The sequence below is a fragment of the Phyllobates terribilis genome, unplaced genomic scaffold (genome assembly GCF_046119375.1).
Source record: "Phyllobates terribilis strain yellow unplaced genomic scaffold, ASM4611937v1 Scaffold_3__8_contigs__length_932513732, whole genome shotgun sequence".
In the NCBI taxonomy this organism is placed as follows: Eukaryota; Metazoa; Chordata; class Amphibia; order Anura; family Dendrobatidae; genus Phyllobates; species Phyllobates terribilis.
Genome location: NW_027362763.1, coordinates 246,728,932 through 246,845,683, shown reverse-complemented (window position 1 = coordinate 246,845,683; position 116,752 = coordinate 246,728,932). Strand labels below are relative to the sequence as shown.

General features: G+C 44.7%; 1 protein-coding gene across 1 annotated transcript; it reads left to right on the top strand.

Moving 5' to 3' along the window:
- Positions 1-19,533: 19,533 nt before the first annotated feature.
- On the top strand, positions 19,534-97,919 carry ANKUB1 (ankyrin repeat and ubiquitin domain containing 1). The gene is made up of 6 exons (XM_073674701.1): positions 19,534-19,771; positions 26,143-26,286; positions 55,558-55,774; positions 84,606-84,720; positions 86,724-87,635; positions 89,717-97,919. Exons 1-6 carry the CDS (start codon positions 19,682-19,684, stop codon positions 89,793-89,795), a joined length of 1,557 nt encoding a protein of 518 aa, XP_073530802.1. The 5' UTR covers positions 19,534-19,681; the 3' UTR covers positions 89,796-97,919.
- The last annotated feature ends 18,833 nt before the right edge of the window (positions 97,920-116,752 follow it).

The following is a 116,752-nucleotide window of genomic DNA, read 5'->3' as shown; positions in this document are numbered from 1 at the left end:
AAATTGTTGGTACCCCTCGTTTAATGAAATAAAAACCCACAATGGTCACAGAAATAACTTGAATCTGCAAAAGTAATAATAAATTAAAAATCTATGAAAATGAACAAATGAAAGTCAGTCATTGCTTTTCAACCCTGCTTCCACAGAATTTTTAAAAACATTAAACTCATGAAATAGGCCTGGACAGAAATGGTGGTACTCTTCTTAACTTAATATTTTGCTGAACACCCATTTGAAGCAATCACTGCAATCAAACAATTCCTGTAACTGTCAATGAGACTTCTGCACCTCTGGACAGGTATTTTGGCCCACTCCTCATGAGAAAACTGCTCCAGTTGTCTCGTGTTTGAAGGTTGCCTTTTCCAGACGGAATGTTTCAGGTCTTTCCAAAGATGCTCAATAGGATTTAGGTCAGTGCTCATAGAAGGCCACTTCAGAAAAGTCCAATGTTTTCCTCTTAGCCATTCTTGGGTGTTTTTAGCTGTGTGTTTTGGGTCATTATCCTGTTGCAAGACCCATGACCTGCAACTGAGACCAAGCTTTCTGACACTGGGCAGCACATTTCTCTCTAGAATCCCTTGATAGTCTTGAGATTTCATTGTACCCTGCAAAGATTCAAGACACCCTGTGCCAGATGCAGCAAAGCAGCCCCAGAACATAACAGACCATCCTCCATGTTTCACAGTAGGGACAGCGTTCTTTTCTTGATATGCTTCATTTTTCCGTCTGTGAACATAGAGCTGATGTGCCTTGCCAAAAACTTCCATTTTTGTCTCATCTGTCCAATAGTACATTCTCCCAGAAGCTTTGTGGCTTGTCAACATGTAGTTTGGCAAATTCCAGTCTGGCTTTTTTTATGATTTTTTTTCAACAATGGTGTTCTCTTTGGTCGTTTCCCATGAAGTCCACTTTGAATCAAACAATGACGGATGGTGCGATCTGACACTGATGTCCCTTGAGCTTGAAGTTCACCTTTAATCTCTTTAGAAGTTATCCTGGGCTATTTGTTACCATTCGTATTATCCGTCTCTTTGATTTGTCATCAATTTTCCTCCTGCGGCCACGACCAGGGAGGTTGGCTACAGTCCCATGGTTCTTAAATTTCTGAATAATATGTGCAACTGTAGTCACAGGAACATCAAGCTGCTTGGAGATGGTCTTATAACCTTTACCTTTAACATGCTTGTCTATAATTTTCTTTCTACACTGTGTTCCAAATTATTATGCAAATAATATTTTCTCAGATTTTCCCAAATTACCTATATGAATTGCAGTCATTGTAATTTTCCAGTAAAATAACTATTAGAGTACAATTGAAAGGTTTTTGTACAAACTGCCTATGATAACAGTATATTTTTTAAAAAATAAAAAACTCAAACTGCACTCAAAATGCATGTTCCAAATTATTATGCACAGCAGAGTTTTCAACCTTTTCATTTTAATAAAGAACAAAAAAATTGTTGAAATTTTTGAAATTATAAGCATTAGCAGGTTATTACAAACTGAAATCGAACAGTTTTCAACTCAAAACTTTATTCTAGGTGATGTTACATTTGCACATAGGACCCCTTGTTCGAAAGGAGCTTCTATGATGGCGGGAGGCAGTTCACATCTAAGCAACAGCTCTGGGAGGGTATTCTGTCCTCATGCAAAACAATTAAAGCAGAAACCATCCAAAACCTGACAAATTCAATGGACGAGAGAGTTCAGAAGCTCCTTTCGAACAAGCGGTCCTATGTGCAAATGTAACATCACCTAGAATAAAGTTTTGAGTTGAAAACTGTTTGATTTCAGTTTGTAATAACCTGCTAATGCTTATAATTTCAAAAATGACCATTTTTTTTTGTTCTTTATTAAAATGAAAAGGTTGAAAACGCTGCTGTGCATAATAATTTGGAACATGCATTTTGAGTGCACTTTGAGTGTTTTATTTTTTAAAAAATATACTGTTATCATAGGCAGTTTGTACAAAAACCTTTCAATTGTACTCTAATAGTTACTTGACTGGAAAATTACAATGACTGCAATTCATATAGGTAATTTGGGAAAATCTGAGAAAATATTATTTGCATAATAATTTGGAACACAGTGTAATCTCCTGAGACAACTCTTTCCTTTGCTTCCTCTGGTCCATGTGGAGTGTGGTACATGACTCGCCCTCCCTGAGCGGTGGGGTTACTCGGTGCCGGGCCAATGTATGGTGGTGGTGTGGGATGTCATTGTGGCCGTGACCCGGTCCGTGCCCAGGGCTGTCACATAAAAAATGGGCTTTTGGATGAGTGGTTAATGTTCTACTACGCCACCTGTGGTTTCTGGTGAAGGCCACCAGCGCTGCAACAGGTGGAGTAGGCCTCAGGGCAGAGAGTAAGAACTGGAAAGTTGTGGTGAGTGCAGTGCCGCGCAGGAATGAAACAAGTGGAGGCAGTAGGTGAAGTCATCCAAGCTTTACTTTCTTTGGTGAAGTAGCAGCTGCAAAGCTTCTCTCTGCTTCTCGTGGCGCGCTGCGGTCACCAGGAAGGGGTTCAGCACTTCCCAGGTAGATCGGGAGCACCTGTCAAAACCCCGCTGTAGTATGTTCCTTTCTTAGTAAGTTCTCCCATTGAGTCCTCTCCTGACTGTGTGTGGTATGAACGTGGTGTAAGGCTGGGCCCCACTGGATAAACGCAGGTTGAGAGATACAGGTGGCGACTCCGCTCTGTCCGCATCCCCCTGGGATCCACTAAGCCTCCGGGCTTTTCTGACTGAGACGTGAAGTGACAAAGTCAGATATCGGGGGCCGGTTACCCCTCTTGCGGCAGGAGCCCCTCTGGCTAGGCCAGAGTGAAGAATACAGGTGGCGACTCCGCTCCGTCCTTACCCTCCTGGGATCCTATCTCCTCAGCTCCCCTCCAAGGCCTTCTTAGAACAGGACCCTGACCGGGCAGAGACACTTGTTAACTCTGACCCGCTCCTCGTCTCAAGGCCAGAGAGCGAGGACCGTGAATCTTCAGCCAGCTACAGACTCTTGCTGGACCCTGACAGAAGACCCACAATCAAAAGACCTTGAACTAAAGATGGCCACCTATTAGATATGATTCTATTAGCGCTCTGTTTCCTCCACCCTCACTCACTACTTGGTTCCCCCTCACTTTTGGTTCCCCCCATCTCCACTATCCCGGGCCGGGGCAGCACCCTGGTGCTATCTGGCCCCCTACAAGACAGGAGTGGTGTAGTGTTGAGTGTGAAGTGGGTTCCTGTGTGATGCTCCATCCATACCTGGAAGAGGAGATACCACACCTCTATCTAAGGAGCAGTACCCCTGTGGCGACTGAACCCTCAGGGGCGCCACATACACACCATGTCACCAAACAGAACAGTGAGTATCTGTAGCCCTATATACAGGCCCACTGACTGATTACAAGATTGTAGACACCTGTGATTCTAATTGGTGGACACAACCTGATTAAACATGTCCCTTTTGTCACATTATTTTCAGGGGTGCCAGCATTTCTGTCCAGGCCTATTTCATGAGTTTTGTTTTTTTTTTAAATTCTGTGGAAGCAGGGTTGAAAAGCAATGTCTGACTTTCATTTGTTCATTTTCATAGATTTTTAATGTATTATTACTTTTGTCAGATTCACGTTATTTCTGTGACCATTGTGGGTTTTTCTTTCATTAAATTAGGGGTACCAACAATTTTGACCACAGTGTACATACAAGTGGATGAAGTATAAGCCATTTGCAGTGGAAAACACGCTGAACTGTTTGAAAATCTGCAACATGTTCATTATTTGCATATATTTCAGACAAAAAAGTCGCAGACTGGTCTCAATGAATGACAGTGGAATCAATCCTAGTTCAGCTGGCACATCCAAGGCCAAAATCTCAGTGTCAATCTTGATTTTCTGCTGTAGATCCTATGAAAAAATATACATATGATTTGCCAATGTCAAATGCTAAGCGTGTGTAGATACCCTAAGGGTGAATTTCCACTGGACAGTTATTCATGGCGTTCCTAGGAATGCTCTTTTCCCGACAATCAGCTAGTGTAAATAGACTGCCAATCATCTGACGAATGAGAAAACGTGCTGCCGAGAACAATGATCTTCTATGTGCACAGAATGATAATATTAACGATCGTTTTGAGCACATGGATGTGCATATAAAGGGGTTGTCCACTACTTCTTGCTCTAAATGTTTGGCCCCGATAAAATAAAAAAGCTTATTCTCACCTCCTGTGCTGGTGCAGTCCTAGGGCTTCCCCAATCAGCGCTGGCATCACTGTCTCCGCCTTCTGTCGAATTGAACATGAAGAGGAAGTTCAGGCTGCTGCTGATCCCTGACTTCCTCTTCCTGTTCAATTTGTATGATGGAGGGGACAGTGACGCCAGTGCTGATTGGGTGCCTGGCTCACGTGTCATAAAAACCACACGGGAGCCCCGGTACTGCGAGTGCTGACACCACTGGAACAGGTTTTTGTAGGCCTCGGGCGAAAGAGTCTCAGTGGGCTCCTTTAACACATACCGCGATTCATGATGCACAGATACGGCAGAGAATTATAGGTATAGTACACAGGGCCCAGCCTGCCCCCTCATCCTTCACATATGCAGACATGCACATACATACAGTACGCAGACATGCACACACACAGAGTATGCAGATACAGCCCCACCCCCCATTTGTCAAGGGACCTGTCACTTGCCCGAGTGCGCCGGGTGCTGACTCTGTCCCTGGGTGAGTATAAGATTTTTTATTTTATCGGGGCCATGCGTGGTGTATGGCAAGGAGTTGTCAAAGCAGTGGACAACTTCTTTAACCTGTTTAAACAGGCTATTAAATGACCGCCAATCGGCTTCAAAATAACATGTTTAAACAGGCCGACTGCACATGTGCACAGAATAATCTTCATTGTTTCCTGATTATCAACCTGTGTAAATGTGCTCTAAGACCCCCAATTCAAGGCGTGGTCTGGACAACCCCCTTAAATTGGTGATGTGTGGCTGCAAAATCAGAGGGAAGAAGTTGAGAAAGTAAAGAGAAATCAAGTGAAGGACAAGTTTGAAAAAGTGAAAATTAAATGACGAAGGAAGAAATAACATAAATTAATTAAGATTAAATAGGAGTTGAGAAGCATGGCTGCAAATTGGGGAAAGAATGAAGTGATGGGAAAGAAAAGAAAAATCGACGAGGTTTATGTCCACTGACCAAAATGTTTTGCTCATTTTAGCATTTACTCTAACACTCTCATACCAAAGCGCATATCTCAGGGGGGAGCATGCGGGGAATTTGTCCCAGGCACGGCCAACAGGAGGGCTCCATTTCCAAGTTCGGTTTTTGTCCCCTTTTTGAATATTGGCACCACATTTGCTATACGCCAGTCCTGTGGTACAGACCCTGTTATTATGGAATCTTTAAAGATTAAAAATAATGGTCTATCTATGACATTACTTATTGCAGGAATAAAGTAACGTCAAAGATAGACCATTATTTTTAATCCTTAAAGATTCCATAATAACAGGGTCTGTACCCAGGGGCGGACACAGACTGTAGTGGGCCCCTGTGCAAGAATTTTTTGGGGGCCCCCCCCTGCCCTTCATAGGGGGCATGAAGGGCCCCCCCCCCATGCATCTCTCATCCTGCCGTGCATCTCTGATTCCCCCCACTCCTAGTTAATTAATTGTATTTAAAAAAAATAAAACTTGTTATACTGTACTTACCCCCAGGGCCGGCTCCAGGTTTTTGTGGGCCCTGGGCGACAGAGTTTCAGTGGGCCCCTTTAACACATACCACGATTCATGATGCACAGATACAGCAGAGAAATATATATATAGTACAAGGCCAAGGATTTCACTTACTACATTACATGAGCAATATCTATTGTAAATTCTACAATAGCTCAGAAGCCGGCGAATCCTCACAGCGCACAGTGCAGACCGGACAGTATAGTCCTCCATACAGTATTATGGGCACCATATAATGCTCCATACAGGATACTGACCCCCTTATAATGATCCATACAGGATACTGGTCCCCATATAATGCTCCATACAGGATACTGGTCCCCATATAACGCTCCATACAGGATACTGGTCCCCATATAACACTGCATACAGAATACTGGCCCCCATATAACGCTCCATACAGAATACTGTCCCCCATATAACACTCCATACAGAATACTGACCCCCATATAACGCTCCATACAGAATGCTGACCCCCATATAACGCTCCATACAGAATATTGGCCCCCATATAACGCTCCATGCAGGCTGTTCCCCCTTATAATGCCCCATTACACGAGCGATATCTATTGTAAATTCTATAATAGCTCAGAAACCGGCGAATCCTCACAGCGCACAGTGCAGACCGGATAGTATAGTCCTCCATACAGTATTATGGGCACCATATATTGCTCCATACAGGATACTGACCCCCTTATAATGCTCCATACAGGATACTGGTCCCCATATAATGCTCCATACAGGATACTGGTCCCCATATAATGCTCCATACAGGATACTGTCCCCCATATAACGCTCCATACAGAATACTGAACTCCATATAACACTCCATACAGAATATTGGCCCCCATGTAACGCTCCATGCAGGCTGTTTCCCCCTTATAATGCCCCATGCAGGATGTCACGCCCCCCCCTCCCTTATAATGCCCCATGCAGGATGTCACTTCCCCCCTTCCCCTCTTATAATGCCCCATGCAGGATGTCACTTCCCCCCTTCCCCTCTTATAATGCCCCATGCAGGATGTCACACCCCCCCCACCCCCATATAATGCCCCATGCAGGATGTCAATTCCCCCCTCCCTCTCTTATAATGCCCCATGCAGGATGTCATACCCCCCCTCCCTTATAATGTCCCATGCAGGATGTCACTTCCCCTCTTCCCTTCTTATAATGCTCCATGCAGGATGTCACTTCCCCTCTTATAATGCCCCATGCAGGATGTCACCCCCCCCACCTCCATATAATGCCCCCATGCAGGATGTCAATTCCCCCTCCCCCATATAATGCCCCATGCAGGATGTCAATTCCCCCCTCCCCTTCTTATAATGCCCCATGCAGGATGTCACACCCCCTCCCTTATAATGCCCCATGCAGGATGTCACTTCCCCAATTCCCCTCTTATAATGCCCCATGCAGTATGTCACCCCCCCAATATAATGCCCCATGCAGTATGTCACCCCCCCATATAATGCCCCATGCAGGATGTCACACCCCCCTCCCTTATAATGCCCCATGCAGGATGTCACCTCTCCCCCCATATAATGCCCCATGCAGGATGTCACCCCCCCATATAATGCCCCATGCAGGATGTCACACCACCTCCCCCCCATATAATGCCCCATGCAGGATGTCACACCCACTCTCCCCCCACCATATAATGCCCCATGCAGGATGTCACCCCCCCATATAATTCCCCATGCAGGATGTCACCCCCCCATATAATGCCCCATGCAGGATGTCACACCACCCCCCCATATAATGCCCCATGCAGGATGTCACACCCACTCTCCCCCCACCATATAATGCCCCATGCATGATGTCACCCCCCCATATAATGCCCCATGCAGGATGTCACACCACCCCCCCATATAATGCCCCATGCAGGATGTCACACCCACTCTCCTCCCACCATATAATGCCCCATGCAGGATGTCACCCCCCCCCCACCATATAATGCCCCATGCCCCCATACGTAAAAAAAAAAAAATCAAATACTCACCTCACTTCTCACCTGATGCTGATCCAGACTCCAGCATCGCCCGCGTCTTCGCGCTGTGACAGCTCAGGAGAGATCGCGCATGGTGTAAACATATCACCGCGCCCTCTGACCTGAGACGTCACAGTCAGAGGACGCGGAAGACGCTGCGGAGGCACGGGGAGGGGTAAGTATTGTGCCGGCGCCGTCACATGACCGGAGATGTCCCTGCGCTCAGCATGGGGCCGGGGGCCCATGCTGAGCACAGGGACATCTCCGGTCATGTGACGGCGGGGGGTCCTGCGGGGGGGGCCCCATGAAGAGACGCACAAGAGGGGGGCCCCAACGGGGCTCCGAGGGGGCCCCGCCCGGCCGGGCCCCATGCTGGAGTCAGGGCAGTCATGCCCTGATGGCGGCCCTGCTGGAGGCTGGAGGGGCCGCCTCTCCCTCGGGGGCCCCCGTTCAATGAACCGGCTGCACGGGCGGTAGGTCCGCCCCTGTCTATACCACAGGACTGGCGTATAGCAAATGTGGTGCCAATATTCAAAAGGGGGACAAAAACCGAACTTGGAAATTATAGGCCAGTAAGCTTAACCTCTACTGTGGGTAAAATCCTGGAGGGTTTCCTAAGAGATACTATACTAGAGTATCTGAAGAAGAATAACCTCATGACCTAATATCAACATGGGTTTACGACGGACCATTCCTGTCAGACTAATCCGATCAGCTTTTATGAGGAGGTAAGTTCCGGACTGGACCAAGGAAATGCAGTGGATGTTTTTGATACGGTTCCACACAAAAGGTTGATACGTAAAATGAGAACAATGGGGATAGGGGAAAATATATGTATGTGGGTTAAGAACTGACTCAATGATAGGAAACAAAGGGTGGTTAGGTTATTAATGGAACACACTCAGACTGGGTCTCAGTTAACAGTGGGGTACCACAGGGGTCAGTATTGGGCCCACTTCTTTTTAACATATTTATTAATGACCTTGTAGGGGGCATACAGACTAGTATTTCAATATTTGAAGATGACACTAAACTCTGCAGGGTAATCAATACAGAGGAGGACAATTTTATATTACAGGAGGATCTATGTAAACTAGAAGCTTGGGCTGATAAATGGCAAATGAGCTTTAATGGGGATAAATGTAAGGTAATGCACTTGGGCAGAGGAAATAAAATGTATAATTATATGCTTAATTGTAAAACACTGGGCAAAACTGTCACTGAAAAAGACCTGGGTGTATTGGTGGACGACAAGCTCACGTTTGGTGGCCAGTATCAGGCAGCTGCTGCAAAGGCAAATAAAATAATGGGATGCATTAAAAGAGGCATAGATGCTCATGAGAAGAACATAATTTTACCTCTATACAAGTCACTAGTGCGACCACACTTAGAATACTGTGTACAGTTCTGGTCTCCGGTGTATAAGAAAGACATAGCTGAACTACAGCGGGTGCAGAGAAGAGCGACCAAGGTTATTAGAGGACTGGGGGGTCTGCAATACCAAGACAGGTTATTACACTTGGGGTTATTTAGTTTGGAAAAACGAAGGCTTAGGGGTGATCTTATTACTATGTACAAGTATATAAGGGGACAGTACAAAGACCTTTCTACTGATCTTTTTACTCTGAGGCCTGAGACAGGGACAAGGGGGCATCTTTTACGTCTGGAGGAAAGAAAGTTTAATCATAATCACAGACGCGGATTCTTTACTGTAAGAGCAGTGAGACTATGGAACTCTCTGCCGCATGATGTTGTAATGAGTGATTCACTGCTAAAATTTAAGAAGGGCCTGGATGCCTTTCTTGAAAAGTATAATATTACAGGTTATAAATACTAGATTCCTTGATAGGGCGTTGATCCAGGGAACTAGTACGATTGCCGTATGGAGTCAGGAAGTAATTTTTTTCCCCAATGTGGAGCTTAGTGTTTGCCACATTGTTTTTTTTTGCCTTCCTCTGGATCAACATGTTAGGCTATGGGTTGAACTAGATGGACTTAGTCTTCCTTCAACCTTAAAAACTATGTTACTATGAGTCTGCTTAATGTGGTGGTCTGAGGTGTCTCCCCAGCAGTATTTTGCCACCTCCCAGAGTGGGATTCACACATTAAGTCATAACCATCAGCACTTTTGGGTCAGGGTGACATCAGCAACATGATCAGGTCACGTGATCACACTGTTGATGTCACTCCTGCACCACAGATGAGGACAGTCATTGATAAGGTGGAGGTAAATGGAGTGGAGGAGTTCATGCTTCGACCTTTGCTCCCTTCAGACAGGGCCCTACCAAACCCTCTTCGTGGGATCAGTGGGGATCCCAGTGGTTGGTCCCCCAGCAACCGAAAGGATAACCTATTCTGTGGATAGGTAAACTTTGTACAACACTTTTAACGATTCTTATTCATGAATATAATGACAGAGTTACAATAAGCACTATCACTCCAACTGCACAGTATAGGCCCCATATTATACACATCAGATGTTAGCCGGCGTCGGTCGGTTAGCAAATGCTTAGGTCGACAGCCATAATAGCCGACTCTCCCATACACAGAAGTGCTCAGTCAAGCGCTCCTATGTTTTCTATGATAAAGCAGTCAGCTGACATGATGGACGTCAGCTGATCTCCATGAAAACAATAAGTCAATAATTCCCCAAAGAAGGAGGGTTTCCTGAAGCAGATTCAACTAAAAAGCATTTTTGCCTGCCTCAAAAAAGTTTGTGTGCACAAAGCCTTATATGCAATGTGTCCGCAAACAACATCACACTTCAAATTTGGGTTTACATCAAGCTGTTATTCATATGAAAAGACTAGTATTGTGCATGGAGCAGGGGCGTACATAGGAATCATGGGGCCCCATAGCAGAAGTTCTAATTGGGCCCCCCCCCCCCCGGGCCCCCCCTACCCCCCAAAAAAAATGTAAACATCACAACTTTCCAGCCTTTACATAATAATTTTCTTCCTGCTTAAGTCCTAGATTCCTTTTTCTTTGCCCCATAAAGTGTGATGCCAACAAAAGTGTCCCCCAAACACAGTAAGATACCCCCATAGTGAATTCCTCCACATGCGCAGTATAATGACCCTACTGTACCTCACCTCAACTGCCCTGGCAAAGTATGGTGACCCCAACACTGTATGATCCTCCAACTGTGACTCCCACACAGCCCTCCATGCAGTATAATGGGCCTATATACAGTATAATGGCCCCGCACAAACCTTCACACTCTACATAGTATAATGCACTCGCCACAGTCCTCCACACAGTATATTGCACTCCCCATGGTCCTCCGCACAGTATATTGCACTCCCCATGGTCCTGTATGCAGTATAATGTAGCCCCCCATAGGGTAAAAATGCGGCCCCCACCATAGGATAAAAATGCTGCCCCCACCATAGGGTAAAAATGCAGCCCCCACCATAGGGTAAAATGCAGCCCCCACCATATGGTAAAATGCAGCCCCAGTCCTCCAGTATTATCAGTACTCACTGATTTGAAAATAAATACATACTTACCGCTCCTCGTTCCCTGCTGCCTCAGTCTCTGCAGCGCGTCTCTGTCATCACCTCAGGAGCTGCCAGCTCCACTGTCTGACAGAGCGTGGAGATTCATCATGCCGCTGCGTCAGACGCAGAGGAGGAATGATGAGAGAGGGAGTGTCACATGACGCAGAGAAATATAGGTTTACAACACAGGACCCAGCCTGCCTCCTCATCCTTCACATATGCAAACATGCGCACACACACAGTACGCAGACATGCACGCACACGGTAAGCAAACATGCACACCTGCACACACACAGTACGCAGACATGCACACCTGCACACACACAGTACGCAGACATGCACACCTGCACACACACAGTACGCAGACATGCACACCTGCACACACACAGTACGCAGACATGCACACCTGCACACACACAGTACGCAGACATGCACGCACACGGTAAGCAAACATACACACACATGCACATGGTACGCAGATATGCACACATACAATAAGCAGACACGTGCATACAGACATACATACATATTTGAACACATTCTTAAAAACACATAAAACAGACATAAATATATACATACAGTCATACACATACACACAGAATTATTTTTATTATGGGGTTTGGGGAAGCTGGCGACAAGCCTCACTCACCTGCCCCGGCCTGTGTCCCATCCAGCTCCTCAGGCATGTGTCAGTGCAGTGCTGCTGGCGTGTCACAGACATGGTCCTGCACCATCAGGGGGGCCCACTTGCCGTCGGGGCCCGGGCCGCTTCCACAGCATTTGTGTAGGACCTCTGGCGCTGCTTGATTGCCGACACTTCACCTGACATGGCCGTGCCCAGTGCGATGTGCCACTGTGTCTGGTAGTAATGACGCGGCAGGGGCGATGCACACAGCCACACAGCGCGCGGCCATGTCAGGTGAAATGCCGGCAATCAAGCAGCACCAGAGGTCCTACACAAATGCTGTGGAAGCGGCCCGGTTCCCGACGGCAAGTGAGCCCCTCTGATGGTCCAGGGTCCCGGTACCTGCCTGGGTGCTGACGCCGGCCCTGCATATGTGAATATATGGATGTACCCACAGATAAATACATGGGCATCACATACACATATGTACACAAATACATAGACATGACATATTACACACTTCTATACAAACATATTAGACATTCTATATTTATAACCACACATTGCACATGGACTTACCCTGTCTGTAGATGGCTGCACATGATGCAGGTTCTTCCATCTTCTCTATAATGTAGCCTCCCCTCCTCCTTGGGCCCGACTGCAGAGCTCTATTGGTGTAATTGCAGGGCAGGAGGGGGAGAGCAGAGCAGGGGAGGGGGCAGGGAGAGCAATGGCCATACTGTAAGCTGGCTCTGTGCTCAGCTGGTGGGCGGAGCCTCCTCTCCTTCACTGCACTGCAGCTGGTGAGTCATCCTCTGCTGCCCAGGATGCACAAGTTTTACAGAGCGGATTTCATCTCCTGACTCCCAGGCCTTGATGGCTCACGGGCCCCATAGCGGCTGCGTGGTCTGCCTCTATGGACCATACGCCATTGGCATGGAGTCATCCATAGATATATGTATGTTTTACATATTAATCAAAGGGTGGTTGTCCAGCACTTAGATATTGATGGTATATCCTTATTATTTGGATAAGTCATCTATATCAGATGGTTTGGGGTCTGATAATAATAATAATATTTTTTTATAGCGCCAATATATTCCGCAGCACTTTACAAATTTTAGGGGGGACTTATACAGACAATACAGAATAAACATATCTCATATCAAAAGGAGTGAGGGCCTTGCTCGCAAGCTTACAGTCTATGAGGAAATGGGGGAGACACAAAAGGTAGAATGTACATATATTGTATAATGCAGCCTTGATATACTAAATAGGATAAATAATACATGGACTGGTCGCCGGCCAGTATGTGTGCAGTCCTGACCGAGGCTATTATGTGCATGGTTGGTATGAACCTGAAATTGAAGAAGATTTTAATATGGGGGAAAACTGGGACGGACAGATAGTGTGTGGAGGCGATACGCCAGTCTAAAGAAATGGGTTTTTAGGGTCCGCTTGAAACTGTGGGTAGTGGGAATTAATCGAACTGTCCTGGGTAGTGCATTCCAAAGAATTGGTGCAGCACGTGAGAAATCTTGGAGACGGGAGTGGGAAGTTCGGATTATGGAGGATTTTAGTTTTAAGTCACTGGCAGAATGGAGGGCACGTGTAGGGTGGTAGACTGAGACAAGGGAGGAGATGTAGGGGGGTACTGAAGCATGGAGCGCTTTGTGGGTAAGCGTGATAAGTTTAAATTGAACTCTATATTGGATGGGTAACCAATGCAATGACTGGCACAGGGAAGAGGCATCGGTGTAGCAGTTGGCGAAGAATATGATCCTGGCTGCTGCGTTAAGGATGGATTGGAAAGGGGAGAGTTTAGTAAGAGGGAGCCCGATATGTAGAGAGTTGCAGTAGTCCAGACGGGAATGAATAAGAGCTACAGTAAGAGTTTTTGCCGAGTCAAAGGTGAGAAAAGTCCTGATTCTTGATATGTTTTTGAGGTGTAGATGACATGAACGAGCGAGTGATTTGATGTGAGGAGTGAAGGAAAGATCTGAGTCAAAAATGACCCCAAGACAGAGGGCTTGTTGCTGGGGAGTAATGGTTGAGCCACAAACGGAAATGGCAATATCGGGCACAGGTAGGTTAGTGGAGGGAGGAAATACGAGTAGTTCAGTTTTTGACAGATTCAGTTTTAGACAGAGGGAGGACATAATGTTAGACACAGCAGAAAGACAATCACTGGTCTTTTGTAATAATGCAGGGGTGATGTCCGGAGCAGAGGTGTATAATTGGGTGTCATCAGCATAGAGATAGTACTGAAAACCGAATCTGCTGATTGTTTGTCCAATGGGAGCGGTGTGTAAGGAGAAAAGAAGGGGACCTAGGACTGATCCTTGAGGAACCCCAACAGTAAGGGGAAGGAGAGAGGAGGAGGAGCAGGCGAAAGACACAGAGAAGGAGCGGTCAGAGAGATAGGAGTAGAACCAGGAGAGAACAGTGTCCTTGAGGCCAATAGTGCGGAGCATAGTGAGGAGGAGCTGGTGATCCACAGTGTCGAATGCTGCAGAGAGATCCAGGAGAATCAGCAGGGAGTAGTGACCATTAGATTTAGCTGTTAGTAGATCATTAGAGACTTTAGTGAGGGCAGTTTCAGTAGAATGTAAAGAGCGGAAACCAGATTGTAAAGGGTCAAGAAGAGAGTTGTCTGAGAGATAGCGGATTAGATGGGAATGGACCAGGCGTTCCAGGAGTTTAGAGATAAAAGGAAGATTGGAAACAGGTCTGTAGTTGGCCGTGCAGTTCTGGTCAAGGGATGGTTTTTTAAGTAATGGATATATGCTGGCATGTTTGAAAGAAGAGGGAAAGATACCAGATGAGAGGGAGAGGTTGAAAATTTTAGTTAGGTGAATGGTAACAGCTGCAGCAAGGGACTGAAGGAGATGTGAGGGAATAGGGTCACTGGTGCAGGTGGTAGGGCGAGACGATGCAAGGAGCCTGATCACTTCATCTTCCGTGACTGGTTCGAAGTCAGAAAGTGAGCAAGATACAATGTGGCGGGGGAGACCATGCATAACGTTTGGTGATTGGGAGAAAATTTCCTGTCGGATATGGTCAATTTTTTCTTTGAAATAATTGGCCAGATCGTCAGCGCTGAGGTTGGTGATCGGGGCCTGTGCTGTTTGATTGAGGAGAGAATGAAACGTGTCAAAGAGTCGTTTAGGATTATTGGAAAGTGAGATTATGAGGTTGTTAAAGTAGGTTTGTTTGGAGAGGTGAAGCGCAGAGTTATATGTTTTCAGCATAAATTTATAATGGAGGAAATCTTTGGGCAGATTAGATTTTCTCCACAGCCTTTCAGCGCACCTGGAACACCGCTGGAGAAGACGTGTTTGAGGTGTGTGCCAGGGTTGTCGCCGTCTATGCCGAATTGTTCTCTGCGTAGGAGGTGCGGCTTCATCCAGGGCACATTGCAATGTTTCGTTATAATGCTTCAATGCAGAGTCGGGACATGAGAGGGAGGAGATTGGGGCCAATGATGATTGCAACTTTTTCTTAAATTTCTGGGTGTTAATGGTGCGTATATTTCTATAAGTGTGAAAAGTGGGGGGGGGTCTTGAGTAGAGTCACAGTTCTTGACAGAGAATGAAAGAAGATTATGGTCAGACAATGGAAGGGGAGAGTTAGTAAAGTCATGTACTGAGCAAAGCTGGGAGAAGGTCAGGTCCAATGTGTTCCCGTCCTCATGTGTAGGAGAATTAGCAAGCTGTGAAAGGCCGAAGGAGGAGGTTAGTGATAAAAGGTGAGTGGCAGATGGGGAAAGAGGATCACCAATTGGGATGTTAAAATATACCTGATACCTGTCAGCTGTACGCAGATCTCTCCGAAGCAGATCACTGCTCCATACACTGCGTAGGGTTCCTCTCATATAGAAATAAGCATGCTCATGTGTTCTTAGTAAATAATAAGGTAGAGGCACCAAAGAGCATTTTTGCACAGGGCACCATTCAGCCTAAAGCCCCCATCTCACATAGCGAGATCGCTAGCGAGATCACTGCTGAGTCACGGTTTTGGTGACGCAACAGCGACCTCACCAGCGATGTCGCTATGTATGACACTTTGCAGCGATTAGGCCCCTGCTGTGAGGTCGCTGATCGCTGCAAAGTGTCCTGGACCATTTTTTGGTCCTTGCCCTCCCGCTGGTCAGCACACATCGCTGTGTGTGACCAGCGATCAGGCTGGTAATCATGATAAACAGCGGGTTACTAGGGGCACACGCGCACTTAGTAACCCGCTGTTTATCATGGGTACCACTCTGCTACGGTGAGGGGTAACCTCCCGCTCACCGTAGCAGAGTGGTAACCATGATAAACAGCGGGTTACTAAGTGCGCGTGTGCCCCTAGTAACCCGCTGTTTATCATGGTTACCAGCCTGCTCCTGCTTCAGCAGCAGGCTGGTAACCAGGAGCAGGACATCGTGGAAAGATTCTTTCCACGATGTCGCTGCTCCCCTGATCGCTGGTGAGCCTGCCTGTTTGACAGCTCACCAGTGATCACTTAGCGACGCACCAGCGATACCGGCCAGGTCACATCGTTGTCGGGATCGCTGGTGCGTCGTTATGTGAGACGGTACCCTAAGGCTGGCTCTGTGGTGATGTATTCATGTACATATGGTAGTTCTAGTAATGTATTCCTGTACTGATGTTGTTTCTGGTGATGTATTTCTATACCAAGGGTGGTTCTGGTGAGGTATTCATGCATTAATCGTGGTCATGTTGATGCATTTATTTAGTGATATCTATTTTGCTGATGTATTCATATACAGGTTCTGGTAATGTATTTTTGTACTGATTATGTTTCTGGTGATGTGCTTCTGTGTTAATGGTGGTTGTGATACAGTATTGCTGTACTGTTTATGGTTCTGGTCATGTATTTATGTACTGATGGTAGTTATAGTGATATATTTGTGTACTGTTGCTGGTTCTGGTGATGTACTCTGACGAGCTTTTGAATTTCAGGCTCCATATCTCGCCATCCACTACTGCTTCTCATCATGGCTATCTCATACATAAATTTGACTTGCAACTATTTTGCTTATGATTAGTTATGTGGATTGTTGTCATGTCACTGCATTGCTACTGTTTTGCTCCTAAAAATCAAAATGTATTTTTCATTATTTTGTTAGTATTTTATAAATCCACTTTTGGCTTTCAACACTGCCTGAATCCTTTTGGGCATGCTCTCGATCAGATTCAAGCATGTCTCAACCGAAATCTGATCCCAGGTCTTTTCAACACTTTCCCAAAGTTGGTGTATACAGGTCAACTCACTTACTTACACCTTTTTCTTCAACTCTACCCACATGTTTGATTGGGTTGAGGTCTGGGGACTGTGGGGGCGATCCAGCACCTGTACTTCATTGTCATTGAACCATTTCTTTGCCAATCTCGACATTTGCTTCTGGTCGTTGTCCTGCTGGAATATTATGTTGTCCTTTTTATACTTTTCATAGTACTTGAGTGTATGAAGTAACTCATCTTATAGGATACTCACATTTAGCTCAGCATTGAGACCACCATCTATCCTGGTGAAGTATACAATGCTTTTGGCTGTGAAACAACCCCATGTCATCAGGCTTCCTCCACCGAACTTGACAGTTCCTTTAATTTCTCAATCCATTAGCGCCTTTCCCTTGTTTCTTCCAGACCCATTTGCACCCATCAGAGCCTAGTCTAAAGACTTTTGTCTCATCGCTTCAAATCACCCCTTTCCAATCGACTACTGTCCACTTTTTGTACTTTTTTGCAAACCTCAAGCCAACGCTTCTTATGACGATTTTGAAGTCGAGGCTTCTTCTCCTTGTTTCGGGCCACCATTCCATATCTGTGTAACATGTGTCGCACGGTGCTTTCATGGATGTCTGTGAGCTCACTATTACAAAGCATACGAGCCACCTCCACTGCCATGTTTGTCACACCAGAATTGATAGACCTTGTGATGAGCTGACTGGTTGACTCCAATATTTTGCCTGGACATCCACCTCTTGGCTTTTGAATGGATGCATGGACTTCATTTTGTATTCTTCCAACTGTCATAGCACTCACATGATGCAGTTTGGCCATTTTCTTAGCCAAGAGACCATTATCGATTAGCAGGATGATGTTGTTTCTCTTTTCTTGGGAAATCTTCTTCTTGGCTGTTCCTCGATTCGAGCCAGTGACCTTTCACTTGGGAATCAACCTAATTACACACTGAGCTATTAGAGAATGTGGGAACAGGTTGTAATTTGTAGTATACAGGAGGAAAAAGATTTTTCCACTACGAGGAGCAAAACAGTAACAATGCAGTGACATGACAAGAATCTGCATAACTAATCATATGCTAAATAGTTGCAAGTCAAATTTATGTATGAAATAGCCAAGATATTTGTCTATAAAATTATGGTAGTCTCACGTTCGAAGCAGAAGTGGATGGGGAGATATAGAGCCTGAAAGTCAAAAGTTCAAAACATTGTTACCCTTTTGCTCGTCAATGTATATTTGTACTGATGGTGGTTCTGGTGCTGTATTCATGTAGTATTATTAGTTCTGATTCTGTACACATGTAGCAATCCATAACTCATCAGATAACCATCTGACAAGTTAAGGATTACTATATTCGTATTTATGTTAGAAGCATTAATTAGAAAATTAAGCACTATAGCATGCCAAATCCTAACAGTGTGTAATATACTCACTGTCAGGATTCAGCTCTGCTTGCCAGTTCCAGTGTCAATACATGATCACTCATATGCAATTTTTATGCTTACATGCCAACTAGCTTCCTTTCCTGTTTCTCTCATTGAAGCAGGGGCTGTAGTTTTTCACTGAACATTGAGAGAATTAGGAAGAGCAGCTAGGTGGCACGTCACTGTAAGTACGCAAATCACATATGAGCAGTCACATGACAACTACTCAAACTGCTTAAGCTCTATATAGGAGGAGTGCCAAACTGAATTTTTGACCTAGGAAAACCTAGATTCACCTCTGCCATACCTACTGTATATACATTTACACAATAAACATGTATGGGACAGGGGGCTGCTTATCAGAGGAGGGGGCAGAGATGGATTAGCATAGACGCACTGCTGTAGCTGCTGTAGTATCAGGGAATCATAATCACCAGGTGATAAAACCTTCAGTGTAAGTGAACAACAGCACACAACCTGACATGTGACACATCGTTGAATTCAGTGTTTTAACTCCTACCTTATGCTGTCCTCAGATTACAAAAACCTGCTGACAGATTTCCTTTAAAATAATTGCTAGTTTCGGACTACGCCTTTAAGTTATGATTTTTTTTTTTGCTTCTAGCAATGACATGGGTGTTACTTTAGTGACCACTACAAGACTGTAGGTGGCTTCTTTTTGGCTCTGATTTCTCACAAAGGATTTACCTTGTAGTTTTATTGTATTTAATTCATCCATTTAATAGAAATGGATTATATTGTCCTAACAGCATTTTGATTTTAATTATGGATGTGTATTGTCAACTGTCAGACAAGATACAGAAAGACCTAACATATCTTAAAATCTCCTTCATCGATGAGCACAGAGATTAAATCTCACTGTTGCTATTCACTGACAGCTGAGTGGTAACAGGGAATGATGAGTGCTATGTGCTTACTCTGTGGTCAGTCATGATAGTCTGTAACCTGTAGGCACTTGCCTTGTTTGCAGCTTAGATATAGGCTGGGTGGAGATTTGTTTCTTTTCTGCTTGGCAAGAAAACAGACTGAGGTACTTGTCTTAGTGCTTCCTACCAAGAAGCAAGAGAACGCACTTTAAAAGGTCTACCCTCACTAGATGCCAGGCATGATCTGCTAATCACATATCTTGAGATTTATAGATTTTTATAAAATAACATGAAGGTCTTTATAGCGTTTGATAGTCTGTGCGAACCATTTGACATTCCTCGGGGCCAAACCGTAAAGAAAGTCAAACAGATGCTGAAGGTAATGTCATGTATTATTTGTGAGATTTTATCTCTTAACGTTATTCTTTATTGTTTTCATGTAGCTTGTAAATGTAAATCATTTTCCATCATAATTTTATATATATATATATATATATATATATATATATACATATATATATATATATATATATATATATATATATATATATATATATACAGTACAGACCAAAAGTTTGGACACACCTTCTCATTTAAAGATTTTTCTGTATTTTCATGAATATGAAAATTGTACATTCACACTGAAGGCATCAAAACTATGAATTAACACATGTGGAATTATATACTTAACAAAAAAGTGTGAAACAACTGAAAATATGTCTTATATTCTAGGTTCTTCAAAGTAGCCACCTTTTGCTTTGATGACTGCTTTGCACACTCTTGGCATTCTCTTGATGAGCTTCAAGAGGTAGTCACCGGAAATGGTTTTCACTTCACAGGTGTGCCCTGTCAGGTTTAATAAGTGGGATTTCTTGCCTTATAAATGGGGTTGGGACCATCTGTTGTGTTGTGCAGAAGTCTGGTGGATACACAGCTTATAGTCCTACTGAATAGACTGTTAGAATTTTTATTATGGCAAGAAAAAAGCAGCTAAGTGAAGAAAAATGAGTGGCCATCATTACTTTGAGAAATGAAGGTCAGTCAGTGCGAAAAATTGGGAAAACTTTGAAAGTGTCCCCAAGTGCAGTTGCAAAAACCATCAAGCGCTACAAAGAAACTGGCTTACATGAGGACCGCCCTAGGAAAGGAAGACCAAGAGTCACCTCTGCTTCTGAGGATAAGTTTATCTGAGTCACCAGCCTCAGAAATCGCAGGTTAACAGCAGCTCAGATTAGAGACCAGGTCAATGCCACACAGAGTTCTAGCAGCAGACACATCTCTTCAACAACTGTTAAGAGGAGACTTTGTGCAGCAGGCTTTCATGGTAAAATAGCTGCTAGGAAACCACTGCTAAAGACAGGCAACAAGCAGAAGAGACTTGTTTGGGCTAAAGAACACAAGGAATGGACATTAGACCAGTGGAAATCTGTGCTTTGGTCTGATGAGTCCAAATTTGAGATCTTTGGTTCCAACCACCATGTCTTTGTGCGACGCAGAAAGGTGAACAGATGGACTCTACATGCCTGGTTCCCACCATGAAGCATGGAGGAGGAGGTGTGATGGTGTGGGGATGCTTTGCTGGTGACACTGTTGTGGATTTATTCAAAATTGAAGGCATACTGACCAGCATGGCTACCACAGCATCTTGCAGCGGCATGCTATTCCATCCGGTTTGCATTTAGTTGGACCATCATTTATTTTTCAACAGGACAATGACCCCAAACACACCTCCAGGCTGTGTAAGGGCTATTTGACCAAGAAGGAGAATGATGGAGTGCTACGCCAGATGACCAGGTCTCCACAGTCACCAGACCTGAACCCAATCGAGATGGTTTGGGGTGAGCTGGACCGCAGAGTGAAGGCAAAAGGGCCAACAAGTGCTAAGCATCTCTGGGAACTCCTTCAAGATTGTTGGAAGACCATTTCCGGTGACTACCTCTTGAAGCTCATCAAGAGAATGCCAAGAGTGTGCAAAGCAGTCATCAAAGCAAAAGGTGGCTACTTTGAAGAACCTAGAATATAAGACATATTTTCAGTTGTTTCACACTTTTTTGTTAAGTATATAATTCCACAGGTGTTAATTCATAGTTTTGATGCCTTCAGTGTGAATGTACAATTTTCATAGTTATGAAAATACAGAAAAATCTTTAAATGAGAAGGTGTGTCCAAACTTTTGGTCTGTACTGTATATATATATATATAATCTGGCACTTGTTTAAAAAAAAAAATCCATGCTAATGTAATTTGCAATTTCACAAAACCAGAATCACTAGACTGATCAGCGGTGACAATTAGTAAATTCTTTTCATGCAAAAACTAAGATAAAGTAATGTTTTGCATTTTGCTGTTTTTTTTCTTTTACCGGAGGCTCTGTCCTTACCGGTTATTCCAATATTATTTTTATGACTGTTCATTTTTAATATCTGAAAATCTGGCGTCTTATCAAGTTCCACTAACAAATCATGATATGCAGTACTTTATCATAGTAACCTTCATGATAAATAGAAAAATAACCTTGGCCAAGATGTTCAACCCTCGAAGCAGCAAAAAAAGAGCAGCAGCGCTCCACCATCAGTGAGAAAAAAATATATAAATATATATATTATTATTTATTATTATAGCGCCATTCATTCCATGGCGCTTTACATGTGAAAGGGATATACATAGCACAAACAATTACAATAAATTTGAACAATACAAGTCGGCAACTGGTACAGGAAGAGCGAGGACTCTGCCCGCGAGAGCTCACCATCTACAGGGGATGGGGGAGGATACAGTAGGGGAGGGTAGAGCGGGTCGTGCAGCGAATGGTGGAGCGAGGGTTACTCCAGGTTGTAGGCTTGTCGGAAGAGGTGGGTCTTCAGGTTCCTTTTGAAGGTTTCCACGGTAGGCGAGAGTCTGATACATTAGGGTAGAGAGTTCCAGAGTAGGGGGGGAAGCACGGGAGAAATCTTGTATACGATTGTGGGAACAGGAGATAAGAGGGGAGTAGAGAAGGAGATCTTGTGAGGATCAGAGGTTGCGTGTAGGTAAGTATCGGGAGACTAGGTCACAAATATATGGGGGAGACAGGTTGTGGATGGCTTTGTATGCCGTGGATAGGGTTTTGAACTGGAGTCTCTGGGCAATGGGGAGCCAGTGAAGGGATTGACAGAGAGGAGAGGCCGGGGAATAGGGGGGGGACAGGTGGATTAGTCAGGCAGCAGAGTTTAGGATAGATTGGAGGGGTGCGAGAGTGTTAGAAGGGAGGCCACAGAGCAAGAGGATTCAGTAGTCGAGGCGGGATATGATGAGGGCGTGCACTAGTGTTTTTGCAGATTCGTGGTTGAGGAATGTGCGGATCCGGGAAACATTTTTGAGTTGGAGTTGGCAGGAAGTGGAAAGAGCTTGGATATGTGGTTTAAAGGAGAGGTTAGAGTCCAGGGTTACCCCGAGGCAGCGGGCTTGCGGGAGTGGGGAGAGTGGGCAGCCATTGCCTTTGATGGATATGTCAGTTGGGGGGGTTGAGTGAGACGGTAGAAAGATGATGAATTCAGTTTTGTCCATGTTAAGTTTTAGAAATCTGTCAGAGAAGAAGGATGAAATAGCGGACAGACATTGTGGGATTTTGGTTAGTAGGGAGGAGATATCGGGTCCAGAGAGGTAGATCTGTGTGTCATCAGCATAGAGTTGATACTGAAAGCCATGGGACTCTATGAGCTGTCCCAGGCCGAAGGTATAGATGGAGAAGAGCAGGCGTCCTAGGACTGAACTCTGGGGGACACCGACAAATAGGGGGCGAGATGAGGAGGTGGTGTGTGAGTGGGAGACACTGAATGTCCTGTCAGTTAGGTATGAAGAGATCAAAGATAGGGCCAAGTCCGTGATGCCAAGAAATGAGAGAGTCTGTAGTAAGAGGGAATGGCTGACTGTGTCAAAGGCAGATGACAGGTCCAGGAGGAGGAGGACAGAGTAGTGTCGCTTGGATTTGGCAGTAAGTAGGTCGTTGGTGACTTTAGTCAGGGCAGTTTCAGTGGAGTGGTGCGGTCGAAAGCCAGATTGGAGGCGGTCAAAGAGTGAGCCGGAGGAGAGGTGGGAGGACAGTTCAGAATGGACATGTTGTTCCAGTAGTTTTGAGGCATAGGGGAGAAGTGATATGGGGTGATAGCTAGACAGAGAGGATAGGTCAAGGGATAGCTTTTTGAGGATGGGTGTGATCGAGGCATGTTTGAAGCATGAGGGGAAGACACCAGTTGTTAGTGACAGGTTGAAAAGGTGGGTTAGGTTTGGGATGAGGATAATGGTAAGGTTAGGGATGAGGTGGGATGGGATTGAGTCAAGTTCGCAGGTGGTGAGGTGTGATTTGGAGAGTAAAGACGAGAGTTGATCTTCCGTAATGGTAGAGAAGCTGGTTTTGGAGGAGGAGGATTGAGTAGGTGTGAGAAGGGGCTGTGGGAACTTTAGGCAAAAGCTTTGTCTGATGTTATCAATCTTCTGCTTGAAGAATGTGGCAAAGTCTTTGGCTGAGATGAGAAGAGAGGGAGGAGGTGCTGGGGGACAGAGGAGAGAATTGAAAGTTTTGAAAAGCTGTTTATTGTTGTGAGACAGGGAGGATATGACAGATGAGAAGTATGTTTGTTTTGCTGCACTGAGTGTGTACTTGAAGGTAGTGAGGGACTGTTTGAATGCAATGAAGTGCTCGTTGAAGTGGAACCTTTTCAATTTCGACTCAGCAACTCTGGAGGCCCTTCGCAGTTCTTTAGTCAGGTTGGTGTGCTAGGGTTGCTAATTAAGTGGGCGAACCGTGGTATGTATGAGGGGGCGACCGAATTGAGAGCTGCAGCTGTTGTAGTGTTATATAAAGTGGCAGCAGCATTTGCATTGTGTAATGAACTTAAGCCTGTGAGAGGGAGAAGGAATTCAGAGAGTGAGTGTAGGTCAAGGTGTTTGAGATTTCTGCGAGGGTGTGCAAGTTTGTGGAGTGGGGCTTTAGCACCTGGAGAAGAGAGGGTAGAGAATGTGAGTAGGTTGTGGTCAGAAAGAAGGGAGAGGTGAGCTAGAGAGGTTAGTTAGGGAACAGAGGCGGGTGAAGATGAGGTCCAGTGTGTGGCCATCTTTCTGAGTGGGGCAGAAGACCATTGAGCAAGGCCGAAGGAAGAAGTGAGGGATAGAAGCTTGGAGACAGATGAGTGGAAAATATCAATGGGGATGTTGAAGTCACCCATGATGATAGTGGGGATATCAGCGAAAAAGAAATGAAGCAGCCAGGTAGTGAAGTGGTCAAAGAAGGTGGTGGCTAGTCCTGGAGGACGGTAAACGATGGCCAGTTGGAGGTTGGAGGGGGAGTAGATGCGCACACAGTGCACTTCAAAGGAGGGGAGAGTAATGGAGGGTGGCAGTGGGATATGGGTGAAGGAGCAGTTGCCTGACAGGAGAAAACCTACTCCTCCACCATGCTTGCCATTGGAGTGAGGGGTGTGAGAAAGATGGAATCCACCGTACGAAAGTGCACCTGGAGAGGCCGCGTCAGAGGAGGTGAGCCAGATTTCGGTGATGCCGAGGAAGGAGAGTTTGTTAGTAATGAAAAGATCATGGATGTAGGCAAGTTTGTTGCACATAGAGCAAGCGTTCCATAGAGCTCCTTTTAGTGGGGCAGGGGAGGCGGGGGCCTGGGCGGATGGGAATAAGGTTAGAAGGATTGCAAGAGTTTGTGACAGATCGTGGATAGGAGGTGGAAGTGACTCTGGGGATGTGGTGAGGAGGACCAGGATTTGGAGATATATTGCCAGCAGTCAGAAGGAGCAGGGAAAGTGTTAGCAGGTGGGAGCAGGAGAGGGCATGAGGTGGCAGTCTGTGTTTGGAAACACAGGAATGAATATTGAGGAATAGTTCTGAGGAGGAGGTGAGATGAGTGCGGAGGATGGAGGGAGAAATGAAGAGTTTCTTACTAGGTGTAGGAATTAGGGGGATTAGTAGAAAGTGAAGGACTATAGAGGAGAGAGTAAAGACAAACAGGAACATCATTTACTTTGCCTGGGTATCCTGTTTCCTTTAGTTCCCTTCAGGATTAATTAAATGCCACACTTGGTGAATTCACACTGGCCAGACTACGTCAACCAGACTTAGGCTTCACAATATATATACTAGTAAATGTATTCAGCTGTTAAGGGGAGGGGAGAGGCTTCTGACGCAGGTTTATCAGATAATTACAAATTGGGCCAGAGCAGGATATAATACAAGCAAAGTAAAACAGGCTGGTCATAAAGAAAAGAAAGTGTTGAACAGCTTTCAAACACACCAGGGTAGTGCAGATGATAGGAATGGCAAGATAGGTCACACATATGGAAAGATGGGTGCCGTATATATATTTTTTTTTGTTCACCCATTTGCTAAATTTTAGTCCATAGTAGAAAAAACCTCAGAGTTCTAACAATTCAATATTTATTTTATTGATAATGTTCACGTTCTTACAGCCACAAACATTTCCACTAAAGATTTGAAAACCGCTATATGAAGTAGGTTCTATATGGATTCTACCTGGAATTTGTGGCTGGTAACAACAAATGGAGAAGCCCAATTCAAGCTGCAAATCTGCAGCAGAAATCCTGGTGTCAGAATTCTGCCCAAACATCTGCTGGAAAATTCAACTTCAAAAACATTTGTGAATGTACTCTAAACATTATGACAGGTTGGGATGAGTTTCTGGTTTTCTTTATAGGATTAGATCATCTACAGCAAAAACAATAAATAGAAAATGAATCTGTTTTACAGGACTATTTTCACATCCAGGTGTTGGATGACAAACAAGGGAGAAGGTTTTTGGAGCTTATATATGCCGGAGGGGTGCTAAGAGATGAGTGGGTTCTAACAGATGCTGGGATTACTCTTTGTTCTACCATTAAGTGCATTGTGAAGGTGAGAATGAACCTGTGATAGCACAGAATACACCTATTTTCTTACACATAAATGTGGTATACCTTTGTTATTTTCTATTAATGGCATTGTAGGAGATCTCCAGCAATGAGTTGTTGTCTCTGCTGCAGGTCTACCTAGTATTCCTTCTTACACTTGGTTGTAGAAAACAATAATACTTTCTTTTACATTTTTTTTGCTGCCAAACTATTTTAGCATACCCTCTTTTTTATTCCAACATAGCTATTCACCTTCTCATGGCATCTGCTAGTTTGAAGAGTGCTTGGGCCATGTTGGGGGCAAAAAAAGGAATGGTAGATCGGTGATAGAGAGAAACAAAAAGCGGGCACCAGGTATTGTTGCTTCTTTTACCCCATCACATGTTAAATTTGGTCCTGGGACCAGAGGGTCACTTTAAATTGGAATTACAGAATCATAACTATTCCAGCACTGGGCACCAATATAATTTATCTATTACACCATCAATTTTGGAAGATTACAAGCTTGTTGGAAGAGGTACGTTCTGGATGCGTATTAAAGGGAATCTATCAGCAGGTTTTTTTTATATATAATCTGAGAGAACCATGATGTAGGGGCAGATACATTAATTCCAGCAATGTGTCACATACCAGGCTGTGTTTTGCTGTTTCAATAAAATCAGTGTTTTATCAGCAGGAGATTATCACTAGAGGATTAGGTGTGTTGGGCCTCTTGTTCCAACCAAGCCGCCACCACTGATTACAGAAAGATGTGGTGTGGTTATACACAGCTCAGCAATCTGAGCACCGTTGGATCTGCAGAAGAGAAAACTGTGATTGTATCACAACTGCTGCACCCAGTAGACTAAGTGACACATCGCTTGAATCAGTCTACATTATGTTGCTGTCAGATTACATAGAAAAAGACCTGCTGACAGATTCCATTTAAATGGTCTCTGCCATTTCTATACTATATGTATATATATATATGTGTGTGTGTGTGTGTATATATATATATATATATATATATATATATATATATATCAGTACAGACCAAAAGTTTGGACACACCTTCTCATTTAAAGATTTTTCTGTATTTTCATGACTATGAAAATTGTACATTCACACTGAAGGCATCAAAACTATGAATTAACACATGTGGAATTATATACTTAACAAAAAAGTGTAAAACAACTGAAAATATGTCTTATATTCTAGGTTCTTCAAAGTAGCCACCTTTTGCTTTGATGACTGCTTTGCACACTCTTGGCATTCTCTTGATGAGCTGCAAGAGGTAGTCACCGGAAATGGTTTTCACTTCACAGGTGTGCCATGTCAGGTTTAATAAGTGGGATTTCTTGCTTTATAAATGGGGTTGGGGCCATCAGTTGTGTTGTGCAGAAGTCCGGTGGATACACAGCTGATAGTCCTTCTGAATAGACTGTTAGAATTTGTATTATGGCAAGAAAAAAGCAGCTAAGTAAAGAAAAATGAGTGACCATCATTACTTTAAGAAATGAAGGTCAGTCAATGCGAAAAATTGGGAAAACTTTGAAAGTGTCCCCAATTGCAGTTGCAAAAACCATCAAGCGCTACAAAGAAACTGGCTCACATGAGGACTGCCCCAGGATAGGAAGACCAAGAGTCACCTCTGCTTCTGAGGATAAGTTTATCCAAGTCACCAGCCTCAGAAATCGCAGGTTAACAGCAGCTCAGATTAGAGACCAGGTCAATGCCACACAGAGTTCTAGCAGCAGACACATCTCTTCAACAACTGTTAAGAGGAGACTTTGTGCAGCAGGCCATCATGGTAAAATAGCTGCTATGAAACCACTGCTAAGGACAGGCAACAAGCAGAAGAGACTTGTTTGGGCTAAAGAACACAAGGAATGGACATTAGACCAGTGGAAATCTGTGCTTTGGTCTGATGAGTCCAAATTTGAGATCTTTGGTTCCATCCACCGTGTCTTTGTGCGACGCAGAAAAGGTGAACGGATGGACTCTACATGCCTGGTTCCCACCGTGAAGCATGGAGGAGGAGGTGTGATGGTGTGGGGGTGCTTTGCTGGTGACACTGTTGGGGATTTATTCAAAATTGAAGGCATACTGAACCAGCATGGCTACCACAGCATCTTGCAGCGGCATGTTATTCCATCCGGTTTGCGTTTAGTTGGACCATCATTTATTTTTCAACAGGACAATGACCCCAAACACACCTCCAGGCTGTGTAAGGGCTATTTGACCAAGAAAGAGAGTGATGGGGGGCTACGCCAGATGACCTGGCCTCCACAGTCACCAGACCTGAACCCAAGCGAGATGGTTTGGGGTGAGCTGGACCGCAGAGTGAAGGCAAAAGGGCCAACAAGTGCTAAGCATCTCTGGGAACTCCTTCAAGATTGTTGGAAGACCATTTCCGGTGACTACCTCTTGAAGCTTATCAAGAGAATGCCAAGAGTGTGCAAAGCAGTCATCAAAGCAAAAGGTGGCTCATATAGTTCATATAGTGCCATATCGTGCATAAAGCTCAGAGCTGTGTAGTCGGTAAGCCAAATCTCAGAGTCCGACTCCTCAATTTCCCTGACTCCCAACTCTGACTCCACGACTCCGACTCCACAGCTCTGCCTCACTACTGACCATGTACATAAAGTGCAGCATAGATTAATCTCAACTAAAAGCCGAGATCCTTAGATCAGGAATAGGACAGACATTTATAGGACATTTCATAAATTTCCCAAATTCTTATGAAAACATTTACAGCACATCCTGCATTGTAGTAATGGATCCTATTTGTTATTTATTTTAGGAGTCGGTCCATTTTACATCGACTCCAACTCCACCAAAATGGACACCGACTCCACAGCTCTGATAAAGCTGTACCAACATACAGCTTTATAGTGCACACAGAGTGCCTACATTTCTCTATAGAGTGCCATTTTTTCTATGAGAAGAGAAGAGGTGGCTGTGCATAAGTGCAGCTGTGTCCACTGTAGTCTACAAAAATTATTGTAATAGCCTAGTGTTTTTCAAATCCCTTAAAAGAGAGAACCACACTCATGCCCAGCTACCGCTCCACTCCTCTGCTTCTTTGATGTACTAAACAAGATTAAGAGATGAACAGAAGGCAGCACGGACCAGCATCGGTGGTACATGCCCTCGGGCCATGGTTTGTGCACCACTGACTCAGGACGATACTTTATTGATGCAGAGTTTTACTGTTGATAAAATATGTACAAATGAAGACAACTGACAAGACATATGGGAGAATTTGTTTAGTAAGTAAATTACAGAACCTGCCTGGTTACCTGCTGTCGCACCTAAACATTTATGTCTCATACATTAAGCATGTCATGTAGAAGTCAAATATACAGACATATTTGCAAACATTGCACTACTGATTTATTTTTGCAAACAGTTGAGACACAAATGAATTAAAACTCTTTGCAGCTCAGGTTTAACCAGTTCAGTTATAAATCATGACCTTGTTTTGGTAAATGACAAAATGTCTATAAGTATTACTAATGACTTACACCTATCACCAGACAAAGTGTAGTATATCTTAAAAAAAAAAAACGTTCACATAAAATGAAAAATTAAAGGGGCTGTCCATTACTTGGGCAATCCCTAATTCAATGACGTAGTCCCTCTTATAGAATAATAAAACCAACAGATATTCAACTCCCCCACCTTTTCTACTCTAGTGATGTCTCCCGGGGCTGAATGCTATCATGAATGTAAAGGTACTTCAACAAGGTATTAGATTTAGGATGTACATATTTATTCAACCACATTATTTTAGTTCTTTATGTTTCTGTTTCAATAAAAAAAGATCTGTTTATTTTTCAATTAAATTGCACAGATCATGGGTTAAATTAAAGGTGAAAAAAGTTCTAAAATGATTCTTCTTAGTATGATTTTTTATATGGCAAAACCTGGCATTTTAACAGAGGTGTGTAGACTTTATATTCACTATATATAATTGTCTCAAATAATGAGTAAATGTCATGCAAGGTGTGGGAAAGACTTAGTGCAACACAAAGGGAAGAGGGAAAGGGAGCCCAGACTCTAGGGAAAGGGGGGAAGCAGAGACCTCTTAGGGGAGACAGGTTGATCTAGCGTCACCCTGTCTCCCCTAACGTCCCTGTTTTGGCTTTTCACCAATCGCCGCACACGTACCTCGCCCTGTCTTTCCCTGGCGTATGGCTAAGGCTAGGGAAGGGAGGAGATGAGCACTAGTCGATCTCCACTTAACACTATAGACAACAGGGGTGGACAAACAGGGGAAATTGCTTAGCTTTAGACAAACTCCAGACAAATGCGCACATGTCCTCAAGCTCCAGAGAGAATGACGTACTGCTCTTGTTAAAGCCTTCACAAATAGTAATAAATATCGCCGGCACCTCCCTCTGAAACACAGCAGGTATTTATACACCCAGGCAGGGTGTTAATTAGCCAGAGGAAGGTAGCGGCTGGGTCCTAGAGACAGCCACTAAGAAGGTGTCTGTAATGCCAAACGTAGAGATCTCCTGCAACCAACTGAAGGGCGACTGTCTGTCACTTCTGACACACCCGTGACAGTACCCCTCTCTACTAGTGGCCTCCGGAAACTCAGGAACGGGTTTCTCAGGATAAGAGGTGTGGAATGAGCCAACCAACCTGGGAGCGTTCACCTCTGACGCTGAAACCCATATCCTCTCCTCTGGACCATAGCCTTTCCAGTGCACAAAGTATTGTAGAGAACGACGTTGGAGACAAGAATCTACAATCCTCGAAATCTGGAACTCCAGATTACCATCAACCATTATTGGGGGAGGTGGTAGAGGTGAGGGCTCAAGAGGTTCCACATACTTTTTGAGTAAGGACCTGTGGAACACGTTGTAGACCTTAAGGGCCTGAGGAAGTTCAAGACGAAATGCTGCTGGGTTTATGACGGCGGATATTTTATTGGGACCAATAAACCTTGGTCCCAGCTTCCAAGAAGGAACTTTCAATCTTATATTCTTGAATGTGTGGTTGTCTTATATTATAGACAACCACACAAAGTCATTCACATTCAGGTCCGGACCTGGCAAGCGTTTTCTGTCAGCCATACGTCTCCCATGATCTTTAAATTACTCAGAACACCCTGCCATACCGAGGAGAGCGACGAAGCACACCGTTCCTCCTCAGGAGCTCCTGAAGCTCCTCCTCCACTAAAGGTACCAAACTATTGGTAATAACCGTATGCACCGAAGAACGGTGACCTGCCAGTGGATTCTTGACGATGATTATTAATGCTAAATTCTGCTAGCGGTAAGTAGGATGCCCAATCCTCCTGATTTTCAGAGACGAAACACTTGAGTTAGGTCTCCAAATTCTGATTAACACGCTCAGTCTAACCATTCGACTGAGGGTGGAAGGCAGACGAAAAGGACAGCTGCACCCTCAGTCGAGAACAGAATTCCTTCAAGAACTTGGAAACAAACTGGGTCCCCCGATCTGACACCACATTGGAGGGAACCCCGTGAAGCTTCACAATCTCATTTATGAACACCTGAGCAAGTGTCTTGGCATTTGGCCATGCAGGCAATGTGACAAAATAAACCATTTTACTGAACCTATCTACTACCACGAAAACCTCCATTTTGCCTGCAGAACCCAGTAGGTCAGTAATAAAATCCATGGACAAGTGTGTCCATGGCCTTCTAGGGATAGGAAGCGGAAGAAGAGTGCCAGATAGACAGGTATGCAAAACCTTAGAATGCGCGCAAATACTACAAGCAGCTACATGTTCAATTACATCACGATGCAACCCCGGCCATCAAAAACGACGAGAGAGGAGGTCCGCAGTTGCCTTACCACCCGGATGCCCAGCAAGCACAGAGTTATGATGTTTCTTAATTACTTTGTGGCGCAGATTAGATGGTACAAATAACCTTCCTGAAGGGCAGGAGGCAGCGGTATCCCCCTGAGCCTTCAACACCTCACCCTCCAGTTCAGGATACAGTGCCGAAATGACTACCCCTTTCTGTAATATCGGGGCAGGGTTCTTATCGTCACCACCACCAGGGAAGCTCCGGGACAAAGCATGAGCCTTGACATTTTTGACCCCTGGACGAAAAGTGACAACAAAATTGAACCTAGTGAAAAACATGGACTATCTGGCTTGCCTAGGGTTGAGACGTTTAGCTGACTGGATAGATGACAGGTTCTTATGGTCAGTAATAACAGTAATAAGATGGACAGCCCCCTCAAACCAATGTCGCTATACCCCGAATGCCAATTTGATCGCCAAAAGTTCCCTATTACCCACGTCCTAATTTCTCTCAGCCGAAGACAATTTTTTAGAAAAGGCGTATGGACACCATTTACCAGGGGACGAACCCTGAGACAACACAGCCCCAACCCCAACATCTGACGAATCAACCTCCACAATAAAGGGTTGGGAAACATCCGATTGACTGAGTATAGGTGCAGTGGCAAAAGGATTCTTTAAGGAAGAAAAAGCCTGGAGAGAAGCATTCGACCATTTGGAAAAAATCAGACCCTTTCTTACTCATGTCAGTAAGGGGTTTCACAATAGCAGAGTAATTTTGGATGAATTTCCGCTAAAAATTAGTAAAGCCCAGAAAACGTTGTAGAGACTTCATGTTCTCGGGACGTTCCCAATCAAGGACTGCACGGATCTTCTCCGGATCCATCCGAAAACCTGAAGATGACAAGTACCCCAAAATCTGCACCTCCTGAACAGCAAAAACACATTTTTCCAGTTTGGCATAAAGTTTGTTATCCCTTAATATCTGGAGCACCTGCTTAACATGCCCCCGATGAGTCTCAAAATCAGGTGAGTAAACCAAAATATTGTCCAGATAGACCACCACAAACCTCCCCACCAAATGATGGAAAATATAATTTATGAAATGCTGGAATAACGCAGGTGCATTGGTCAAACCAAAACCAGACTCTCGAAATGTCCTTCCAGGGTATTGAACGCTGTTTAACATTCGTCCCCTTCTCTGATTCTAACCAGGTTGTAGGCTTCCCTTAAATCCAACTTGGAGAATACCTTAGCTCCTACAACCTGGCTGAACAAATCAGGAATCAGAGGAAGAGGGTATGGATCACGGATGGTAATTTGATTTAATTCCTGGAAATCTAAACAGGGACGTAGACCGCCATCTTTTTTCTTCACAAAGAAGAACCCTGCCACCACAGGCGAAGATGAGGGTCTGATATGTCCCTTCTCCAGACTTTCCACAATGAAATTCTTAATGGCTTGTCTCTCAGGGCCAGAAAGATTATACAGTCTGGATTTCGGTAGTTTAGCTCCGGACATCAGGTTAATAGGACAGTCATAAACACAATGAAGAGGCAAATCATGACACCCCCTCTCAGAAAAAACGTCCTTAAAACCTGACAGAAAAGCAGGCAATATTTCCGTAGAGACAGTAGCAAGGGAAATATCTAAACAGTTCTCATGGCAGTAATCACCCCATTCAATAATCTCCTCGGTTTGCCAATCCACCAATGGATTATGTTTAACAAGCCAAGGAATACCCAAAACAATCGGTGTGGGAAGATTGTCCAGGACATAGCAAGGGATTATTTCACAATGAACTGACCTCACCCTCAGTTTTACATTATGTACAATCCGAGTAAATGCTTTCTGTGCAAGTGGCGCCGAGTCAATGGCAAAGATGGAAATAGGTTCAGCTAAAGCACAGCAAGCAAGACCATGAGTTTTCACAAACTCATCATCAACCATGCTGACTCCGTCTCCACTGTCAACAAACACAGAAATGTTCTCGGTTTTGCTGTCTAGCACCACCTCTGCTGACAGGACAAAGCGGGAACTTCAGGTTGATAACAAATGTACCCCTTGTTTATTCAACTCCTGACTACCAAGAGTTAATCAAGACTCCTTTTGTTTAGGAATTGCAGGACAGGTCCCAACAAAATGTCCCTTTTTCCCACAAAAAAAATACGCCTTTTTTCCTGCGAATCTCCGGGGAGATGTATAATGTAGAGATACCCCCTAACTGCATGGGTTCCTCCACCTCCCCCAGTACTGGCGCAACTGCAGACCGCTCCCTCCGCAGAAGTACACAACCCCGACAAGAAGGCCCCGGAGAAGGTGGTCTCACCCGTCTATCCCGAAGGCATGTATCAAGACGTATGGCCAACGACATGGCAGTCTTCAAGGACTGAGGGGTTTCATATACTGCCAAGGCACCTTTCAACCTTTCAGTAAGCCCCTGACAAAATTGACTTCTAAGGGCTGAGTCATTCCATTTGGAATCCGTTGATCATCTACGGAATTCCAAACTGTACGTCTCCACTGACCGATTCCCCTGCTGAAGGCGACGTAGCCTAGACTCAGCCAAGGCCACTCGCTCAGGGTCATCACAGATGAGGGCCAGAGTCCCGAAAAACCCCTCCACAGACTGGAGACAAACCGAGTCCTGTGGTAAAGAAAAGTATGAGTATCTCCCTGCAGTAGAGAGATCACAATACCAACCCATTGCTCCTCATTTTCAGAGGAGTAAGGACAAAGTTTAAAATACAGTTTGCCGGCATCCTTGAATACAAAAAACTTGTCCCTACCTCCTGAAAACCTGTCCGGGAGGGCAACCTTGGGTTCAGGCTAGACAGGCCTACCTGCAGAGACCCCCACATTAGCGACCAGTAGCGGCTGATGTTGCTGCTGAACCTCAAAGTGGAAGTCATTCATCTCCAGGGACAGACAGCGGAACTGCTCTGAGAGCTCTGCAACAGTACCCATACCAAGGGAGAAAGGAAAAAAAAAAGTCCACGCCCAAAAACACAAAGAGGGAAAAAAAACAAAAACAAAGTCAGTCTTTTTTTTTTTTTTCCTTTTCAAAATGTGCTCGGCCGGCGATAATGTCACGCAAGGTGTGGGATAGACTTAGTGCAACACAAAGGGAAGAGGGAAAGGGGGCCCAGGATCTAGGGAAAGGGGTGAAGTGGAGACCTCCTAGGTTAATCTAGCATCACCCTGTCTCCCCTAACGTCCCTTTATTGACTCTTCACCAATCGCTGCATGCATACCTCGTCCTGTCTTTCCCTGGCATATGGCTAAGGCTAGGGAAGGGAGGAGATGAGCACTAGTCGATCTCCACTAAACACTATAGACATCAGGGGTGGACAAACAGGGGGAAATTGCTTAGCTTTAGACGAACTCCAGACAAATGCGCCCATGTCCTCAAGCTCCAGAGAGAATGACGTACTGCTCTTTCTAAAGCCTTCACAAGTAGTAATGAATATCACCAGCACCTCCCTCTGAAACACAGCAGGTATTTATACACCCAGGCAGGGTGTTAATTAGCTAGAGGAAGGTAGCGGCTGGGTCATAGAGACAGCCGCTAAGAAGATGTCTGTAATGCCAAACGTAGAGCTCTCCTGGAACCAACTGCACGTCGACTGTCTGTCACTTCTGACACACCCGTGACAGTATATCATCAATGTATCTGCTGTACCACTTAATGGAAGCATGAAAGGGATTATCATTGTATATGGTTGTACCTGAAATAGGAAATTACGTTCATAAGAGCGATTACAATCTATGAACCGCACGTCATTGTTTCCGATATACCAGATTTTGCGGATAAGATGCACCGGTTTATAAGACGCACCCCAAATTTTGGGGAGGAGAATAGGAAAAAAATGTTTTTCTTATAAACCAGTGCGTGTTATAATCAGCTTAACTGGGGGGCCGAGGCGTTGTTGGAGCGGGGTCACAGGTGGCAGGGTCAAGGCACGACGGGGCGTTCGGAGGCAGGAGTCGGGAGATCACTGCTGCCGGAAGATCCTGCCTTCCGGCATAGGCAGGAGTCAACAAATAGCTGCGGGTCCCATGCTTGTAGGTAGTAGGAGGTGTTCAGTGGTGTGGGGTTCAGCCGATATTTTGAGAAAGCAGGAGCCCCACACCTTTCATACTTTCTAATGCGGTGGGCTCCAAGAAAATAAAATAGTCCCCGGAGGCCATTGAGGCAATTGAGATCTCGGGAGCCGAGATCTCAATCTGAGCCTGCGCTGCCTCTGGTGGCCATTTTCCCAGAGCCCACCAGATAGAAGAGTATGGAAGGTGCAGGGCTCCGGCTTTTACAAAATGACGGCGGAGCCCCCGCACCACCGTACACTTCCTACTACAAGCATGGGACCCGCAGCATGGAGCCCAAAGCCATCTCCTGACTCCTGCCTCTGTCAGAAGGTAGAAGCTTCCAGCAGCAGCGACCCTGGGACCCCGCTCCACTAACGCCGGTAAGCTCCACTGCTGTTCGGATTATAGGACGTACCCCCATTTTTCTCCCAAATTTGGGGGGGGAAAGTGCGTCTTATAATCCGAAAAATATGGTATAATGTCTTCACCATCCATTCACCAGCTGAAGACTAAAAGAGAATCTTTTTGTCCTCCATCTAGTCTGTTTATGATAATATACCATTTATTTAATGGTATAGGAAAGAGCATTATGGCTAGACAAGAATGGGGTAATCTTCGGCACAACCATCCGGTAATAAAACCAATTTCTTTATTGAAAATGTTTAAAAACAGAGTGGATCCATTGATAAAATTGAACTGACGCATTTCTGGCAATTGATGCCCTACTACGACTAAGGGCATCTCTTGCCAGAAATGCATCCATTTCAATTCCCTATTCCTGTCTACCTTGAATGCTGCATTTACAAGTGGTATCGGCAGCCACCAATGACAGTTTTCTCAACACTGAAAATCGAGCGACGTGGTAAGCACAATATGTATCTTATTTCCAGAAAGTGCATTATACTGTGCTTTTACTAATATTTTTTTACAATGAGTCCCTATGATGAATGGATGATACAGCATCCATCTAGATTGTTGCCACTGTCAAAACAAGTGACTTTTTCTATGACCCCAATCTACTTCTGCAGCATTTTGGAGTACACTTGTACTATAATATTATTATATTATATAATATTATTATATAATGTCTATATCCATAGGATAAGAGTTTGTTAAGGTTCTCCTCCTATTAGCATTATACACTGCTCAAAAAATTAAGGGAACACTTAACACAATGTAACTCCAAGTCAATAACACTTCTGTGAATTCAACTTGTCCAGTTATGAAGCAACACTGATTGTGAATCAATTTCTCCCGCTGTTGTGCAAATGGAACAGTCAACTGGTAGAAATGATAGTCAATTAGCAAGAACCTCCCTATGAAGTAGTGGTTCTGCAGGTGGTGAACTCAGACAATCATCATTCTTTTTGGCTGCTGTTTTTGTCACTTTTGCATCATGTCATTGCTCTCACCCCTAGAGGTACAGTAGCATGAGGCGGTGTCTACAGTACAACCCACAGAAGTTGCTCAGGTACTGCAGCTCATCCAGGATGGCACATCAATGCAAGCTGTGGCAAGAAAGGCAGTTGTCTGTCAGCACAGTGTCCAGACACAGGCAAGTTCATCAGGAGACATGGAGGGGGCCATAGGGGGGCAACAACCCAGCAGCAGGACTGCTACATCCTCCTTTGTGCAAGGAGGAACAGGAGGAGCAGTGCCAGAACCCTGCAAAATTACCTCTAGCAGGCCGCTAACATCCATGTGTGTGCTCAAACTGTCAGAAACAGACTCCATGAGGGTGTTATGAGGGCCCGACGTCCACAAGTGGGTGTTGTACTTATAGTCCAACACCGTGCAGGGCGATTGGCATTTGCCAGAGAACACCAAGATTGGCAGATTCCACATTCGCGCCCTGTGATCTTCACGGATGAGAGCTGGTGACAGTCTAGAGACGCCGTGGAGAATGTTCTGCTGCCTGCAACATCCTGCAGCATGACCGGTTTGGCAGTGGGTCAGTAATGGTGTGGAGAGGCATTTCTTTGGAGGGCCGCACAGCCCTCCATGTGCTCGCCAGAGGTAGACTGACTGCCATTAGGTCCCGGGATGAGATCCTCAGACCCATTGTGAGACCATATGCAGGGGTGCAGTGGGCCATGCGTTCCTTTTGATGCATGACAATGCTAGGCCTCATGTGGCTGAAGTGTGTCAGCAGTTCCTGCATGATGAAGGTATTAATGATTTGGACTGGCCTGCCTGTTCCCCACACCTAAATCCAATTGAGAACATCTGGGAGATCCTGTCTCGTTCCATCCATCAACGCCACGTTGCACCACAGACTGTTCAGGAGTTGACTGATGCTTTAATCCAGGTCTGGCAGGAGATTTCCTCAGGGGAACATCCGCCACCTTATCAGGAGCATGCCCAGGCATTGTAGGGAGGTCATACAGGCACGTGGAGGTCACACACACTTGAATTTCCAACTAAAAACTGGAAAATGCCACTGTGCTATTTTTACTAACAAAGAGTGATACGGATATACTGTATGTTGCGGAACATACATCTGGATCACTTTTTGTTAATAAAATATTAGCTGTGGACATTGCAGGTTTGTTCCTAATTGGTCATAATTTATGGTACATTGAAGTGAGTATTTTTAGTGCAGTGGCATTTTCCAGTTTTTATTTGGCAATTCAAGTATTTATCAATCCAGGGATGTTGATTGTCACTAGCTGCTGACATACTTGATACAATGACACACTAGTTAGCGTGGGTGTCTCTATTGTTTACCCTTTTTTTCCGTAGTTCACACACACTGCTGAGCATCATTTCCTTGTCTTGAGGCATTTCCACTGAAGTTGGATCATCCTGTAATTTGATTTTCCACTTTGATTTTGAGTATCATTCCAAATCCAGACCTCCAGGGGATGTTAATTTTGATTTACATTTTTCATTTTTATTTTTTATTGTTCTCAACGCATTCTACTGTAACATCCCTGGTGGCGTGCTGGCATGGCTTACCACCTCGCACCATGCAAGACCGCCATCTTACCTATCAGTCCAGGCTGCACACTTTGCTCCAGTACCTGCTGTGTGCATGTCTCTTGTCTGATTGCTTAGGGCGGCGGCGCGGTTACTGCCTGATTCTTATAGTTACTGTGTGCGCACTCCTAATGCGTCCCCAGCCTATTGCTGTGAGTCACTGGATACTTAAACCCCCTCCACCCAGTAGGAGGTGCCTGAGCAACACTTTCTTTCAGTGTGTTCTGTGCAACTGAGTTGCCAGGTCCTGTCCTGTATCTTGTCTGTTTCCGCCACCCTGGGGGCTGAATACCCAGGCCTGTTACCTGTATCTGTGACTTTAATAAATAGCAAGAGGGTAAAACATAACCTTTATTCAGTATTATTTTTTAAAAAAGGTTCAAAAAAAGGTGCAAAGTGCATGCATAAGTACAAGAAGTACCAAAGTACAAAAATATTAAGATACAATAGGAAACTTATCCTTATCCTGATGGTGTTCCTATATAAGAAATAGGTCACACAAGACCTTTGAAGAAATAATTTCTCAGGTAAATGATGAATACTAACAAAGATAATCTCACTGGTATAGATCACCAAACAACCGTGTCCTCTCTAGCTATTTCCCATCCATAATTCAGCCAAATAAGATAAGGTATTGATGTAAATACAATACACAGCGTATGGGAAAGGTATACGCTAGTAAGTGTATAAAGCAACTCAGCCAACCATACAGAACAACAACAACAACAAGAATGTATTCATTATATCCACAACTGAATAAACTATTTTGTGGCATTAAACATTATTATATAATCATAGAGGAAATTTTTCAACTTATCTGATCCTCCATTAATGATGGGTATGCAGTCTCAACGCAGGCAGGCTCCCGACGCATTTCCCTTTGATCATCAGGGAAGTAAAGTGCCTATAATCATGCCTCCATTCGTTGGATATGCTTTAGTGGCTGGCTAGTAGTACCCATTGCTGCAGTGCCTCTTATACATGTTCTGCATGCTGAAAACAGCGTTTACTTCCGGGTATGACATCATATCCTGTGCGCAGACCACACAGGACGATAAAAAATGACAACTTCCGGTCTGTGGAACGCATATGGAACGCACTAGAGTCGCGCATGCGCAGTAGCGATCTCAAAATGAATCGCAGTAGTGATCTCAAAATCGCTTCCTAGATACAATATGCTAATAGAGGGCGTGTATCTAACAAACATGCTCACGATGAACTAGTGCCAGACGCTAAATTATAAGCAATATGAAAGCGTCAAAATGTGATCAAATAAGCCCAAATATAAAGAATAAGAGCCACAACAGACCACATACCACAAATTATGTACAGTACCTAGTCACAGATCTACATAAGCGTACGCAAATGAACGCAGAATTACCAAAGCCAATTGCGATAAGGGAAGAATATGGTAGTATAGAGGTAAACAAAAAATGGAAAAAATAGCCAGGGATCACTGAGCTCGCATATCGACACAAACATGTGTATGGCAAGGTGGGAAAAAGGGGGAGAAAGGAGAGGATCTTGCATGTCCCTATGGTAGCTAGACTTAACTAGCCTTACCTACCGCGGAGGTTGGCACCCTAAGGGAAACGAGAATGGCGCCCCCACTCGTCGACGGCTGACCCTCTCTAGGATAACCCTGATTGGCCCTCTCACTATAAAAAAGAAGGATAGTTGTTCATTAAGACCTGAGGGTTGTGTTGTCCTGAGCCAGAAAATTCACTTGCATTCTTTTTGTAGGATTTTCTGGTCCCAATTACCACCTCTGACTGAGGGTGCAATCCTGTCATTTCCCATAAACTGAATGAAGTTAACATCACCCCCATGATTGACATTAATGTGATTCGATATTGGGGTGTCACGTTTGTTTACAATATCACGGACATGTTCTCTTATCCTTCTTCTAAATTCCCGTCTAGTCTTGCCCACATATTCTATTCCATAACGGCATGTAGCTTTATAAATCACTCCTGTCGTGCGACAGTTGATAAAATGACGTATAACATACTCTTTCCCAGTCACATTCCCTACAAAGGATCTGCCCTTTATCACGGATTTACATGCGCAGCAATTGCCACAACTGTAGCAACCCTTTGTCTGGTTACCCAACCATGATGGATCTGATGTCTCTTTGAAAAAACTATGAACCAACCTATCCTTGAGCCATCTGCCTTTACGATAGGTAATCTGAGGAAAGGGACCTACCGTTTCTTTGATGTCTGCATCCATAAGTAAGATCGGCCAGTGGCGTTTCAAAATCTCTCTGACTCCCTTGGCCCCACTGGAGAAGGTAGTAATGAACCTTGAGATCCCCTCCTTTTCTTTCATAACCTTGGGGGTCAACAAAGTCTTTCGATCTCTAGATAGTGAGTCATTATAGGCCTCAGCAAGTATGTATTCAGGATAGCCTCTCTCAACAAAACGTCCACGTAAGTCATGGGCCTGTTTCTTAAAAGTACCGAGATCAGAGCAATTCCTGCGTATCTTTAAATATTGTCCTTTCGGAATTCCTCTCTTAAGAGCGCCAGGATGACTACTCTCCCATCTCAAGAGAGAGTTTGTAGCCGTTGGTTTCCTATAGTTACTAGTGCTCAATTCACCAGTGTTATTTCTCTGAACACAGACATCAAGAAATGGTAGTTTGTTATAATTACATTCATGTGTGAATCTTAGACCAATGTTGTTCACATTAAGTTGTGTAACGAAATCACCAAACGAAGATTCCGATCCCCTCCAGATAACAAAAATGTTGTCAATGTAGTGTCGCCAAACAATGACGTTGTCACTCAGAGGGATGGCTGGTTCACAAAAGACCATAGTTTCCTCCCACCAGCCCAGGAAAAGGTTAGCATACAAGGGGGCACAAGGGCTCCCCATCGCAGTACCCCTGAGCTGGTGGAAGTACTTCCTGTCGAAAGGTTGTTTGGTGAACTATACCAGTGAGATTATCTTTGTTAGTATTCATCATTTACCTGAGAAATTATTTCCTCAAAGGTCTTGTGTGACCTATTGCTTATATAGGAACACCATCAGGATAAGTTTCCTATTGTGTCTTAATATTTTTATACTTTGGTACTTCTTGTACTTATGCATGCACGTTGCACCTTTTTTTGAACCTTTTCTAAAAAATAATACTGAATAAAGGTTATGTTTTACCCTCTTGCTATTTATTATTGTAACAAACTGGGTACCACTTATTTGCTATTTTTGTCTGTATTTGTGACTTCTAGTCTGCTCCGCCACCCTGGGGGCTGTATAACCAGGCCCGTTATCTGTATCTGTGACTTCTAGTCTGTTCCGCCACCCTGGGGGCTGTATATCCAGGCCTGTTACCTGTATCTGTGACTTCTAGTCTGTTTCCGCCACCCTGGGGGCTGAGTTCCCAGGCTCGTTCCTGTATCTTGTTCCTGGTTCAGTTCCTGTCTGAACTGTGTCCTAGCCTGTTACCTGTTTTGTCTCTATGTCCGAACCTTCCCTTTTCCTGCAGTGTCTGAACCTGCACCTAACTCTAACTCGTTGTCTCTGCACTTCTGTTTGTGAGTTTTGTGTCCACTCGCTACTTCATTGCAAGTACCTTGTGTGTATCTGGTTCTGCTTGTCCACCGCACCTGCGGTTTCGCACTGCTCTGCTTGTCCACCGCATCTGCGGTTTCGCTCTGCTCTGCTTGTCCACCACATCTGCGGTTTCGCTCTGCTCTGCTTGTCCACCGCATCTGCGGTTTCGCTCTGCTCTGCTTGTTCACCGCATCTGCGGTTTCGCTCTGCTCTGCTTGTCCACCGCATCTGCAGTTTCGCTCTGCTCTGCTTGTCCACCGCATCTGCGGTTTCGCTCTGCTCTGCTTGTCCACCGCATATGTGGTTTCGCTCTGCTCTGCTTGTTCACCGCACCTGCGGTTTCGCTCTGCTCTGCTTGTTCACCGCACCTGCGGTTTCGCTCTGCTCTGCTTGTCCACCGCATCTGCGGTTTCGCTCTGCTCTGCTAGTCCACCGCACCTGCGGTTTCGCTCTGCTCTGCTTGTCCACTGCACCTGCGGTTTCGCTCTGCTCTGCTTGTTCACCGCACCTGCGGTTTCGCTCTGCTCTCCTTGTCCACCGCATCTGTGGTTTCGCTCTGCTCTGCTTGTCCACCGTACCTGCGGTTTCGCTCTGCTCTGCTTGTCCACCGCACCTGCGGTTTCGCTCTGCTCTGCTTGTCCACCGCACCTGCGGTTTCGCTCTGCTCTGCTTGTCCACTGCACCTGCGGTTTCGCTCTGCTCTGCTTGTTCACCGCACCTGCGGTTTCGCTCTGCTCTCCTTGTCCACCGCATCTGTGGTTTCGCTCTGCTCTGCTTGTCCACCGCACCTGCGGTTTCGCTTTGCTCTGCTTGCCCACCGCACCTGCGGTTTCGCTCTGCTCTGCTCCGCTTGTCCTCCGTGCCTGCGGTTCTGCTCTGCTAGTCCACCGCACCCGCAGCTCTGTTCCTGTATCCCAGTCTGTACTGGTCCCTATCCAGCCTGCTTTCCTACCTGCCAGTATCTGCCAGTCTGCATACCAGCTGTGCTTGCCAGCACCCGCCTGTCTGCATACCAGCCGTGCCTGCTAGTACCCGCCTGTCTGCATACCAGCCGTGCCTGCATTCCCCGATGTGGGTCAACAGTAGAGATGAGCGTTGTTCTACTCGAACTGTTCGCCAATCTCAAATTCGAGCTGTTTTGGGCGGTGTTCGAGCCGGTCGGCGAACACGAACAATTTGAGAAAAATTCGGCTGTTCGAGGTTATGTTCGATAACTGTTCGTGCACCAAAATCATAACTGGATTTTTTCTCAGTAATGATGAAAATTAATGTTAATACGCAGTTTGAGTGTACAGCGGGGCGGGGGGAGGGGCAGGGGATGGATCTCTGCAGGAACAATGAAGATCTCCATTTTTTTTTCTCTTTCCCGCATTTGCAGTGGGGAGGTGCAATCTGTCAGCCTATCAGCAGCGCACACACGGAGCGAAGTGCTTTTTTTCACACAAGCAAGGGCATGTGTGATTGGCAGTGTATGTCACATGTCCTTGCCCTATAAGACCAAGCCATTTTCCCCGTCGCCACCATTTTCTCACTGCTGCAGCTGCGTGTTAGACGGCACCGCTGTTGCTGTGTGCGCTATACCTTGTTAATTTCAAGCCAATTTTCGCACAAATATACAGATAGCTTGGGAGTAGGGAATAGTTGTGATTGCAGTCCTTTTAAGTACTAGGTTACAGCATTTCCTACGACTTTTATCAGGCAGGTCTGTGCTCTTAAATAGATAGATTGTGGGAGTAAAGACTAATTGTAATTGGAGTCCTTTTCAGGACTAGGTTACATCAGTTCCTATCAGTTTTTGCCAGGCAGGTCTGTGCCAGTGCTGTGCAAGTTTTTTTCACAGCATTTGGCTGAATCTAGCAAAGCTAATCCTTTTTGGCCTATTGCAGAGTGTGTTAGTCAGTGGAGTAGCCTATCTGTGTTGCAAGATATACCACCTGTGTATAGAATACCAATTTTTTTACTGCACCTAGTGAAGTAAAATCTTTTGGGCATAGCATCATTCTATTAGTCCATCTATACTGACCTCCATCAGGTTGCAAACTGAATATAATTTTTTTCTGCATCTAGCTCTGAAAAAATATTTGGGCTTCTAGCGGTGTGTGGGACTTGGTCTATTAGTCCATCTATACTGACCTCCATCAGGTTGCAAATTAAAAATAATTTTTTTCTGCATCTAGCTCTGAAAAAATATTTGGGCTTCTAGCAGTGTGTGGGACTTGGTCTATTAGTCCATCTATACTGACCTCCATCAGGTTGCAAATTAAAAATAATTTTTTTCTGCATCTAGCTCTGAAAAAATATTTGGGCTTCTAGCAGTGTGTGGGACTTGGTCTATTAGTCCATCTATACTGACCTCCATCAGGTTGCAAATTAAAAATAATTTTTTTCTTCATTTATCTCTGAAAAAATATTTGGACTTCTAGCAGCGTGTGGGACTTGTTCTATTAGTCCATCTATACTGACCTCCATCAGGTTGCAAATTAAAAATAATTTTTTTCTGCATCTAGCTCTGAAAAAATATTTGGGCTTCTAGCAGTGTGTGGGACTTGGTCTATTAGTCCATCTATACTGACCTCCATCAGGTTGCAAATTAAAAATAATTTTTTTCTGCATCTAGCTCTGAAAAAATATTTGGGCTTCTAGCAGTGTGTGGGACTTGGTCTATTAGTCCATCTATACTGACCTCCATCAGGTTGCAAATTAAAAATAATTTTTTTCTTCATTTATCTCTGAAAAAATATTTGGGCTTCTAGCAGCGTGTGGGACTTGTTCTATTAGTCCATCTATACTGACCTCCATCAGGTTGCAAATTAAAAATAATTTTTTTCTGCATGTAGCTCTGAAAAAATATTTGGGCTTCTAGCAGTGTGTGGGACTTGGTCTATTAGTCCATCTATACTGACCTCCATCAGGTTGCAAATTAAAAATAATTTTTTTCTGCATCTAGCTCTGAAAAAATATTTGGGCTTCTAGCAGTGTGTGGGACTTGGTCTATTAGTCCATCTATACTGACCTCCATCAGGTTGCAAATTGAATAAAAAAAAATTCTGCATCTAGCTCTGAAAAAATATTTGGGCTTCTAGCAGTGTGTGGGACTTGGTCTATTAGTCCATCTATACTGACCTCCATCAGGTTGCAAATTGAATAAAAAAATTTTCTGCATCTAGCTCTGAAAAAATATTTGGGCTTCTAGCGGTGTGTGGGACTTGGTCTATTAGTCCATCTATACTGACCTCCATCAGGTTGCAAATTAAAAATAATTTTTTTCTGCATCTAGCTCTGAAAAAATATTTGGGCTTCTAGCAGTGTGTGGGACTTGGTCTATTAGTCCATCTATACTGACCTCCATCAGGTTGCAAATTAAAAATATTTTTTTTCTGCATCTAGCTCTGAAAAAATATTTGGGCTTCTAGCAGTGTGTGGGACTTGGTCTATTAGTCCATCTATACTGACCTCCATCAGGTTGCAAATTAAAAATAATTTTTTTCTTCATTTATCTCTGAAAAAATATTTGGGCTTCTAGCAGCGTGTGGGACTTGTTCTATTAGTCCATCTATACTGACCTCCATCAGGTTGCAAATTAAAAATAATTTTTTTCTGCATCTAGCTCTGAAAAAATATTTGGGCTTCTAGCAGTGTGTGGGACTTGGTCTATTAGTCCATCTATACTGACCTCCATCAGGTTGCAAATTAAAAATAATTTTTTTCTGCATCTAGCTCTGAAAAAATATTTGGGCTTCTAGCGGTGTGTGGGACTTGGTCTATTAGTCCATCTATACTGACCTCCATCAGGTTGCAAATTAAAAATAATTTTTTTCTGCATCTAGCTCTGAAAAAATATTTGGGCTTCTAGCAGTGTGTGGGACTTGGTCTATTAGTCCATCTATACTGACCTCCATCAGGTTGCAAATTAAAAATAATTTTTTTCTGCATCTAGCTCTGAAAAAATATTTGGGCTTCTAGCAGTGTGTGGGACTTGGTCTATTAGTCCATCTATACTGACCTCCATCAGGTTGCAAATTAAAAATAATTTTTTTCTTCATTTATCTCTGAAAAAATATTTGGGCTTCTAGCAGCGTGTGGGACTTGTTCTATTAGTCCATCTATACTGACCTCCATCAGGTTGCAAATTAAAAATAATTTTTTTCTGCATCTAGCCCAGCCAATAGTTTTGGCCTAATACCACAGTTTGGCCACTCAGCTCTGCTCGGTTACCATCCATTGTTTTTTTGTGCAAACAACTCCAGAGTTGTGAATTAGTTAACCACCAAAATGAGTGGAAAAAGGCCTGCTGCTGGTGGAAAGGGGAATAGGCGTGTTGGGAAGGGGAAAAAAGGTTGTGTCCGTGGGGTAGGTGCAGAAGAAAGACCATCTTCCAGCCAAACTAAAATGTCTACTTCTTTTAGCGGACAATGTGATAAGATCCCTTTCTTACGGCCACGCCAATCGCTACAAATTCCAGATGAGGCACAAAAACAGCAGGTGCTTCAACGGATATCAAGTGCTCCTTTAAGTGGGCTCTCCTCCACATCAACTTCAACATCACAAATACTCCAGTCCTCAAAGGTGTCACCCAAATCGCACTTGCTTCCTCACAGCTCCCAAATCTCCAGCTGCCCGTCTGAGTATGAGGTAGAACAGATGGTTGAGTCTGCAGAGCTGTTTACTCATACTATAGCCTGGGAATCAGAGGTCGACTCCAGCGCTTCTGTGAATCCAGACGAGGAAATGATCTGCACTGATGCCCAGAATCTTTATGAGTCGGATCCAGGACCAGACGCAGAAGGTTCTGACCATAATGTAGACCCTCATTCCCAAACTGTAACTCCTGTTGGTGGAGACAATGAGGAAGACGATGATAAGACTGAAATACCTGATTGGAGCGACAACTTTAGTTTTTTGTCAGGGCAGGAACAGGTTGGCTCTGAGGACGACGGGTGTGATAACGCACAGGGTGATGATGATGAGGTCGGAGATCCCACTTACTGTCAACCCACAGTCAGCCAAGAGATGAGGTCAGCAGAGGAGGTGGAGGAAGATGCTAGTGACGACGAGGTCAGGTTGCGCCTTCCTGGACAGAGACGTAGTACTGGAAGCACGTCAACAACTGCATCCTCAAACACAACTCTGCCTCTCACCACAAGTCGTGGTGGCTCTTCAGGTCGCATGGGTGCTAAGCCTTGCATAGCCTGGGCATTTTTTCAGATCGATAAAGATGACCCAACTCGTGTTATCTGTAACATTTGTCAGCAAAAGCTAAGTAGAGGCCAAAAAATACATAGTTTGAGTACTTCATGCATGAACCGGCACATGGACATGAAGCATAAGTTGCAGTGGGAAGCTCAGTGTGCTACAATGCGGCCTAGCCGGCCGGGCCAATCACCGTCTGCCATATCTTGTGCATCCGCGGCCTCTTCATCCTCTGTGACTGGGGGGACAGCAGTCACACCTGTTTTGGGGCGCAGACCTGCCACCTCTTTACCCGCAACAGCCAGCGTGATTGGCAGGTCATCATTTTCTTTGGAGGTGGTAACACCAGCTGGTGTTGAGCGCTGTCCGACATCGATAGCACCACCTTTGGATCAAGGCAACCTAACATGTCCGCCTGCATCTTCCTCACAGACCGGCAGTTTGCCGCGGACACCCTTATCAACCCCGTCTAAGCACAATAGCCAGCCATCGGTCCCTCAGATGTGGACAAGTAAAAGACCATTTCCTCCTAGCCATGAGAAAGCTAAGAGGTTGAATTTCACCATCTGCAAGCTCTTGGCTACAGAAATGCTGCCTTTCCGCCTGGTGGACACAGAGGATTTTCGAGACCTTATGTCCGTCGCAGTGCCCCAGTACCAGATGCCCAGTCGGCACTACTTCTCAAAGAAAGGTGTGCCTGCACCAGCATGTCGCACACAACATCACCGCTTCTTTGAGAAACTCTGTGTGTGACAGGGTGCATTTCACCACAGACACTTGGACGAGTAGGCATCGACAGGGGCGTTACATGTCGCTGACTGGGCACTGGGTAACTATGGTGACAACAGGACAAGGGGCTGCTGTCCAAGTCTTGCCGTCCCCACGAGTTGTGCGTCAATCCTCTTTATGTCAAAGTTCCTCCACTGCTTCTGCCTCCTCAACCTCCTCTCGGTCTTCCACCTGCACCCAAAGCCTGTCTGGTCATGCCACAAGCTTTCTAACTGCGCAGAAGGGATCCTGCACACCTCCTTACTATGCTGGCAGTAGGGCTCAACGTCATCAGGCGGTTTTTACATTGAAATGTCTGGGAAATGTGAGTCACACAGCTGAGGAGTTGTGGTCAGCTCTGGAGAACCAATTTCATGAATGGTTGTCTCCACTGGACCTGAAACCAGGGAAGGCCGTGTGCGACAATGCTGCAAACCTGGGTGCGGCCCTTCGCCGGGGCAATGTCACACACAGGCCTTGTATGGCTCACGTGTTGAACCTGGTTGTCCAGCAATTTTTAGCCCACTATCCCAGACTAGATGGCCTTCTGCAGAGGGCACGGTCGCTGTGTGCTCACTTCCGCCGTTCGCATCCCGCAGCTCAGCGACTTACATCTCTACAGAAGTCGTTGGGCCTGCCACTTCACCGGCTAAAATGCGATGTGCCTACCCGGTGGAATTCAACTCTGCACATGTTGCAGCGACTGTGGCAGCACCGACAAGCCCTGGTGCAATACGTTCTGACGTATAGCCTGGGCCAACGAGATTCAGAGGTGGGGCAAATCACGCTGGAGGAGTGGTCTCAGATCAGGAACCTATGCACCCTTCTGCACAGTTTTGAAATGGCGACGAAGATGTTTAGTGCTGACGATGCCATTATCAGCATGACTATTCCGGTGATTTACATGCTGGAGCACATGTTAAACAGAATTCGGAGTCAGGTGGTGGCACAAGAGGAGGTGGAGGAAGTAGAGGAGGAGGAGTTGTATGCGGAAGGGCTAACATCTGCAAGGTCCAGACGGTCGGCAGCACCAAGGCGGCAGGCATGTGAGGGTGGGGGAGATGGTTTTACCAGGGCGCATGGTAGCAGCCAAACTAGTGAGGAAGGTGCAGGAGCCCAGGAAGAAGTGGAGGACGAACTGATGGAAGACTCATCAGATGAGGGAGACCTTGATCACATTTCTGTTGTGCGAGGTTGGGGGGAGAGGACAGAGGAAGGAAGCATGATTGTTACCTCGCCACCAACACAACAGGGACTTGGTGCTCCTGGATGCGCAACACACATGAGTGCCTTCTTGCTGCACTACCTGCAACATGACCCTCGAATTGTGAGAATTAGAAATAATCCTGACTACTGGGTTGCCACACTGTTAGATCTCCGGTACAAAAGTAAATTTGCAGAAATTATTCCTGCCATAGAAAGGGATGCACGCATGCAGGAGTATCAGCAGAGACTGTTGCAGAATCTTACATGTGCTTTTCCACAAAATACCAGTGGTGCACGTAGTGAATCTCACAGTTCCAACTTGCCAACCGTGGGACCGTCAAGTGTTCAGCACTCAAACCGTAACAGAACCACAGTATCTGCTGGTAACATCAATTTTGCGGAATCATTTCACCACTTTTTTAGCCCATCCTTTGCAAGGCCACAGGAGACAAGAAGTCTGACACATAGTCAACGCCTAGAGACGATGGTACAGGAGTATCTCCAAGTAAACATTGAAGCCACGACTGTGTCACTGGACCCTTGCTCTTTTTGGGCTTCCAATCTGGATAAATGGCCGGAGCTAGCCACTTACGCCTTGGAGATCTTGTCATGCCCCGCAGCCAGCGTTCTGTCTGAACGTGTGTTCAGCGCTGCTGGTGGTGTGCTGACAGATAAGCGCACGCGGCTCTCCACTGATAATGTAGACAGACTCACGTTCATAAAGATGAACAAATCATGGATCCGAAACGACTTTTCTACCCCTGTGTCATCCTGGGGAGAGTAAAAGCTTGATGATTGGTTAAAATCACCCTACCAACCGTTTTAAGCTTTCAAATTACTAATCATGTTTATCTGTATCTTGACTGGAAAATAATTTGGGCTTTGTAGCAGTGTGCAGCACTGATCCTATTAGGCCATCTATAATAAGCTTCACCAGATTTAAAATTAAAAATAATTTTTAGCTGCATCTAGCCCGGAAAATAATTTTGGGGCTCCGAGATGCACAAGACACATAAGTGCCTTCTTGCTGCACTACCTGCAGCATGACCCTCATATTGTCAGAATTCGAAGTAATCATGACTACTGGGTTGCCACACTCTTAGATCCCCCAAACTTTTCGATCAACCTTTTCATTTTAATAAAGACCAAAAAAATGGTCATTTTTGAAATTATAAGCATTAGCAGGTTGTTAGAAACTGAAATCAAACAGTTTTCAACTCAAAACTTTATTGTAGGTGATGTTACATTTTCACATAGGACCCCTTGTTCGAAAGGAGCTTCTGAACTCTCTCGTCCATTGAATTTGTCAGGTTTTGGATGGTTTCTGCTTCACTTGTTTTGCATGAGGACAGAATACCCTCCCAGAGCTGTTGCTTAGATGTGAACTGCCTCCCGCCATCATAGACACTCCTTTTAATGATGCTCCAAAGGTTCTGAATGGGGTAGAGGTCAGGGGAGCATGGGGGTCACACCATAAGTTTGTCCCCTTTTATGCCCATATCAGCCAGAGATGCAGATGTTTTATGTGCAGCATGAGATGGTGTATTATCATGCAGAAAAATGATCTTGCTGTGAAATACACGGTTCTTCTTCTTGAACCATGGCAGGAAGTGCTGTTTGAGAAAATCCACATACATTATGGAGTTCATCTTTAGCGCCTTCAGGGATCCTAAAGGGGCCGACAATCTCTCTCCCCATGATTCCAGCCCAAAACATTACTCCACCTCCTCCTTGTTGGCGCTGTAGCCGTGTTTGCGTGGGGTGTCCATCAACCAGCCATCCTCCACTCCATTCATCTGGACCATCGAGCGCTGCACGGCACTCATCCGTGAACAAAACAGTTTTGAAATCAGTCTTCATGTAATGTTTGGCCCACTGGAGCCGTTTCTGCTTGTGTGAAGTGGATAGAGGAGGTCGACAGGATGGCATATGCACAGCTGCAAACCTCTGAAGGACCCTGCATCTTGTTGTTCGGGGGACGTTGGAGGCACAAGCAGCTTCAAAAACTTGTCTGCTGCTATGACAAGGCTTTTTTGCCGCTGCTGTTTCAACCTGACGTAATTGCCTGTAGGAAAGAGTCCTCAATTTGCCCTTATCAGCACGCACACGTGTGTACTGTGAATCAGCTACATACTTCTTGATTGCCAAGACACTTCATCCTGATCATCGCACAATGTTGATTGTAGTCATGCCTTGACCTAAACACTCCACAATTTGTTACTTCTCAGCAGCCGACACATCCTTTTTCTTTCCCATTTTGGCAGAAAATGTAGGCTGCTTAATAATGTGAGAGAGCCTTCTTAAGTAGTCTTGCCTTTCATTGGACACACCTGCCAAACTAATTAGCACAGGTGTCTGCAATTGCTTACAGTGATATAAAGAGCCCTGACACACATCACCATCAATGAGTTTAACTGACAAACAAACAAATTCTTCCCTTATCACTCCTAAACACTTTTGCATAATAATTTGGAGCGCGGTGTACATGTGCTTTTCCACAAAACACCAGTGGTTCACGTAGTGAATCTTACAGTTCTAACTTGCCAACCGTGGTCTGTATGGAATTGTTCAATAAAGGGCCCAAAATTAAGATAACATAGATGGGAGAGGTCTCTATGAATAGGAATTCCTAAGTATTTGATACCCTGTGAGGGCCAGGCAAAGGGAAAGTTGGACTGGATGGAATCCTATATGGATTTAGGGAGGGAGACATCGAGGGCCTCAGACTTCGCTGCATTGATTTTAAAATTTTACCATGTAACAAAGTGATCTATTTCAGCCATAACAGCAGGGATGGATATATGTGATTGAGTGATATATACTAGGACATCATCAGCAAATAGAGAGCACTTGTACTTGGTGCCTCCCACCTCAATCCACCTAATATTGGGGTTATGGCGAATTGATGAGAGCAGGTGCTCCGTCACTAGGATGTATAAGAGAGGGGACAGAGGACATCCCTGCCTTGTCCCATTGGTGATTGTGAAAGGTGATGAAAATGTTCTGACGCACCCCCTGGGCCTTGGGACACCCGGAGCCGGACCCTTTTTGGTGGATGCTGGTGGTTGTAGTCTTCGTGGCGGCGATCCGGTTCCGTGGCTCAGGGCGGTCAAACCAGTGGCGGAACTATTTATGTGGTTTTGATGTTTAAATGTCCGACTACGCCACCCGTGGATTGCGGTCAGAGTGAACCGCCGCTACAGGGCAGACCGCTAAGGCTGGTGTTGTGGGTGCAGCAGAGCGTAGCATAACTCCCCACGGGAGGAGTATAGCCTCAGGGCAGTGTATGCGGAGGATGGGGGTGATGGTGCAGGGCAGCAGCAGTAACGACACGGAGTCAGTGATGCAGTTCAGGGCCTTTACTCACAGTTCTTATTATCCAGACCACGTCTGCAGGTAACGGCTGCCCACGTCGTACTGTGCTCACCAGGTGAGGGGCTCAGACAACTCCCAGATAACTTTGGAGCGCTTCACAGGACCCCCTTTGTGTGTCCTTTGTCTGGCCTTTCTTACCAACACTTCTGTCCGGCTGCCTCGGGCCTCCTCTTGGTAAACTTGGCGCCAGTTTCCCTGACCCTATGTGGTGCCTTCCTAGCGGGTGGAGCAAGGGGCTGCGCCACATAAAATGTCAGAGCCTCCGGTTTCTAGCTGAGGGTCGTTTCCTGCCTCCACTAGTTCGGGGACCGGTCTCCCCCTTTGGCCTGACCCCTCCACGCAGGTGGATTCGGGCGTGCGGTGGCGACTCGCCCGTCCGCACCCCTGGGATCCCTTCATTCCTCGTTCCTGGAGCCTTCTCCGCTCCTCTTCCTTCCTTCTCCCTCTTGCAGGCCTGGGCCTCTGTTACTAGGCCCGCCTCCGGAGCAGAGCTCATGCAGAGCCCCTGCTCCCTGCCACTTCTGCTCAGACTTCTCTGCACTGAACTAAGATGGTGCCCACCTTTTATACTCCCTTCTCAATGCACCCAGGAACTGCTTCCTCCCTGCTCCTGCACTGCAGGGTTCCCCTTCCTCAGTGTTCCCTCCCCCCACTCCAGCCAGGGACAGGGACTGTCGTGCCCATCTCAGGGGCATATTGGTCGCCCTGCCCCACGGCAATGTGGTGTAATGCATGCAGGTGTCGGGTCCTGATCCACACTCCATCCTTATCTGAGAGTGAGATATCACACCTCTGGGTGAGGTGCAATACGTCTGTAGCAACCGAGCCCTCGGTGCTACAGTTCCATTTATCTTCAGCCTAGGTGACGTATTGTGATACAGGGCCGTGATTTTGGCTATAAAAGGGTCCCCTAGACCCCTACCCCAAGCTTTTTAAGAGAATCATATATGGCGTGCCAGGAGACTCTATGGAATGCTTTCTCAGCATCCAACGAGAGTATCTACTTACAAATTTTTAACTGCATCTAGCCCAGGAAATACTTTGTGCCTAGTAGCAGTGTCTGCTAGTCAGCGGATTATCCCGGCTGTTAAGCAAGCTACACCACCTGTAGTTTGGACACTTAATTTTTTCAAAGGAAATGCTTCGGGACCACGGGATACTTAGTGAAGAGCATCAGGAGGCACCCCAAGGCATAGGGGCTGGGACTGGCACTAGGATGCCTTGCGGTGGACAGCCGAGCTCGATCCTTATAAAAGCTTTTTAACTGCAGCAGCTTTAGTGGACGCTACTGGAGGTGGAATTACGCGGCTGCTGGCATGAGACTTGCCCTCCAATAGATCCTTGTAAATGGATTTAAAGTGTATTCATTCAAATTAGAGGGACAATTTAAATTAAAAAGCTTAGAGCTGCCTCCACCACAGGGGGGCTCTCTCGACCCACCAGCGGACAGGCACCAGTATTGGGAGAGGGGGGCTGGCCGTCAGGGTTCACCGCGGCTCTGGCACAAACCCGGCGACACGGAGGTGGCACGGGCAGGAGCGGACTGGCCGTCTCGGCTTCTCACTTTTTGGATTTTAGAAGGGCATGACATGCCTATATCTGTGTCTCCCCCTCCTTTTACTCCTCCACCTCTTTTCTTTTCGCATGACTATATGTACTTGTCACTTTTCCATGTGTTAGTTGTGTCTTCTGAGCAGTTTGTCAGCTTTTGGACACCTTTGAAGGTGTTTCCTATGTGTTTCTATGTGTTTTTGTTTGCCTGCCATTGGTTTTAACGGTGTTCGAAGGTGTTCGACGAACAGTTCGACGAACAGTTCGGCGAACACACGGGTGTTCGACGAACCGAACCGAACTCGAACACTACGGGGGTGGCTCAACACTAGTCAACAGCTGTGACCGGGGTCTGACCTGGAGTAGCACCTGGTCCCTCTGCTCGGTTCCTCCCTGGTTCACGGAGTCGACTGAGCAGCCGTGCGACCTTGGTCGGACCGAGTTGATACTTAGTCACGCCCCTCCAGGCACTCCTCGGTTCATGGTCCAGCGGGATCACTAACCACGCTCACGCCAGTCAGTCCTGGGGTGTGCGTAACATCTACTATGTAATGAATAACGATTTGCAACTGGAATATTTTATTCAGTCATATCTAGGATGTGGTATTTTAGTGTTCCCTTAATGTTTTTGAGCAGTGTATTTGTTTTTACCTGGACTCTGGTGTTGGGAAAAAAAATTTGGTTCCCTTGCTTCAGACATTCTGAAATCCCAAAATATAATTCATAGTAGGTTTTTTACATAGAACTTTATATGTCTGCAATAACAATATATCTACAATATTATAATTTTAGGAGGAAGAAAAGCCAGCTCTATATGTATACAATATAGTTACTAAAGAAAGAGTCCCAATAATGGGGAATATTCATCTTCTTGCTGAAAATGTCTCAAAACTCAAGTCTCTGTTGTCTGTGAAATGTGGATTTCCAGTCAGTGTTTTCTGCCTCCGGACATTAGAAGGAAAAGAAATGTACGACTGTAACACACTTAGGGACTACAATCTGGATCTAGGTATGTAACCTACTACCTCAAACATGTAGTTCCAAAAGGGGTGGTCTGAAGGCAAAGTCATTTTTCTCCTTATCCCATATTTATTTGATGGTATACTCTAAGCTATTTTCTAATATACTTGCTTTAAAAATTCCATACCGTTCCCTAACTACACTATCTAACTGCTATTGTATTTGTATCCCTTCTTGTGTGATGACACTTCATTTGAGAATCCAAGTGCATGCTGGGATACTCAAAGTGTCATCAGGGGGCAGAGGCTGGGGTCACTACTGCAGACCCTGCCTATCATGCAAGGTGTGGGAAAGACTAAGTGCAACACGAAGGGAAGAGGGGGAGGAAGCCCAAACACTAGGGAAAGGGGGAGTGGGGACCCCTAGGCAGATCTAATAACACCCTGCCTACCCTACCATCCCTATATAGGTTCCACACCGATCGCCGAGCAAGACCCTGAACCCTGTATATCCCTAGAGTTTGGCCCTAGATAGGGAGGGGGAGGGGTGAGCACTGGTCAGGCCCCACTATAAACTAAAGACAACAAGGAAGGCAAACAAAGGGGATTAACTTAGCTTGAGCAGACACCAGAGAAGTAATGCTAACTGTCCTCCAAGGCCACCAGAGAAGAAGCCAGCCAACAGCTAGTGCTCCAAGCATGCACAAAGGTACATAGAAGTATCACCAGCGTTTGCCTGGAGCAAACTGAGGGTTTTTAATGCCTATGCAAGGGTGTGTCAATCAGCTGCAGGAGGGAGGTCACTGCTGGGTCTTAAAAGAAGAAGGATTAAGAAGGTGTCTGCAATGCCAAATGCCAAGCGCAGGTACCTTCTACAGCCAAATCCAGAGTGACTGTCTATTACACCTGACACACCTGTGACACTGCCCCCTTCCTGAAACGAAGCAACATCAGTGACTCTCATGTCAGAGGTTGGTACCAGCTCTGTCCCTGCGGTGTCTTCCCTGTGCACTGTCTCCCCTATGCAGTGTCTCTTCCCCCACGAGTGGTGTCTCTTCCTTCCCCGATGCACTGTCTCCCCTGTTCCCTGTACGATGAGCACAGTGTCCACTCTGTTGGCGGCTTAGATGAATAGTAATATTCCATCAGCCCAGCGGTGGCAGAATACCTGACATAGACCAGTGATGGCACATGCGGGGGCGGCGCTGATCTCCAGCACCGCTCGGTATAGTGACACCGCTTTGCTGCCGGATTATTACTTTTCATCTATTTTTCAAGATTTTTTGAAAAAGCACCAAGAAATGGGCAGTATTGAAGACCATAGATGCCGTGGTTGGCCAAAGAAACTTTGCGCCGCAGATGAAACACACGTCATGCTTACTTCCCTTCAAAATAAAAAGATGTCAAGCAGTGTCATCAACTCAGCACTCACAACAACCAGTGGGACTCATCTACTCTTCAGAATAGTTTCCCTAGAATTGGTCTTCATGGAAGAATTACAGCTAAAGCCATACCTATGACATAAAGGCAAGGCCAAACAACTCAACTGTGCATGAAAAAATAGGAACAGGGATGCAAAAAAATGTCATCTGGTGCTCTGGACTGATGAGTCAAAATCTGAAATATTTTGCAATCCCAGAAGTCAGTTTGTTCGCCCAAGGGTCGGAGAGTGGTACAATAATGAATGAATGTCTGCAGGCAACAGTGAACCATGATGGAGGTTCCTTGCTAGTTTGTTACTGCATTTTCAGAAAATGGAGTTGGGGATTTGGTCAGGATCAATGGTGTATCAATGCTGAGAAATACAGGCAGATACTTATCTATCATGCAATACCACAAAGGAAGGGTCTGATTGGTTCTAGATTAATATTAAAAATATAAAACATAGCATTCATCCCATCAGCCGAAGGTGTTTTAAATATAGCTTGATCCTAACTGCCCATATAATTGTAGACTTTTACCCCAGTAGAGACATCATATTAGGTTAGGCTCCTAACATAGGGGTACACGTTGTCGCTGGCTGTTGGGCTCACATGAATTGGCCAATTTGAGCGCTAAGTACCTTCATTCTTTAACATGTTTTCTACAGAAGTAATGCAGTTCCAATTTCATATATTCAATGCTTACATATTATAGCATTTCAGAGTGCAGCTTTAATTAGTTGGTACCAGATTAATTCTTCAGCAGGATAACGACCCCAAACATACAGCAAGTGTCATTAAGACCTATATTCAACGTAAAAAAAAAAAAGTATCCTGGAAATGATTATATGGCCCCCACAGAGCCCTGATCTCAACATCATCAATTCTGTCTCGGACTGCATGAAGACACAGATGGATTTGTTGAAGACTACATCCACAGAAGATCTGTGGTTAGTTCTCCAAGATGTTTGGAATAACCTCCCTGATGTTCCTTTAAAAAATGTGTGCACGTGTATCTAGAAGAATTGATTCTGTCTTGAAGGCAAATGCTGGTCATACCAAATATTGATGTACAGTGTCGCTCACCTTGCATTTTGTTAACTGATAAAAATAAACTATTAACACTTCTGTTTTAGAAAAGCATTTCTGCATTGTAGTAATTTTCCCACATCTGCCTAAATGTTTTTCATGCAATGTGTGTGTATATACAGTACAGTGTATATAAATAATATATATATATATTGTGACAGAGTCACTGGTATGATATACGAGGGGAGGTATGTGTCACTCAGGTTGCGGTCCTGTGTGAACTGAAACCTACTAAATTTCTGCCAGCATGTTATATGCTGGGGGGTTAACTCTTAAAGGGTGTGGTTTTATGGGAATGGCAAAGAGGGTGGGAGGCCATTCCCCTACCTCCCCCCCAGAGTGTGGCTGAGCAAGGTTTAAATGTTCAGTCAGTTTTTTTTTCTCTGAGCAGTGTGTGGCCTGGAGAATGAAGTCTCCAGGCTGTGTTTGAGTAAAGCCAAAGAGCAACACTGGAGGAAGGGTGTTTGCGGCGACTTTATCGTGCTACCCAGAGCGGGCCAAGCCTCGCTTGATATCGTACTCTGCTATACCTTATCTTTTGTTTTCCTGTTAACCCCGAGAGGGTCTGTTTATTTTTATGGGACACTGCTGGAAGTTTATGCCACTGAATAAACCAACAGGAAGTTAACCCGAACCGTGTGTCCTGTGTCCGCCTCTGGAGGCCGTGCAAGTCGTTTTACCACAGTTGGTGTGAGAGTGCGTGCAAGATTCCAGTAACAAGTGTATCTGCCACAGAGACCGGTGGATGTCCTGGGTGAAGTCCGCCAGCTAGAGAAGTCCGGCAGCATGGAGGAGCTCATTAGGCACCTGGTGCATAGCCAACAACAGATGCATCAGCAGCATTTGCAGAGCATGCATCAGCAGCACTAGGAGACGCCCAAACTGTTGCTGCAACAGATCCAAGTGCAGCAAAAGGCGCAGCACCAGCAGGAGCAGCAACAGCAGATACAGCTTCTGGCGGACGCCATCCAGGGCAGGGCCACCACCCCACCCCCAGGGCCGACTGATGACTCCCACGTCAGGAAGGCGGTAAGACGGGTCATGCAGAAGATGACCCCCGGGGATGATGTAGAAGTATTTCTGACAGGCTTTGAGTGGGTGGCTGATCGGGAGAGACTTCCACCTGAACAATGGGCAGAGGTTCTGGCGCCATATTTGTTGGGTGAACCCCAAAAGGCATTTTACAACTTGACGCTGCAGGATGGCAAGGAATACGCCAATCTAAAGACAGAGATCTTGGCACGCCTGAGTGAATATGGCTGTGAGAGCCCAACGAGTCCACCACTGGGCGTATGCCAGAGACAAGCCCCCTCACTCACAGATGTTCGACCTACTGCATCTCATTCAGAATTGGTTGCAGCCATAGTTCTCCACTCCGGCCCAGATGGTCGAGTGGGTGGTGATTGATAGATTCGTGCACTCCCTTCCCAAGTTGGTACAGACTTGGGTTGCCCAGGGCGATCCCCAGAACGCAGATGACTTCATCGGCCTGGAAGAAAGGTACCAGGTGGTTGAGAAGTCCTTCGGGAAACCGGATATAATCACTTCTCCGTACTGGGATACTCAAAAGGTAGCAGGTTCACCATGGAAGGGGTCTAGAGCCACCCCTGGGGGGCGTCCCACTCCCACTGAAGGTGCAACAAGGACTGTTGTGAAAGATAGTCTGTTGGCAGTGTCACAACCTGGGACACGTAGCCGCCAGGTGTCATATGTCCCCTGAGCCCATGGACTGCAGCCTAGGCAGACGAGTCTCCTACTATGGTTATCCAGCATGCAATGTAGACTGTCAACCCGGCGAGGGGCCGCAAGCGAATATCGTGTCCGTTAATGAAGTAAAGGTGCTTGGACTGTTGGACTCTGGGAGTCTGGTGACCTTAATCAGAGCTACCCTTCCCCACCAGTTGATCCCTTCCAAAACTGTGGGCGTTCGGTGCATTCATGAGGATGCCAAGGACTATCCCGTGGCCACAGTGACAGTTGGAACAGACTGTGGTGCCCAGTCCCATGAGGTCGGGGTGGTTAAGAACCTGATACATCCCATCCTACTGGGCCATGATTTTTCTTTATTTTGGGACTTGTGGGGGAAGGGAACCGGACTAAGTAGCGTGAATAAAAAACAGGTCCCTGGAGAAGAACCCCCGATGAAATCTCAAGTGGATGAGTTCCCACTGTCTGTCCTTGCCGGCGATGAGGGTGAGACGGTGACCGAGGAGGCCGACCTCCTTGAGTTAGATATGTCCGGAGAGAACTTTGGGACTGCTCAAGTTCGGGACCTAATCTTAAAGGGGGCATGTCACCAGGTTACTGTATGTAATGGGGTTGCCCAAGAGCCGGAGGCCGATACAAGGTTCCCCCACTTTGCATTTCAGGGGGAGTTGCTATATCGGGTGGCTAAATTAAGGGGCGGTGAGACAGTGGAACAGCTGTTAGTGCCGGGGCCATACAGACGGAAGGTACTGGATATGGCCCATTCACATGTTCTGGGGGGACACCTAGGGGTCAAGAAAACTCAGGAGAGGATTTTAAGAAGGTTTTATTGGTCTGGGTGTTACCGAGAAATTCTCAACTATTTTAGGTCCTGCCCCTCCTGCCAGATAACCCCTCCCTCTTCCCACTTCCGTAGTCCATTAGCTCCACACCCCTTCATCAGGGCACCAACAGATATCTGTTGGTGCCCTGATGAAGGGGTGTGGAACACCCAGAAACGCGTAGGCATTTACCAATAAACAAGGATATTATTACATGTTCCTGACTTGAGGATCTTTCAGCGGCGCGGACGTACAGTACAGACCAAAAGTTTGGACAAGCCTCCTCATTTAAAGATTTTTCTGCATTTTCATGACTATGAAAATTGTACATTCACACTGAAGGTATCAAAACTATGAATTAACACATGTGGAATTATATACTTAACAAAAAAGTGTGAAACAACTGGAAATATGTCTTATATTCTAGGTTCTTCAAAGTAGCCACCCTTTGCTTTGATGACTGCTTTGCACACTCTTGGCATTCTCTTGATGAGCTTCAAGAGGTAGTCAACGGAAATGGTCTTCCAACAATCTTGAAGGAGTTCCCAGAGATGCTTAGCACTTGTTGGTCCTTTTGCCTTCACTCTGCGGTCCAGCTCACCCCAAACCATCTCGATTGGGTTCAGGTCTGGTGACTGTGGAGGCCAGGTCATCTGGCGTAGCACCCCATAACTCTACTTCTTGGTCAAATAGCCCTTACACAGCCTGGAGGTGTGTTTGGGGTCATTGTCCTGTTGAAAAATAAATGATGGTCCAGCTAAACGCAAACCGGATGGAATAGCATGGTGCTGCAAGATGCTGTGGTAGCCATGCTGGTTCAGTATGCCTTCAATTTTGAATAAATCCCCAACAGTGTCACCAGCAAAGCACCCCCACACCACCACACTTCCTCGTCCATGCTTCACGGTGGGAACCAGGCATGTAGAGTCCATCCGTTCACCTTTTCTGCGTCGCACAAAGACACCGTGGTTGGAACCAAAGATCTCAAATTTGGACTCATCAGACCAAAGCACAGATTTCCACTGGTTAAATGTCCATTCCTTGTGTTCTTTAGCCCAAACAAGTCTCTTCTGCTTGTTGCCTGTCCTTAGCAGTGGTTTCCTAGCAGCTATTTTACCATGAAGGCCTGCTGCACAAAGTCTCCTCTTAACAGTTGTTGAAGAGATGTGTCTACTGCTAGAACTCTGTGTGGCATTGACCTGGTCTCTAATCTGAGCTGCTGTTAACCTGCGATTTCTGAGGCTGGTGACTCGGATAAACTTACCCTCAGAAGCAGAGGCGACTCTTGGTCTTCCTTTCCTGGGGCGGTCCTCATGTGAGCCAGTTTCTTTGTAGCGCTTGATGGTTTTTGCAACTGCACTTGGGGACACTTTCAAAGTTTGCCCAATTTTTCGCACTGACTGACCTTCATTTCTTAAAGTAATGATGACCACTCGTTTTGCTTTACTTAGCTGCTTTTTTCTTGCCATAATACAAATTCTAACAGTCTATTCAGTAGGACTACCAGCTGTGTATCCACCAGACTTCTGCACAACACAACTGATGGTCCCAACCCCATTTATAAGGCAAGAAATCCCACTTATTAAACCTGACAGGGCACACCTGTGAAGTGAAAACCATTTCCAGTGACTACCTCTTGAAGCTCATCAAGAGAATGCCAAGAGTGTGCAAAGCAGTCATCAAAGCAAAAGGTGGCTACTCTGAAGAACCTAGAATATAAGACATATTTTCAGTTGTTTCACACTTTTTTGTTAAGTATATAATTCCACATGTGTTAATTCATAGTTTTGATGCCTTCAGTGTGAATGTACAATTTTCATAGTCATGAAAATACAGAAAAATCTTTAAATGAGAAGGTGTGTCCAAACTTTTGGTCTGTACTGTATATATCTATATATCTATATATCTATATATCTATATCTATATATATATATATATACAGTTGAAACCAGAAGTTTACATATACTGTATAAAAAGGCACATATGCATGTTTTTCTCAATATCTCACATGAAATCAGAATAAACCTTTCCCATTTTAGGTCAATTAGGATTACTATAATATTTAATATTTGACAAAAGTCAGAATAATGAGAGATTTTAAGGCATTTTAATTACTTATTGCAAAGTCAAATGTTTACATACATTTTAATAGTATTTGGTACCATTGCCCTTAAACTGAATGACTTGGGTCAAACGTTTGGGATTTCCTTCCACAAGCTTCTCACAATAGTTGGTCGGAATTTGGGCCTATTCCTCCAGACAAAACTGCTGTAACTGATCCAAGTTTGTAGGTCGCCTTGCTCGCACCTGCCTTTTCAGCTTTGCCCATAAATTTTCAATAGAATTGAGATCGGGTCTTTGTGATGGCCACGCAAAAACATGGACTTTGTTATTCTTAAGCCACTTTGTTACCATTTTGGCAGTATGCTTCTGGTCATTTGTCCATTTGGAAGACCCATTTCCGCCCAAGCTTTCACTTCCTGGCTGATGTATTGAGATACTGCTTCAGTGTTGCTACAAATAATCTTCTTTTCTTATGATGCCATCTATTTTGTGAAGTGCATCAGTCCCTCCTGCCGCAAAACAACCCCACAACATGATGCTGCCACCCCCATGTTTCACATGTGGGATGGTGTTTTTAGGCTTCCAAGCTTCTCCCAAGCTTCATCAGACCACAAGACATGTCTCCAAAATTAAGGTCTTTGTTCCTGTGTGCACTTGGAAACATTAATATGGCTTTTGTATGTTTCTTTTGGAGTAATGGCTTCTTCCTGGCAGAGTGGCCTTTCAGTCCATGTTGATAAAGTACTCGTTTCAAGGTGGATATTGACACAATCTTACCAACTTCTTCCATCATCTTCACAAGGTCTTTTACTTTTGTCCTTGGGTTGATATGCACATTTTGGACCAAAGCATCTCTGGGACACCGAACCCGTCTCCTTCCTCAGCGGTTTGATGACTGGACATTCCCATCTTGTTTGTGCTTGCATATAATTGTTTGTACAGATGAACGAGGCAGCTTCAGGTATTTTGAAATTGTACACAAGGATGAGCCAGACTTGTGCAAGTTCACAATACTCTTTCTGTTATCTTGGCTGATTTCTTTAGACTTTCCCATGATGCTACACAAAGAAGCAGTGTGTTTCAGGTGTGCATTAAAATACATCCACAGGTGTATCTCTAATTAACTAATATGTTACCAAAAAACTTATCAGAAGCTTCCAAACACATGACATCACCATATGGGCAGTCCAGAATTGTTTAAAGGCATAAGCAAAAGAGTGAGGGGGTTGCTCACTGTTGTAGTGGGTGCTCAGAAGGAATTGGAATATACTATAAGAAATAAACTTCGGCACTCCAGTTTGTGTAATATGCAGAAAATATTTTTTATTAATCACATGTGCCCCTTGTTTCACAAAACAGGGCATAAGCCCTTGATATAAACCAATGTTTCGACTTTTAGATCGGTCTTTTTCAAGGTCATCACTAGATATAAACAAACAAATAATTAATTAATGGAGATATATATTTATACAAAAATAAATTTAGTTTGTAACATGATATATCATCGGCTACTATGAAGCAAGAAAAAGGTTAAATAGTAACATATGATGGTGCCTACATATGATGGTGCACCAAAACTTTGATGAGTTTATACAAGTAAAGAAGTGGTATTGAAGAGGATAGCCGAATATATAGAGGAAACCGTATGTGGACCAAATTGGCCATATTTAAAACTTGGACACCATGAGAAGCCAAAAAATCTTCCAATACACAAAATTGACAAAATTAACCAGGATTCATATTACCAGTTTGGAAATGCTGCTTAAAGCAGAATTGGAGTTAAAGGGAACTCGTTGCTTCCTATACGATAAAGAATAAGGATTATATTTCCAAACAACATATATAGTCGGTGCAATCACATACAAACATGTGGTCCCATTAGCTCACTGCAGATCTCCTACCTGTGCCTGGGGCGGAAATGGACCGGGCAACACGTGGTGTGGGAAGACATGTGGAACTGCCTCCTTATATATCGTGCTGTTCAGTATTATTGGTGGTTCCAGTGGAGGCACGCTCTATGCTGGTGGAGCGCACCATGCTATTGCCTAAAGGACCTGCAGGTCCTGCAGATCACATGTGCCGCAACTTCCGGTAACGTGACAAGTGACTTCCGGAAGCGGTGGAACGTACATGCGGTCCATGGCGTCCGATGCTTAACAGCGCTGTGACAAGGATAAGTGAGGAGGTATCCTGGGTTATTGATAAGGTGTGCAAGTGTGAATAGTGTGGTCTGGAGAGTCAAAAAACAGCTACTGAGATTAGGAGAAGGGAGTGATAATCCACTAGTGATCAATAATACTGGGGTCGACTTATGATGGAAAAGTGAAAGTCCACTAGTGATCAAGCATCCTGAGGTGCAGTGAGATGAAATGATGCTAATGCTAGTTGGTGACCTAAAATGGGAGAACAGAGACAAGAAGAGACTGATGAGACTGATGAGAGATGCATCAAATAAACATAATAAATATAATAAATCCACAAATAAAGCTCCAATATAGATAATGTACTGATGGAAAAGACAATGGTAAAGACACATTGGTTATAAACATATGTAAATCATAATAGTCAAAACTGTTTCGTATTCCCTATTCAGACCTTTGGGATGTAAGGTCTGAAGGGTGTGGATCCAAAAGGATTCACATTCCTTCAGCGTTTTTATGCGATTGCCACCTCTGCGGGCAAGTGGTACATGATCTATCACTTGGTATCTCAATTGAGAAATGGTGTGGGGTCTGTCTATGAAATGAGCAGGTATGGGCAGCATAGTGCGTTTGCATCTGATGGTTGATTTGTGTTGAGAGATGCGGTCTCGGATATGCTGGGTGGTTTCCCCAACATACCCGAGACCACACGGACATTTAATCAGATATATCACATGTGTAGATTCGCATGTAAAGTATCCCTGAATTGGGTATCTTTTGCCAGAGAGGGGATGTGTGAATGAGTCGCCTTTCATGATATTGGAACATTGGAGGCACCCCAAGCATGGGAAGGTGCCTCGACGTGGTGTTACCAAAGTACGCTGTATCGGTCCTCTTTTTATGGGGCCTACGTCCGCTTTGACAAGGTGGTCGCATATATTGCGTGGGCCCAATGTCGTTGTATACACTGTTAAATAACCTCATTGTTGAAATTTACAATTCATTTCCATATGTCTAGTACCCCTAAGTTCATTATTCGATACAGTGCGTTCGAATCTATGATGTGCTAGAGTATAATAGCAAACTATTTTTGTCAGTAGGTTTAACATAGAGGTCACTCTCCAGTGAGCCTGTCTTGGTTAAAGTGATGAAAGTATCTAAAAAATGAATTGAATGCAAATCATAATGCATTGTGAAGGTCAAGTCGGGAATACATGTATTGAGGTATCCAAAGAAAGAGTATAATTCACGGTTAGTGCCCGTCCAGATGAAAAAAATATCGTCAATGAAATGTTTCCAATATAATAAATATCTCTGAAAGAAATTATGCGTATGTACGAAAACATCCTCAAAGTGAGCCATGAAGATATTTGCGTAAGAGGGTGCCACATTGGAGCCCATCGCTGACCCCCTTCTTTGGAAGTAGAATGTGTCCTCAAAGAGGAAATCATTTTTGGTGAGGATCAGTGTAAGCATATTGATGCAGAAATGGATTTGTTGTGGCGTTAGTGGAGTCTGTGTGTTAAGAAAATTGGATGTGGCTGTGATGCTATCCTGATGATCAATACTCGTGTAGAGGCTATTCACATCAATAGTCACTAATGTGCTGTTGGGAGAGATACAATCTAATTCTTGCAGAGTTGTGAGAAAGTGGCTGGTATCCTTAAGGTATGAAGTGATCTTAAGAATATATGGCGTCAAAATTTTTTCAAGTGTAATGGCGAGAGTTGACAGAATCGAGTCTGTGGAAGCAGCAATAGGCCTACCTGGTGGCGCTTGTAGATTCTTATGTAGTTTGGGCAGCTTATAGAACACTGGTATGGTGGGATGGTTATTAATCAGAAATTCACCTAGTTTAGAATCAATAGTGCCTTCCCTAAATGGTAAGAGGCTAATCTGGTGATAAGATCTCTTATTTGTGATGTGGGATTAAAAGAGATCGCAGAATAGGTATCACTATCATTCAATTGGGACCTGACCTTAGTGATATAATATGTCCGGTCTAACACGACCACTGCCCCGCCTTTATCAGCTGGCTTGATTATAATATTCCTGTTGTCTTTTAGGGACTTGAGTGCTTTAGATTCCTCATTGGTGAGGTTATTTTTATTATGGAATGCTCCCCTCTTGATGGAGAAAAGAGTGTGCTCCACGTCCCTATTTACCAGGTCGATGACAGTTTCAACATGGTGATAGTAACGGGGAGGTTGGAATCGGCTTGGGACTCTTAACTGTAAATCCAGTAAAGAAAATTTTCCTTCAGTCTGACTCTCCATATTCCCATGCAGTGTAAGTCCAATGCAGTAAGCCGCTTGAGCTCCTTCTCCAGGTCTCTTGCGCTTACCTCCTCAACAGGACTATGGAGGAAAGTGCCCGGGGTAATAACCCGTGCTATAATACCACTGGCCCAATGAGGAATCTAAAGCACTCAAGTCCCTAAAAGACAACAGGGATATTATAATCAAACCAGCTGATAAAGGCGGGGCAGTGGTCGTGTTAGACCGGACATCATATATCACTGAGATCAGGTCCCAATTGAATGATAGTGATACCTATTCTGCGATCTCTTTTAATCCCACATCACAGATAAGAGATCTTATCACCAGATTAGCCTCTTACCATTTAGGGAAAGGCACTATTGATTCTAAACTAGGTGAATTTCTGATTAATAACCATCCCACCATACCAGTTGTAGAGATCTGAGGTTGTGGGTTGTAAGTAATCACCTAGACAGGTTAACGATGCAACAATATTTTATTGATCACAGCCATGGTAATAAAGTAATTCCAGGTAAATGGCCAAAATACAGTTCTCTCAGTCCTTAAGTTCCCAATCTGGGTTCAGAAGTTCCACTGGCTTTGTATAAGGCCATACTCACTGTCTCCCAACATTTGGTTGGCTCACAGATTTCATATCTCCAGCCAGTATAGTCTGTAGCCACAGTCCATGATCCTCTATCCAGTAGCAACAGTTCTTTTAAGAAAGTTTAAATCCAACCGACATAATCCATAATCCAAGTCCACGGTCTCCATCATCTTCCTTCAATAATTCCACCCAACCTGACTAAAACATGTCTGTCTTTTCTTTTGCTGGGATCAGTCCCCTCCCAGGTCAGAAGTGATCACCCTCCCCCTTAAGCATTTACTGTTAGCTAAAAACAATGAAGAATATTCTATAAGCCTTCATCTGAAACTGCATGTAAGACCCCATGTGGTGACGGCTCCACTGTGTCTACAATCTACACACACATAATGAGATTATTGCCTGTTGGAACAATGGTTAGATACTCCTGAGATACAGATATCCTGAGATACAGATTAGTGGAATGCTGGACATTTTACAAGTGAATCTTGTACACATACTGACAAGTTAGCAGAACTATACAAAACATAACAAGTAAATCACTAATAAAACACAATAATAATATTGACAAAAATGGTGGTCCGTTGCTGACAAAGTATCATAGTTTTTAGTAAGTGGGCAGCTCCTCACACAGGTGTTCTATACGCTGCCCAAAATACATAAGAATCTACAAGCGCCAGCAGGTAGGCCTATTGTTGCTTCCACAGACTCGATTCTGTCACCTCTCGCCATTACACGTGAAAAAATTTTGACGCCATATATTCCTAAAATCACTTCATACCTTAAGGATACCAGCCACTTTCTGCAAGAATTAGATTATATCCCTCCCAACAGCACATTAGTGACTATTGATGTGAATAGCCTCTACACGATTATTGATCATCAGGATGGCATCACAGCCACATCCAATTTTCTTAACACACAGACTCCACTAACGCCACAATAAATCCATTTCTGCGTCGAAATGTTTACACTGATCCTCACCAAAAATTATTTCCTCTTTGAGGACACATTCTACTTCCAAAGAAGGGGGACCAAGATGGGCTCCAATGTGGCACCCCCTTACGCAAATATCTTCATGGCACACTTCGAGGACGTTTTCGTACATACGCATAATTTCTTTCAGAGATATGTATTATATTGGAAACGTTTCATTGACGATATTTTTTTCATCTGAACGGGCACTAACAGTGAATTACACTCTTTCTTTGGATACCTCAATACATGTATTCCCAACTTGACCTTCATAATGCATTATGATTTGCATTCAATTCATTTTTTAGATACTTTTTCATCACTTTAACCGAGACAGTCTCACTGGAGAGTGACCTCTATGTTAAACATACTGACAAAAACAGTTTGCTATTATACTCTAGCACATCATAGAGTCGAACGCATTGTATCGAATAATGAATTTAGGGGCACTAGACATATGGAAATGAATCGTAAATTTCAACAATGAGGTTACCCTGAGCACATTTTAAAACAAGACCATCCCCGTTCTCATATACATGAAAAGACCCATAGGATAGCTTTTGTAAACACGTACCATCCCTTTGGCAATGCTATTCAACAGGGTATACAACGACATTGGGCACTATTGGTAAAGTCACATCCGACAATACCTGAATTTGCTAATAAACCGTTGATATGCAATAAACGCCCACGCAATATACGCGACCACCTTGTCAAAGCTGACGTAGGCCCCATAAAAAGAGGACCGATACAGCGTACTTTGGTAACACCACGTCGAGGCACCTTCCCATGCTTGGGGTGCCTCCAATGTTCCAATATCATGAAAGGCGACTCATTCACACATCCCCTCTCTGGCAAAAGATACCCAATTCAGGGATATTTTACATGCGAATCTACACATGTGATATATCTGATTAAATGTCCGTGCGGTCTCGGGTATGTTGGGGAAACCACCCAGCATATCCAAGACCGCATCTCTCAACACAAATCAACCATCAGATGCAAACGCACTATGCTGCCCAGACTTGCTCATTTCATAGATAGACCCCACACCATTTCTCATTTGAGATACCAAGTGATAGATCATGTACCACTCGCCCGCAGAGGTGGCAATCGCATAAAAAGGCTGAAGGAGCGTGAATCCTTTTGGATCCACACCCTTCAGACTTTACATCCCAAAGGTCTGAATAGGGAATACGAAATACTGTTTTGACTATTATGATTTATATATGTTTATAACCAATGTGTCTTTACCATTGTCTTTTCCATTAGTACATTATCTATATTGGAGCTTTATTTGTGGATTTATTATGTTTATTTGATGCATCTCTCATCCGTCTCTTCTTGTCTCTGTTCTCCCGTTTTAGGTCACCAACTAGCATTAGCATCATTTCATCTCACTGCACCTCAGGATTAGAGTTGAGCCACCCCCGTAGTGTTCGAGTTCAGTTCGGTTCGTCGAACACCCGTATGTTCGCCGAACTGTTTGTCGAAGTGTTCGTCGAACACCGTCGAACACCGTTAAAACCAATGGCAGGCAAACAAAAACACATAGAAACACATAGAAAACACATAGAAAACACCTTCAAAGGTGTCCAAAAGCTGACAAACTACTCAGAAGACACAACTAACACATGGAAAAATGACAAGTACATATAGTCATGCAAAAAGAAAAGAGGTTGAGGAGTAAAAGGAGGGGGAGACACAGCTATAGGCATGTCATGCCCTTCTAAAACAAAAAAAGTGCGAAGCTGACACGGCCAGTCCGTTCCTGCCCGTGCAACCTCCGTGTCACCGGGTTTGTGCCAGAGCTGCGGTGGACCCTGACGGCCAGCCCCCCTCTCCCAATACTGGCGCCTGTCCGCTGGTGGGTCGAGCGAGCCCCCCAGCGGTGGAGGCAGGTCTAAGCTTTTTAATTTAAATTGTCTCTCTAATTTGAATGAGTACACTTTAAATCCTTTTACAAGGATCTATTGGAGGGCAAGTCTGATGCCAGGGAATTACAGCTCCAGTAGCGTCCACTAAAGCTGCTGCAGTTAAAAAGCTTTTAGAAGGATCGAGCTTGGCGGTCCACTTCAAGGCGTGCTACCGCCAGTCCCAGCCCCTGTGGCTTGGAGTGCCTCCCGATGCTCTTCACTGAGTGTCCCAGGGGCCCGAAGCATTTCCTTTGAAAAAATTAAGTGTCCAAACTACAGGTGGTGTAGCTTGCTTAACAGCTGGGATAATCCGCTGACTAGCAGACACTGCTACTAGGCACAAAGTATTTTCTGGGCTAGATGCAGTTAAAAATTTGTAATTAGATACTCTCGTTGGATGCTGAGAAAGCATTCCATAGAGTCTCCTGGCACGCCATATATTATTCTCTTAAAAATCTTTGGGTAGGGGTATAGGGGACCCTTTTATAGCCAAAATCACGGCCCTGTATCGCAATACGTCACCTAGGCTGAAGATAAAAGGAACATTTTCATCACCTTTCATAATCACCAATGGGACAAGGCAGGGATGTCCTCTGTCCCCTCTCTTATACATCCTAGTGACGGAGCACCTGCTCTCATCAATTCGCCATAACCCCAATATTAGGTGGATTGAGGTGGGAGGCACCGAGTACAAGTGCTCTGCATTTGCTGATGATGTCCTAGTATATATCACTCAATCACATATATCCATCCCTGCTGTTATGGCTGAAATAGATCACTTTATTACATGGTCAAAATTTAAAATCAATGCAGTGAAGTCTGAGGCCCTCAATGTCTCCCTCCCCAAATCCATACAGGATTCCATCCAGTCCAACTTTCCCTTTGCCTGGCCCTCACAGGGTATCAAATACTTAGGAATTCATATTCATAGAGACCTCTCCCGTCTATGTTATCTTCATTTTGAGCCCTTTATTGAACAACTCCATACAGACCACGGTTGGCAAGTTAGAACTGTAAGATTCACTACGTGAACCACTGGTGTTTTGTGGAAAAGCACATGTACACTGTGTTCCAAATTATTATGCAAAAAGTGTTTAGGAGTGATAAGGTAAGAATTTGTTTGTTTGTCAGTTAAACTCATTGATGGTGATGTGTGTCAGGGCTCTTTATATCACTGTAAGCAATTGCAGACACCGGTGCTAATTAGTTTGGCAGGTGTGTCCAATGAAAGGCAAGACTACTTAAGAAGGCTGTCCCACATTATTAAGCAGCCTACATTTTCTGCCAAAATGGGAAAGAAAAAGGATGTGTCGGCTGCTGAGAAGCAACAAATTGTGGAGTGTTTAGGTCAAGGCATGACTACAGTCAACATTGCCAAGACACTTCATCCTGATCATCGCACAATCAAGAAGTATGTAGCTGATTCACAGTACACACGTGTGCATGCTGATAAGGGAAAATTGAGGACTCTTTCCTACAGGCAATTACATCAGGTTAAAAGAGCAGCGGCAAAAAAGCCTTGTCATAGCAGCAGACAAGTTTTTGAAGCTGCTGGTGCCTCCAACGTCCCCCGAACAACAAGATGCAGGGTCCTTCAGAGGTTTGCAGCTGTGCGTAAGCCATCCTGTCGACCTCCTCTATCCACTGTACACAAGCAGACACGGCTCCAGTGGGCCAAACAATACATGAAGACTGACTTCAAAACTGTTTTGTTCACCGGTGAGTGCCGTGCAACGCTTGATGGTCCAGATGGATGGAGTGGAGGATGGCTGGTTGATGGACACCCCATGCAAACACGGCTACGGCGCCAACAAGGAGGAGGTGGAGTAATGTTTTGGGCTGGAATCATGGGGAGAGAGATTGTCGGCCCCTTTAGGATCCCTGAAGGGGTAAAGATGAACTCCATAATGTATGTGGAGTTTCTCAAACAGCACTTCCTGCCATGGTTCAAGAAGAAGAACCGTGTATTCCGCAGCAAGATCATTTTCATGCATGATAATGCACCGTCTCATGCTGCACATAACACATCTGCATCTCTGGCTGATATGGGCATAAAAGGGGACAAACTTATGGTGTGACCCCCATGCTCCCCTGACCTCAACCCCATTGAGAACCTCTGGAGCATCATCAAAAGGAGTGTCTATGATGGCGGGAGGCAGTTCACATCTAACAGTTCTGGGAGGGTATTCTTTCCTCATGCAAAACAATTGAAGCAGAAACCATCCAAAACCTGACAAATTCAATGGACGAGAGAGTTCAGAAGCTCCTTTTGAACAAGGGGTCCTATGTGCAAATGTAACATCACCTAGAATAAAGTTTTGAGTTGAAAACTGTTTGATTTCAGTTTCTAATAACCTGCTAATGCTTATAATTTCAAAAATGACCATTTTTTTGTTCTTTATTAAAATGAAAAGGTTGATCGAAGAGTGTGGGGGATCTAAGAGTGTGGCAACCCAGTAGTCAGGATTATTTCGAATTCTGACAATCTGAGGGTCATGTTGCAGGTAGTGCAGCAAGAAGGCACTCATGTGTCTTGTGCATCTAGGGGCCCCAAAATTATTTTCCAGGCTAGATGCAGCTAAAAATTATTATTCATTTGAAAGCTGGTGGAGCTTAGTATAGATGGCCTAATAGAATCAGTACTGCAAACTGCTACAAGGCCAAAATTATTTTACAGGCAAGATAGAGATAAACATGACTAGTAATAATTTGAAATCTGGTGGAGCTTAGTATAGATGGCCTAATAGAATCAGTACTGCAAACTGCTACAAGGCCAAAATTATTTTACAGGCAAGATACAGATAAACATGATTAGTAATAATTTGAAATCTGGAGGAGCTTAGTATAGATGGCCTAATAGAATCAGTACTGCCAACTGCTACAAGGCCAAAATTATTTTACAGGCAAGATAGAAATAAACATGATTAGTAATAATTTGAAATCTGGAGGAGCTTAGTATCGATGGCCTAATAGAATCAGTACTGCATACTGCTACAAGGCCAAAATTATTTTACAGGCAAGATACAGATAAACATGATTATTAATAACACTGGTGTACAAAAAAAAAAATAATTCTGGCATGGACTTTAAGAACAGTTTTAGACTAATTTGAAGGTGCTGAATTCAAATCTGATCTTATAATTTCTCTATCGCATCACGTTTTTGCGCTATAGGTATATAGCCCATTTTCAATAATTCCAAGAAAAATATAAGTAGTGTATGAAAAGTGCCGGTTTATACGGTTCACTAAGGTAAATTTAGTTTTCATTTAGTCTCCCAATAAATGTGAGAATATCTTTGTTTTCTTTGAACATGCATAATTCCCATTTGTTATGATAAGAAAGTAAAAAAACAGTTTTTCAAACACCCTTGTTTTCTGTGCTACTGGGACAGTAGAGCTACAGCAGAGCATTGGGTGAAAACTGAATGGCCTCAGCGACAGAGTTTGGCATCTGGCGATAAGAATGTCATCCATGATCCTCTAGGGGATAGGAAGAACATTGTCTTTCCTCCCTTGCACATAAAACTTGGATTGATGAAGCAGTTCGTCAAAGCTCCCAATCACAGTGGAGAATGCTTTAACTATATATGTTCAACTTTTCCTGGTCTTAGTGAAGAGAAGAAAAAGGCTGGAATACTTGATGTACCTCAAATAAGAACACTTATGAGAGACCCAAACTTTATCACATCAATGAATGAGACAGAAGAAAGAGCTTGGAATGCATTTTGTAATGTGGTGCAGAATTTTCTAGGGAATAAGAAAGCAGACAACTATGAAGAGATTGTGGAAGAGCTACTAATGAGTCTGCAAAATCTTGGATCTAGAATGAGTATCAAGATTCACTATTTACACAGCCATTTGGACTTTTTTCCAGAGAACCTTGGGGATGTGAGCGAGGAACAACGGGAGCGTTTTCATCAGGACATTAAAACAATGGAAGAACGGTATCAAGGCCGGTGGGACTCACATATGATGGCTGACTATTGCTGGAGCTTGATGAGAGACAACCCAGAAGCTGTACATCACAGATCAGCCAAGAAAAGAAAGTTCAAATAGCTGCCATTTGCCATTCATCTGTGTGCCATATATATGTGTTTTATATTTTGTAGTTTAATTTTGTAAATATATTTGATTTGCTGTACACAGACTTTGTAATTTTTGTTATTCCTTGATTAAAAATATACAAAATGTAGTAACGAAAATCATGAGGTTTTTATCAAAAAACATTCGATAGGAGTAATTTCCATCAAAAATATCTCGAAATCCTGATGTGATAGCCAAAAACGGAGTTTGTATTAGTAATCAGCAGCCAAAATTGACTTAAAATATGTTTTAAAACCTTTTGACAGAAAAATTGCGTTGACCAGTGTAATTTTAAATCTGGTGGAGCTTAGTATAGATAGCCTAATAGAATCAGTACTGCAAACTGCTACAAGGTCCAAATTATTTTCCAGCCAAGATACAGATAAACATGATTAGTAATTTGAAATCTGAAGGAGTTTAGTATAGATGGCCTAATAGAATCAGTACTACACAGTGCTACAAGGCCAAAATTATTATACAGGCAAGATACAGATAAACATGATTAGTAATTTGAAAGCTTAAAACGGTTGGTGAGGTGATTTTAACAAATCATCAAGCTTTTACTCTCCCCAGGATGACACAGGGGTAGAAAAGTCCTTTCGGATCCATGATTTGTTCATCTTTATGAACGTGAGTCTGTCTACATTCTCAGTGGATAGCCGCGTGCGCTTATCTGTCAGCACACCACCAGCAGCGCTGAACACACGTTCACACAGAACGCTGGCTGCGGGGCATAACAAGATCTCCAAGGCGTAAGTGGCGAGCTCCGGCCATTCATCCAGATTGGAAGCCCAAAAAGAGCAAGGGTCCAGTGACACAGTCGTGGCTTCAATGTTTACTTGGAGATACTCCTGTACCATCGTCTCTAGGCGTTGACTATGTGTCAGACTTCTTGTCTCCTGTGGCCTTGCAAAGGATGGGCTAAAAAAGTGGTGAAATGATTCCGCAAAATTGATGTTACCAGCAGATACTGTGTTTCTGTTACGTTTTGAGTGCTGAACACTCGACGGTCCCACGGTTGGCTAGTTGGAACTGTGAGATTCACTACGTGCACCACTGGTGTTTTGTGGAAAAGCACATGTAAGATTCTGCAACCGTCTCTGCTGATACTCCTGCATGCGTGCATCCCTTTCTATGGCAGGAATAATTTCTGCAAATTTACTTTTGTACCGGAGATCTAACAGTGTGGCAACCCAGTAGTCAGGATTATTTCTAATTCTCACAATTCGAGGGTCATGTTGCAGGTAGTGCAGCAAGAAGGCACTCATGTGTCTTGCGCATCCAGGAGCACCAAGTCCCTGTTGTGTTGGTGGCGAAGTAACAATCATGCTTCCTTCCTCTGCCCTCTCTCCCCAACCTCGCACAACAGAAATGTGATCAAGGTCTCCTTCATCTGATGAGTCTTACATCAGTTCGTCCTCCACTTCTTCCTGGGCTCCTGCACCTTCCTCACTAGTTTGGCTGCTACCATGCGCCCTGGTAAAACCATCTCCCCCACCCTCACATGCCTGCCGCCTTGGTGCTGCCGACCGTCTGGACCTTGCAGATGTTAGCCCTTCCGCATACAACTCCTCCTCCGCTACTTCCTCCACCTCCTCTTGTGCCACCACCTGACTCCGAATTCTGTTTAACATGTGCTCCAGCATGTAAATCACAGGAATAGTCATGCTGATAATGGCATCGTCAGCACTAAACATCTTCGTCGCCATTTCAAAACTGTGCAGAAGGGTGCATAGGTCCTTGATCTGAGACCACTCCTCCAGCGTGATTTGCCCCACCTCTGGATCTCGTTGGCCCAGGCTATACGTCAGAACATATTGCACAAGGGCTTGTCGGTGCTGCCACAGTCGCTGCAACATGTGTAGAGTTGAATTCCACCGGGTAGGCACATCGCATTTTAGCCGGTGAAGTGGCAGGCCCAACGACTTCTGTAGAGATGTAAGTCGCTGAGCTGCGGGATGCGAACGACAGAAGTGAGCACACAGCGACTGTACCCTCTGCAGAAAGCCATCTAGTCCGGGATAGTGGCCTAAAAATTGCTGGACAACCAGGATCAACACGTGAGCCATACAAGGCACGTGTGTGACATTGCCCCAGCGAAGGGCCGCACCGAGGTTTGCAGCATTGTCGCACACGGTCTTCCCTGGCTTCAGGTCCAGTGGAGACAACCATTCATGAAACTGGTTCTCCAGAGCTGACCACAACTCCTCATCTGTGTGACTCACATTTCCCAGACATTTCAAAGTAAAAACCGCCTGATGACGTTGAGCCCTGCTGCCAGCATAGTAAGGAGGTGTGCAAGATCCCTTCTGCGCAGTTAGAAAGCTTGTGGCATGACCAGACAGGCTTTGGGTGCAGGTGGAGGACCGAGAGGAGGTTGAGGAGGCAGAAGGAGTGGAGGAACTTTGAGATAAAGAGGATTGACGCACAACTCGAGAGGACGGCAAGACTTGTACAGCAGCCCCTTGTCCTGCTGTCACCATAGTTACCCAGTGCCCAGTCAGCGACATGTAACGCCCCTGTCGATGCCTACTCGTCCAAGTGTCTGTGGTGAAATGCACCCTGTCACACACAGAGTTTCTCAAAGAAGCGGTGATGTTGTGTGCGACATGCTGGTGCAGGCACACCTTTCTTTGAGAAGTAGTGCCGACTGGGCATCTGGTACTGGGGCACTGCGACGGACATAAGGTCTCGAAAATCCTCTGTGTCCACCAGGCAGAAAGGCAGCATTTCTGTAGCCAAGATCTTGCAGATGGTGAAATTCAACCTCTTAGCTTTCTCATGGCTAGGAGGAAATGGTCTTTTACTTGTCCACATCTGAGGGACCGAGGGCTGGCTGTTGTGCTTAGACGGGGTTGAGAAGGGTGTCCCCGGCAAACTGCCGGTCTGTGAGGAAGATGCAGACGGACATGTTAGGTTGCCTTGATCCAAAGGTGGTGCTATCGATGTCGGACAGCGCTGAACACCAGCTGGTGTTTCCACCTCCAAAGAAAATGATGACCTGCCAATCACGCTGGCTGTTGCGGGTAAAGAGGTGGCAGGTCTGTGTCCCAAAACAGGTGTGACTGCTGTCCCCCCAGTCACAGAGGATAAAGAGGCCGCGGATGCACAAGATGTGGCAGACGGTGGTTGGCCCGGTTGGCTAGGCCGCATTGTAGCACAGTGAGCTTCCCACTGCAACTTATGCTTCATATCCATGTGCCAGTTCATGCATGAAGTACTCAAACTATGGATTTTTTGGCCTCTACTTCGCTTTTGCTGACAAATGTTACAGATAACACGAGTTGGGTCATCTTTATCGATCTGAAAAAATGCCCAGGCTATGCAAGGCTTAGCACCCATGAGACCTGAAGAGCCACCACGACTTGTGGTCAGAGGCAGAGTTTTGTTTGAGGATGCAGTTGTTGACGTGCTTCCAGTACTACGTCTCTGTCCAGGAAGGCGCAACCTGACCTCGTCGTCACTAGCATCCTCCTCCACCTCCCCTGCTGACCTCATCGACTGGCTGACTGTGGGTTGACAGTAAGTGGGATCTCCAACCTCGTCATCATCACCCTGTGTGTTATCACACCCTGTCGTCCTCAGAGCCAACCTCTTCCTGCCCTGACAAAAAACTAAAGTTGTCGCTCCAATCAGGTATTTGAGTCTCATCATCATCTTCCTCATTGTCTCCACCAACAGGAGTTACAGTTTGGGAACTTGGGTCGACATTATGGTCAGAACCTTCTGCGTCTGGTCCTGGATCCGACTCATAAAGATTCTGGGCATCAGTGCAGATCATTTCCTCGTCTGGATTCACAGAAGCTCTGGAGCTGACCTCTGATTTCCAGGCTATAGTATGAGTAAACAGCTCTGCAGACTCAACCATCTGTTCTACCCCATACTCAGACGGGCAGCTGGAGACTTGGGAGCTGTGAGGAAGCAAGTGCGATTGGGGTGACACCTCTGAGGACTGGAGTATATGTGATGTTGAAGTTGAGGTGGAGGAGAGCCCACTTAAAGGAGCACTTGATATCTGTTGAAGCACCTGCTGTTTTTGTGCCTCATCTGGAATTTGTAGCGATTGGCGTGGCCGTAAGAAAGGGATCTTATCACATTGTCCGCTAAAAGAAGTAGACATCTTAGTTTGGCTGGAAGATGGTCTTTCTTCTGCAGATGTTACTGTTGCTTTAACACCTACCCCACGGACACAACCTTTTTTTCCCTTCCCAACATGCCTATTCCCCTTTCCACCAGCAGCAGGCCTTTTTCCACTCATTTTGGTGGTTAACTAATTCACAACTCTGGAGTTGTTTGCACAAAAACAATGGATGGGAACCGAGCAGAGCTGAGTGGCCAAACTGTGGTATTAGCCCAAAAGTATTGGCTGGGTTAGATGCAGATAAAAATTATTTAGAATTTGCAACCTGGTGGAGGTTAGTATAGATGGACTAATAGAACAAGTCCCACACACTGCTACAAGCCGAAATATTTTTTCAGAGCTAGATGCAGAAAAAAATTATATTGAATTTGCAACCTGGTGGAGGTTAGTATAGATGGACTAATAGAACAAGTCCCACACACTGCTACAAGCCGAAATATTTTTTCAGAGCTAGATGAAGAAACAAATTATATTGAATTTGCAACCTGGTGGAGGTTAGTATAGATGGACTAATAGAACAAGTCCCACACACCGCTACAAGCCAAAATATTTTTTCAGAGCTAGATGCAGAAAAAAATTATATTGAATTTGCAACCTGGTAGAAGTTAGTATAGATGGACTAATAGAACAAGTCCCACACACCGCTACAAGCCGAAATATTTTTTCAGAGCTAGATGCAGAAAAAAATTATATTGAATTTGCAACCTGGTGGAGGTTAGTATAGATGGACTAATAGAACAAGTCCCACACACTGCTACAAGTCGAAATATTTTTTCAGAGATAGATGCAGAAAAAAATTATTTTTAATTTGCAACCTGTTGGAGATTAGTATAGATGGACTAATAGAATGATGCTATGCCCAAAAGGTTTTACTTGGCTAGGTGCAGTAAAAAAAATTGTATTCTATACACAGGTGGTGTAGCTTGCAACACAGATAGGCTACTCCACTGACTAACACACACTGCAAGAGGCCAAAAAGGATTTGGTTAGCTAGATTTAGCCAAATGCTGTGAAAAAAATTTGCACTGCATTGGCACAGACCTGCCTGGCAAAAAGTCCTAGGAAATGTTGTAACCTAGTCCTCAAAAGGACTGCAATTACAAGTAGACCCTACTCCCAACCTATCTATTTAAGAGCACAGACCTGCCTGATAAAAGTCGGAGGAAATGATGTAACCTAGTCCTCAAAAGGACTGCAATCACAACTATTCCCTACTCCCAAGCTATCTGTAGATTTGTGCGAAAATTGGCTTCAAATGAACACTCAAAGTATAGCGCACGCAGCAACAGCGGTGCCGTCTAACACGCAGCTGCAGCAGTGAGAAAATGGTGGCTACGTGGAAAATGGCTGGGTCTTATAGCGCAAGGTCATGTGACATACACTGCCAATGACACATGCCCTTGCTTGTGTGAAAAAAAGCAGTTCGCTCCGTGTGTGCGCTGCTGATAGGCTGACAGATTGCACCTCCCCACTGTAAATGCGGGAAAGAGAAAAAAAAATGGAGATCTTCATTATTTATGCAGAGATCCATCCCCTGCCCCTCCCTCCGTCCCGCTGTACACTCAAACTGCGTATTAACATTAATTTTCAGCATTACTGAGAAAAAATCCAGTTATGATTTTGGTGCATGAACAGTTATCGAACATAACCTCGAACAGCCGGATTTTTTTCAAATCGTTAGTGTTCGCCGAACGGCTCGAACACCGCCCAAAACAGCTCGAATTTGAGATTGGCGAACAATTCGAGTCGAACACCGCTCATCTCTACTCAGGATGCTTGATCACTAGCGGACTTTCACTTTTTCATCATAAGTGGACCCCAGTATTATTGATCACTAGTGGATTATCACTTCCTTCTCCTAATCTCAGTAGCTGTTTTTTGACTCTCCAGACCACACTATGCACACCTTATCAATAACCCAGGATACCTCCTCACTTATCCTTGTCACAACGCTGTTAAGCATCGGACGCCATGGACCGCTTCCGGAAGTCACTTGTCACGTTACCGGAAGTTGCGGCACATGTGATCTGCAGGACCTGCAGGTCCTTTAGGCAATAGCATGGTGCGCTCCACCAGCATAGAGCGTGCCTCCACTGGAACCACCAATAATACTGAATGGCACGATATATAAGGAGGCAGTTCCACATGTCTTCCCACACCATGCGTAGCCCGGTCCATTTCCACCCCAGGCACAGGTAGGAGATCTGCAGTGAGCTAATGGGACCACATGTTTGTATGTGATTGCACCGACTATATATGTTGTTTGGAAATATAATCCTTATTCTTTATCGTATAGGAAGCAACGAGTTCCCTTTAACTCCAATTCTGCTTTAAGCAGCATTTCCAAACTGGTAATATGAATCCTGTTTAATTTTGTCAATTTTGTGTATTGGAAGATTTTTTGGCTTCTCATTGTGTACAAGTTTTAAATATGGCCAATTTGGTCCACATACGATTTCCTCTATATATTCAGCTACCTTCTTCAATACCACTTCTTTACTTGTATAAACTCATCAAAGTTTTGGTGCACCATCATATGTAGACACCATCATATGTTACTATTTAACCTTTTTCTTGCTTCATAGTACCCGATGATATATCATGTTACAAACTAAATTTATTTTTGTATAAATGTATATCTTCATTAATTAATTGTTTGTTTATATCTAGTGATGACCTTGAAAAAGACCGATCTAAAGGTCGAAACGTTGGTTTATATCAAGGGCTTATGCCCTGTTTTGTGAAACAAGGGGCACATGTGATTAATAAAAAAATGTTTCCGCATATTACACAAACTGGAGTGCCGAAGTTTATTTCTTATTGTTTAAAGGCATAGTCATCTTAGTGTATGGAAACTTTTGACTTTTCTCTCATTATTCTGGCATTTGGCAAATATTAAAAATTATGGTAATCCTAATTAGACGGGAAAAAGGGAAAGGTTCATTCTGATTTTATGTCAGATATTAAGAAAAACATGCATATATGCATTTTTATATAGTGTATGGAAACGTCTGGTTTCAACTGTGTGTATATATTTTTGTATATAGATATATATATATTATATTATATGTGTCACGACGGTGACTCGCACAGACAGTAAGCGCCGTCCTACTCACTGCGGTCACCATTCTGTTCTTCCCAGTCTCGTGACGTCTCGCTGAGCTGTCTCCTGCAGCATTTCTAGCTCTGCTGCATCCTACCGCTGCTGGTGAGTTTCCACCTGGCTATATGGAGGCACAGCCAGACTTTGCAGGAATTTAACCACTTGTGTCCTGCAGAGTTTAGGTTCCCCAGCCTATCCCTAGGCAGCAGGGAGTTTATAAAGCAGCTCTTCCCACCACTCCTTACCTGAATGTAGGTTCCTAGTTGCTTGTCTCTAGATCCTGTTAGTGCATGTTTGTTCTGTCTCTCCTTCTATTGACTGGGCTCAATTACCGTTTTTCCTGATTTCTCCATTCCTGACCACAGCTACGTATATTGAACCTGTGCTGGCTGCCATGACCTTGCATTGTTTGACAATGTCTTTGCCTTCGTCCCCCTGTACCTCGTACCCATGCCTTTGACCATCCGGTCAGCTGCTGCCGACCCAGGGACTACTTTTGGAGTGGTACTTGGTGACTACTATACAGTGCAGACCAAAAGTTTGGACACAGCTTCTCATTTAAAGATTTTTCTGTATTTTCATGACTGAGAAGGTGTGTCCAAACTTTTGGTCTGTACTGTGTATATATATATATATATATATATATATATATATATATATATATATGTGTGTCTAAATATATATACAGTATATGTGTGTATATAAATATGTTATACGTACACCCACACACATATATACTGTCTAACTGTGTGTATGTATATATACAGTACAGACCAAAAGTTTGGACACACCTCATTTAAAGATTTTTTTTGTATTTTCATGACTATGAAAATTGTACATTTACAATGAAAGCATCAAAACTATGAATTAACACACGTGGAATTATATACTTAACAAAAAAAGTGTGAAACAACTGAAAATATGTCTTATATTCTAGGTTCTTCAAAGTAGCCACCTTTTGCTTTGATGACTGCTTTGCACACTCTTGGCATTCTCTTGATGAGCTTCAAGAGGTAGGCACCGGAAATGGTCTTCCAGCAATGTTGAAGGAGTTCCCAGAGATGCTTAGCACTTGTTGGCCCTTTTGCCTTCACTCTGCGGTCCAGCTCACCCCAAACCATCTCGATTGGGTTCAGGTCTGGTGACTGTGGAGGGCAGGTCATCTGGCGTAGCACCCCATCACTCTCCTTCTTGGTCAAATAGCCCTTACACAGCCTGGAAGTGTGTTTGGGATCATTGTCCTGTTGAAAAATAAATGATGGTCCAACTAAACGCAAACCGGATGGAATAGCATGCCGCTGCAAGATGCTGTGGTAGCCATGCTGGTTCAGTATGCCTTCAATTTTGAATAAATCCCCAACAGTGTCACCAGCAAAGCACCCCTACACCATCACACCTCCTCCTCCATGCTTCACAGAGGGAACCAGGCATGTAGAGTCCATCCGCTCACCTTTTCTGCATCGCACAAAGACACGGTGGTTGGAACCAAAGATCTCAAATTTGGACTCATCAGACCAAAGCACAGATTTCCACTGGTCTTATGTCCATTCCTTGTGTTCTTTAGCCCAAACAAGTCTCTTCGGCTTGTTGCCTGTCCTTAGCAGTGGTTTCCTAGCAGCTATTTTACCATGAAGGCCTGCTGCACACAGTCTCCTCTTAACAGTTGTTGTAGAGAGGTGTCTGATGCTAGAACTCTGTGTGGCATTGACCTGGTCTCTAATCTGAGCTGCTGTTAACCTGCGATTTCTGAGGCTGGTGACTCGGATAAACTTATCCTCAGAAGCAGAGGTGAGTCTTGGTCTTCCTTTCCTGAGGCGGTCCTAATGTGAGCCAGTTTCTTTGTAGCGCTTGATGGTTTTTGCAACTGCACTTGGGGACGCTTTCAAAGTTTGCCCAATTTTTCGGACTGACTGACCTTTATTTCTTAAAGTAATGATGGCCACTCGTTTTTCTTTACTTAGCTGCTTTTTTCTTGCCATAATACAAATTCTAACAGTCTATTCAGTAGGACTATCAGCTGTGTATCCACCTGACTTCTGCACAACACAACTGATGGCCCCAACCCCATTTATAAGGCAAGAAATCCCACTTATTAAACCTGACAGGGCACACCTGTGAAGTGAAAACCATTGCCGGTGACTACCTCTTGAAGCTCATCAAGAGAATGCCAAGAGTGTGCAAAGCAGTCATCAAAGCAAAAGGTGGTTACTTTGAAGAACCTAGAATATAAGACATATTTTCAGTTGTTTCACGCTTTTTTGTTAAGTATATAATTCCACATGTGCTAATTCAGAGTTTTGATGCCTTCAGTGTGAATGTACAATTTTCATAGTCATGAAAATACAGAAAAATCTTTAAATGAGAAGGTGTGTCCAAACTTTTGGTCTGTACTGTATATATACATATATGTATACATATTTATATAATATATTTGTGTGTGTATGTATGTATAACCATGTTGCTGTAAATATAACATGACAAATATGAACTATAATCAACCATTTGTAAACTAGGTATTATTTGTATGAACTCATCTAGGATTTTCGTTTATCTGTAGGTGGCACGCTGAGAATGGATGTATGGGATGGCTGGAAAGAATTCCTCAGTGCGTGTGTATTTGGACACAAACAAAAAGTCGAGCATTACTTATCAAAGTCTGAAACTATTCTCAGGTACAGAAATTGCTTACAGTCTTGGTTATAATTTCACCTTGTGATAATCTATTGTTGAACCTAATTTCTGGCCCTTGTGCCACTGCCAGAGCTATTTGTGGCGGCTAAGTATTTTCCGATCACAACTTTGTAGAACATATCAATGCTCTACCAAACCAAACTTTCTTGTGTACGGGGGAATTGGGAGAGATAATTGATTGTCCAATGAGTGCTCATTTGTATGGCCAGCTATAATGTGGTGTAGGTACAGTAAAATGCTTACGAATTGCCATCTTCCCCATTTATCCTTAGCTTCTCTTTTCCTCTTTGGACCATGTGACCTCAAATCAGACTAGCTAGAAGGGCAACCAGAAGTCGCTTTCTGGCCACGGCCCCACTATTAGTATTTGGTCAGTATTTTTTCTCAGGAGTGGGAGCTAAAACCAGGTGAGGAACAATCAGAGAAAATGTATAATAGAAACAAGTCACCAATTCTGCATTTATCACCCACTCCTGGTTTTGGCTCCCACTCATCATTTATGTCTATCATCAGCTTCACATTATTATTTTTTTTTTTTGTAACATGGGTCACCTTACTAAATAGTAAGTCTTCAATTGATATCCAAATAAAAGGCTATTTAAGGATATCTGTTCAAAATCATAAGTATTTTTTTAATTGTTCCTATTAGCTAAATGGAATAATGTTTTGCTGTTTTGGCAAAGAAGAGAGTAAGGCTGTGTGCCCACGTAGCGTTTTTCAAGCGTATATGCTGCGGAATTTCCGCAGCGTAAACGCTTGAAAAACGCATGTAGATCCGCACCCCATGGTCCCCAATGGCATTCCGCAATGTCAATGCCCATGCTGCGGATTTTTCCGCAGCATATATGCTGCGGTCAAAAATCCGCAGCATGTTCATTAATTTTGCGGAAGCGCAGCGGAATCAATGTGCGGATGGTACCCAAGTCTGGAGGAGAGGAGACTCTCATCCAGACCTGGGTACCAAAGAACCTGTAAAAAAAAGAATAAAATAAAGTTTATACTTATCTTCTGATGTTTTCCCTCCGTCGCGCTGTTGTCTGAAGGACCTGCCACGTCATTGAGTCATGTGACTCACCACATGACACAATGACGTCACCGCAGGTCCTGCACACAACAGCGTGAGCCGCTCAAGACTCCGGACGGGGCAGAGAATGCATCAGAAGGCGAGTATAAAGTTTATTTTTTTATTTTTTACCATTCTGAACAAGTTGTCAAGCACTTTTCCAAGTGATGCTTGGAGAAGTGCTTGATAACCCGCATGCGGAAATGCATGCAAAGACGCCTCACAAACGCTTCTACCTGGCGGGAAAACCGCATGTAATATCCGCATGCGATTTTCCCGCCAGGGAGAAGCGTAAAAAATATGCTTCAGGTCCGCAACGTGGGCACATAGCCTTAGTCGGTCTCTGTTACAGTCAATCTAGGTGACAAATACGCTTTGAACATACAAGAGGAAGACTACATACAAAAACTATACAATTAAAGTCATAGAAGATTATAAAAGAGCCCCTCATACACATTAGACTAACGTCAGCCGACCCCAACGATATTGGCCGACAGTCTAATATGTATGGTGGCTTACAAACTCTCCCTCGACAGATGTTGTAAGGGCAGAGAAGGATTGGACAAGTTCAATTCTGGAGTACCGATCCTTTTGTACTCTGGGAGATAAGCTGCTGCCAGAAGAACTGAAGACTCAGTGATTCCTGTGTATGGGGGACTAGAGAGAGCTGTGTATGGGGGACTTAAGGATAACCAAAAAAAGAAATAAGACTAGTTAACAGCAGATTCCCGTGGGGAACACTGTTACACTATTCCACAAAGTAAAAGCAAACGGAGAACTAGTGGAAAGAAAAGGAACTGACAATACTAAGGTGCCAGACTTTACATTTGCTGACTATAACCAATGGTGATCAAATATGGAAATGTTATTGTGTATATGTTACAGTCTGTTCTACAATAAACCTGTGTGTCTCCCAATCAGGTTCCAGCAGCGAGTAGCTCTGTACATGGCTGCACACTTTGGACATCTGGAACTTGCGGAATGGCTGCAGACCAACGGAGTCAGAGCAGATGAGGCAGTGGGAGTTCATCCTTATAGAGAGTGGTGCCGTGATACTAACCACCTTGATATTGGGAAATGTCCGGTCCATGCTGCTGCTGAAAATGGTCAGCTTCTTCTGATCAAATCATTTATTGCACGAAATGTTTTGTGCTTGGAGTGTCAAAATGCAGTGGGTCAAACAGCACTGAAGATATGCATCCGCCATGGATATAAAGACTGCCTTTTATACTTAATTATGAAAATATGGTCAGTTGTCTCTTTCCCCAAAGTCTCTCTTCCCATGAGCATTTACATCAAAGTTAAAAAATGGCTATATACAACTCAGAAAAGACTTCACAGAGGAAAAAAATGGGCTCCAGAATTTAAAACACGTGTTGGGGACCCAGTTGTAGTTGATGGATTTACAGAATCAAGCATGACTAGTAAAGATCTACATGGGTATTATCAGGACAAATGGAGAAAGGTTGTGCAGAATTCTCGAGCACACAGCAGTCATGCAATTGTTAATGTCATTTTAAAATTGCGTCCTAAGACATTGAGGGAGCGGACAACACAATTTTCCACATTTCCATCACTCAAGCAAACAAGAGGAAATCCTATCCAGAGGGGATGTCAACCTGTAAGGGAGTCAGCAAATATCGACGACATCATTACGAATAGCAGGATTCCTCATATCCCGCTTCCACCAATCGCAGACATCAAAAACAGCCGTCCACGTAATTTAAGGACTCCCCGTGCTGCTTTTTTGCTGAATTCATCTCTAGAGTCATTCTCAAAATGCAGCGGTCAGACACCAAGACAGAGTGCGGTGTATTTCTTAAGCCTTGCAAGGTAAGTGTCATTTCGGAAAGGCTAATAAATTGCCCCCAACAACAGTTGATCAATAATATAGGAAATCGACCGGTGCTAATTTACTTACATTTTCATGTAATAATAATCATGAGGGATTCATGTGAACAGTTGATTTTGGGTCAGTCGTTCCTCTTATCTCGGCGCACACTTTATGACATGGGAGGGTGACGACCTGTCTGCAGTCATTGGGTTCAGCGGTAATGCCGAGTAGACGGCATGTGACCATTCAGTAAGTTACCTGCTGCAGCGCTCACCTGCTCTGCGTCACTGGTGAAGAGGGGTGCAACAGAGAGCTGGAGCTGCGGGGGCTTTAATATGTAAGTAATGCTTATTTTATTATCTTAAAGTGAACCTGCAAGGTCCCCTGAGCATTCCAAAATGCCACAATAGCATCCTATATGGTGATTACGGTTTCCTAGTAAGATCTTTTAAAGGGAATCTGTCACTAGGTTTTTGATATGTAATCTGACGACAGCATGAGGAAGGGGTTAAAACACAGATTTCAGCAAAGCCTCACTTATCAAGCTCTGTTTTGTTCGCTTACAATGATTCTTTTAGCACCAGGAGCTTATCATTGCTGGGACTAGTGTGAGCCCTGGTCCAACACACCCCCTTCTTTGATAGGCTTCTCACTGTCTATGGACATTGTATATACAGAGCCTGGTGTGGGTGAGGTTAGCTTTCTCAGCTCTGCTTCGTTCCTAAATCTAAAAACTATTTCAGAACGGCTGCACCCAGTAATGTAAGTGATACATCATTGGATTCAGCTTCTCTTTGCCTACAACAGGCTGCTCTCAGATGAGGTAGCAACAACCTGGTGACAGATTGCCTTTGAGTTGCAGGCAAATTTTGCCATATCTTAAAACTGAATATTTATTCTGCTGATCACCATATGTTAATGAGGCAGGACTAGCCTGATAGGGCTTCTCTTTCCCCAGACTAGTCCTGCATTTGGTTCCTCTAATCATGCCCCCAGGGAATGGTTGATAGCCTCCATACTAAACCCATCATGGTAGGACTGCTGGCTTATCACTCACAAGCATAAGATTTCCAGCAGGTCTACCATGCTGGAGATTTATGGAGTCTGTTAATCATGCCCAGGAAGATGTGATTAGAGGATCCTGGGCAGGAGTAGTCTGGATGAAGAGACACCTCGCTGGACTAGTCCTGCCTTATTAGCATATGACGATCTGAATATAAGTTTATTTTTAAAACAAAGTAAGGTTAGTCTCCAACATAAGACCTTATAGGACAAACATAATATATAGGACACTATAGTGGTAGTTTGGAACACTCAGGGTACCTGACAAGTTCCCTTTAAAGCATAAGCACCATTGGACCAATTTTTGTTTTTTATTAAAAAATACTCATCCCACCATTTTATTGATTCCTTAGTGTTTATGTTGTTGCTGGACAAAAACTCCAGCAGGCAGGAGAAATGTCATGAACTCATGAGCCCTTCACTGATTTCATTACCTCGGTTAGCATCAGAGGAGGCTTTCAAAGCAACACTCCCGCATTTTTTTTATTCCAGCTCTGGAGTGGCGCAACTAATCTAAGTTCCCTGAACCTAGTACTATACTTACCAACCACTTTCTTCATATGTAATCTTGTGACCACAACTTCTGACTGACCGGAAGTCAGAGGTAATTGTCACAAGCTCTCAGTATAAGTCTCTGAGGCCTTGTTCCGGCCTTGTTCTCGCTCTCATAGACTTACATTAAATTGTGACTTCCAGATTGCCCAGCAAACACTGGAGAGACCCGGCAGGTCACAAACTGCTGGAGACTGACTGGAGCGACGCCAATAAAACATGAAGACGGCAGCTAGAAAGTATAAGAGTGGGGCAGTGAACTTATATTAGTAGCACCACTCCAGCGCTGACAATAAATAAAACATTGGAGTGGTGCTTTAAAGAGTATTTTCCCCTTTAACAGGTCTACTAAAATCGTTAATGAATCCTGCACAGAATGTGTAGGCTCTATATTTAGCTGTTTGTATGAATTTCTTCTACGATAAGATAATCATGATAGAATATTAACATTATATTGTCTTTACAGTGAGTTTAAAGAAAAACCTTGGCTCCGGCAGCTAGACATGGCCAGGGGGCTAGCCAGAAAATCAGTGCACAACTCATAAAGATCGGCAAGACTATGATCAAAGAACAGCAATACTGAGATATCTTAAGCAAAAAAAGAAAATTTATTTTCCTTGCTGTCTACAGATATTGATGCACATCTGAAAAGAAATAATTTTAACCCTTTCACCCCTGGGCTATTTACCGCTTTTGCGCTATTTTTTGCTCCCTTTCTTCCCAGAGCCATAACTTTTTTTTCTGTCAATATGGCAATGTGAGGGCTTGCTTTTTGCGGGATGAGTTGTACTTTTGAAGAACATCATTGATTTTACCATACTGTGTATAGAAAAACGGGAAAAAAATTCCAAGTGCAGTGAAATTGCAAAAAAAGTGCAGTTCTACAATTGTTTTCTTTTTTTTTTTTTTTTTTACCATGGTCAATAAATGCTAAAACTGACCTGCCATTATGATTCTTCAGGTCATTATGAGTTCGCAGATAGCAAACATGTAGAGGTTCTTTTTTATTTAAGTAGTGAAAAAAAAGTTTGTAAGGAAAAAAAAAAGGCGCCATTTTACGAGACCCGTAGCCTCGCCATTTCTCGGGATCTGGGGCCGGGTGAGGGCTTATTTTTTGCACGCCAAGCTGAGGTTTTTATATATACAATTTTAGTACAATGATTTGATCGCTCATTATTGCATCTTATAGCAATGCTGCAGCGACCAAAAAAACGTAATTCTGGCATTTCGATTTTCTTTTTCTCATTACACTGTCTACCAATTGGATTAATTCTTTTTATATTTTGATACATCGAGCACTTCTGAACTCAATGATACCAAATATGTGTATTACACTGTGTTCTGAATTATTAGGCAAATGAGTATTTTGATCACATGATACTTTTTATACATGTTGTCCTACTCCAAGCTGCATAGGCTTGAGAGCCAACTACCAATTAAGTAAATCTGGTGATATGCATCTCTGTAATGAGGAGGGGTGTTGTCTAATGACATCAACACCCTATATAAGGTGTGCTTAATTATTATGCGACTTCCTTTCCTTTGGCAAAATGGGTCAGAAGAGAGTTTTGACGGGCTCTGAAAAGTCCAAAATTGTGAGATGTCTTGCAGAGGGATGCAGCAGTCTTGAAATTTCCAAACTTTTGAAGCGTGATTACCGAACAATCAAGCGTTTCATGGAAAATAGCCAACAAGGTCGCAAGAAGCGTGTTGGCCAAAAAAGGCACAAAATAACTGCCCATGAATTGAGGAAAATCAAGCGTGAAGCTGCCAAGATGCCATTCGCCACCAGTTTTGCCATATTTCAGAGCTGCAACGTTACTGGAGTAACCGCAAGAGAAGTATGCTGCCACCCAGGTGCGAAGATCAAGGATGTTACTGATAGGATACCGAAGCTCATCAGTTCCAAGGATGTCCACCCATTTCTTCTGATACATGTTGGCACCAATGACATGGCAAGGAAGGACCTACCGACAATCTGCAAGGACTTTGAAGCATTGGGGAAGAAAGTAAAAGAACTGGATGCGCAGGTAGTTTTTTCTTCTATCCTTCCAGTAGACGGGCATGGCATCAGGAGATGGAACAGGATCCTTGATGTGAACAACTGGCTGAGACGATGGTGCAGACAACAAGGATTTGGATTCCTGGACCACTGTGTGAATTACCTCTATGACGGACTCCTTGCCAGAGACGGACTACACCTCAACAAACCCGGGAAACACACATTTGCCAGGAGACTCGCAACACTCATCAGGAGGACGTTAAACTAGAAGAAGAGGGGATGGGAAGAAAAACGCCGGACACAAACATGAAACCAGAGAACATACTAATGAAAGATATGAAGTGCGACAAAGAAGGTCCAAGACAAGATACTTGGAAGGGAGGTAAGAAAATTTCTAATACAATCCACAGGGAGAAGATTGGATCAAAACAAAATCGTGTAAACTGCATTCTAGCAAATGCCAGAAGCCTGACAAACAAGATGGATGAACTGGAAGCAGAAATATCTACAGGTAACTATGACATAGTGGGAATAACCGAGACATGGTTAGATGAAAGCTATGACTGGGCAGTTAACTTACAGGGTTACAGTCTGTTTAGAAGGGATCGAAGAAATCGGAAAGGGGGTGGAGTCTGTCTATATGTAAAGACGTGTCTAAAGCCTACAATACGGGAGGATGTATGGGAGGGAAATGAGGAGGTTGAGTCCTTATGGGTGGAGATGCATGGGGCAAAAAACATTAATAAAATTATCATAGGAGTCAGTTATAAACCGCCAAATATAGCAGAAGCCACGGAAAGTCTATTAATGAGACAAATAGACGAAGTAGCAAAAAATAACGAGGTGATTATTATGGGGGACTTCAACTACCCCGATATAGACTGGGAAACCGAAAGCTGTAGATCTCGGAAAGGAAACAGGTTTCTGTCAATTATCAAAGACAATTATTTGTCACAACTTGTGCAGGAACCAACTAGAGGGACGGCCCTTTTAGACTTAATATTAACTAACAGGCCAGACAGAATAACCGAGGTGAAGGTCGGGGGGCACCTGGGAAATAGTGACCACAACATTATACAATTCCACATGTGCTTCAGTAGGGTGCCCAGCAAGGGAGTCACAAAAACACTGAACTTCAGGAGGGCAAAGTTTGATCAGTTAAGAGATGCCCTTCACCTTATAGACTAGGATAGTATCTTCAGTAATAGGAGCACGGATAGAAAATGGGAAATTTTCAAAACAGTCCTACATAGTCACTGTAGAAGGTACATACCTTATGGGAATAAAAGGGCTAGGAATAGGAGGAAGCCAATGTGGCTAAATAAGGAAGTCAAGAGGGCAATGAAAAACAAAAAAGGGCTTTCGGTAAACTTAAACAAGAAGGCAGCGAGGAAGCGCTAATATCTTATAGGGAAAAGAACAAAATCTGTAAGAAACAAATAAGAATAGCAAAAGAGGAAACAGAGAAACTAATTGCCAAGGAAAGTAAAACGAATCCCAAACTGTTCTTTAACTATATAAACAGTAAAAGGATTAAAACTGATGGAGTTGGCCCATTGAAAAATAACCTGGGTAAAATCATAGAGGGCGATGAGGGTAAAGCAAACCTACTCAATAGCTTCTTCTCCACTGTTTTCACAAAAGAAAACAATTTATCGGAGGAAATGCAGAGTGATAAAGTAAACCCTCCGCTAAATATCACCCACCTAACCCAGGAGGAAGTTCAGAAACGCCTACATAATATCAAAATAGACAAGTCACCAGGCCCAGATGACATACACCCCGGGTACTAAAAGAATTAAGTAATGTGATAGACAGGCCGCTGTATCTTATATTCACGCACTCTTTATGGACAGGGACTGTCCCACTAGACTGGCGCCAAGCAAATGTGGTACCAATATTCAAAAAGGGGTCTAAAAGTGACCCTGGGAACTATAGACCAGTAAGCTTAACGTCTGTTGTGGGTAAATTGTTTGAAGGATTTCTTAGAGATGCTATTGTAGAATATCTTAATGATAATAACTGTCTAAATCCTTATCAACATGGATTCATGATGGATCGCTCCTGCCAAACAAACCTGATCGCCTTCTACGAGGAGGTGAGCTCACAGCTGGACCAGGGAGAGTCAGTGGATGTTGTATACCTTGACTTCTCCAAAGCGTTTGATACCGTGCCACACAAAAGGTTGGTATATAAAATGAGAATGCTTGGTTTGGGGGATAATGTATGCAAGTGAGTAAATAGCTGGCTGAGTGATAGAAAGCAGAGGGTGGTTATCAATGGAGTAAGCTCAGGGTGTGTCAGGGTTACTAGCGGGGTGCCTCAAGGGTCTGTCTTGGGCCCTATATTATTTAATATATTTATTAATGATCTAGTGGAAGGGTTGCATAGTAAAATAGCAATATTTGCAGATGATACTAAACTTTGTAAAGTAGTTAATACAGATGAGGATAGGGCACAGCTACAGGAGGATTTAGATAAATTGGGGAGTTGGGCCAAAAAATGGCAAATGGGGTTCAATGCCGATAAATGTAAGGTCATGCACATGGGAAAGAAAAACAGCAGTCACCCATACATATTAAATGGGAAACCGTTTGGGAAATCTGACATGGAGAAGGACCTGGGCATCTTGGTTAATAGCAAATTAAATTGGAGTGCCCAGTGTCAGGCAGCAGCTGCGAAGGCAAATAGAGTCATGGCATGCATCAGAAGAGGAATAGAGGCATATGATGAGAACATTGTTCTTCCTCTGTATAAAGCGCTGGTAAGGCCGCACTTAGAATATTGTGCACAGTTCTGGGCTCCGGTGCTCAGGAAAGACATATTGGAGCTAGAGAGGGTACAAAGGAGGGCGACTAAGGTAATAAAGGGAATGGAGGGACTAGAATACCCAGAGAGGTTGTCAAAATTAGGCCTATTTACGTTGGAAAAGAGAAGGCTTAGGGGAGACCTCATAAACATGTATAAATACATCAGGGGGCAGTACAGAGATCTCTCCCATGACCTGTTTATACCAAGGATGGTGACAAAGACGAGGGGGCACACTATGCATCTGGAGGAAAGGAAGTTCCTGCACCAGCATAGAAGGGGATTCTTTACGGTCAGAGCCGTAAGACTCTGGAACTCTCTGGGAGAGGAAGTGGTGATGTCCAACTCACTTAATGAGCTCAAGAAAGGCGTCCAGGCCTCTCTTGAAAACAATAAAATTACATCTTATGCTTAGTGATAGTTAATTAATCCAGGGATTTAATCTGACTGCCAGATTGGAGTCGGGAAGTGAATTTTTCCTCAATGATGTAAATTGGCCTATACCGCATGGTTTTTTTTGCCTTCCCCTGGATAAACGCTGTGGAATAGCTGCAGTGCACAAGAAATAGGCTGAACTGGATGGACGCTTGTCTTTTTTCGGCCTTATAAACTATGTAACTATGTATCAAAAAGCACAAGGTGTGCAATACTCAGGGACATGGCCAAGGTAAGGAAGGCTGAAAAACGACCACCTTTAAACAAGAAACATAAGATAAAACTTCAAGAATGGTTCAAGAAATATCTTAAGACTGATTTCTCAAAGGTTTTATGGACTGATGAAATGAGAGTGACTCGTGATGGGCCAGATGGATGGGCCAGAGGCTGGATCAGTAAAGGGCAGAGAGCTCCACTCCGACTCAGAAGCCAGCAAGGTGGAGGTGGGGTACTGGTATGAGCTGGTATCATCAAAGATGAACTTGTGGGACCTTTTCGGGTTGAGGATGGAGTGAAGCTCAACTCCCAGACCTACTGCCAGTTTCTGGAAGACAACTTCTTCAAGCAGTGATACAGGAAAAAGTCAGTATCGTTCAAGAAAAACCTGATTTTCATGCAGGACAATGCGCCATCACATGCATCCAACTACTCCACAGCATTGCTGGCCAGTAAAGGTCTAAAAGAAGAAAAAATAATGACATGGGCCCCTTGTTCACCTGATCTGAACCCCATAGAGAACCTATGGTCCATCATAAAATGTGAGATCTACAGGGAGGGAAAACAGTACACCTCTCGGAACAGTGTCTGGGAGGCTGTGGTGGCTGCTGCACGCAATGTTGATCGAAAACAGATCAAGCAACTGACAGAATCTATGGATGGAAGGCTTTTGAGTGTCATCATAAAGAAAGGTGGCTATATTGATCACTAATTTTTTTGTTTTTTGTTTTTGCATTTCAGAAATGTTTATTTCTACATTTTGTGCACTGATATTGGTTTACCTGGTGAAAATAAACAAGTGAGATGGGATTATATTTGGTTTTTATTAAGTTGCCTAATAATTCTGCACAGTAATAGTTACCTGCACAAACAGATATCCTCCTAAGATAGCCAAATCTAAAAAAAAACCACTCCAACTTCCAAAAATATTAAGCTTGGATATTTATGAGTCTTTTGGGTTGATTGAGAACATAGTTGTTGATCAATAATAAAAATAATCCTCTAAAATACAACTTGCCTAATAATTCAGAACACAGTGTATTTATTAGTTTTTTGTTTTATTTTGAATGGGGCGAAAGGGGTGTGATTTGAACTTTTATTTTTTTTTATATTTTTAAAAAACATTTTTTTTTAGTTTTTACTTGCTTCAATAGTCTCCATAGGAGACTAGAAGCTGCGATCGTCTGATCGCTTGTGTTACACATAGAAGGGCTTCAGCCCTGCTATGTGTAACAAAAATGCACATCTGCTATGAACATCCGACAGCTGGGCGACGCTCATAGCAGATCGGCTATGACAACCACAGGGTTTTCCTGCAGACCCTGGGTTGTCATGCCAACCCAATTTGGGCACCCTTGGAGATTTGTGGGCTCAGATAACTTCGAACAAGGTTTCAGACCTTAATTAGCCTGTTAGGGTTAACGCTTTTTCACTACCATCGTTAGGAAAGGCCAGGTGATGAAAATTTTCCAGCTTTATTAAAACCCAGCCTCCTCTAACCTTGTGCCACAAAACAATAGTTGTGGGTTCTTCTAAGCAGCTGCCGAGCACTCTGAAAATAAAAATGGTGGAGGCCCATAAAGCAGGAGAAGGCTAGAAGAAGAGAGCAAAGCATTATCAGAAGAAAACCTGTCTTGCATCCTCACTATAAAATTCAGCGTCAGAAGTATACAAAAGAACATCTAAACAAGCTTGATGCATTTTGGAAACAAGTCCTGCGGGCCTATGAGGTTAAAATAGAACTCTTTGTCCACAATGATTAAAGGTATGTGTGAAAAAAAAGGGCACAGAATTTCGGGAAAAGAACATCTCACCAACCATTAAACATGGGGTGTATCAATCATATTTTGGGGTTGTGTTGCAGCCAATGGCACGGGGAACATTTCACGAATAGAGGGAAGAATGGATTCAATGAAATTTCAACAAATTCTTGATGCAAATATAACACCATCTGTAAAAAAGCTGAAGTTGAAAAAATAATGGCTTCTACAAATGGATAATGATCCTAAACACACGTCAAAATCCACAATAGCCTACCTCAAAAGGCGCAAGCTGAATGTTTTACAATGGCCCTCACAGTCCCCTGATCTGAACATCATTGAAAATCTGTGGCTAGACCTCAAAATAGCAGTGCGTGCAAGACAACCCAGGAATCTGGAAGAATTTTCCCAGGAAAAATGGATGAAAATCCCTCAAACAAGAATTGAGAGACTCTTGGCTGACTTTAAAAAGCGTTTACAAGCTGTGATACTTGCAAAAGGGGGTGCTACTATGTACTAACCATGCAGGGTGCCCAAAATTTTGCATCCGCCCATTTTCCTTTTGCAATTTTTAAAATGTAAAAAATGAAAATATATATTTTTTTACAAAAATACAAAGGAAATGTGTCATCTTTGACTTAAAGGGAACCTGTCGCGTCCTATCTACTATCTACACTGCCGCCATTGCTTTGTTAGTGATGCTTTTTCCGGGAGGAATATTCAAATACATGGCGGCGCTAGCAGTGACTAAATGCGGTGCTGCCCATGACTGAATGAGAATCACACCCCTATGACTGAATACGAGCAAGGAGGACAAAGTGTATATAAAGTTATAAAATCATTATACTACCACTGATTTTAATGAAAAAAGCTGGTTAGTGATGCACATTGCATCACTAACAAAGCAATGGGGGCAGTGTACATAGCAACTAGGACGTAACAGGTTCCCTTTAAGGCCTTTTAGAGATCATTTCATCTTCAACTTGCTTAACTGTTGAGAACACCAGTAATTTTGACCAGGGGTGCCCAAACTTTTACATGCCACTGTATGTTTAATGTTCTAATGGTATCATTAAAATAAATAGTTATTCCCTAGTTAATGGAGAGACACAAATGTTCAACAAATTTGCCTTTTGACATTTGAAGACATCTGGGACTGATGATATGTTCTGTTAGGCCATATTCACATAATCATATTTTGGTCTATAAGCTGTCCAATGTTGTTTAATAGAACTGTTGAAATTGTGATTATTTCAAGCAAAATTTGAAAAAACTGACAGACTAGTATCTTCTGTCTTTCGGATGAGATTTGCCTATTTAACTTTATCGGTGCACAAATAAAGTGGATCAACTTTACAGCATCTGATTTACATTGCAATTTTTAAACATAGGAAACTATATTTGTAAATTGTAATAACTGCTGATATATAAAAACAGATGTCATACGGGGGCCATACAGATAAGCATCAGAAATTGACCATTTTCTTCTGGATGTAAATCACTCATTTTTATATGTGCATGTGAACTTAGCCTTATATGAATGTAATATATTTATTTTCTCTTGTGTACTATACATGTGAGCTCAATTTATAATTCTAAGCACCTGTTTTTTCTCTTTTTCACATTATTGTTGCTATAAATCTCTCTATGATATAACTTTAAAAAAAAATACAATTACAAAAAAATAAATAAGTGATGTCTGTTAAAACTATCCTGCGGTTATCTTGGGTCACACAAGAAAAAATGTGCTATTTTATCAGTAGCTTCATCATCATTATTTCAGGAGTCTCTAATTCTGCTTTCCCTGTATATTCACATGTGGTAGACTTGTTGCAGAAAAATCTTCTACTACCCTATTCTTCTGAATGGGCTTGTGACAATCTATGAACTTGCTCCCTACGTATCCTCATTTATATGTGTGGAACAGATATTTTAGGCACAAAAAAAAATCTCCAATAAATTAGCCACGGGAGACTATACCTTTTTGGTCACTTTACATGGGTCAATAAACAGACACATAAGTATACAATCATTGGACAATGTAAGCATGACGGCGATCAGCTAACGAACAAGCACTTGACGCTTCATATTTTTTAATGCAGCCTAAGAAACAATTGTTGTTGGCAGCACAACTTTCAGAGCAAACTGCCATCTATATCCAAACTATGTGGGAACTGAATGATCATATAAACGGTTCAGTCCATTTAGCTGTGGGATGACGTTGGTGTCAGCTATTGCTTCTATCTCCGTCCCCTGACGGCGTTTTGCTTCACAGCAAGAAGCTACGGCGGCAAAGATAGAAGCAGAGTGCAGGCACTGTGCTCACATCTCTCACAGATTTTATCACCATAAGCATGGATCCAGGACATCGTCAGAGGGCGGCTATGCAAGAAACTGAATTCAGTAACTGCAGCACGGCCCCCTGATGACGTTCTGCTCCAGGAAGGGCGATAGAAGCTGTGGGGACTAAGTTCAGCCTCAGCCTCCTGTGATGTCCTGTTGAGTCGCCTCTCAAATGAAAAGTCACAGCAAGTGCAGTAAAAAACATAAATAGGTGTTAGCCTTATAAGGAGAAATATAGGGTATTTGATAATAAAGCTAATTACAAAAGTGGTTAGGGTGTAAAGATACTGTCTATATTTAGAAAAAAAACATTTTAGGTAATGGACCACCCCTTCACATAGAGGTAACTAGTTGGTTTCTACACTTTATACAGGCTGATGGCAGCCTCTTCAGCAGTTCCTTCTTTATTCCAGCACAGTCTCTCAATGTCACTGGCAATACTAAACAGCACACTCTCTCAGTGGTGTCTCATTCCTTCTCTTGGTCACTTCTCTTGGCATCAATGCACTGCTGTAGCTTGTCTGGAAATCATGTACTTCTGATGCCCACTCCTGACAGTTACCGGTATCAATCATGCTATGGCACCACTCCTTGTCATATGTCGACAACCTTCTTTACATATAGGCATCAGCATTCAGACTCCTTCTGGAGTGGCAACTCCTCGCCCTTACTGGGCAGCTAATCCTAATTTACAGAAATAAGCCTCAACGTTGGCAACCCTTGCCCTGTAACCATAATGGCGGTGTCCCTATAATCCTCTGTGAATGGGTCCCCTGGGACAAACTAGACAGACAGCAGTACAGCCTGGGTCTTCCTAATTCCTCTCTTGTGACCCTCTCTATAACATTAATGTAGCACACCATAATATAGCTAGTGTTAGTCACAGTCACTGCCAGCTAGCTATGATGTAGATACTTTCTGCTGAGCTGCACAGTTCTCCTCCATGTGCCAAGCTGTTCCATATACATGTCTGACCTCTACTGGTGGGAAACAGGAACCTTTTATTGACTCTGTAATTCTATCAGTGTACATTTATGTGCTAATAGTGATGACTCCAGGCTCACTCTGACCCAGTCATGTAACCGGCAACCTAGTGTATTAACTCTTATGGAAACAGCGCAACCATCAATCCTAACCATCTCAGACCTCCTAAATGCTACTAGTGGCATATTGTCTGTCATTATCTGACCTTGGCATTTCTATCATAACGCAATAATTCACTTGCATCCTTATTGTGGCATTTGTCCAATCTATTGCACATTTATTGCAGCACCCACACATATAAATGGCATCGATACATTTGTTAAGTACTTTGCAATGTCAACAACATGCAGATGCTGTTATGTTCTGCTACCAAAGCTAAGGAAAGAGAGGAGATCTGTCCCTACTATAGGACTCAGCTGAATCCCTACGATGTAACAGGGAACCTGATCCTGCGATCAGACCTGCTAAAGTCCTAATCTAGTCTGTACGGAGACCTATAGATGTGGGGAGGGAATCCCTACAAGTACTAAGGACTGGGAGGAATATGGGACACCTCCTAACAGAAATAGTAGCAGACAGACGAACAAACAAAATAGATAGAACATAGAGGTCCGTAGACCAAGCAAACTAACAGAGTTAGATACAGAGCACAGGCTAGCTGGAAAGTAGATATACAATGAAGTCCAGCAAAGCCAGAAGGGCGGAGCAGGATTAAATAGGCCAACAAGGTCATGTGACCAGCAAAGGAAAAAAAACCTAACAGCAAGGTTCTAACAGTACCCCCCCTTCTAAGAGGATCCTCCGGATCCCCTAGGACCAGGCTTATCAGGAAATCTCCTGTGAAACGCTCTGATAAGTCTGGACGCGGAAACATCATCTGACCTCACCCAAGAGTTATCCTCGGGTCCGAAACCTTTCCAGGCCACAAGATACTGCAAACTACCTCTATACCGTCTAGAGTCAAGGATGCGAGAAATTTCATATTCCCCGTCCTCCACCACCGGAGGAACAGAGGCAGAGGCGTCACCATCCGACACAACAGCTTTTTTTAACAGAGAGACATGAAAGACCGGATTAATTCTCCAGGAGGTAGGAACCTCCAAAGGACAAAGCAACCCCGCAGCAGGAGTATGTGAGGACTTAGATCTAGCACATATAGTACATTGGCGCACCCACTTAATGACTTCCTTCTGCCATCCAGGCCACCAAAAACTGCGACCCACCAGTCTCTTGGTCTCAGAGATTCCGGGATGACCTGCCAACCGAGATTCGTGACACTCAACAAACAAATCTCTCCTAAAGGTCCCAGGCACAAACAACCTCCCATGAGGAGTGTTAGATGGGGCATTCTCCTGAGCTTTAAGAATCTCATCTTCCAAAACGGAGTCTAAAGCAGCTATCACAACACCTTCTTGTAAAATGTTTTCCTCTTTCTCAGCACCGACTATGGGAGAAAAACTGCGAGACAAGGCATCCGCCTTAACATTCTTAGTACCAGGGATGTAAGTAACGGAGAAATTAAACCGCGAGAAAAACAGTGCCCACCTAGCCTGACGGGCATTCAGGCGCTTGGCAGCATCAAGATATATCAGATTTTTATGATCCGTAAGAACCTGAATGGGAAATTCCGCACCTTCCAAGAAGTGGCGCCAGTGTTCAAATGCGAGTTTAATAGCCAATAATTCCCGATTACCAATATCGTAATTCAGTTCAGTCTCCGAAAATTTTTTTGAAAAAAAGGCACAGGGATGTAATCCATCCCCGTTATCCTGAGATAATACTGCGCCAACCCCCACAGAGGAAGCATCAACCTCAACCAAAAACGGCCTAGTAACATCAGGCTGCATAAGGATGGGAGCAGAGGTGAACCTCTCCTTGAGATACACAAAAGCTTCAATGGCCTCAGAAGACCACTGAACCGCATCAGCACCTTTCCTGGTGAGATCAGTCAGAGGTTTGACAATACTAGAAAAAATTTTTATGAATTTTCTGTAGTAATTGGCGAAACCCAAAAACCTCTGTATCGATTTCAAACCAATAGGCCTAGGCCATTCCTGCACAGCCTGAACCTTAACCGGATCCATCTCAAAACCTTTGCTGGAGATAATGTAGCCCAAAAAACTAATTCTCTGTACAGCGAACTCACATTTCTCCAGCTTAGCAAAAAGCGAATTGTCCATTAATAACTGTAATACCTCACGCACGCTCCGCCAATGAGACTCCAGATCTGGCGAATAAATCAAAATGTCATCCAAATACACAACCACATTTTTACCGATCAAAGGTCTAAGGATGTCATTAATCAGATTCTGAAAAAATGCAGGAGCATTAGTAAGACCAAAAGGCATAACCAGATTCTCAAAATGACCCACAGGAGTGTTAAAAGCAGTCTTCCATTCATCACCCTCCTTCATGCGCAACAGATTGTATGCCCCCTTAAGGTCAATTTTAGAGAACCACTTGGCCCCCAATAACTGGTTAAACAGATCAGGAATCAATGGCAGTGGGTAAGGATTGCGTACCGTAATTTTGTTAATCTCACGAAAATCCAGACAAGGACGTAAACCGCCGTCCTTTTTTTTTACAAAAAAAAATCCAACCGCCACAGGAGACTTAGAGGGCCTAATGTGACCGGCGGCCAAACTTGTCTGTATGTATTCCTCCAAAGCCTTCCTCTCAGGAATAGTAAGGTTAAATAAACGACTTTTAGGAAGAGTCGCTCCAGGGACAAATTCAATAGAACAATCATAGTCTCTATGGGGAGGCAAAACCTGCGATTCCTTCTCAGAAAAAACTCTCCAAAAATCCTGAATAGGAACAGGCAATTCTCCCCTATCCAAAGCTGCAATACGCCCGTTACAACACTTGTCATAACATTTATGGCTCCAGGATTTAATTTCACTGGTAGACCAATCCAGTACAGGATTGTGAAATTTTAACCAGGGCAAACCCAATATTACTGGAGAAGGCAAGTTATTCAACACTACCAAATCCAATTTCTCATGGTGAACACCATTAATAGTGAGAGGAAATTCACTGACCTTGAGAGTAATATTCTTCAAAGGGGAGCCATCCACAGAAACCACAGCAATGGGGGATGATAAAGGTTCAGGTTTTAAATTGAGTTTTTCCACGAATCCCCCATCAATTACATTCAGTGTAGACCCGCAATCAACAAACACCCGAAATTCCATTAATTTTTCCTGAGCAATCGTGGAAGCAGCTAAAAATATACCCTTGGAATTTAAACAGGCAATACGGGCGTGACTGACCATTTTTTTTTCTTTCTTCATACGAAGCTCACAGCCTTTAATCAAATGACCAGATTTTCCGCAATAGAAACACAAGCCTTCCGAAAAACGACGGTCTTTTTCTTGAGAGCGAGGTGCCACCGATCCAATCTCCATCGGTTCACCACTGTTAGTACACACATTATCATAACCAGAAACTGACATAGCAGAGGATTTGCTCTCATTAACCCTAGCACGCAGTCTTCTATCCACCCGTATAGCTAATTGCATAGCCTGTTGCAAATCCTCAGGTGTAGGATAAGCAATTAGCAGGTCTTTAACCCTTTCACTGAGCCCAGCAAGAAATAGACTTTTCAGAGCAGAATCGTTCCACCCTGTTTGAGTGGACCAACGACGAAAATGAGTACAATATTTTTCGACATTACCTGATCCTTGTTTTAAACGTCTCAACTCAGTCTCAGCTGATGCCACACGGTCAGGATCATCATATAATAGTCCTAAAGCAGAAAAAAAACTATCCACTGATCTGAAGCATGTATCACTAGGTTGCAAAGAAAAGGCCCACTCCTGAGGCTCTTTGCGCAAAAGTGACATTATGAACCCTACGCGCTGGGATTCATCCCCAGAGGACTTGGGTCTCAAACGAAAATACAATAAGCAAGCATTTTTAAATGAAAAAAATTCTCGATGTTCACCAAAAAATAAATCCGGCAAACATACCTTAGGCTCCAAGAAATATGCTCCAGGACAGTTACTCACGTGCTGACGGAGCTCGGCCACTTCCAGAGAGAGTCCCTGCAGGTGTTTAGCCAAATCCTGAACCGACACCATGATGGAACAAAAAAAAAAAAAAAAAAAAAATCTTTCCTTAGAGAATTTGCAGGCTGGACTTACTGTTATGTTCTGCTACCAAAGCTAAGGAAAGAGAGGAGATCTGTCCCTACTATAGGACTCAGCTGAATCCCTACGATGTAACAGGGAACCTGATCCTGCGATCAGACCTGCTAAAGTCCTAATCTAGTCTGTACGGAGACCTATAGATGTGGGGAGGGAATCCCTACAAGTACTAAGGACTGGGAGGAATATGGGACACCTCCTAACAGAAATAGTAGCAGACAGACGAACAAACAAAATAGATAGAACATAGAGGTCCGTAGACCAAGCAAACTAACAGAGTTAGATACAGAGCACAGGCTAGCTGGAAAGTAGATATACAATGAAGTCCAGCAAAGCCAGAAGGGCGGAGCAGGATTAAATAGGCCAACAAGGTCATGTGACCAGCAAAGGAAAAAAAACCTAACAGCAAGGTTCTAACAGATGCAGCAGTGCTACAAGAGGCTATCTCTGCGAGACTGACTGAGGCAAGTAGAGGTTACTTGGTGACCACAGTGTGTAGTGTGGCACTGGAGAGGCATGTAAGTTACCGCTATGACAGTACCCCACCCCCTTTATGCCCCCCTTTCTCAGCCAGACCAACGGTGAAACCTCCAAGATGATAGGGGCACAGATATTCTCCACAGGTTCCCAGGATCTCTTCTCAGGTACAAAGCCCTTTCAGTCCACCTGATAGAAGGTCCCCCTCGAAACATTTTAGTATCCAGGATATCCTTAACCTCGAAGACGACTGAGGGACCCTCAGGAACAGCGGTAGCAGAAGAAGCTTGAGGTTCGAGAAGTGATTCAAGACCACCGGCTTCAGGAATGAAACATGAAAGGTATTTGGGATCGGTAAATTTGCAGGGAGTTGAAGACGGTAGGTCACCGGATTAAATTGCCTGAGAATTTTGTACGGACCGAGGTACTGGGGACTGAACTTGTAAGAAGACACCTTCAGGCAAATATTCCAGGATGACAGCCATACTTTATCTCCAGGATGATACTGAAGTGGCAAATCCTTCTTCTTGTCCGCATGAGTCTTCATCTGAGACACGACCTTAAGGAGGGAAGCCTGTGTCTGTTGCCCGATCTGGAGGAAGTTGCTGTATGAGGCATCAGCTGCTGGAACCCCGGAGGAAGCAGACATAGGAGAGGGCACTTGAGGATACTGGAAGTATACCATGGAGATGCTCCAGAAGACTCCCCAACGTAGTTGTTGTAGGAAAACTCTACCCATGGGAGTAGTTGCATCCAGTCACCCTGACGAGTATAGATAAAGTGTCAAAAGGTAGCTCTCGAGAATCTGATTTACCCGTTCCACTTGCCCATTGGTCTGCGGATGGTACGCGGAGGAGAAGTCCAGCTGCACATTCCGCAGCTTTCACAGAGCTCTCCAAAACGTCAAAGTGAACTGGACTTCATGATCAGAGACTATGTGGAGAGGAAGACCTTGGGAACAAAATAAGAAGAACAGAGCTTAGGAGCGGAGGGAAGACCGGTCAGGGGTATGAAGTGAGCCATTTTAGAAAACCGATTCACCACAACCCAGATGGTGTTGTAACCCCCAGTGAGAGGCAGATCCGTGATGAAGTCCATAGCAATATTTTGCCAGGGAGCAGAGGGAACCAGCAGAGGCTGAAGGAAACCAACAGGCTTAACCTTTAAAGACTTGTTTCAAGTGCACTGTGAAAAAGTGGTGACGAACTCCCGGACATAGTTGACCAGCAAGGGCCACCAGAAGCAGCAAGCAATCAGCTCAGTGGACTTTCATATGCCCATATTACCAGCCAACTTAGATTCCTGTCCCTAGGGCTGAACTCTCCTCCTTCTAGCAGTGGGGACAAAGGTTTTGCCAGAAGGAATGTCTTTAAAATGGACAGGGGCTGCTTCAATAATCCTGTCCAGGTCAATGATGTGCTGAGGTTCCTCCAGGGAATTGGTCACTGTGATGCCAGCATCACTACATGGTTCTTCCCCCTCCCATGGCAGGGACACCGACATGTCACTGCCACGGCTGCTCTCCTGTTCCTCCTGCTCCGGCCCCCCTTGCAGCTTCCAGGCCCCAGAGCTTGCACACTCCACGCAGGTCTCCTGGCAACTTGCTTAAAGGGGCAATGTGTGCACTCCTGAAGTTTCCACAGCCTATTGCTGGGAGGCATCATGTATTTAAGGCTCCCTCCCCTGTAGGGAGGTGCCTGAGCAACTCTAGTTTGTCTTCAAACCTTCTAGTCCATTGTAAGGTCCCCATCCTATCTGAACCAGTACTTGTGATCCTGAATCCATCCTGTCTAAACCATCTGTCCTGTCTGAACCAGTAACTGTAATCCTGAATTTGTACTGTCTAAACCAGCCATCTTGTCTGAATGAGTACCTGTGATCCTGAACTTGCAGAACCCATCCAGTCTGGCCCAGCACCAGTATAATTTCTGCCAGTGATCTTGCTCTTGTCCCGCCTGACAAGTATGTACCTGCATTCCTGACTCTTGAGGACAGCTGCTGCAGTACCGAGTACTGCCCTGGCAGTTACCTGTAACTCAAGCCTAACCTCACCATCAGACACTCTAGTGAAGACCAGGTAGCCGCCAGGGTAAGCCCGGCCCGTGGCGCAGTGGGTCCACACCCACCAATGTGACAGTCACATCAAAGGATCAAGACAGACTTTCATTGACATTCTTCTTTGCAGGATGGAAGTGTAATTCAAAGTTAAATTGAGCGAAGAAGAGTGTCCACCTGGCTTGACGAGGATTTAACCGCTGGGTGGACTTCAGGAAGGTCTGATTTGTATGGTCCGTGTATATTATTACAGGAGAGCTGGCACCCTCCAGTAGATGTCACCATTCTTCGAGCGCCATATTGATAGCTCATGATCCCCAATAGTATATTTTCACTCAGCCGGCAAAAACAGTTTGGATAAAAAAACGCAAGAGACAGAATTCCCCGAAGAAGTTCTTTGCAGGAGCACTGACCGAGCACCGATAGATGAGGCATCTACCTCCAAGAGAAACTGCTTGTTGGGATCGGGGTGTGAAGGCCTCTTTCAAATGCTGGATGGCTGACACGGCCGACTCAATCCAGTGTCTGGCATTGGTCCCCTTCTTGGTTAAGGCGAAGATAGGTACCATAAGGGACAAGAACTGCAGGATAAATTGCCTGTAGAAGTTGGCGAAACCCATGAAGCGCTGGATGGCACATAGACCTTGAGGACGAGGACAGGATAGAACAGCAGAAACCTTCTCTGGATTCATTTCGAGACCTTGGTTGGAAACAATGTAACCGAGAAAAGGCAAAGTGTATTTTTCAAAGACACATTTGGACAATTTGGCAAACATATTTTTCTCCCGGAGATGCTTTAGAATTTGACGGACGTGTTTTCTGTGGGTAGGTAGATCAGGGGAAAATATCAGGATATCGTCCAAATACACAACCACGGAAACATAGAAGAGATCCCAGAAGATGTCATTAATGAACATGGTGGGTGCATTACACAGGCCGAAGGGCATGTAGAGATACTCGTAGTGACAGTCACATGTACGTAGGCTGTTTTCCATTTGTCGCCCTTACGAATACGAATCAAGGTGTAAGACCCTCGCAGATCCAATTTAGAGAAGATCTTAGCTCCATGGACTCTGTTAAATAGCTCAGAAATCAAAGGCAGGGGGTACTTGATCTTAATAATGATTTTGCTAAGACCTCGATAGTCTTTATAGGGTCGTAGGCAACCATCCTTCTTAGTCACGAAGAAGAAACCAGCACCGGCAGGAGAAGAGCACTTACGGATGAAAAATTGGCTAAATTCTCTTGGATGTATTGAGACATGGTTAGGGTCTCAGGTAGAGATATGGTATACTCAGCATATAAAGAGAAATAGTGAGGCACCAGTCACAATGTGCAGCCTTCAAATGTCGAGCACTAGTCGCTGCACTCTACATATGAAAGAGTGTTAGCCTAAAAACCACGTAGACAGGGCACTAGCCGTGTGCATGCGTGCCAGGTGGTGCAAATTCCATACATAGTAAAACCTGAGCCATCAAAGGTGTAGAAATGGAACAGATAATGCACTCACCAACAGTGTTGCTTGATAATAGTCCTGTTTATTCGGGATTACACATGCAGAGTGGTGGTGCAGGTTCTGGGGTGCGGGGGTGAGAGGACAACGGCCGTTTCATGCTGGTCCTGCGCTTCAACCGTTCCACTACCAACTACTATCGTAGGCTAGGCAGTTGGAAGCACAGTTCTGTCCTCAATGAAGTACCTGACTGGAGGACCAGTCAATAACAGGTGCGTGTAGACTTAACCATAGAAGGCCCAGAAAAACAGAATTCACAGATCTGGGTAGCACATAGAGGGAAATCCTCTCAGTACGCAGGATCCAATCCACAGCATGATGAATGGACAGGTTCTGCCAATAGAGGCAACAGTCAGGGCATGTGTAACATACCTGGCGGCGTCCTTGCATGGTGGTCCATCTCCCACTGTGCAAGAGGGCGCACTTGATCTCCTGTCCAGAATGTCTCTCTGGCTTCCCTCCATGCTGTCTGTTTGTGTCTGTTTCTGCTGCTTAAGGGCGGCGCCCGATCACTTCCTGCCTTTTGTACCTGCTGTGGGTCACACCCCTTGTGCGTCCTCAGCCTATTGCTGTCTGTCACTTGGTATATAGCTCAGCAGCTCCCTTCTATCCCTGCCTGAGCATAGTGTTTCCTTCAGTGTGTGCTTGCACTCTGAAGGTGCCAGGTCCCGTTCTTTGTTTCCTTGTCTGCCTTTCCTGGAGGCTGTATTTCCAGGCCTGTCTGAACTGAGTCCTGTATGTCTTCTGTTTTGCGGTATCAGCTCCCGTGTCTGAACTGAGTCCTGTATGTCTTCTGCTTTGCGGTATCAGCTCCCGTGTCTGAACTGAGTCCTGTATGTCTCCTGCTTTGCGGTATCAGCTCCCGTGTCTGAACTGAGTCCTGTATGTCTCCTGCTTTGCGGTATCAGCTCCCGTGTCTGAACTGTGTCCTGTATGTCTCCTGCTTTGCGGTATCAGCTCCCGTGTCTGAACTGAGTCCTGTATGTCTCCTGCTTGGCGGTATCAGCTCCCGTGTCTGAACTGAGTCCTGTATGTCTCCTGCTTTGCGGTATCATCTCCCGTGTCTGAACTGACTCCTTTCTGTGTTCTCTTGTCTGTCCTGTCTGAACACGCTCCTAGCCTGTTCCTCTCGCCTTCTAGTGGCCGATTTCCTAGACCCGCTCCTGTGTCTGGTCTGTCCTGTCTGAACACGCTCCTTGCCTGTTCGTTCCGCCTTCTAGTGGCCGATTTCCTAGACCCGCTCCTGCGTCTGGTCTGTCCTGTCTGAACACGCTCCTTGCCTGTTCGTTCCGCCTCTCTGGGGGCCGTATTCCCAGACCCGCTCCTGTATCCCTCTGCAGTGTCGGTCTCCTCCGTACACTCAGTTCCAGTCTGAACTCTCTCCTGTCCTTTACCTGTTTTGCCTCTATGTCCGTTCCCTTCCTTTTTCTGCAGAGTCTGAACTCGTACCTAACTCCTGCTTGTTGTCTCTGCAAGTACTGTGTGAGTATCTGGCTCTGTTTTTCCCTTCCTGTCTGTTCCGTGTGAACAGAGCCCTGTCCTCCCTGCTCAGCCTTGTCTGCACTCTAGCTGTGCTTGCCTGTAACCCTCTGCCTGTATTGTTCCTGAGTCCCGGTGTGTACTGGGTCCTATCCCGCCTGTGTTCCTACCTGCTAGTGCCTCCCTGTCTGCACTCTAGCTGTGCTTGCCTTTACCCCCCTGCCTGCATACCCGCCTGCCTGCATACCAGTCGTGCCTGCCTATACCCTCCAGTCTGTGTGCCAGCCTACCAGCCTGTTCCTGTATTCCCCGGTGTGGGTCAACAGCCGTGTCCGGGGTCTGTCCTGGAGTAGCACCTGGTCCCTCTGCTCGGTTCCTCCTTGGTGCACTGGCGTCGTATGCCGTCGTGCGACCCTGGTCGGATCGGGTGAATACTTAGTCACGCCCCTCCAGGCATTCACTCTCCGGCACGGTCCAGTGGAATCACTACCAATCACACGCACACGCCGCTTAGCCCGGGCGTGTGCATAACAGCATGCTCAGGCCATGGTTCCCGTTGAGCCCCACGGCCTTCGCTCTTTGAGAAGTTTTTCCAGCGAATACATGCATTAAAATAAATAAATAAATTTTTTTTCCCCCTTTAGCTGAGTTCCAGGCGAATTTCGCACCCGTCCAGATGGATCTATCAGCTCTCGTTCCTGCGGATCCGCCACGTTACTATGGGGATCCAAGACAGTGTCGTGCATTTGTGGAGCAATGCATGCTACACTTTAAGGCCTACCCTCTCTATTTTCCTTCCGATTGGGCTAAAGTGGCCTTTATGATTGACTACCTAGCGGGTGATGCCTTGAAATGGGTCACCCCCCTATGGGAAGCATGGGATCCTGTCATCCTTGACCTGCAGGCCTTCCTGGTGGCCTTTCGTATGGTCTTCGAGGACCCTAACTCTGAAGCCCCTGCTGAAGCTTCACTTCCCAATATCCCGGAGCAGCCCCGACGGGTAATGTGTGTGGGTAGCGCAATAGTCCTCCAGCCCAATGAGACTACTGCCCACCCAGAATCCTCACAGGGTGACTACGCTTTCCGGAATACTTCTCTCAACCTCAAGAGGCAGTCCAGACGTGCTAGACTTAGAGGCAAGCCGTCACGCCAGGGTCTGTCCTCCCTGAGACCTCCTGACCCCAACCTTGAAGTCCCTACTGAAGCTTCATCTCCCTGTATCCCGGAGAAACCCCAATGGGTAAGGTGCGTGGGTAGTGCACCAGTTCTCCTGGCCGAAGAGACTTCTGCCCATCCAGACTCCACACAGGAGAACTTCCTGCACCCGGCATCAGATGCTTCTTTCTCTTTAACCGGTGTGCATGTCCAAGGATGCTCCAAAGCTGTGGTTACCTCAGAGTCTGTGCACCTCTACTACCTGGCGGAGGATCCCCTGTTGCCTCCTGAACCCTCCGGGATACCACTCGATGACAAATGGAGAGAGACTTCTCTACACCCGGTACACAATACTTTGTCCGCTTCGTCCTGTGAGCCTGACAATGGGTACCCCAAAGTGGTAGTTACCTCCGAGTCTCTACACCCCTCCGACCAGGCGGAGGATCTCCAGTTGTCTCCTGAACCCTTCGGGGTGCTACCTGGTAGCGAAAGGACAGAGACTCTCCTATACTCTGTACCTGATACCTCGCTCGCTTCGTCCAGTGAGTCCAACCTAGTGTACTCCGAAGCAGAGGTTACTCCTGAGTCTCTACACCCCTCCGACCAGGCGGAGGACCTCCAGTTGTGTTCAGAATCCTTCGGGGTGCCACCTGGTGGTGAATGGACAGAGACTTTCCTATATCCTGTACCTGATACCTCGCTCGCTTCGTCCAGTGAGTCCGACCTAGTGTACTCCGAAGCAGAGGTTACTCCCGAGTCTCTACACCCCTCCGACCAGGCGGAGGACCTCCAGTTGTGTTCAGAACCCTTCGGGGTGCCACCTGGTGGTGAATGGACAGAGACTTTCCTATACTCGGTACCCGATACCTCGCCTGCTTCCTCCAGTGAGTCTGACCTAGTGTACTCTGAAGCAGTTGTTTTCTCTGAGCCTCTGCACTCTTCTGACCCGGCGGAGGACCTCCAGTTGTTTCCTGAATCCTCCGGGATACCACCAGATAACAAAGAGACAGTGACTTTTCCTCATTATGTACCTGATAACCCGTCTATTTTTTCCTGTGAGCTTGACAAGATGTACCTCGAAGCAGAGATTACCCTCAAGTCTCTGTCCCCCTCCAACCCAGTGAACGACTGGTCCTCGAATTCCCTGCGGAAGATTCTGGCAGGCCTGAAGAAGAGGGGGCGTAAGGGGGGAGGTACTGTAACATACCTGGCGGCGTCCTTGCATGGTGGTCCATCTCCCACTGTGCAAGAGGGCGCACTTGATCTCCTGTCCAGAATGTCTCTCTGGCTTCCCTCCATGCTGTCTGTTTGTGTCTGTTTCTGCTGCTTAAGGGCGGCGCCCGATCACTTCCTGCCTTTTGTACCTGCTGTGGGTCACACCCCTTGTGCGTCCTCAGCCTATTGCTGTCTGTCACTTGGTATATAGCTCAGCAGCTCCCTTCTATCCCTGCCTGAGCATAGTGTTTCCTTCAGTGTGTGCTTGCACTCTGAAGGTGCCAGGTCCCGTTCTTTGTTTCCTTGTCTGCCTTTCCTGGAGGCTGTATTTCCAGGCCTGTCTGAACTGAGTCCTGTATGTCTTCTGCTTTGCGGTATCAGCTCCCGTGTCTGAACTGAGTCCTGTATGTCTTCTGCTTTGCGGTATCAGCTCCCGTGTCTGAACTGAGTCCTGTATGTCTCCTGCTTTGCGGTATCAGCTCCCGTGTCTGAACTGAGTCCTGTATGTCTCCTGCTTTGCGGTATCAGCTCCCGTGTCTGAACTGTGTCCTGTATGTCTCCTGCTTTGCGGTATCAGCTCCCGTGTCTGAACTGAGTCCTGTATGTCTCCTGCTTGGCGGTATCAGCTCCCGTGTCTGAACTGAGTCCTGTATGTCTCCTGCTTTGCGGTATCAGCTCCCGTGTCTGAACTGACTCCTTTCTGTGTTCTCTTGTCTGTCCTGTCTGAACACGCTCCTAGCCTGTTCCTCTCGCCTTCTAGTGGCCGATTTCCTAGACCCGCTCCTGTGTCTGGTCTGTCCTGTCTGAACACGCTCCTTGCCTGTTCGTTCCGCCTTCTAGTGGCCGATTTCCTAGACCCGCTCCTGCGTCTGGTCTGTCCTGTCTGAACACGCTCCTTGCCTGTTCGTTCCGCCTCTCTGGGGGCCGTATTCCCAGACCCGCTCCTGTATCCCTCTGCAGTGTCGGTCTCCTCCGTACACTCAGTTCCAGTCTGAACTCTCTCCTGTCCTTTACCTGTTTTGCCTCTATGTCCGTTCCCTTCCTTTTTCTGCAGAGTCTGAACTCGTACCTAACTCCTGCTTGTTGTCTCTGCAAGTACTGTGTGAGTATCTGGCTCTGTTTTTCCCTTCCTGTCTGTTCCGTGTGAACAGAGCCCTGTCCTCCCTGCTCAGCCTTGTCTGCACTCTAGCTGTGCTTGCCTGTAACCCTCTGCCTGTATTGTTCCTGAGTCCCGGTGTGTACTGGGTCCTATCCCGCCTGTGTTCCTACCTGCTAGTGCCTCCCTGTCTGCACTCTAGCTGTGCTTGCCTTTACCCCCCTGCCTGCATACCCGCCTGCCTGCATACCAGTCGTGCCTGCCTATACCCTCCAGTCTGTGTGCCAGCCTACCAGCCTGTTCCTGTATTCCCCGGTGTGGGTCAACAGCCGTGTCCGGGGTCTGTCCTGGAGTAGCACCTGGTCCCTCTGCTCGGTTCCTCCTTGGTGCACTGGCGTCGTATGCCGTCGTGCGACCCTGGTCGGATCGGGTGAATACTTAGTCACGCCCCTCCAGGCATTCACTCTCCGGCACGGTCCAGTGGAATCACTACCAATCACACGCACACGCCGCTTAGCCCGGGCGTGTGCATAACAGCATGATCCAACTGTTGTGTAGGGAGCTGAAATTGACGGACCAGATCCAGATGAATGTAGTTGCCCGCAGAGCCAGAATCCAGATGGGCAGCAGCGGAGAGAGACCTGTCCTGCCGAGTCAAGGTAACCTCAGACCATAGCTTTGGAAAGCAATTGCTCTCACCTATGGTCGTCTCTCCAGCCAAACCTGGGTGTTGGAGTTTCCCGGTCTCACAAGGCACTGCGAACAAAATGTCCCTTGCCTCCACAGTACATACAGTAGTGTTCAAAATAATAGCAGTGTGTTCAAAAACATGATTTAAGCACAAAATCTTTATACTAGTTTTTATTTCCATGCATTGGGAACTTTGCACACTGTTTTCTAATTCAAAACATGAAGAGAAATGTAGATCATTTTAACTACTTTGCAGAAAATAACAAAAAATGAACATTGGGCTGTTCTAAAAAATAGCAGTGTCTGCATATATCTTTACAAACTCACAATATGTACTCTCTTTTTTGAGGATTTAGCATTCCTGTGAATCACCTAATCACATTTACAACCTAATATTTAGTTGTATAACCACAGTTTTTTAGAACTGCTTCACATCTATGTTGCATAGAGTCTACCAACTTCTGGCACCTGTCAACTGTTATTCCAGCCCAGGATGCTTTGACTACATCCCACAATATTTTGGCATTTGTTGGCTTTGCCTCAGAAACGGCATTTTTGATGTCACCCCACAAGTGTTTTATCGGATTAAAGTCCAGGGATTGGGCTGGCCACTCCATAACCTCAATTTTGTTGGACTGGAACCAAGATTTTGCTTGTTTACTGGTGTGTTTAGGGTCATTGTCTTGTTGAAACACTCATTTCAAGGGCATATCCTCTTCAGCGTAAGGCAACATGACTTCTTCAAGTATTTTAATATATGCAAACTGGTCCATGATCCCTGGTATGCAGTAAATAGGTCCGGTACCATAGTAAGAGAAACATGCCCATGTCATGATGCTTGCACAACCATGCTTCATTGTCTTCAGAGTGTACTGTGGCTTGAATGCAGAGTTTGGGGGTTGTCTGACGAACTGTCTGCGGCCCTTGAACCCAAAAAGAACAATTTTACTTTCATCAGTCCACAAAATGTTTCTCCATTTCTTTTTAGGCCAGTTGATGTGTTCTTTGGCAAATTGTATCCGCTTCAGTACATGTCTTTTCCTTTTTTAACAGTGGGATTTTGCAGGGACTTCTTGCTAAGAGATTAGCTTCACACAGGCGTGTTCTAACTGTCACAGTACTCACAGGTAACTTGAGACTGTCTTTGATCATCCTGGAGCTGATCATTGGTTAAGCCTTTGCCATTCTGGTTATTCTTTGATCCATTCGAATGGTAGTCTTCCATTATCTTCCACGTCTCTCTGGTTTTGCTTTTCATTTTAAAGCATTGGAGATCATTTTAGCTGAACAGCCAATCAACTTTTTAATCAAATTACACTGTTCTTCTGAACAATGTCTCAAATGACCCATATTTCTCAGGTTTTCAAGGAAAAATGCATGTACAACATTTTCTGGCTTCACCCTTAAATAAGGGCCACCTGATTCACACCTGTTTCTTCACAGAATAATTGAAATCACTAATTGAACTCCACACTGTTATTATTTTGAACAAACCCCCTTTCAATTAATTATTCAAATACACAGACTCAAAAACATGCAGATCATGAATGCTGAGTCTGTTGGTTTTCTTACAATCTCCTGCATCAACTGGTAAATAGTTTGACATGTGGTAATATAATTTATACTAAAAACAGTGATTAATCTGGTTAGCGATATTGGACTGCTATTATTTTGAACACTACTGTACAAACGTTCTCTCTGTACCTCCACTGTCATTCCTGTACAGAAAGTTTGGCCCACTCAACCTGCATCGGCTCAGTGGCTGGTGGTGCAACTTGCGGTGGCAAACGGAACTGCAAGTTTGGAGCCAATCTGTGTGGTCTTCAGGAGATGCTGAAGCTTGTTCCTGGGCTCACTCATGGAAGCGGAGATCTATCCTAGTGGCCAGGTGTATAAGTGCATCCAGCGAGGATGGTAGGTCTCAGCCAGCCAACTCATCCTTGATTCGACCAGACAGACCTTGCCAGAAGGTCGCCACCAGGGCTTCTTCATTCCAAGCCAGCTCTGCCATCAAGGTATGGAAGCGTAAGGCATACTGGGTCAAGGTATGAGTGCTCTGCCTTAGAGACAACGGACAAAGCAGCAGAGGAGGTATGGCCTGGAACCTCAAAAACCACACGGAACATCTCCAGTAACCTCCAAACATCGTGGGTCTACGGATCTCCATGCGCCCAAATGGGGTTTGCCCAGTTCAGGGCTTGTCTAGACAGCAGAGAGACCATAAACACTGTCTTGGGCTGGTCTTAAGGAAAGAGGTGAGCATGGAGTGTGAAGTGGATCTCACACTGATTAATGAAGCTGCGACTCTCCTTTGATTCTCCATTGTCGTGGGACGGATGTGGAAGCTGAAGCTTACCAGTTCCACCAGAAACTGGACCATTAGGTGGTTCCCTAGGAGAGCTAGACTGTGAGAGTAGGGTTGGTCAGATGAGGTAGAAGCAGAAGACAAGGAGGACATTGCGATGGACGGATCCTGCAGCTGCGTAGCCACCACTTCTTGCATCAGCTGGTCCTCATGCTCATGCTGAGAGTGGACTTCCTAGTACAGTAGTTGTACACTAGATTTTGGGTCCCAATTTGTCAGTGGGGTCCATGGCCTGAATGTAATGTAACGCTGGTAGGTGTAGCTCCACTGCGCCATAGGCCAGGCTTACTCTGGAGGGACGTGACTAAGTGTCTACTGGGTCTTCACTAGGGCCTCTGATGGTGAGGATAGGCTGGACTGTTGGTAGACAGCAGGTACCACTCCAGAGCAGTCCCCAGGACTGCAGTTACTGACCGGTGGGACAGAGGCGCGGGTACGAGGTGCAGAAGGGTGAGGCAGAAGCGTAATCAGATGGTCTGAGGTCAGGCAGGCAGCATGGGTTTGCAATACAAAGCTGGAGTCAGGTATGGAGAAGTCAAACACAGCGGGTAAACAAGCTGGGTCGATAATGGGAGACAGAATATGAAGATATGCATAAACAGGTGGTAGCAGGCTAGGAACCAACGTTCGGGTAAGGAATGGTTGGAGGAGCTGCTTAATATAGCCCCTGCTGGCACAAGATAGGCTAGGGAATCTAATCTCTGCGGGACACAGCAAGGTTAAATTCCTGCAGAGACTGGCCACGCCTCCCTAAAGCAAAA

Excerpts from the sequence above, each read along its gene's own strand:
- ANKUB1 (XM_073674701.1), top strand. The coding sequence starts at position 19,682 with ATGAAGGTCTTTATAGCGTTTGATAGTCTGTGCGAACCATTTGACATT. Across the intron at positions 19,772-26,142 it reads AAGTCAAACAGATGCTGAAG|GACTATTTTCACATCCAGGT; the intron begins GTAATGTCATGT and ends TCTGTTTTACAG. Across the intron at positions 55,775-84,605 it reads GGACTACAATCTGGATCTAG|GTGGCACGCTGAGAATGGAT; the intron begins GTATGTAACCTA and ends GTTTATCTGTAG.